This window comes from Homalodisca vitripennis, chromosome 5 (assembly GCF_021130785.1).
Source record: "Homalodisca vitripennis isolate AUS2020 chromosome 5, UT_GWSS_2.1, whole genome shotgun sequence".
NCBI lineage: Eukaryota > Metazoa > Arthropoda > Insecta > Hemiptera > Cicadellidae > Homalodisca > Homalodisca vitripennis.
In genome coordinates, this window is record NC_060211.1 from 174,890,916 (window position 1) to 175,035,094 (window position 144,179).

The 144,179-nt window shown below is 33.6% G+C and overlaps 2 protein-coding genes across 5 annotated transcripts; both read right to left on the bottom strand.

Moving 5' to 3' along the window:
• Positions 1-72,164: 72,164 nt before the first annotated feature.
• LOC124363214 (ubiquitin-fold modifier 1-like) lies at positions 72,165-119,089 on the bottom strand. 2 transcript variants are annotated; one of them, XM_046818377.1, is made up of 4 exons: positions 118,963-119,089; positions 81,444-81,506; positions 77,352-77,482; positions 72,165-72,434 (listed from the first exon to the last, which is right to left on the bottom strand). In XM_046818377.1, coding segments are annotated over exons 1-4 (264 nt in total). In that variant the 5' UTR covers positions 118,965-119,089; the 3' UTR covers positions 72,165-72,366. The 2 variants fall into 2 exon arrangements, with proteins under 2 accessions (XP_046674333.1, XP_046674332.1); XM_046818376.1 differs by lacking the exon at positions 118,963-119,089 and adding an exon at positions 85,137-85,280.
• Positions 77,352-119,099, bottom strand: LOC124363212 (ubiquitin-fold modifier 1-like). Of its 3 annotated transcripts, none has more exons than XM_046818374.1 (4): positions 118,963-119,033; positions 81,444-81,506; positions 78,648-79,733; positions 77,352-77,482 (listed from the first exon to the last, which is right to left on the bottom strand). In XM_046818374.1, exon 3 carries the CDS (start codon positions 79,629-79,631, stop codon positions 78,648-78,650), a length of 984 nt encoding a protein of 327 aa, XP_046674330.1. In that variant the 5' UTR covers positions 79,632-79,733; positions 81,444-81,506; positions 118,963-119,033; the 3' UTR covers positions 77,352-77,482. The 3 variants fall into 3 exon arrangements, with proteins under 3 accessions (XP_046674330.1, XP_046674331.1, XP_046674329.1); XM_046818375.1 differs by lacking the exons at positions 77,352-77,482; positions 78,648-79,733; positions 81,444-81,506 and adding exons at positions 108,921-109,189; positions 111,611-111,741; positions 115,708-115,770 and having other exon boundaries at positions 118,963-119,099; XM_046818373.1 differs by lacking the exons at positions 77,352-77,482; positions 78,648-79,733; positions 81,444-81,506 and adding exons at positions 111,614-111,741; positions 112,911-113,996; positions 115,708-115,770 and having other exon boundaries at positions 118,963-119,035.
• Between the last annotated feature and the right edge of the window lie 25,080 nt (positions 119,100-144,179).

Sequence of the window (144,179 nt, forward strand, 5' to 3'; positions counted from 1 at the left end):
TTATTAAAACACTTTTTCATACAAGCACTAATTCTTTTGTTCTCCTTTAAAAGTAAAGTAAAACTGGCAAGGCCGTTGTGATTGATTGGTTAAAGCACAATTTGTATAGAACGCATTTTAACTAACGATGTAAACTAACGCTCGTTGACTTACCTAATTAATTGACAATTACCGGCGGTGATGTTGGCAGGAGTACATTACTAATTCCACGTCGTATCAAACATCAATCATGGTCAGTGTATTGTTGGGCAGCGGGTGACCGGCGAGCGATCGTCAATGAATACCAATCTGCAGATCTGCGGTCGCTGGCGAGTCGCCGCTGACCAGCCGATCTATTACCACTAACTGCTCTCGTCGGCCCACCTGTCTGATACTATCAAAGAATCTTCACAGAGATGTGATCTGCATAATAGTAAACATTTCTAATTAATACATGCTTCTATGAAAACATCTTGTTGTCCGTAAACCACAAAACTGGGTCGCACATTGTGGGCTTACACTATAATATAGTAATACTTACACAGCTTACATATGGTTCTGGGCTTCAGAGAAAATAGACTGGTAACGTAAGATTACATGGTAAAACGTACACAATATTGTGTGGGGTTTCTAATGAAGCAGGTGTATTCTTGATCCCTTCATCAAGCTAGCGAGATTAGGTTTCCGACTAAACGAGTGTGTTCCCAATGTTGTCACGAAGCTAGCGTGATAAGGTTTCCAATGAAGCCGGTGTATTCCCAATGCTGTCGCGAGACTAGCGAGATCAGGTTTCCGACTAAACGAGTGTGTTCCCAATGTTGTTACGAAGCTAGCGTGATAAGGCTTCCAATGAAGCCGGTGTATTCACAATGCTGTCGCGAGACTAGCGAGATCAGGTTTCCGACTAAACGAGTGTATTCCCAACGTTGTTGTCACGAAGCTAGCGTGATAAGGCTTCCAATGAAGCCGGTGTTCTCCCAATGCTGTCGCGAGACTGTCGAGAGATCAGGTTTCCGACTAAACGAGTGTGTTCCCAATGTTGTTACGAAGCTAGCGTGATAAGGTTTCCAATGAAGCCGGTGTATTCCCAATGCTGTCGCGAGACTAGCGAGATTAGGTTTTCCGACTAAACGAGTGTGTTCCCAATGTTGTTACGAAGCTAGCGTGATAAGGTTTCCAATGAAGCCGGTGTATTCCCAATGCTGTCGCGAGACTAGCGAGATCAGGTTTCCGACTAAACGAGTGTATTCCCAACGTTGTCACGAAGCTAGCGTGATAAGGTTTCCAATGAAGCCGGTGTTCTCCCAATGCCAATGTCACCACGAGACTACCAAGTATATTATTTCCAGCGAAGCTGGTGTATCAATGCTACCAAGAGGCTAGCAAGACATATTTCCAAAGAAGTTAAATGTGTATTCCTAATGCTACAATGAAGCTAGCGATAATATGGCGTTGCAGGCAAACTCATGAGACTCCCAGTCCCATAATTTGGTTGGCCTAACCGTTGGAATATTTTCCAATGCCACCATATTGGCAAAGCCAGTGTAATATCAATTCTGACATGAGATTGATAGGGTATTGTGGCTGGGAAAATACTTGGAGCTGATTCAGGATGCAGATCTCTATAAAGTATTACAATTGGCCAATTCAGTATATTCTCAATGCCTCTATGAGATCGATGACGTAGGTTACCGGTAAACCCGGTGTATTTGTAAAGTTACTATAAGGATGACGGGACAGTGATATTTTGGCGAAGTTCGATGGCTTACTAACGTTTTCGGCTGGTTGCCTACACAGTTTTAGTAGTAGTACTAGCCAAAAATCTTTTTACTGGTACATACAAAAATACATAAATAAATAATGTACAGGAGATCATTGTGCCTTACGTGGTGTTATTTATTTAAAAGAGGCACATGCTTAACTCAGTTTTAACGCTTTAGTCCTCAAAATATGTGTGGTGTAAAATTAGTATTATAATTATAGTATAATAGTGGAACTTATAAAAAGTCTGGCATTGAAAACGTGGATAAAGGTGAATACATATGCGGCTTCAGATTATACACAACTTTACTGGGACGATTTTGAACTGTTTTATAGCAAGTGGCTAAAATTTGAGAAAATACAAATTCACGGGAGGTAGAATCATCACTGCATTCTAACAAAGACGCGAGGAGAGGTCGATGGCTAGGAAAGGTCAGAACGGCAACAAAAGTATCTACGCCGTAGAAAGAAGGCTATCGCACTAAACTTCGCCGGCCTTGATTTGAATGGCAGTGAATTGCTTGGATTTGCTACACCTTGGGGCTCCATAATCGTAGCGTCGACCGTCTGCGCTAGGAGTGCTGCAGTTTTTTGCGAACTTAATTGGGAGTCTTCGGTGGATTCGCGAGGTCTGGGGGAAATTCGATCACAACACGTGGAGGTGAGGTACTGTTATACGTAACGGTGAAGTGGCGAACTTCCGCGTGAAGGGTTGTGCCGGTGTCACTTTACCATAGCGAAGGTATCACCGCTATCTGGCAGACAGAACCAATCAATAGCGGGTTGCTGAAGGCGGCTATTAGGGTCGCAACACGGCGATCAAGACTAGATAGGGCAGGATGCGCCGTGGGAAGGGCGGCTGTCAGGGGTGGATCCTCTTTGATTTGGCTCTGATTTCCTTGAATCGGATCTGCATAGACGGTTCTAGTGCGCATTCACCCCCGACCCTAACGGTTCACCCTTTCTCACGAGCAGAGCTGCGGAGAATGTGACGGAAGTGAGCTAGCAGGGCACCCCTGACCTGACCTGACCTAGTAACAAGACTCCCTTCAGCCCTTCGCAGTACTCGTCCTCGCACTCGCCCTCGCCCACGCTGTTTAACCTGCCATTACGTCAGGACATGCTCGGCACGAGGGTGGCGTACAATAACATTGCGATAGGCGACACAGGCCACGGGGGAGTCGATTCTGCATAACGGGTGACAGGAAACTGTGGCCCCTTGTCGCCTTTGTCCGGTCTCATCTAAATGCAAAATCCTTAATGCCATCTAAAGAGTCCTACTTAAGAGTGGGGTGCGATTGTCAATAGTTTAATTGAATCGGTGTGTGAAGTGGACCCCAGAAGGGATCGAATAAAACCTATCCGCCAACTCGCAATCTGGAACGAATCTTTTAATTCACCAGTACATTTTTGGAAATACTTGATCAACATTGGATAATACTCTAAACACTCTTTTAACCTTGGAGCTGGCAGTAATTTTCCCTCAGATGGCAGGCTATTTTTTATTTCTTTGTACCCGTTGTTTAAATATTTCTAAAGTACATTTTTACTATAAACCTATATGTGTCATAAATTATTGTTTACAGGAAAGTGTGGAGATAATTATAGCATAAAACAATTACACACAAACTAGTACAAAATTACTACCTTAATTCATTTTATAAGTGGTGGAACTGCCTGAAGTAAAGTGTGATAATATTATAAATATTACAATCTGATAGCAAATTTATTCTCTATTTTATCTAGTTTTAGAAAATATTTAATGGTATCCAAGTTTTCTTGAAAAAAAATTATATATATTGTAAAAACCAAAAATAGTACACTAAAGGCTCAATTTGTCGCTATGGTTACGATTATTTTCAAAAATTTACATTTGCCTAAATGTTTCCAAAATATATCAAAATGTAGAGAATTAATTAACGACCAATTTAAAAAAAATCAAATGTGTTGGGGACGTACCTAAATTTTTTAATGTAAGTATGATTATTATCAAAAACTAACAAAAAGAACTATAATTTGTACGCTAAATATACCAGAATTTATCATAGTATAACCTAAAACAAAGCTAGAATAAGCTATAAACCAATATAATAAACCATATCCATCATATATCACTAATTTCAAAACGGCTAGATGGATACGATTTTTCTGGCAAGTTTTATGACGTTACTGTGACATCACTGTTGCCAAAAAAGCAAAACAAATTTCACACATGGAATCAGCAATTCTTTCTGTTTGAAATTGTATACAAATAGTGCGGGTAGTGTTGATTTATGTACATTAACTGTCATTATAATGTGGATCGGTTGTTTTAGGGTTAAAGAAGATGGAATTAATTCTATACATTTTTAAGAGTTTAAATTTTGATTCCTGATTAAAAAAAAGGTTTCAAACATTTAAGAAAGAACGTAGCGAGGAGCAAATTTTTGGGGAGGAGTTCCAGACAACTGATATTGTCTCGTAGTGGACAAAGGGTAAGGCCCGACTTTGTTCCTTAAAAAGTTCTTGATCAGTTTCTTTGTTGACAACGATTTTTCTGCAGTACATGTCAGTAATACTGAATTATTTAAATAATAGTAATCGTTTACTAAAAAAGTGATTGAAAAAATTGAAAATTAGGGGAGTTCGGGATCCCTTGAATCCCCTATGGCTAAGTCCTTGCGTTTAAGTGAAATTCTAGGTTCCCAAAACAAAGTTCTACATGTCTTTCAATTGAGATCATCCAGAAACAACTCTAAAACAAATGAACATAAATAATAACAAATGCAATATTAACAAATACAACTTTAAAAAATTAATAGAAGTCGAACTTGCAACAATTGTGATCTTGCTAACAAATGCTGAACCTCTATAAGAGTAAGCACTGCTTTTCATAACTTACTCCGAAGAGTTTCTATATTAACAACAAAGCAAACAGAAATATAAGGTGAAAGAGACTGAAATAATATAGCAAGAAAATATTTACAAAATGGTATATTACGGTTTAATACATCCCTCCCCCAGGAGTTGGTGCATTAGAATCTTTCGCTTGCTATTAGTTTAACGCATTTTAATTTTGCACAATACACTTCTGAAATTATTTTAATTAAATTTACGTGAAAAATTCATTTGTTTATGAAACCATTCTCTTTAGTATTTCCGAGTTTTAGTTGAAAAAAAACGTAAATGTTCACCATCAAACAACGGAGTTACTCAAAAAGAACAAAACACAAGAGATTAGCAATGTTTGAAAACCAAAACGTCCAGTCGTTCGACTACTACATAAACATCCTGTTAATATTAAAGTATTAAAAGTTAGGAATTATTTAAATTTCCTTTGAATAATTATTTAATTGATGATATTAACAAACGTACGTGCGTGATTTGACGAACTTACAAATTAAATCCAAGGGAAATGAATTATTGGTGGCTAATGTTCTTTATATACTATATTTCTTTATTTAAAGTTTGTTATTGCAGATAGAAGGTATGAAAGGATAATATGATTTTGAAAATTTGCCCCCGTTATATGTTACAAAAGAATATAACACTACGTTTCGAGGATTGAAATCCACCCTCTTCTTCAGGTGAAAAACCTCTAAGTCAGTTCGTCAGGTATCACTTAATTATTTTAACTTTACGGCAGTCCATTGTCATATTTTTAGTGTCTTAATGTCTTGGATTTTTAACCTGAAGATGAGGGTAAATTTCAATCTTCGAAACACTGCAATTCACTTATACAGCCATTAATCATTTCAATGGATTCATAATGAACTATGGGAACGGTCGATTTGTATGAACCGAAACCAAAATTTAAGATGAAAGCTAGGGAATATGTGAATGACTAACATTCTTAATTGTTTTATTTTTATTCTTGCGTCACATTACATATAGTTTATCACATAGTTTAAAAAATTGTTATGTATTTAAGAGTTTGTTATCATATGTCTACTGTTGAGTTGTTATTGTTGAAATTGTTTGTTATATTGTTGCATTTTTTACTGTTGAATAATTCTATATTAAATCCTGTTTTGTTGAACCTTTATTAAACTTGGTGGACCTTGCATTAGTTAAATTTGTACCACCATCTGAATATTGATTTATCACATTATTAATTGTTATTTATCATCTAAATTAATTTTACTATTAAATGTCTACTGCCAAGCTATAGTTGTTCAAATGGTTTTAAATAACTTAATACATTTTGTTATGGTTTGATTCATTTTGTATGTATTACTGATATATTTTTTAAATCTGCCTAAGTAGTCCTTAGATTGTTAAGCGTTCTACTATTAATGATTTTTTGTGTGATTTATGTAATGATTTATTTATTTATATCTAAAAATTTTGAAACATGTTAATGTGGATTTAAGTTCATCCTATGCCAAAGATGACTGGATAAGCTTTAAATATACTGCGCCAACTGTAGTATATAATGACAAAATATTAAAAAGGAAATTGTTTTTCTCTTCTACACGTGCTTTGTATAGCACATGGAATTGGATTTAAAGTTTTTTGTGAATTGTTAATGTAACGATGGTAAATGTCCGAAATTCTATTACTCTTTCATACTACATATATTTTTTAAATCAATATTTCGACCAACAGAGTTCTCTTAATCGTTTGACAATAGAGATTGTTTAGGTGAAGAATGAAATATGGTGGGAAGTACACGGATAGGCATTATACTGACTGTTTTTAATTCATCTACTCCCACATGCCGTGGGTATCCCAGCTAATGCCTGGAACCGCCCAGTTCTCCCAGCTCTATAATCCAGTAGCCGAGAGTCAATTTGCATTGTAGAAATGCGCATTCTCGTTTTTCGTGAAATCGATAGAGGAATTTCACTTAGCAAAACGCCGTACTGTGATGTTGTACGCAGCTCTGTGATGTTGGCGAGTCAAAATAGGAATGTAGCATCAAAAGAGATTAAAATATCAAACTATAATAGAAATCATAATAACATATCAAGACAATCTGGTCATCTTCCATCGTTCACGAAAAAAAAAGAAATACACTACGTTTCGAAATGTGCAGTCTAACCTCTTCCTCAGGTGGATAAAAAAACGACTCACATTTTCCTTAATTATCTTAAGCCATATTCTGGAGATGACAGACCACATTTTTGTTGTGTTTCCTGACGTATGTGAGTCTCAATGCTATGTTTTGTTTATTGTAATCTATGTTGTAGTTAATCATTAGGTTAGCTATCCACCTAATTCCTGGTTTAAAGCTGGAAGGTTTGAAAGTATAACAGGATTTCGAACATTTGCCACCGTTATATGTTACAGAATGTACAACACAACGTTTCGAGGATTGAAATCTATCCTCTTCCTCAGGTGAAAATCGGTTTCACTAAACAAAGAACTAGCTGAGAACTAGATTTTCTACGCCATACTTCCAGTTGATAACGATAGCAGCTAGATAGCCTGTCAGAGCGGCCATCTGTGTTCGTGTATATCGTAGTAAAGAATCTATAATCCCTTAAGGGTCTATGATCTTCGTACAGACTATACCGAAGTTCAGATGAATGCTTCAAGGAATCCCAGCGATGATTTCATTACTCAAGCAGTGAGACTAAGAACTGCGTTCTGAAAGTATCAAATTACACGCTAAGTCATCGTGCACAACAAAACTTGTGTTACAATAGAATCTTTCTGTCTTCTTCACTCTGCATATCCTTGAGAGAGCCAGGTACGTCACTGGTATGTTAAAACTTGCCCGCCTTCGCTGCATGCAATCAACTGATCTCGAGAGCTTCACTCACCATGCGAGTGTGAATCACTCATAGGCCGCTGTCTCTTTTGCAGCACCTGTTTCTTGATAGAACCAAAAAACTAGTTTCACCTCAGAAATACCAGTCTGATCAAGCCAATATGACCGTATCGTACAGAGGATAATGGTGCTTATGCAATCACCATGCGTTCCGTGGCAACTTTGTATTACATGCACAACAGTCACCGATACATGGCGTACGGCGAGGCACTGGTCATATAAATTCCGTCATCCTCTTGCAGTTCGTATTCTTGTTGGAAGGTTGATGATTCCATCTGGTCATAACCCTTACCTGGAATTTCAGGGACGCAGAGTTCAAAGTTATCTTTCTAAATTCAAAACCATCCGTCGAATCATAGAGGACTTCAGGCTAGAACACTTTTGGATGAATTTCCGTCAGTAATTAGTGGATCTCCTGCGTTCATCTTGACACAGGGGTTTCATACCTAAGGCTATCTTCCTCTGGTACCGTGTACATAGTTGTTTGTACTTATGGACACTTCTGATCTTGACACATGGATTTCATATTTATGGCTCATCTTCCGCTGGTACCGTGTACATAGTTGTTTGTACCCATGGACACTTCTGATCTTGACACAGGGGTTTCATACCTAAGGCTATCTTCCGCTGGTACCGTGTACATAGTTGTTTGTATCCATGGATACTTCTGATCTTCTGGGTCCACCTTGACACATGGATTTCATATTTATGGCTCATCTTCCGCTGGTACCGTGTACATAGTTGTTTGTACTTATGGACACTTCTGATCTTGACACAGGGGTTTCATACCTAAGGCTATCTTCCGCTGGTACCGTGTACATAGTTGTTTGTATCCATGGACACTTCTGATCTTCTGGGTCCACCTTGACACAGGGGTTTCATACTTATCGCTCATCTTTCGCTGGTACTGTATACATGGTTGTATACAACTATAACCCATGGACACTTCTAGATCGTCCATGTTTACCCTGACACTGGGGTTTCATACCTAAAGCCTATCTTCCGCTGGTACTGTGCATATAGTTTTTTGTACCCATGGACACTTTTGGTTCTTCTGTGTTTACCTTGACACAGGAGTTTCATACCTAAGGCTCATCTTCAAATGGTACTGTGTACATAGTTGTTTGTACCCATGGACACTTCTGGTTCAAGGTATCAAACCAACCTGTCTCAGTTCTTGTGTTCGCTGATTCTGGCCCTAAATGGTTGGATGGTGGTACATATCACTCCATGGAATCTGTCTGAGCGACAGTAAATTTTTTTACATTAGTCTTAAATGTAAACGTGATAGCAACGAGAATATTGCACAATAAATAAATTTGTAAACAGTCATATGTGATTCGAACATGTGACATTTGTATTCAAAGAGTAAACGAAAGAACAATAAAGTGGAAAGTCAAAGATAAAAGTCGGTGACAAGATGTGATTCCAGCGCACTCTTGTGTTGTAGTGCCCTCCCTAGCTCACCGGAACATGAAAATTTGTTTATGAATAAACAAGAGTGAGTTCTACTGTATTACGAATGCCATGTTTAACCATGAAATTTGGCTGAGCGTCATTGAAGCCTACCACTCAATAGGCTGGCACAATTTCTCTTTCGTTTGCCGGAGGGATGTAAACATTTATTGTCTTGAAGCAGTAAAGATTGTCCTCACACAACACTGGATTCCAGAGGAAGGAAAAATTACCTCTTCGAGGCAACGGTCAAAGAGTGTAATAAGTGGCCAACAATTTATTACACTTTCACCAACACAGTTACAAGAGCAATTCCTCTAGCTCTGGTCACACAATCACCTCTCTCCAACCTATCTCAGATCCTTACACGTTTCTATGTAACTGAATTCACCTTTGTCGACGAGGAATCAATATCAACCAGCATGTTGAAATTCCTTCCATCTTTGCAAACCCAGATATCGAACACCTTCTGTTCAGTTGTCTTCACCAATAGTATCGTAGTCCATACCTCAGTATGGATCTCCTCGTTCATCCAATCCTTAAGAGGATCACCCAGAAGGATCTTTACTGTAATCGTCCTTATGCAGTTTGGACACTCGAAATCATTGAGGTGCTGGCATTTGATCCTGTGGACATTCTCATTTCAATTCTCAACATTCTCAGTTTTTTATTCTACCGTATGATGGATGGGAATAAAATGATCAATTAGAGCCTTGAATAAATATTCGGAGAGACTGTCCATCTCAGTTCAGCACACACATGAGTTCCGCTCATCAAACAGAAATATACATTATCAGGATGGCCGTGGTTAGCAGACTCACTCGATCTGGAAGGCGGTGCGAATAGGCACAGGTTTAAGCAAGACTAGCTCACATCCGGGGCAGCTGTAACAGAAGCTGTCCCGTGCTCAACATCGCAAAAACTTTGAGGGCCAAACTTTTTCGCGAGCCGCGCGTAGCTCGCGAAAACGTGTGAGGTTATCCTTCTCACAGCTCCCGCTGAAAGCGTCGCCTGATTGTTAATTGAGAAACCACAACACCTAATTAGTTAAATGCTGAGTTAACTTCAAACGTTAATGAAGTGTTTTACTAAAGTCACATGGCACATTCGTATTTAAAGTTTACACTTTTCACCAATATGGTCACCAAAAATCAAAGCTAGCCAATCTGAAAGCGATTTTTTGATATTTGTTGGCTTTTTCACGGCTTGCTGATTAGTAGAAAAAAGCACAAAAAATAGAATCTACAATATACAAGACATTGCAGGAGAACGGATACAATACAATACTTTTTAGTTTACTGTTTTTTTTTAGTATTCTACCTATGTCAATCTGGTTTTTATATAGTACGAATAATTTTTGAAGTCATTGTCAACACCCCAAACTTCTGTGATGCATGGCTGTGAGATTGGCGCAAGAATTTATTGTTGTGTGTTAGTTTGCAGTGTTCTATACTACTGTGTTGTCCTTACATAAATATGGCCTTTAAAAACAAATTACGCGAATTAATTAGGTGTCACGGGCCATAGATCTAAATAAAAATGAAGAACGTCCAGTGCTGACAATCTCTCTTAAATTCGTGGAAGAACTGATAAAATAGGGAGAATATTAAGAAGACAATAGTAAAACTGTACCCAAACTACACAATACGTAGATATGGTAAGAAGGATTGGTTCAAAGTGAATGATGAGTTTAGCTCCAGCTCACCTTCCTCTTAGTGCAAGCGTTAGAAATCTAACGCTCTCAAAGACATATCTTGTGGAATCTGGAGCCATGATCGTCTGAAGAGATCGAAAAAGGTCGGTGTCGATGAAGCTCAAAATGAACTCTTTACATCGGTTCGACATCATCGCTACTCAGACTTCAACAAACTATAGTGTAATCTAGATGAAGAGGTATCCTCACTGTCTTATCAAGAACATTATTGAGTGCACCTTTTTTACTTTTTTTCTCTTCAGACGAACTTTGAAGGCAGCAGATTCAACTTAGCAACCAGTCAGATGAACTCTTTACCTCGTTTTGAAATCAGAAACACACAAACTACAAAATATAGTGTAATATAGTGTTTTCTACACATAAGTGTCAAAATTTGTGACAGCATCATATGTAAGTTGCTGCAGTAAAAAAAAGGTGAACTGCAGCTAAACTCTTCTCACTCTAATATTTATACTGAGAACGGACACGTGGTTTGCTAGGTAACGTTAATCGTATGAGTTTTTAGTACACGTGTTATAATTATACACTTTTCAAATATTTTTTCAGTTTTTTTGACCCGGCTGTTTATAAATTTTGGGGTTTAGAATATAAATTTTTGATTTAATATCCAAATTCACTATAAGGTATACTTTTTAAATTAAATAATTTTATTTTATAAATTCTAAAATTTCTCGAGTACTACTTCTATTTATAGAAACTCAATTTTAAGTGTTATACATTTTTTTTATCAATATAGCCAACTAATTGGTATATTATGTTTAGCACTTTCAGTTAAATACCTAATATTTGTACTTACTTTATACACATTTTCTTTAATGTTCATACAGCACCTAAAATTCTCTTAAAATGGCGAACCTTTCAGAAAATAGCCTGGATATTTTAATTTCGTACCACACTTGAAACAAACGTCAAATAATCATCTCCATATAAGAGAAAAGAGCGGTAAAAACAATTTCAAAATCAAAATTAGTTATTTATTTGGATGTTTTGCTGCCATGGATATTTTCCAACTATTGTAAGAAATTGTAAGAAATATAATTTGTTTTCGTATCAGATATATTCAGTCGAAGAAAATTTTCTATAATTGACTGTTCTAATGTCTCATTCATTGTCAAATTTTTTGTTCTCCACATTTTTGTTCTTTCGCACTATTTTATCTTTCATTGTTCTTTAATAAATTTCGGCTGAATCGAAGACTGAAATATTGTCTACCCCATATATAATCTAAATATTAATTCAATAAAAATACAATTGAATAACCATTACTAATGATTATTTCGGAATCTCATTCTGTTATTCCCAGAATTACGAGTATATACAGATTTTTACGAAAGTGGATCAGTAAATTATAAAGAAATAAAATCCATTCCAATCAGTTATGAATACTCAAGGGCCTAACTACGCTGTTTACTTTGAAAGGGCCTGTAGGGCCGGTGATATGAGGGTCTGGTGTGAGGGGGTGGCGAGGAGGGGGATGGCGGAGATAATGAAAACACACATGAGGGTTAATTCAAAGCGAATTAGAGATGCACTGAATGGACCAGAACAGAAGACAGGAGTGGGAGTGTGTACTACTGGTTGTCCAATGGTGAATGGGGCGCCGGTCCTGCGTCAGGTCGCTTCCGGGGACCACCCCACACAGGAGCAGGACTTTCCCACCGGAATAGTTTCGCAAGGACATGGGCTGGCATCAATCACCTTCCAAACACCGATTTCTCACTTCGGGATTCCTTGGAACTTGGGAGCGTTCAAGTAGTTTCTGACCAGAAGCCTTCGGGTGTCAATACATCACGCTCTTCCTGCCTTTGGAGCAGGAGGTCAATGTCAACACTCGGGCATCGGAATGCCTCAGAACAGAGTATTCGATTTTCTTGCCTCCTGAAAACTCCTAAAGTAAAGCAACTCTTGTACTTCGTTGGTGTATTTCGATCCTTAAAATAAATCTGCCAAAGTAAATCGTGTTATTCAAAAGAAATAGGGTAATGGTTTGATATTCTTGCATTTTTTAATTATGTCATAATAAAATATATTTATTGTTCATAATGCAACGTATATTGAAAAATATTGCAGATTGAGAGTAGTAGCTTTACCTTTAGTAGAGAATGGATCTTGCATCCGAAGGAGGATTGTGTGGCAGAAACTTTGTGTGGTGAAGATAGTTTTGTGCTGCGATTTATAGATAGCGCCACAAGTAAATCTTTTTTGTTGTTTTATTCTTTTTGAGTTTCCTAGTAGTGTTCTCATTTTGTTGATAGCGTCACCAGTAAGTCTTTTGTTTGTAGTTTTAATCTTTATGAGTACCCTAGTAGTGTCCTCATTTTGGTGATAGCACTACCAGTAAATCTTTTGTTTGTAGTTTTAAGCTTTTTGAGTCTCCTAGTAGTGTCCTCATTTCGGTGATAGCGCCACCAGTAAATCTTTTGTTTGTAGTTTTAATCTTTTTGAGTCTCCTAGTAGTGTCCTCATTTTGGTAATAATGCCACCAGAAAGTCTTTTGTTTGTAGTGTTAATCTTTTTGAGTCCCCTAGTAATGTCCTCATTTCGGCAATTCAAATTTAGAATATCGAGGATAGTTATGACTGAGCGTTAGCGAAGCCTATAAGACCAGGGGCAGGAAAAACTGTATTTCTGTCTGTGTGTCTATCCACACGATATCTCGAGATAAAATTGACCTTTACACTTTAATTGTTTCATGAAGTTTCATTTCTATATAGAAAACATGGAAGACAATGTTTGTGCATTATTAATCCACGGGTTTTGGCTGATCGTTATAAAAGTGTATCTCTTATTTATGGTAGGTTGGCACAATCTCCATTTTTTCTGCCGGGGAGGAGGATGTAAAAATTATTTTGTTATCGATTGACTGTCTATCCGTTCGCAGAACATCTAGTAATCGGAATGAGGAATATACCTGAAATTTTGCATGAAGCCTGTTACGAGACATGTGGTGTGGCGTATATTTACCTTGAATTATTGACAGAGTGCAGGCCATTTAAAATAATATTTGTAGTACTTTATTTATAATTACGGGTTGTATCGTTTTCTTGTAGATACCTCACAATTGTAATGCTTCATAGGGTAAATGATTTTAAAATTAGACGATACATCATTTCATATATATATACCTAAGGTAGGGCTTGTAACTTTTCTTAGGAATATTTTTGATCATTGTTACTAGGCCTACCACTATTTAGTGATTTACATTGCTACGGAACAGAATCTCGGCGAATGTTACACAACATTTGGAACATCTCAAATTAAGACTGGTTTTTAGTTCAAAGCTACATGATACCATTAATGTTACGGTAGTAAACCGATGTAACAAAGTATTGAAGGATCCGACAGATCGTAACGAATGTCTGACCAACAAATCTAACACAAACGTTTTAACCCTTTCAGGGCCAGGACCAAATGTGAGGTGTTGCAAAATTTTTTCACATATCATATCCCCTTGTGACTAGTCAAAAGTGCCAGGCTAAAATTGGCGATTTTGCAGTCTCTTAGATTAAAATTTATAACTTTTCATAAAAATTAGAGAATGACCTAAAAGTTGCACCAAATTACTCGTATAGATATATACTATCAAAAAAAAATATATAGATGTAGTTTTAAGTAATTTAAAAATTAGAAAAAATGATGTTTTAATGGATTACATAAAAAATTTTTTATTTTTTTTTGTAAATAACTAAAAAAGAAAAAATAATTTATACTGTGGGAAGCTATGTTATTATATTATACATTTAGAAAGGAACAACCATACAAAATTTTGTGTTATTTCTCTCATAAATAAATTTATTATGACACATTTTGTATAAATAGGCATAATTGTACTTCGCAACATTTTATAAATGGTAAAGCAACTGACTCTTACACTGCAAGAAACTTAAAATAAATATTCACATTATGGATGTACCAGTAAACAGATGATTGTAGGATCCATAAACAGTTTCAATACAGTTAAAAACACTATTTACCAAGAAATATTTACACAATTTTATTTGAAATTTATTTACACTTTTTCTATTTACAAATATGCTACTTACAATTTCACTCTCGTGAGATCGCAAATTGTCAGTCATTGTAACTACTACACACAATAGCTAAGCACGTAACTACTAACACTACTAATATTTACAACCACAAAATAAAATAATGAAGAAGAATCCAGCATACAATAGTACAATTACACTAAAGCATAAAGAATTAACAACAATAGATCGAGTCAGCTGATAATGTCACGTGACAATTACGAAATAAAAACGCATAGACCTACAAAATAAAAATTATATTCATATTAATTATCTACAAATATACCAGGGAATAAAAAAAAAACATAAAACTTTAATCATTTGACGTCGTATTTATTTAAGAAAACGACGAATATCAAGGCGGCAATATATTGCCGCCTGGCCCGGAAAGGGTTAATGATTGGTGTTGTGTTAAGTTTTTTTATTAAGTGCATGTTTTAGAATTAGTGAAGTTGACAGGTTGTGATTCCTGACTTAGGCGTGTCACAACGCTCTGATAGGATTTGTTTATTTTAACCCAGTTTGTAATTATGTGTTAGGTTAGTTATTTACTTGAAGAAGAGATCAGATTGCAGATCTCGAAACGTAGTGTTACTGACTTTTTGTTTCACTGAGTGATGACAAATGTCCGGAAAAATCCTGTTTCCTTCTTCTGTGGAGTGGGCAAAGATTGAGATAAAACTGTGTAGCATCTAAGTCCATCCGAGTCGCTTCTGACCCCAGTGGGCTCCGTGCCACCAACAACGATATCCTTGAGAGTGCCACGACACCGAGCTGAAGGTCATATGTCCAGGAGCACCGTAGTATATAAATTATCCCGAACTAGTTTAGCTCAAGTTTATGAAACGTCAGTACTACAGTGGCCGCAGCACACGTACGCAAGGCCGGGGCCACACGCACTTCTGTGTCCGGAGAAGGAAAAAGTGACGGGATAAACGGATAAGAGTGGGCCCTGCGATAGACCACAACATCTGGGTATCACCGCCGAATTATACAGATTGAGCTCGCACGGTCGGCACGAAGGTCTGCGGTCGAAACCCAGACGTGCGAACAATCAGCTCCTACGGTTCGGGTCTGGACAGCGTATTCGATTGGAGGAATAAACGTCCCGAGGACAGGTTTCATTTTATTTTGTTTTCTTCCTTTTAACCGATAGTCCAAATTTGAGACAGGTTACATTGATGTGAATGTTGGAGTCCACGTCTTCCTCTTCGTGCAGCGTCTGGAATCTGACGCTGCCACAGGCTTGACTCCTGGTGCACAATCGAGACAATAAAGATACCCCTTCATCTAGATGTCGAAACGACCTAAAGAGTTAATTTTGAGCTTCATCATCACCGGCTTGTTTATCTATTTGGACGAACATGACTCCAGATTCCAGAAGTCTAGTCTTTGACTGCATCAAAGATCCTAAGGAAGGTGAACTGGACTAAACATTCACATTGAACAAACCCCTCCCAACATAGCAACGCTGTGTGTAGCTTATACTGCTTTAACATGAATGTAATGATTAATTTCTGACGTTTGCTTTAAGAAAATACTAGGCTTAGTCTAAAGGTATGATGCTGATCTCAGTAGACCCTCTTCTTAACATCGTGACGTTGCCTACCCGCCCGTGTGGTGAGAACCCTTGATAGAAATGTCCTCGAGATTTGAAACGAAATACACAGATTTCTATCGGTCCAAGAAAGAACTCTATTTATTTTGGAATTAAAAGGTCAAAATTAAAGGTATGAATAACATTTAGTAGATCTTATGAATAACCATGATGATAAGGACAAAATCGCTGGATAATTTCTACACACTGAGTACAATCATATTGCAGTTTATCATGTGACATGGTATCACATATGATGGGATTACTTTGTTATATTGATTGGTTGGTCAGACATTCTTTCCGATATGTGTGGAATCCTTCAATACTTTGTTACATCGGTTTACTACCATAAAATTACTGATATCGTGTAGCCTCCAACCAAAAGTTGGTGCCTTTCAAATAACATTTACTTCTATGTAACTGCATGCAGTTGTATTTTATTTAGAGACGGCTCTGGGTTTAATTTTGTTGCGCAAATATCCGGAAAACATCCTGTTTCCTTCAAAATCCTTCCATCGTCAAAAATAATCTTCTAACAAAGAAGTTACAACTTTATAAAATAAAGTCGAGCAACAGTTTATCTTTTTAAACTAGCCACTTACGTATTAAGGACTAGACTGGTGTTTCTTAAATTCCTGTTTTTGCTACATAGCATGGTCCAACGAAGAACTTGATTGACCTTGGGGTCATAGTTGTCCTTGCCGTTAATTTGGTTATATTCTGTTCTTCGATACTCTTTGTAACAGTGTATTTATACAGCCAACCATTTCTTAGAAAAGTATTGAAAAATATATACCGGAAGCTCTATTTTACATTTCATTCTATTTTACTATTCATTTTACTTTAGTTTTTTAACTTATTTATGAATTAAGTTTAGTATTGTGATATAAATCGTTAGCAGATAGGTAATCAGTACCATAAAATGACTAGTAACTGTAATGAACGTCTAAAACTAATAGCCTACAGTGGAAATTGGATAGTTCGGATATTTTATTTCATCATTTAGGATACTTTTTATTAAGTTTTATTCCGATTCCTTGACATTCCTATTCATCGAAGTGGATTGTTTCAATTATTTAATTGGTCCCTTGAGTTTCATAATCATCCAAGCTGTAATGTATATGCATTTTAATGTGCTCCTTTGTAGTTTTATTATATTTTAAGTGGGGTACAAGAGTGATCAATGTAAATACTGTACTGTACATTTTCTTCTTTGTAAAAATAAATTATTATGTTTTACATCTTATTTCAGTATCTTCAAAATCATGTGCAATGAGTTATAAACAAAATTAGTAAGATATTGTCTAATTTTTCTGCGACTCAAAATATAAAAAAAATATGTTTGGGGATGATCTACTTACAGCAATCGGGGTTCGAATATTTTAACTAAGTAACAATTATAGGGTAGGAAACTTTCTCTTCATAAATTCTGAGAATAGTACAGCTAAGAAAAACTTAAGTCCGGTACAGTATAGTCAAATTAGATTAATCTATAAATTAGAATTGATCTATGCTAGCAACATGGTGGACGTTACTCATTCGTCTATTACGCAGACTCAACATTCATTCATACACAACCCGTGTCAGAGTCTGGTGGTATTGGGATTCAAGTCAGCTGTTTGACAATCTGGCTGACTGACATCCCTCGAGGAATAACATTCCTAGACAAATGACACATCCACAATAACTTGCGCCTACATTACAAGCAACGTGACTTCTGCTTTAGTTGGTGTTGAAAATTGTTTTACTTTATAAAAGTCTAAGTTTGTACAAGTTTTGTAGAAAAATATAAGGAGAATTACGTTGAAGAACAGTCTAAAGAACAAAAAAGGGGTATTTTTAAGGTACCCATGGAGATATTTTCAAAGGAATTAGTTCAACGAGAGTAATTAGTAGGCCTAATAATTATTTAGGATAGTAAGAGCTTACTCATATGTGTTTAGTACGTTTTTCATTATTATTTTACACCTTCCCTCTTTCTTCCTTCAACATGCAAAATCTCTGTAACATAATTTTGCAACGTAAAATTCGTAATATTTGATTTTTATTCGGATTTTCTGAATTTTTTTTTATCTGGAGATTCAACACTCGAATCAGCAAAAAAGGGTTTTCATCAAAATGTTCCTAATGGCAATTTTTATGAAGTTCTGCAAGCTTTTTATGGCCTTGTGGCCTACTTTTAATTGGTTCCAGGTATCAATAATGTAATAAATAATTTTTTTAAACTATGGATCCCAGCAGGCCTATTTATAAAGGTTATAACGGTTAGTTACCTCATATAATCTTTATTGACCAATCTCTGAACTTTGATTAGGATAATCTGCTCAACGTTTTTTTTTCATGTTTTCAGATAAAGAAGAGAACCATAAAAGATAATAAGACGCAATTTTATGCCAGCCATTAGGACACTAATAGTTAAATATCTTGTATTTGGAACCCATATTGTCTATTATATTGCTGTGTACAAAAAATGGTTTTACAAAATACAATTTTAATTTTAATCCGAAATTAAATCATACGTTTTTACAAGCTGGTGTAAAAGGTATGATTATGGCAGTACAATAACTTTTAAAGTGTATTAGTACCAAAAAAAAACATTAAAAATTGGACCGTTTGTTTTTTCAATATTAAATACAAACAGTTAAAAATTGATTTTCATAGTTTACTCATAAAACACTTAAGGTTTAAACCACCAGTTTGTTCATAATTGGGTCCTGAAAAACACAAAAAAACAAGAATTATTACCGTCATATATAAAAAAATTATATACTCCAATGCCAAACCTGATTGTTCAATAAATAAGATTTACATGGAGCTATGAGCAAGTCGATGTCGACTGCTTGGCCAGTGTAGCCAACATTGAAAGGGATAAACAAATTTCCCACAAGAATAAAACATTGCAGATGGAATTACTGATAGAGCACATGTTTATATTACTTGCCAAGTTAATATTTTAATGGAATAGCTTGTGTAAATAAAGTTGGACTAATTTCGTTCTTAGCATGCATTACTATAGATTTAAATTCTATATAGTAATAACTGTTCATATTTTATTCATATTTTACGATTTTTAAAATTTACAGTGACCGCTGTTTATAGACCAGTTATGAAATGCTCGCAAGTAAAATTTATAGACCCGTGTAATATAAATTACAATAAATTACATAGCTAACATATAAGCGGCTTCTGATGATAGGTTATCTTTGACATGAATGGATCATACGTTGTAAATTTAATGAGTAAAACGAGTAATTTACATTTAAATCTACGTAAAGAATTAAGTTTACTTTACTGCTCCACCACTAGGGCTCTGTACACTTAGAAGGGTACAAAAACACTTAGAATGGAGATGTTTACTTTTTGCTCACAAATAAGAATTAAAATTCAAATATTTTCAATTGTACCTGTTTAATATGCGGACAACTTAAAATCTTAAATGCACATTTCCCTTCGTTAACCAGTACTACGAACCTTTAAAGTTTCCATTTTCCTTGGTGGATTTTATATGGTCAAATACATATACGGACATCCCATGCATTTGTTTGTTTCTTTACTTTTCACGCTTAAACTACTCAACCGATTGTATTGAATATTTCATAGACATTGTTACGGTTCCTGGGATGAATATAAGCCTATTTTTATTTCGAAAATCCTTCCGGGTTACGCCCCACTGGTCTTTAAAGTCCCATCTAGGCCTCCAAAGTTGTGTAATATTAATTGAAAGAGCCTGTAAAATGTAATAAACTGTTCTGTGTAAACATTGTAATGTATTACAACAGCACGACAATATATATGTATAATTAATTTAACAACTATTTTAATTATAATATTTATGTTTCACAATCAAAATTTAACTGACTCTAAATTTCTGTTCTCAGTAGTAAGATATACGTATATTTCCTTCATCTTGACAACAAAGCAAACTAAACTATGGCATTAGAATTATCATGGAACAAAAGCAGATTGCAATATTCGTAAGTAGACCTTTTTGGCAAAAGGCAGTTTTCTGGACAATAAAGTAAACTAAAATTTCAAAACCATAAATACATTGGACCGTTATTTTAAACGGCCTAAAGTAGACGTTTTTTGTTTTTGACCGAAGTAGGCTTTTCATCCCTTGTAGATAAATGTATTTCCTTTGTCTGGGCAACAAGGCAACTCATCTATTGAGCTGGAAATATATTAGACCGGAAGTAGATCATACATAATAGCTGGAAATAAGCGGGTTTTTAACCAAATTAGTTTTTGAGGCTTATGTATATATTTTTCTTGATGGGGACAAAAAGGCAAACTGTTGTGGTATCGGAAATATAATTAATTTGAACCAGAAATGCTCCCATACACGACAAACTTGATATGAGAGTTAGTTTCTTAACCTATGATCGTCTAACTTAAAATAATATGAACCTTATCGTATCCCTACTTCGTATCCCTATCGTATCCCTACTACGTTTGACAAATATCACAGAGGACGATCATATTACATCATAAGTGTTTTAACACATTGGGCTACGGACTCTGATTTAGAAAAACCACATGCGAGGCCGCGGGTAACAGCTAGTATATGATCCCTTCATAACTTAAGTACGCTCTTTTTACCCTGCCGCTTTATTAAAAGTTTATTTAACATAAATATATGATATGATTATCTTGTAATTGAATAACAAACATTCTCACAGACGCTAACTAAACTATTGATCGAGATCAAAAGTTTTGTTCTTATTCTACTCTTTTGCACGGTTCTGAATGTTTTCTAGGAAAAAAGTTAAATTATATTTTAGTACAACCTTTTTAGGCTGTAACCATATCGTAAACATTTGCGATACACAAGCAATTGTTCTGATAATAACGTAATGATTCCTTAAATATAACCATGTATTATATCTTGAATCATCTGTAAACATGTCTCACTTTTTTCCTGTATTTATATTCAAATTCATTTAACACCCGGCAATCCGGCATAAACAAACATTTGTAGAATTTACCCTATGCTGATAGAAGCTGCGGATCAACAAAGAGGTGAATAAGCGTTAATTAACCACGTACTTAAAACGTTACTTTTAGGCCCCTCTTTAGCGTTAAAGTTAGATTTTATTCTGGGGAGACGGTTTTTTTGTTTATTTATGTATAAGACGTTTGCAAAAATATTTTCACAATATCATCTAAGTGATTTGTATGTTCTGGCCATGTTCTAGATTTATTGTAATAATATAGCTTACTGTGACTATAAGGAATAGGTACGTCCCTATTATTATTATATAATTCCGTGAAGTAACATTATAATTTATATTTAAATAAAGAGTAATATGGCGAAAAAAAGCAAATGTAGTATGAGAGAATAACAGGTTTTCGGACCTTTTCCATCGTTATAGGTTACAAAAGGTATAACACGACATTTCGAGGATTGGAATCTATCCTCTTCGTCAGGTGGGAGAGGTATTAATACATACAATGATAAAGAACATAAAGAAGTAAAGAAGGAAAAGAAAAGGGTTCAGACATACCCAAAAGCTGCTCGGAGTCCAGTCCAGGCGCTGTCACTGCACAGGATGCAAGTCCCGAGCACAAATCACAAGTACAAGGATCACAATCACACATCACATTAGCACAAGCTACAGCGGGATACGAAGAGGATATATTCCAATCCTCGAAACGTTGTTTTATACCTGTTTTGACCTTTAACGATAGCAAATGTCCGAAATCATGTTTTCCTTTCAGTCCTTCCATCCTCAATAACAAACTGTAGTATGAGATCATTCTATATACAGAAATGCACAAACGAAATTAATAACAACCGAATTATTGAGGTTAGACGTCAGCTGATTTGAGTTAAAATTGCACATTTCATGGACGAACCATTTAATACACTAAACAATCAATAGTAAATAACGTTTATTCAAAACTTTAAACGATTGTTTAATCTCTATCTACATTGTACTCTATAAATACTATAAAAATTGTCCCAGAGGAAATTCACAAAGAACATAATATGTTTTATTCGAATAGTTGAACAGTTCCGCATACTGAGCTGAGCCAGAAGCAGCCACCCTGCCGCCGGCCCCTATTGCTAACTTTTGTTATCGCGTTGATAAACAGACTTATTTTTAACTCCAAGTAGTTATTGAAGCGAAATAATAACAATGTATACAAAATGTATTTCAGATATCTAGTGTTATTGGCCATTCAGCAGATTAACTGTAGTTATGAGGTTTTGACGCAATACTTCTCATTAATACATTAGTCACCCTGAAGTTGAGTGATCTCATTAATGTAAAGCTGATTTGTTCAATGTTGTATTGTTTATGTAGATTGCCTTTCGTGACGAAAGGGTACCTTTGAACCTTTTCTAATCCACAGCTTCGAAAGAAAAATTCTTAATATCTCGAAAGGGCTTCCCGTCCCTGACCCCCCAGACAGCAGCTGTAAACATTTTTCTAAGTGCTATGAAAATTTTGAATGTTAGTTGATAATCTAAAATGGCAACACAGAAAACTTAGTGTGAAACATGTTAATTATGGTACTGAGCAACAGACTTTTGCTTTTTCCTGTTACAACCAGCTGTTACGTTGACCTTCACCAAGACGAACAATAAATTATTCATCAAAAGGTGAATATACTGATGTATTTTACTTTTTATGGAATAATAGAAGCTCATTAGGGTCTCTTCGGTGTTTCTAAGTGCTGTATTCTTCTTTGATTCCATTATTCTTCCATTGTTTTAAAAGAAAACATTTCTCGACGGCATTTTGAGGTTATGTTTTGCGATAGTCACACCAATTCCGTACTTGAAGGTTTTTTCTAATAATCTGCGTAATAATTCATTATCCATCTTATAGGTTTTTCCATTTATGGTTTGAATCATTGATGTCGACCCACGAAATGTTGTAAAGCTTGAACAATTCGTGTTCGTGTTTGATGGACGCGGAATGGATTCAACTGTGACATCGTGGCGTGTCTGGGAACAGTGTAGTTGTTTACAGAGTACTGGCGGAGTAAAGAGTGACCTTCATGGTTCAAAATATTTCGGAGAACTTCTGGAAAGCGAAATACCTCGCCATTGTGGGTGGACTGTATAACTTTCGGAATCCAGGTCCGAAAATGTCCTGTTCGCCCACGTTCAACTCAACCAGAGCAGGTAGAAAATGAAGGGCGATCTTTTGAATGTCCATATTTGCTAAAAGAAACCAAGGAAAGTGAAAGGTAAAGTTATTACGGTAAATACTGATTAATCAGTTGTAGAAATCGATACACGTGGCTGTGTTGACAACACTCGAAGCGAGTAGTTTGTGAAGGTGAATTGATACGAGGATAACACACGAGACTAGTCATTGAATATATATAAGTTTTTTAAAGAGCCAAGTTGAATTTCTCTGTACAACTTAATCACAATGTCTGATGGTGGTCAGGCTTTAATTCGTATCAAAGCATTTAATACATATTATCATTTTAAGTATCTTAAATTCGTCTACTCACGGGAGGAGCAAATAGCATTCCGCAACGGTTCCACAAATTTAGAAGGCAGAGGGTTTCAGAGTGGGAGGGGGAGGGGAGAGGCAGGGCAAATTCATGGAATTTGATAATATCAGAGGGTCTCACAACACAGCTGATTTGGGGAGGAGCAAATTGTATACTGCGATGGTCGCATGAAATTTAGAAGGCTCTAACTTATCCGCTATAAATGTCAGGTGCATATTGGAGAACCGTTTTCTTCCTTTCATAAAGTGATCATAGAGTGGAATGGCAATTGTAACGGGTTTTGCTCCTTCGTATTTGCACTTTGACATTCCTTATACCCTTTGGTATTTCTTATTGTCGCCTTTCCGTTTGTTATTGGCAGTAAATAAACAGTTTTCTTGACATAGAGTATGTGTTTACGGTACGTCCCTACAGTGGCATTTAATATAATGTTGTAACCGTTTAAATAATCTACACCATAAATTTACCTTGGAAATTGCGAAGTATTGGCTTTAAGAGTATCTGGGAGGTTTATTTAAATTGATTTAAAATTAAAACAAGGTGATTCTTTGTAATAAATTAAGTGTTTTATAAACTTATTAACTTCCAAGTACCACACTTTACAAAAAACCGTGTGTACTAACAATATTTCATACAGCAATAATACAGTATTAAAAATAAACTTACATTGCTCCTGTAACCAACCACAAGCTCATCGTGGATGTTGTGCGGGTTTTGTCTCGATTTTTATTTCAGGCGTTTGTTTTAAGGAATAAATAAATACAAATGTTGTAAATAAAGACACCCGTATATGGAATTTAGACCTAAGCTAACATAGAATTTAATATATGAAACCCTTCAGATCTAAGGACAATTTTTAATCCAACACAAGTAGATAAATAAATAAAAACTATTTTAAATCATATATTTGAATTATTTATAGTCAGTTTTTAATATTAAAATCTGTATATAAAGTTGTAAGTTAGTTAGGACTAGTCTATTCACTAAATTATTTGTGAATTGATAAAGTTTCTATATTTATGAGTTTCCAAAAATGTTACTAAGGTAGTGCAACCGATTGTAGGTTAGCTTAATTTTTGTAGTAAAAAAATGTAGTCACAACTCTTTCAGGTACCTTACCTGAAAATAGGAAAAAAAGGAAAAAGATTGAGGACATCCTGACAACTGATTGTATCTGAATTGTAAGGCGTCTATATTAACAATCTCAATCATACAGATCCCATTGTAGAAATTAATCAATAACCGTTTTACGTGCTATAAAAACAAATTAGAATTATGAAGAAGTATATTGGCTAAATCAGTGATACCAAATTTTAAAATATTGGTAGCGTATTTTGAATATTTAAAAGTATTTTTCAAACTGTTTTCCTGCCAATAAAAGCCTGCAACATCATAATGCTTTATATGTCTTGTTTTCACAAATTAAAAGTCTAAAGACTTATAATAAGTTATATAAACAAGCATAACTCGAGTTATAGTATTCTAGAAGCATATCGTTTCGAGTCAGATATAAAAAATACATTTTTAATCAGTATCTCATGAGCATTTTGTAACATTAGATTACAAAATGCTCTAGGAGCATTATATAATTATGTAAACATATATATAATTTGTTTTTTTTCATAATTTTCTTCCTGCATTGGTACATTAATAACAACCGTATAACCGGTTAGTATGGTGATATTAATATTAATGTAGTTAAAATATCAAATTAAACTTGCCATCGATACGTAATCTGGAATCTGAGTCATATAGTTTAGTTAAAAATAATAAAATCGTATATTTTTCGGTAAAAAAAAAACATGCCATCAAACAGCGACATCACCATATAACACCAGAACCCAATAGTATGTGATGACGCCGAAAGGCGTCATCATTTTTTTGTTACAAAATTGGTATATTTATTTGAAATACCATCAAATTATATTGCGAAATAATTTAGAGCTTGTATAAATGTAATGTTGTGAGTTCCAGATTTCAGCACAAGCCTTTGTATTTCAGGACTCCCCGCCAGAGTGTTGCAAATATAAACAACAATAGTCATCCAACACTCCAGACCTAGGATGGTGTATAATACGACGTTCTATTCTACGTTCCTTATCTTTTTGTACACACTCAAGCAGAATGTCATTGAGATGGGACAGAACAAGGTTGGTCTGGATATATCAGACTGGCTTGTCTCAACCATTTTATACACATTCAGTTACTGTGTCTGAACAAGACGTAGATTATCCTAGTAAATTATGCATATTCATAAAAAGAAGTTAATTATCTCCTGTTAAATAAAAAATGAATATTTTTGTGAAAGTTAAAACAATCGTTATTCAATCCCAAAAACTAAGGATCTCCTTATTTAAATTTCCTATCCTGTTTACAAGTATAAATGCTTCTATGCACTCTGGACGTCTTTTTGAAATACAATGAAATTACATGTACTATAAAAATATGATAGTTTATTGTATATGGTCTATTTCGTTTACAATACATTATAAATTTTCTATCAAAAAATACTCACAACAATTATTTTCTATACCCACCTTTAAAATGCCCTGTAAAAGTTATCTAAAAATTGTTTACATAAACTTCATAGTCTAATGTGGGTAAAATAGAGATAACGGCAAAGGCTTTAAATGACTATACATCTATTATTAATCACATAATTAAGTATGGAAAATTCGGTTTGGTACACCATAAGTATATAATTTCAAAAAGTTATCCACAGTTTGTGCCAAACTATGAGTTTTAACGACTTTAACACATATGTTGTTTTAAAAATGTTTTAACTAAAACTAAACAAATCAAATAAAATGTTAATGTTGTTGCTTACCATATAGGTACCATATAGACTGCTCGTTAAAAAACACAACTTTTGAGTTCACTCATTAGGTTAAATCAACTTTTATTTTCGTGTCTAATGCTGCATTATTCATTCTTAATTTTGATGTAGTAAAGATATTGAATTATATAGTATAAAAGAAAGCTAATATAAGAAACATGAAGAAAGAGACAAATATATTTTATTGTATAATGATATTGTTTGAATGAAGTCATCGTTAATTTATTCGCTATAAACTATTTTTGTTTGTTTTAGTAAAATAGGACGTGAAGGATTTATGAATTTTAGTAGGTTAAATTAAATTTGATTTCAAGTGAAAGTTTTCAAAGCAGCGTTTCCGTATTAAAAGTAAATTTTAATTTGTTTCGTGCCGTGTAAACTTGATTCTAAAAGGTTTACTGTCATAATCGATGGAAATATTCAAATAGACTTATTGGTCATAAACCGTTTCTTTGAAACCACAATACCGATGTCTTTGAAACTCCTAAAAGGGTTCAAAGTATTCCCAAATTTTACATTCAATGAGAGGACTGTGTCTCAGATACGACATTGCATAAGTGCACTTTTTACCGCTCCCGATAGGGTACCATTTCATAAGACGCAGCTTGGTCATGTACGTGGTGTGGGGGACGATAAGTTGAGTTATACAATGTGTAGGGTTATCGGTTTGTACAGGCCAGGCAAAGTTAAGTTAACTCTCCCTCCACTGATGTTGAGTAACGTCACATCAACTTAATCTCGCGATAACCACGGCCTGAACTCGCGTGGTCCAGCTCACGCTGCGATAATACTGAATGAATTGAGTCCATCTGTACTACGCGAGGTTCTGTTCTGGGAAATACTGTTCTGCAGTAAGCCTTCCAACTGAATTTTCGAAATTCTGTGTTCCTTTTCTGCCACCAACCCTACAAAGAACATTTGGGTAATGGTAACAAGCTATGCCAGACCACGTGTTGTGTAACAGGCTTCTCTGAAGTTTCATCCAAAATTTCAAGTAGATTAGTCCTTTCTTTAGATGTCATGCTGATAACAAACAGGAGAACACACAAAAGAGGAATTTTGCCACCCGGTTGAACGACAGCAAAATGTGCTAAATTTCAACTCTGTAGTTCATTTATCTCCAGAGGTATCCAATGATTCATAGTCAGGCTTTGATGATGCTCAGCCAAATTCCAAGAACGGACATCGATCATAATGAAACTCAAGCAAGCCTATGACTAAGTAAAGCTCCGTGAAAAATATCAAGTCTATAGGTAATTTTCTCGCGGGATACGGAGACGCAAAGAGATAGGTATACAGATAGACAAAAGGTATGTTTTGCAAACCCCCTGAATGATATCAAACTATGCAAAAATCTGTAGCTCAAGACAATCTTGTGGAAAGTTCGGTTTCACGCTCAGCCAAATCAAATTGGAAGACATGCAATCACAATCATCAATCGCAAACTTTCCAAGTACTATCAAGTCTACAAGCTCAATTCGAGCTTGGGATATCTCCCTGAGTAATTGACTTCACTAACGCTCAGCCAAAATCCATGGTCTGACATTGGCCATAATCAAATTTTGTATATGTACAAATGAAGCTTCATAAAAATGTTTAAGTCTACAGCTATTTCTTTCTTTAGGTGAGCTATTTCAATTCTATTGTTTAATCCGTTGTCAATACATCCTGTAGAAAGTTAGGATACTTCATAGTAATATTTATTTCTGAATCCGGTAAAAAGTGTTGTACAATTTCCATTCCAAATCCCAAAGGTGGGGGCGTCAACAGTTCAAGCCTTTGCTGTAGGAATAACGCAACATCTAAATCGACATATGATCTTTCCAGGAACTTTCGCCTTTACAGCTCAATTTGAGCTTGAGATATCTCCCTGAGTAATTGGCTTCGCTAACGCTCAGCCAAAACCCATAGTCTTACATCAGCCATAATCAAACTAGATCTTGCATATGTATTAATGAAGCTTCATACAATTTTTTTTAATTCTACAGCTATTTCAATTCTGTAGCTTAGTCTGTTGTCGATATATCCTGTAGAAAGGGTAATTACAAGTAATAATTTTTCCGAATCCGGTCAAAACTGTTGTACAATTTCCAATCCGAATCCCGAAGGTGGGGGCGAGAACAGTTCAAGCCTTCGCTGTAGGTATAACGCAACATCTAAAACGAGATAGGTGTCATTTGCATTTTAATGAACTCAATTTCACTTGCTAAATAAAGGCCAGTTCCGAACCCTCGGGAAGGGCCTACTGTTTGTCGCTTGTACCTGTGAAATTCCTCGCGCCCGTGTTTACATTACTATAAGTACAGGGAGGAAGGAATCATGGCCAATGCCGGTCAACTGGCCGTTCTCAGAAAAATGACTTAAAATTGTTGTAATGCTAGATGGGGTGGTTTTTTGTGGCGCTCGGTCGGAAGGCGGTTTGAGCAAAACAAGGGATGCAGGTCGGCCCTACCCCCAACCCTTGAGAGGGCCCAAATCGGGTTTCAATGAAAACCCGACAGCCATTCCTGACCTCCCACAGGTGTATGCGGCCAGCAGACCTTAGCCCTCAGCCAGCGGGGCGGTCACCGAGTGTTTTAACAGCTGAGACTGAGGGATTTAACTGCTCCCCAAACATACGTTATACAAACACTCAAGGACAACGTCAAGTTCTAAAGTCATCAGAAATGTTGGATGAATGCAAATTGTATTGGCGTACCGCAAGGAATGGACTTATGTCCAGTGATGTTTAGTGGACGAAATAAATCTAATATCTTTGTTTATACACTTATCCGAATTTAAATAAAATTTTCTTTTAATGATCTTAATTTAGAACTGTTTCTAAACAGTAAGACTTTAGCTACGTAGACATCAAAATAATAAACGACTAGTAATGATTAAGATATTGTTCCAGTGCATGGAAAGGCCTAAACATAATAAACAGAATACAAAGTATACGGTGACTACTTTTAAAAGATGCACCGTACAGTATTTAAAAAAAGTTATAATAAATAAAATAATAGCAACATTATATCTCTTAAGTTTCAATATTGTGAATGTTTTGTAAGAAGCATGTTTTGTGTGTTCTGCTAAGCAGTAAGTATGAGATAACACAAACATTGATTTATCTTTGTTCAACTAAAAATCCTAAGATGTGTAGTCCTAAATATTGTGGTATCAATGATGATGCATAATAGATTAATGGTTTACCAAACAGATCACAATAATACTTTACAGAAGATCAAGAAGACTGAAGATTCAGAAACACGCTGCCAAAGGATCCCTAAAGACATCATTACGCCCGTGAAATGAGATATCCAGGTATAAAAACTGCTGAGAATCCAAAGAGCCTTGCCAATGAACCCGTTGAGATGCTAACAATATTAAACCTTGAAATCCGAGATCAAGATAGTGAGATCCATGGGAATTGAGGGTACTACCAAGGGACGCGTACAGATGCTAACGCACTAATCATTCAAAACCCTAGACCAAAATATGAATGGAATTGGGGGTTTCAAGACATGTTGTCAATAGACTCATATCTATGTTAATAATATTAAAGGGAGATGTACGCCCATAAGCCTATGTTAAATTGTATAACTTTATGTTCCTTTTATGAAGGAACTGCTTTACATATCTCAATGAAACTTTTACCACTTATACAATACATTACTATAAACAACCTCTACCACTTTTAAACTTTTGTATAAAAAAATAAATTTTTTATGACATTTTTCTAAATTTCTAAATTTTTTAATATATTTTTTTTACTATAAAATAATTTTTTTTTTACCCATTTACAAACTTAGAGTTTCAAATTTGCTAGGGGTTGTGTGTATATGTACATACATCATACATAAAAAGTTCCATAAAGACTGGGCAAATGGTTCCTGAGAAAAAGAAATGGTTCCTGAGAAAAAGGAACATTTGTATGAAAAATGTCAACTTTCGGGAAATCGCAAAAACATTAGCGTACTATAAAAATTATTTACTCTCAGAACATTCCGGCTTCATAATCTGGCTCCTTTTCATTTTCCTCATGCAGCAGCTTCTTTCTTATCATTCTAGTCCTCTTCCTGGCTTGTTTTGTCTCTTCTTTAGCTGCTATTTCAGATTTTTGGATTCGGTTGATATCAACAGCGCGGAGAGTTTTGAACAGTTTTTACCTACTTTGATACCAATGCCCTCCAAAACCTGAAGTCTACCTTTATTTCCCTCATTGAATGTTACCACAGCATCTAGTGTTCTAAATTTTAAGGAACAATTTCCATACTTTACTAATCACAATTCAAAATACTGAGTTGTTTGTAAACAAAACAAAATACAAAAATAACCAAATGAAAACTGTCAAATAAACAAAGTAATAACAGGTTAGCCAACACAACAATATGATAAACATTAGCAGTACAGTTGTGTGTATGTATAATGGTGCACTTTGCACTAACTGGATTATTCAACCTCGCATGGCAACTATTACAGTGCTATTTTATTCCTGCTGACAGCGATCAGTCATTTTATAAAAATTTTTATTGTTACCAAGCAACGCCCAAATATACATGTATTATATATCACTGGACTTGGAAAACTCCATACTTTAAAAAAAATATATATAAACGTTTTTGATTTTTTTTTTAACGATTTAGGCGTACATCTCCCCTTAAGGCCTATAAATGAGAGCAACAGATGTTAATGGGATTGGGAATCCACAAATATGCTTCCAAGAGTTCCATAGAGACGCTTTCAGTTCAAAACCACTGAAGTGGACATTAAAAGAATTGAAGAAACCCAAGAAACTGTAGAAATGGACTTTTGAGAACACCCTTTGCAGAGCTTCATGAATTTACACTTTATAAACGCTGCCATGTAAAACTTTAAATACTGATGTTTATAATATACTTAATATTTGAGAAACATTTCTTGTTGATGTATGAGAGGGTCTTTTACAACAGATTTTAAAACGTCAAGTGACCATGCTTCATTTGTAGCTGAGTTTGGTGATCCATGTTTGGGCGGTCTCCCTGCCTGTTTCCTGGCAACTTTGAATTGTTTTTTGAACTCCTGATTTAGATACAGGGTTTCGACTGGGATGAGTGTCATTAAATAAATTCCTTACTTCATCATAAGATCTCAAAAGTCCTGTAGAATGCCTCATCAGGATCATAATACGTTCTTGTTCACTTAATCACTCCATTACAACGTAAAGTATCACGTAGCGTCTCACCTTTGTTATTCCAACCAGACACTGAGCACGATACTGGACTTCCTCAAAACTGATAAGATAAGGGCCTGCCCTGCAGCAGGTAATAACTGTAAAACAGGTTTGAGTTTGGAAGGAAAATGGTTGTCTATTGAAGTTATTTACCTTCTGAATGTGGGTATTAATGTCTTGTCTGAATTAACTTCAATGAGCTGTCATTGTGTACCGCTTTGAGATAGAAAGCTCCAGTTTCCACTGTTCTTCTTCTGTTATAAAGACCTTTCAAATGAGGTGTCAATTAATGAGTCTTTACATTTAAAACTTTTGAGCCTCCTCCCCCAAAATCCCATTTTGGGGAAATGGGCATTTTGTTGTGACTAAAGATTTTACTTCTATTTCCCAGATAGGTGTCCCGAGTTTCACCCCTCCATCTTTATCCATCTAAGACTAAAAGAGTGTATCCACACCTTCAACTCACACTGTATAATGATGGCAAATGTCTCAAATATTATTATCCTTTCATTATCAATAACAAACTTTAAACAAATTAACGAATAACGTTTAAATTCTAACTATACATTGTTGAAACTGAACATGATACTGGACTTCCTCAAAAATTGATAAGATAAGGGCCTACCCTGCAGCAGGTAATAACTGTAAAAAACAGGTTTTAGTTTGTAAGGGAAGTGGTTGTCTATTGAAGTTATTTACCTTCTAAAAGTAACGTTCTTGTTTTGCGTGAATTAATTTCAAGTAGCTTGTCATTTTGTACTGGATTGAGATAGAAAGCTCTAGTTTCCACTGTTCTTCTTTTATCAAGACCTTTCAGATGAGGTGTCACTTAATGAGTTTTTTACATTTAAAAACCGCCCTCCCCCCCCAAAAAAAAACCATTTTGGGGAAATGGGCATTGTTGTGACTAAAAAGTTCACTCCTAGAAAGGAGTCCTGAGTTTCAACCCTCCATCTCTATCCATCTAAGACTAAACAGAGTATATCCATACTTTTAAATCACACTGTATTAACGATGATGGGAAATGTCCGAATCCTATTATCCTTTTAGGCTAAACTTTCTAATACCAATAACAAACTTTAAAAAAGGATCGAATAACGTTTAACTTTTAACTATACCTTGTTGCAATGCTGGTCAAGCATTATTGGTTTTGAATTCTCGTCTCCATTGTAAACAAAACTAAATTAGAGGCCTCGTGAAAATTTCAATTACATCATGGGAAGTGGTGGGATCAACAGTAACCTCAATTTTTTACTGTCTTGACAATTCCCCCTTGAGATTAGTCGAGTTTGTGGTTTTACACAGTGAACGCCGCCGCCGCCTCTCCTCACCCTCTGCAGAGTTCGTGTAATTGTGTGGCGGTGGGGGGGGGGGGGGCACCACAACCACAGATGTCGCCTGTCGCCGATCCGCAGCTTCAGCAGCAGGTATCACACAAAGATGCGTCTGATTTACTGTGGGATAAGGCAGTGAGGCGAAGCGCTCGCTCCTTCTTAGAATCCGTCACACCCCAGGCGCCTCCCGGTCGCCACCCCCACCCCCACCCCACAACAGGTTGTTCCTTCCCCACCCCCACCCCCACAACAAACAAGTGCATCCACACTCATCACACCTCCTGGAATGCTGCCTCGTCGGCCCGGACAAAGCATACCTAGCGGATCAAGAGTACAGTACTGTGTCGCTGTTTATTCTTTCACTTCGCCCCGTGTCCTCGCCATGTTAAACAAACCCTAACTCTTTGGGGAATTGGAGTTGTCCACATTCCTCCGCCAGCTCGATACGAGAAACTGTTATAACTGAATCCGTTAGATACATTTATTTTTACACTAGCAGTTACCCGCGGCTTCGCACGCAATTTCGTAGATTTTGCACCTGTATGAGCACTTCTGCGTGAATTATATTTCCGACACAAATGTTGAGTTTGCCTTCTTGTCACAATCAAGAAAATAGTAAAAAAAATAGGTTTATGGCCATTGTTATTTACTCTTCATATTTTTGTTCCACAGTTGATTTTGCTTTGTTTTCCGATCACGAAAATAGCTAAGCTGGGTTTTATATAAGTCTAAATTATTATAGTAAAATTGAGATAGTAACATCATCTTTTATATGTAATGCTTAGTATTTGATAAAAGTGTACAGCTAAAACTACATTAACAATGACACTACCCGTTTTCGTTTCTTTATAAACTGAAAAGTATTTTTAATATTTTGGAACATTTAGAGCTGGAATTGGTACATTTGTTCAAAAGCACAGTCCAGCGAACTTCATCTAGCATAATTCTTGACGACTGCTTCAAAGGGAATCGTAGTCAAATTCTGATTAGGTACGTTGTTTTAGGACATTTTCTAAGGTAGATTTTCTGAGTACTTACCTAATCGCTGAAATCTAAAAACGACGTGAAAACTAATGGTTACTCTTGTGAGGGTTTACATACTATAAAATATACACAAATTGAAAATAGTGGTTAATTTAATTAAATGTTTGGTTGTGCTGTCACATACCAACGTTTACACAGAACAAATTGATTATACTTGACAGGCTCTTTAAATGATTATTCTTCAACTTTAGATACCAAGATAGTATTTTTCACTGCTTTTGTGGCCAGTGGGGCGTAGCCTGGAAAAATAAGAATATGCTTATATTCATTCCAGGAACTGTAAGAATATGCTCGTAAAATTTCAGTGCAATCGGTTAAAAAGTTTACGCGTCTAAGCGAAACAAACAAACAAAGGCATTTTCTCATTTTAGTATTATTAGGATTAGGATAAGATTTTTTGTACCTTTGAATAACCTAAAGAGAAAGGATCAAATTTTTAAATTTTTACCGTTATTTACATAAATAATAATAGGCATAACGACTAACTACACACCTAACTTTACTTAATAATAGTAGAGTAATCGTAAAGATGTTTCTTTTATAACTTAGTGCCCATAATTTGTTTCTTTATTACAAAAGAACTCAAATATAAATAGGATGATAGTTTAACGGTGAATACTACGATTTTATAATAACAAGGCTACAATTATGTAGACAAGGGAAGCACCCTTTTATAAAAGCTTACACCCTAGCCAACTTGTTAATAACGTAAGCTAGATTTTCGTGAAAAAATAAGTAATTCCCATTAAAAAATATTTGGATCGACCGCACGCTATTTTTATCTGCGGTCAAGTTGTGAGGGAATCGATAAGGTGAAATGAACAAATAATATTTATTTCATACTACATATAATTTTTTAGTCTGACCCACTTAAAACCAACCATCACACAAGTAAGTAAGTAACATGTACCGGTTAGCAAGATTTCAGACATTTGCCATCGTTATAGGTTATAAAAGGTATAACACAACGTTTCGTGGATTGGAATCTATCCTCCTCGTCAGGTGGGGGAGGTATTAATACATAAAAAACAAAGAAGTGAAGTAAGTAAAGAAGGGAAAGAAAAGGGTTCAAACATTCCCAAAAGCAGCTTGTAGTCCAGTCCAGGCGTTGTCACTGCACAGGATTCAAGTCCCGAGCACAAATCACAAGTACGAGGATCACAATCACACATCACACTAGAACAGGCTACAATGGTATCCCGATAGGTATGTTTAAATCCTTTTCTTTCCTTTCTTTACTTCCTTCTGTTCTTTATTTTTGTCTTTATTAATACCTCCCCCACCTGACGAAGGGGATAGATTCCAATACTCGAAACGTTGTGTTATACATTTTATAACATATAACGATGGCAAATGTCCGAAATCCTGAGGACACAGTAACTGGACTGAATGTGTCTCCCATAGTAACTGGTAAACAATAAGAGATAACATAGAAAACCCAGCTATTGGTATTCCCAGGACTTCCTAATGGTCTTCGGCGAGACAAAACAAAGCCTAATAAATGCTATGTTAATCATGGTTGTTGATGTTTGTTGATTCTTGTTTTATGATTTCGTGACCTCAGCTTTCAAAATATCTAGTGAGTTAATGTTTGATTTGCCTTATAATAATTTTAAATGTAACTTAAACTGTGGGGGTTTTATAAAAAATTCAAACTTTAATCGCCACCAAATTTGATAGATTAACCTCTAGTTGGCGCCATTCTTCCTTTCATCTCCTCTTTATAATACCTTTAAAATTAGGTGTCACTTGCTCGGGGTTCCAATTTTAAAATTTTGACTTACTCCAAAAATATTCCATTTGGGTGGGGGGGGGAGGGAGTAAAAAACCTTTCATAAGTAAAACGACTTCTCAGTTGGTCATATAAACATTCCCCAATGTAAATTACTCAATCTCTATTCATAAGAAAGTTAACAGGGAGAGGGAGATTTTAAGATACCTAGATGAGGACTCTGTAAATCGACATTTTTTACTCTCTTTATATATTTGGCTAACGTCGAAATAGCTGTCATTTACTTGTTTGATGACTGGTTTTTATTGTGCTAAGTTACAAAATATATATCTAAAAAGTGAACAGGTATCATTTGGTATTTTGCTAACCCTTAGCTACCATCTCGTTTTTCACTCCCACTAAAATTAGAATGACGATCGATTTCTTACTAGGGGAAAGTCCTCTGTCGATGTAATGGAAAGTAAGTTATATTCTTATAGAGAGCAAATGCCGGACTATAGACTTTAAATCATGTTGTTCCCTATCTTATTACTAAAGCAGTGTCTAGTAGTTAGATAAGATACTGTCTAATTCGACCTTGTCATTTCAAAAAGTCCTTCACAAAATCAGGTTCAATGATAGCTCTACTAGTTCATCTTTAGATTTGTTTTGTTTGATTTGCTCTCTTGCAGTGATCAGAAAGTGATCATTTATCAAAGTGACTATTAAACCACGATATGGCTTATGTACAACTATTTAAACACCAAACAAATTAGGTATTACTTTCTTGAATTAGTAGACGGAGAAATGCATTATTTTTTGGTCGTCGCTAGAGATTACATTCTGGTACGGGTACTAGAATTATTACGGCACTTATATAATGCCTTTTATGAATTGCCTTAACCTTTTCTTTTAGAATTCCTTAAATGATTGTGTCCTTTTTTAAAACATGAACTCACCAAGCTCTCTTCAGTTTCTAGCATTTCAAAAACTTACAAAGAAAGACAATTTTAACGAGTTCAACGAATTACCAAAACATTTTAAAAGAACAGTTGATACTTTCCTTAAATGATACAGAATTCAAAAGAACTTGTAAAGTCTTTTGCAGAAAAAAACGTCTAATGGAGTGTTTTACTATCGGCAAAAAAAAAACTAAAAAAGTAAGGGATTACATATTTAATATAATTACGAAAGATATTGAAAAGAAAGTAAAAAATAAACAAACAGAGAGTTTTCATCGTTTTTTTATGACATTTTTCCCCATATTATACGTTCTTTCAAGATAATCAAGACTTAATTGATGAATTTCTTAGGAATTTTTGTGAGTATCAAGATTTATCAACACAATTCATTAAAGAGCATTATAGAATTTTTCTTATAGAATATAGCCACATTTTGTGTGAAACAAAAGGTATTACTGTAGATAATATTCCATGTGATTCCTATGAAGAAAGACACCAACTATGGTTATCAAAACAGTACTATGACGTGGGGAGGGACTGCAAGTTTTAGAGCACAACTGAAAAGACTTTATTCTACAAAGTTAATTGTTATAATTTCTTTATCTTTAATAGTCTTCTTTCCAGTAACAATCAAGTGTAATTTTTCATTTTTGTTTAATTCTTAATAATCTTTTTCTCATCCAAAACAGTCAAAAATCTGTTCGGCAAGTGTACTTTACAATCTTCCAACTCGGCAATTATTGTAAACCCGAATTTATCTTTCATTTTCTCCAAATTCAAGATTCTATGTTTCTTCCTTTCTTCCAATTCATTTAACTTCTTATACTCTTTAAACTTACATTCTCCAATATAAATTTAACTCTTTCAAGAACTCCATTTAAATAGAAAAAATTTAAAGACGGAAAAAATGAAATTTGCTAACAATCACTCGAGAAGTCGAGGGAATTGCCAACATCTTCATTGTTTGACGAGGTTCTTCATTTTACTTTCTCCAAATGTACTATAAAATCATCGAGGATTTCTAGCTTAAAATCGTAGACAAATTCAACATCCAGATAATGAAAAAATACAGGTAATATCTTTTCATAATAAACGTGTGTATTTAAACCAACAAACCTATGTATTCTTTGAAAAGGAAAATAATTTTGTCAATGGTTCTAAGAGATAAGTAAAAATTTTTATTCTGTTTTCTAAATTCTGTAACAAAATGTGTTTGCTTCTTGTCTCCATATTGTAATTTTCTAAGCAGGTTATTCAAATGTGTTAATTTATTTCGAAATTTCTTAGGTTTAGGTCTTTCGTACAAAATTAAATTACAACCTCTACAAACTAAATATCTTTTATTGATAATTTCTCCTCTATTATAACACTTGTAACAGTTGGCATTATACTCTTCCCATTTAAACAAAAAGATTTTTTTATAAATGGAGATTATGGAACTAACTCTGCCGAGATATAAATTTTTCAGCGCAAATGTTTGTGTTTACATTTCTACAACAGAGATAAATAGAAATAATTTCATTCTATTGTACAACTATTTAGGATATTTTGTCTATGATTACAAAGATTATTCCGGAAGAAATCGAGATTTTTCATCAACGAAAGAGTATATTTTTGAAGTTTTAGAAGGAATGAAAGAGAATAATATGAACATCATCAATTATTGTAAAAGACAAAATGAATGATTGTGTCTTTGGTGTAGTGTTGTTAGTGTGCGTGTTTGCGCTATGGGGAATCACATCACATTCAACTTCTACGGTGTCTATTGTTTAGAGACTTGGCCCTGCACTGCTACTGTCCAACCAAGTTTAATGGCTAGGGAGCTGTAATTCGGGTCTTAGACTCTGGAATTTTTTTGTTCCCAAGTCTCAATTTTCTTTGGTAACTACTGTGTAGAAGTTGATGGAGAGATACAATTAGGGAATTTGTGTCGGGTGTTTTGTAAGTGTAATGTTGTATTAATGAACGATGTGAATGAATGTAATGAACGAATTAAGGAAGAGAAGGAATTAAGGAATGAAGTGGAAAAGGTGAGGAAGCAAATGGCGCGCCAACCACAGTTGTCATTACTCGGCTTGTTCTATAGTCATTACACTATGGCCACTCGTTGTAAAGACTTGTCCCCAACCACTGAACGACAACCATGTCTTCCTCAATAAAAAGCGCGCCTGAAGCTCTGGGATTTGAACCCAGATCCTCAGCTTTGAAGGCAAGCGTCTTACCAACTGAGCTACGGAGAGTCTCGAAAGAAGTTATAGCTATATCTCTGCTATATAAGTTGTTCAATTAGGAGTGCTAGTTTACAAATTTATTAATAATTTTATATTTCAAAAACCACTCAACCGATTTTAATGAAATTTGGTACACATATAGTAAATACTTTAACTCTTTCGACTTAACTTATCCATAAGGGTGAAATCATCCCCTATTTCTTAATATTCATAAAAAAATAAAAAAAATTATCAGAAAAATCTAAAACTTCAAAAAACAAGCGAGTTCAACTTAAAATTTCATGAAAATAACAAAAATTTTCAAAAACTACCCCAATCATCCCTTATCTTAAAACTCTTATATCTCGAGAACTATTGCAGCTTTTTTGCTGAAATTTGGTATATAGGATCAGTAAATATTAAAGTATTTTTTAAAATCATAACTTCCGGTCCAACCCTTAAGATGACCTTGGAATAGTTTTTTGTTAATATCATCCCCATTTTTTAAGATATTCTTTTGAAATTAAAAATGAATACTTATATCAATGTCTTTAACAATTCTGTAAAGTTTTAAAATTATCCGATGAATAATAGTGAAAAAATAACGTGATTTTTACTGAATTTCTCTAATATCGTTCTTAATACAATCATAGGCTAAAAATTTCTCAGAAACCACAACCACATAACAAATCGCGTTTGTAACAGCTTTTTGAAAATCCATATTGATAATTATATCGTTCTTTGAACCAGAAATATTGTCAAACTCTTTGTTGTATCAATGACATAAATAGGTCTATTCGCTAAAAATTCTTTAGGATTGTAATACATTTCCTTATTATTACAGTAAACTTTCTTAAATCTTGATACATCTGATACATGATTCTGAAAAGACCTCCGGAAATGTTTAAATTTTGTAATTCATCTGGATAATAAGAACCGTTCAATTTTACTCTGATATTTTTTACATCCAAACTATCAAACTTTGAAGGATTTTTTTCTTGATTATTCTGTCTATCTGTTTGAAAACCTATGATAACGAACTTGGGATTGAAGATATTTCTATAAATATTTGTGATATCGAACGAATAAGTTGTTCCGGAAATACCTTTTTGTTCAATACATTGCCAATCTAGAAAATTAAAACATAATGTTTTGACTTTTTGTGTAATTTTCATCAATCAACCTTATTTTACTCGTGGTTTTATAATCAATCATTGGAACTCTAATAAAAAAATCTGTAATTGTTATTTTTCCATCAACAGGCATAACATTTCCAGTTGCAGTCTTCAGAATCACATCATCGTCTTCTGCTCTTATAAAACTTAGATAAAATCCTCCTTTATAGATCGGAATAGTAACATTTTCAAAAAATCCTAATCCAAAATGAGATAAATTTCCAGCTGCTTCAAAACACCAAATTTAAAATCTGATTCAAAGCCATTAGAAGTTTGAGAAATAACATCACTTTTTGAATAACGAAATAGTTCCTTTAAATAGTGCTTAATTGGCCACAGTTTTCGACTTCTTCTATCAATTTATTGTGTTTTCTTACTTCAATCTTAGAAAATAAAAAACGGTATAAAAATTATCGATTAATCTAACATTATCAGTTCCAAGATATGCTTGACCATCTTGTTTTGTTTAAAAGTTCCAGAAATATAAAACTGGAAGTTAGACGAGCAAAAGTTATCTCCAAAATCAATATTAAACTCAGTTCTTTATTCGGTTCATTCAAATGTTGTTTACTAATTGGATAGAAATTTTTAAAACTCCGCCCTTTCAATATCACTAGCATATTTTCTGTAGTCCGCCATTTAATAAGAGAAAATTTAGAAATTTTAAACATCATGTATCATTTTTCATCGATCTAATGTACGTTTTTATAAGAAAAAGATATAAATTTTAGTAAAATAATTAAAAGAATTAGAGTCATTTTTAAATGATCTACTTCGTCATATTCAGGATTCTCTTCCTTAAATTTGCGATTTCAGCGACATATTTCAATAAAAATCTGCACAGGATAGTAACCGCTATCTATAATATTGTTCCAATCAACTGTATCTTTATTTTCATCCAAAAACTTTATACTCAAGTGTTGATAGAGACAAAGAACAGACATATGATCTTTTAATTGATAATGTATATTTTCTTGAATGAACTCTGATGATAAAGTTTGATATTAGCAATGTTATACCAATTCAATTTGTTTACGTATAATCTCATCATATCTTCGGATAATTCATATTTTTGAGAAATGTCATCCCAATGTTCTTTTTTCAAATCTCTTTCGTGTTGCATTTATTAAAAAGATCGAAAGCACTGTAATGTCCCGCCATCTCTATTTATTAAGAAAAAATTTCAAAATCAAGTTTTTTTATAAATTGGTTCTTTTTAGTGTTACATTCAGCACATTTTCCAGATATTCTCTTAACTCCATTGATGTTTGCATAGTATTTTATATCATTTGTTGCAGTTTTTTCTTTACATCTCACACAATATATGAGCGCCATTTATATAAGTGAAAATTAGTCATCATAGCCGCCTAATCCATTAAATCTGTTATCAATGTTTTCAAAATGATTTATTAACATCTTCTTTAAATTTAATTAAAGTTTTCTTCTAGTTTATTTACTTTATCGAGATATAAAGAGTATTGATCATCTATTCTTTTAAGTAATTCATTATTATGTTTACATTCTCAGTGAAAACGTGTACCTAAATTTTCAAAAAAAGTTTATTTTCTCATTGAAACGTGTATCAAAATTTTCATAAAAGTTTATTTTCTCATTGAAATGTGTATCAAAATTTTCCAGAATTTTGTTAATTACTTCACCAACTAATACATTAACATCATTTTTATATGTATTAAAGTTTTCTTCTAGTTTATTTACTTTATCAAGTAATTCACCAACTTCGTCTACTGATCTTCTATTTCTGGCTTCTAACTTGTCATAGACTTCTGTTGTAAAATCTTTAACATGCTGTTTATGATTCTCATAATTTTTGTTTTAGTTCATTAAACATTTTAATAGGATCTTCTAATTGAATCATTACAACAACATCAAATGGATTAATTCCTTTACTAACACCGCTAATTTCTTTTTCCTTTAAAATCTAAGGCATTTTTAACATTCGGATCATGTAAATCAACAATATCGATGTTTTCTGATAATTTTAGAGGTTTTAAAAATTTGTTCTTTAACAACAACATCATGTTTGTCAATACCAGGTCGAACACCGACAATTTCTTTTCTTATTAGCCAAACTAACATAATTCTTTTCAAACTTTGATCGCTTCAGTAATTTTTATCAGCTTTTTCGATATGAGACATTAAATTGGTAAATAATTTTTTTACACCATCATCAACTTCTTTTTCCAATGTTTTTATTTTATCAGCAACTTCATTTGAACTCATGAAATTTGCAAGTTTGTTATCATATTCTGCTTTAAAATCTTCAATCTCGACAGCAAACATATCTGAATCTGGAAGGTTTTGTAATAAATTTTCCTAACTTGTTATCAAACTCATTTCTCAAACTATCAAAATTCAAACTATTATCTACATTTTGAATAATTTGTGTTCCAAATACGTCAAAAATATTTTGTGAATCCATATTTATTAAGTAATAATGTGTTAACAACTTCTTTAAAAAATCTTTTACCAGTACTCAGTTCATTCAAAACAAAAACACATAAATGACCACAAATTGGGGGATCTTTATAGTCTTGAATCTGAGAATCATTGTAGTAGACGGCTTGATTTTTTCAAATATTTAATCAATTCTATAGGTGGTTTGTCCTCAATTCTTCCATACGATCAAAATAACATGCATTCTTATCATTTTTATAATAACAAATCCAATGCGTTCCACTTCCCATAATCGAGTCTAAATTCACAATTCCACATTCAAATTTCTTAACTTTTTCAGGTAATGTATCTCTCATGAAGATTCCTCTAAAATGTTTAATATTTTGCAGATTTCTTCCAATTCCCCGAATGTTAAAGGTTTAAATTTTTTTTTCAATGTTTGATTTCACGTAATTCAAAGTTTTTTCATCTAATCCAGATCCTGTAACATCTTCCAACTCTTTATCTAACCAATTTAAAAATGTTTCGAACAATAGGAATCACATCCTTTTTTAACGATTGGAGCAGCTTTACGAACATAAGGAACAACATTTTTAACAACTGGAATATTTTCTCCAAAATCTAATAAATCTTTCAAAAGACCACCATTTTTAAGTTCTTTCAACTGATTATAAGAAAATTCTATTCTGGTTCCTTTATTGTTTTTCTTATGTTTTTCGAGTTTATTGTATTGGTCTATTTTGTTAAAAATATCTTATCTTCGCCATTTTTTAGTTGATCTATTTTAAATTGAATACTAACGGGTATTTTCTTCTTAAAAGCGGATTTTATTTTTTCTTTCTGATTTTTGTGCTGAAGTTTACGTTTACCTCCATTTTATATAGTTAAAATTTCAAGTTCTCTTCGATTCCCATCCTAGTTTTTCTTCTTCAAAAACATTGCTCCAGCTGTTGGAAGCGAAAAAATCTTTCACTAAACTAGCATCTTTGATAAAAATCTATCCATTGCTTTATCTTGCAAAACTTTATCTGCTATATGTCTGGAATTTGTGTCTCTATGTTTTGCATAAAAAATATCGTGTTCCATAGCAGCTTGATCTAATTTATTTATACCAGGATCTCCTCTTTTTAGTCTTTTTTCGAGTTTTGTGCCAGGCCCCAGATAGATAACTAAGTTGGTACGTGTAATTCAAAAGGTAAATGTTGATAAAATCATTCAAAAAGTACCCTCAATCATAGATGAACCCCACTTATTGCGGCAAAAACTCGTTTAAATATTCCATCAGGTTTTTCAATCATTTCATCAAGTCTTTGTTCTAAAATCTTTAATCGCTTTCTTTTTCGTTCAAAAATTGTTGTTTCTCCAGCCTTCTCTTGAGCATAAATATAATTAATAATTCCATCGAGTTTTTGTCAAATCGTCGATATATCTGTACTCAATCTTATTATCATTGTATTTCTGATCTTAACACCTGATCCTTCGATTCGTTTTTTCCAAATTGGTTAATCAAATTGAGATATTTTTTACCTTTACTTGACTTGTTTCTTCTAGTTGATGGATCATTATTTTTTGTAAATTGAGTCAGATTCCATAAAATTTCTGTTACTTTTTCAAATCTCTTCAGATATATAATATCTTTTGGAACATCAGTGCCTGTTAATAATCTCCATAAACTTGAGTTCCTTTATATGTTTTATCTTTAATCAATATATATCATTATATCAAAATTTGCAAATTTCCAATCATAAAACTTTTCTTTTTTTTATCCCAATACAAACCCCAAATTTATCATCTTTTACTCTAGGAAAATTTTTTTACCAATGACATTTTTACCAATATTATATCTCCAGGAACTTAATTGGTTCAACTATGGTAGAGTATTCGATTCGAGGTCTATATGGATTCAGTCTAAGATGGTTTAATTTTGGCAATTCAAACTCCTCTACTTCAGATTCTGGAATCGAAATATCAGCAAATTGTCGTACAATGGAACCCAAATTCATTAAAATTTTGATTATCGCTTAAAACATTTTCAAAACATTTTCATTTTGCCCTCAAACATTTTTTGCAAGCGAAGTTACAGGTTGATTAATTTTTTGAATAAGTTCTGTTTCTTCTTCATCCATTCGAATCTGTTAAATTTCTTTAAATTCGATTTGATTCAAGTTTTTTCGCTTCTTCAGAAGTTACGTTCGCCATTTATTTAGGAAAATTTTGGAAACGTGGAACGTAAAAAACGTGAACGTGGAACGTAAAACGTGAACGTGGAACGTGAAACACGAACGTGAAACACGAACGTGAAACGTAAACACGAACGTACATAAACATGTGAAACGTAAACACGAACGTGAAACATGAAACGTGAAACATGAACGTGAACGTGGAACGTGAACAGATTTACCGTTTTTCGTTCGTTTTTCTGTTATCATAAATAAAAATTAAAGATAATATAAAAATTAATTGTAACAAATATTTTATCAAGTAGATTTGTCAGACCACTGAGCAGCATTTATATTAGAAAATTTATTCAGATATTTACCATTTTTAGGCTTAAAGTTAGATTAATAGTTAGAAAATCCGTAGTCTTCCTTCCAAATTTTATCACATAACTCATAAATGGTTAATAACTCATATCAGATCCCCACATAATTGTTATAAATCTTTCTCGAATAGTGATCATCTTGCTCTAAAAATACACACATATTCAGGTTAGTGTTCTTTCTTATAACTTGTTTATCAACCTTTGAAGAAAGATGATATACAAGAGTTATTTATTTTTGTGACGGGGACATTACGGAAATATTCCTTAATAACGTCTTGATTTTCTAAAATACAATCATCAAAAACGATTAACGAATTGGGTTTACATTCGCTTAACGGAACTATGTCCTCAGAAGCATTATAAAAATGTGGATATTTTTTTGTTTAAGTTTTTCTCAATATTTTCAAATCAATCTTTTGTAATTTTTTTATAGGCGTCTTGTTCTAAAGATTTACTAAAAACATACAAATTGGAATAAGGAATCAACCTATTGTAGATAAAATTCAATAGTAAAGTTGTTTTTTTTCCACATCCACTTGAACCAACAATTAACAATCTGATTGGTTGATCTTTCTTATTTTCTTCAAACGTTTGAAGTTTTATCTGATCTTTTTGCTTTAAAAATTTCTCCATTTAAATAGAAGATTTTCATCTTTGAAGCAACGCTTGCGAAAATGAAGCTGTTCAAGTTGACTTCAGAAAGCTCTAAATTAGTTTTTAAACTTGGAACATCCTATACACTTAAGGAAGAAATCAAATTATTTTATCGGTTTAAGCGGTTTTTTATTCTGACAATTTTGTAATAAATATTAGTAAAAGTTCTCCTTATTGCATAGATTTAGTGAGAAGAACATAACAAATACTATGGTTTAAACAAAGGATATTATACTTTCGATCAAATAAAAAATTCCCTTAAAAATTATCTGAAAACATTCAAACAATCAGATAAATCTTTAAACTTTGACGAAAACAAGTTTGAAATGAAAAAAAAAAAATTATCTCTCTAATAAAATTCAATAAAAAATAACAAAATAATTTCAGCTAATTTGTAGATTTGTTAGGGTTTGTTCAAGAAAACTATTGAGCCAAATCAGGTATATTTAGGAAATAAAACGCCAAAATTTAGACCGTTCGATGTAATTGAAGTGCACTGCAATCTCGTTGAACCTAGTTTTGAAAATCATACCGAACATTTACACAAAGAATCTGATATTTTGTACACTTTTTTCCCAAATGTTGCTTATGGATCAAAAATCAGTGAAAAACCGAATGAATCGATTATATTCCAATTAGAAAAAAAATTAAAGAATTCAAAAAATCGTTCTGACTATTCAAGACTCTGAAGGAAATCTATTAAATAATGAGAGTAAAACAACAATATATTTTTTAAGATTGCAAGTAAACTAGTTAAATTTCTTTCTTTCTAAATGGTCAGTTGTAGACCTACTCAACAATCAACTTACATTCAATAATAAAGACATTTGCACGATTGTTGACGAAAATAATGAATTTTGGTTTAAGGCTAAGATGTTGCAGAAATTTTACAATATGAAAATACTAGACAAGCATAATAAATAATATTGATATGACGAGAAAATAGCCTTTAAATATATAAATTACAAGAGTCTATGCCATCTTTCATCTGACCATAGGACACTATTATTAATGAATTGGATTTTATTCTTTAATACTAAGATCTAATAAATTAGAAGCAAAAACCTTTCAAAAGTGGGTTACAAAAGAGGTTTTTACCTCCATTAGAAAATTTGGTGAGTACAAACTTGAAAACAAGATTAAATATTTAGAGGACGAAGTTAAACACTTGCAAATTAAGATGAAATGAAAATCATTGAAATAGAGAATCAAGATTGCGCGAATGGAATTAAGAAGAGAGATATGTAGTATGTAAAAGATTTTGATAAGAAAAAACACCATGTTTTGTTGTTAATTAAGAAGAATCACATGTGGGAATGGCCGTTATTACGTTATCAGAAGCTCATAAACGAAATACCGATAACGATTAAAACATCTAAAAATAAAATTATCCTGAATTAGAGATTTTGTTCATGATGACGAACCAAATTCTATCAATCGATTATAACCAAATGAAAGAATCTTGTTATTTTATACAACGGAAATCATTTTACTACAAATATGGCAGAATCTCGACTGATTATTATAGAATATCTAAATTACACGATGAAAATGTTTTCTAATTTTACTAAAACTCTCGATTTATTATATTTTTGTTTGTAAATGTTTAGCATAACTAGGTAACATCGTAGAATTCTTTTTCATATTCCACAAGGCATTTCGTTTTATAACTTCGCTAAAAATTTTTAGCCTCTAAAAATCTTGCAAAAAGCATCTTTTCCTATCTTCTTTACAAAACTGCCATCTTTTTTAATTTCTTACAAAAGAAATACTTTTAATTTCTTTACAAAAGTAACACTTTTTCTCTTCATTTTAAAAGTTAATTTGTTCATTTTACAATAACAGTCTTATTACAAAAACAGTTCTTCTATTCTTTGTTACATTTCTTTTGAGACTCCATTTATATAGAAAAAATTATTACACGATGAAAATGAAAATCTCGACTTTAGATTTCGATTTGGTTTGTAAATGTTTTTGATAATTATTTAACCATTTTATAGTTCTTCCACATTCACATTGAGTTATCCTCTTCATAATATAATCTATGAAGATTTCTTCTTTACACAATCTTTACAATATGAGTCTTTCTATCTCTACTTATAGAGTGATTCACTAATTAAACTCTGAAATTTTTTTAGTTTCTTTACATTTAAGACATTCTTTTATCTTCCAAAGTTAATTTTTCTATTTTATCATAATTCGTTATGATATTTCTTTTGCAATTATATGCATTCCATCAATCTTTCCTATATTTTATCTTTATAAAAATTTAAATCTTTAAATTCTTTGCACTTTGTACATTTAAATCTTTAAATTCTTTGAACTTTGTAAAATTTATATTACAGTTTTGACTTCTTCATTCTTCAGTTTTGACTTCTTCGGTTATTTCTTCATAACATTAAAAATTTTATCATATAGCTTACAGGATCTGTGTTATTAATTTGATAAATCACAAAGATTTCTTGACCAATTGTTCTTATATTTGTTCGAAAATGTTTGTTTTTACTAAAAATTCTTCATGATCATTGACTTTAATTAAAGTTTTCGTTTTCAGGTGTCATACTTGAAAACGGTCTCTAATAACTCCTTCTTTCTGCTTATCTACTTTTCTTTCGGTTTCATTTTTGAATTGTGCTGTGAATAAATGTTTACGATTTTTTAAGAATATTTTTGAATATCGATCCATTTAAAGTTTTTATTAATCTCAATTTAAAGTACTTTCATTCTCTCATTTTGAGTTCTGTTATATCTCTCTACAATACTTGATTTCTCTTCATTTTCAGTATGATAAATCTTAATGTTGTATTTTCTCAAAACATCGTTAAATTCTTTATTTTTAAACTCTAAACCCTTTTTCTGTATGAAGTAGGTTAGGAGGTTTTGATCCTGATCATTATGGATACTTTACTATATCTTCGAAAGCTTTTGAAATATGCCTTGCCGTTCTTTTTCTTTTGATAAGCTCTTGGAAAGCATGAGTATCAATAACATTTAACATATATTATACTTAACATCCTTTTTGATCTGAATAGTTAGACATGAATAATTTATAATCTGCCATAAATCGTCAATTCTAATGTTATAATCTTCCTTATGTTCTCTTTTTAAACTTTTAAACTTTTTTTCGTACTGGTGCATGAATTTCTCGAGCTTCAATCTCTATGTCCATCTTTAGTCTTCAATTCTTGCTTAACAGGTTTTGGATTTGGATTCTTATATAAACTTACTCTTGTTTGTCTTACATTTTGAACATTTTGCAGCGATTCTAATACAATCATTTTGAGTTTGAACGATTTTTGAATCTATATTTTTCGTTTTCTTTTTACACTTGTGACAGTGTGAATTAAATCATCTTCCATTTACATATCAAAGTTTCCAAAGTTTATTTAATTCGTCTAATATATCAGATTTTGCTTCATTTTTATATAGCCTGTACGGTACTGTATCGATCTTATTTTCTAGGACAATTCTCTTATCAATCTTTAGCGTTCATGCAGCTTGTTTATGGTAACAGTGTACAACTCATGTTTATTTTTTGTCATACATCTCCTAAAATTCTTCTTTATCTTCGACAAACACATCTCTTCAAGTTTTCGATATTTATTGTTTTATTTACAACGCTTCTCTTAATTCCTTTACACCTAACTGGTTTTTATCTAGATATTTTGTACGAGTACATCTTAGGACCTTAAACCACAAAATTCTTCTAAAACTTCGCTATTTCAACTCATTTACTTACCTTCTTATTTTTAGTAGTGACATTCATGATCTTCTTGGATAATCACTTGTATCAAAGTTCTATCTATTTTCTTTAATAATTTTAAAGGATCTCGGTTTCAATTCTAGAAAATAACTGTCTGTATCCATGTAACACAGATTCAAATCTGGATCAAACTTCTTTAATTTGTTGTAATAAAACTCGTACTTAGCAATTTTGAGAACTGAAAATCCTATGTAAATCGGTTTGTTAAATTTAACCTTTTTTTGTTTGTACATCTTACAGTTGTCGTCAAGATGTTAAAGCATTTGAAATTTGTTTTCTTACTTGTTTCTTGTTTCATTGAAAATTCTTCATTTCAAGCTTAATATCACATCTGTTTCTCACATTTTCCATAGATTTTCCACAAACATACTGTGTTGTTATGTCATTATAAAAGTCCTTTTCAAAGTCGCTCGCTTGTAGCTTTGGTTCTTGTTTGTGTTAAATCAATGTATTCTTTCATAAAAGGGCTTTTGATCGAATGCAATAACTCTATTCACATGTTTTCAAAATCATACCTTGTTCCAAATAGAACTTCAAATTTCTCGAATGAACAACGTATTCAGTTTTATCCAGTAGTAGGGTTGTGCAAAGTTTGTTTTTTAAAATGTTCTGGAGCAAGAGGTAAATCCTTGTGATGTTCGTGTAAATTTGTTGGATATCCAAGATCGACTTCTCGAATATAGCCATAATCTTCGTGAGTTCTCTAAAATTGTTTCTTGCCACTCTTCTTTTTCTTACGTTTTAGGATCCATCCACTTGATATCACTAAACGGCAGTTTTTTGCATAAGACCATACCCAATAAAGGTTGTTTGCATCGATTCGAGAAGAGTAAATAGTTTTCGGGCTTTGTCTTATCAAAATCTTTTAATAAATATTTTAAATATTTTAATACACTGAAATATCGCCTTTTTCATTCATCAAATACATGCCTTTTATAATCATCAAATTAATCACTAATTCTATCTTCGTTAATTTAACCATAGCATCCCATGCAGACTGGGTGGGAGCTGTTAGATAGTGTGCTGGATCAAAGCTTTATAGCCAATATTCAAATCAAATATTCTAAAACTTTTCAATAGATATCAGCGAGCAATAGAACATCTTGAATGTTATAGAGATCAGAGTAATTGACTTTTTCTCTTTTAATTTGTTCCAAACATGATTTAAGTGTGTTGAAAATCTTTCTCAGATATGCTCTCATCTGTCAAAAGTGTAGAAATCTCTAATTCTCAATTTCTGTGTAATCAAGTTTTCCATTTTACTGTCGATTTAGGGAAATTTTCCTTTTTAGAATTTTAAAAATCCGTCGTCGTCATTCGTGGTCTTTCTATATCTCATTCAGTCCATCTTGTATAAAATGATTTGTATGTTTGAAGTTCTTCTTTCTAGATTTTTTAACTTTTCTATAGACGAGGCCATGAATCTGAACGTGTCTACAAACGAAAACTTGAATTTTCTTGGCTTATCACCTTCGAATTTCATAGCCAATTCCAGATTTACAAAAAATAATTTAAATTTTTTTCGGTGTTTGCAATCAAATCAACATTTCCCAAATATTGTTTATTTGCTTTTATGTACATTGAGTATCGTAATTTTGCATATTTGTGGCAGAATCAAAATGACGGGAATATTCAAATTGTAATTTTATTCTTTCAACATGCATGAGCTGCAGACTGTTTAAAGACAATGATCTCTCACTTGAGACAAATTGTTCAACTTTTCAAAGTATTAAGCGACCATAGAAACCATACTGAATTGACCCAACATCATAAGCAGACCATTCACAGATTATGACAAACGTTTGTATTTTGAAAATTTCTTCTTCTTCTGTCAAAATTTCATAGACGTTTTCAATTTCTTCTTAGAATATATTTTTTCGCTATGTATTTCGATAATTTATTGAGGTTCTTCAAAACAATTTTGTCGGGACGTTTTTCAAATCTTCTTCATTTTTGGCACGATACCACATATCGGTTTGTACATGCGATTGGTGTCACATTCGACACTAAATATAGAGTAAACCAAAGGAATGTGCCTCTGAATCTTGGTTGTAGTCGCTCTTTGTGGATTGTTCTTGCATGTCGGAATTTTTTCTAATATGCTCTCAAAGTCCATATAAATTACGTAATGGTTATGGTTAAATTTCTTTTGATAATTAGTAAATTTAGTTTTAGTTGTTTGACCTGGAAATGGCATAATTGGCTTACAAACTTCATGATTTTTACAAAAATTTCTAACTGATCTGTTAAATCTCCAGATTTGTAAAAAATGGCTTAAACATCTTCTACACAAAAATTTTTCTTTCTTTATGTTTAGACAACTGCGAAGAAACAAGCTTATTTAATCGGTTATCAAAACATAATGAGATTTATCATCTTGTTTAACATACAATAAATCAATGTTTGTTTCAGCGTCATATTTTTTCAGAAATTTGTAACGGAACAATGTTAATATTTTCATCAAAACTGTAACATTGATAGACATTGTTGGATACTTTACTTACTTGGAATTGTAGCTTCGTTTTTCAAATATTTGTATATCTTTCAGAGACATTGGATACTCAAAACCTGAAAATATTTCGTCATTCACAAATTTTTTCGTATCTGCTTTACACGTCACGTTTCACAGTCTTTCTTTTCTTGTTTTTCAATAGCACATCTTATTGAGTAAATAAAGCAAAATCATCTCTATTTTATATTTATACAAGCTTTTTTATCTTTGATTATTCTTTGTAAAATGGTAAATGTCCTGCATTCATCATTTTGTTGTTCTAAGTGTTAGTTGTTTACAACTTTTAAATGTTTACATACTTTATTTGGAATACATCGAATTTTTGTTTGTTTAATTTCGAATTTATATTGCTTATCGTATAAAGTCGTTTACGTCAAAGATTTCGTCTGCTTTGATAGTAAAATACATTTTAGAACATGTTTGCGGTTCATTCACTATAGTTCGTTCGTTTGACCGCTAATTCATAGATATTCCACTTATATGGAGATTGTAGCCCTTCATTCTTTAAATTTCTGAGTGAAATTTTCTCGATTACATCAACTTTTAATTTTGACCGCAATTGACATAATTGTGTAATTGACATGGTATTGTCGTTCACAAGTTTGTTAAATGGTTTCAATAGACCGTGTATTGAGGATAAAACTTCTACATCAATGATATTTTCGATTTTAACTTTGAGTTTTATCATTCTTCGATCATTTCAGACTTGGTAAATCGATATCATTCATAGCCAATTTCTTCTTGTTCAGGCAATTTTTTTTTCATTTAAATGGTCGAGAAATTTTCAATTTGAAATTTTTCTCGGATTTTAATTTCTCTAATATTTATACATAGTTTTCGTGATCGGCAATTTTTTCTAGGCCATTTTTCGATAATTAACATTATCGTAAATTTGCTTGTTTTTTCGTGACTTTTAGAATTATTTAATGGCATCATAGTTTTTTCTTAAAAATTTCTTTTTTCGCGCCCATGATATTTTTTTCGCGCTAGAAAAATTTATTTAAATGGTGCTTGTAAAACGATTGCGCCTCTCACGGCGTGATATCACTACGGATATGACGCAGGCGAAGCGATTATCGTGATGGTCGGTCTGTAGTAGACACCTTCGACTGTCATTGAAGATTTTTCCTTTATTCGTAGCAGATTTGACAATATTTGATATTGCCATTATACGAACTTGATTGATATATATATATATATTATTAAAAATATTTATATATTTAAAATGTTTTGGTTAATTCGTTAAAATTGTTCTCGTTGTAAGTTTGTGAAATGCTTAAAATGGTGAGTTCATTTGTTGTTTATTTAGTTTTTGAGAAAAAGTTTTTTATTAAAGTACAGTATGTTTTTTAGTAAAAATGTTTTAAATTGATTAAATTTTATTAAGATTAAATCCTTTATTCGTAGCAGATTGACAACATTTTACAAAGCACAGCTTAAGAAAGTAGAAGCAAACAGCTGTAGATTTGGTTAATTTTTCATTCCACAGAGTAGATAGTAATGTACCGATCGCTTTTGGAGACGAACGACTGTAGATTCGGTTAATTTTTTCATTGAGATTTGCTGTGTTATTTCTCAGCTTCTTTATGGTACATTGAACAAATTTTACATTGCTTTTCGGTTGGCTCGAAAGTGCGCCAGGAACCCATATTATTATATTACTATATATATATATATTATATATATATATATATATATATATATATATATATATATATATATATATATATATATATATATATAAAGAAGCTAAGATTAGCCGTTATTGCGTATCAACCAAGAAAAGATGTTGAGAAGAGTGAAGAAACGATATAAACTACATAAAGTAATAAATACAAACCTGAGTTTGACGGCTTTCTTCGCCAATCGGAACTTGAGTAGATCCTGTACTCTGCTAAATTATAATACAGTAATACTCTTTATTACATATACAATCGTACAATTGCATAAAATGCGTCAATACTACTATAAATAAACTATAATACTAATCACAACGCCAACGATAAGGCTTTGTACATCGCTTTGGATATCACAACTGGGTTTTCACTTTCACTATCAATTATAGTACTCAAATAATTTCTTCCCAGCGGCTTATTATGAACTCTTCAACGGAATAAAACGCCTTTTACACCAGGAGGTGTTTTAATCGAGATTTGAAGTTTTCTTTACTCATTTCACGCCATAAGCAGTTATTACAGTGCTCACTATACATACAAATCACCATAAATTGATATTTTCTCCGAAATAATACGATAGTGGCTGGATAATCTTCTACTCTCTCCTTAACAAGCTTTTAATGTCACCCTACAAAGCCTTAACTTACAATGCCATAGACTACATACGCATATGTTATTTGATCTATCCAGCGAATGCTTACAAACATTTGATTTTTCAAACTATTCATTTCAATGGGCTTTTAAAAATCTGAAATTTTGATAAAGACATTATGCCTTTTGTTGTTACAATATCTTGCCTTGGGTTGTGAGGTTTTCATATAACGGTGCACTAATGACCTTCCAGAAATAATACACTATGGCTTAAATCAATTAAAAATACAAAACACACTATACTCTTAAATTATATTTTGTGAGCAATAAAATGCACAATAGTTAACCGTATTAATTTACTTATATTTTATATTTTACTAATTATAATAATTAATTAAATCAGGGAAAAGAGTAAACTAATAAAACACTTCGTTGTTTTAAAAAAAAAGCCAAATAGTCCATTTAACCGAATAAGTGAAGTTAAGAAAATACTTAGTTTGTCAAAAGACAATTTTAATTTTTACACCTTACCCATTCAATTGAACGTCTGTGATACACGGTTCTTTAAGCTAAAATTTGTTACGTATTTTTTACAGCTATTCCATGACACAAAATATTCGGTTAAGTTATCAAAAAGAGCAGGTTTTTCAACTCATACCAAATGTTTCATTTAAATCATGACTTTATGAAGGACAAAAATGGGATGTTTAAGAACTGTACACTTTTAGAACATACTGACAGGGTTATAAATTTTACAGATTTCGGTGGGGTTTCCAATTAAAAATAAACAAAAACATTTTCGTGCCATTCATTAAAGCGAATGCATTCCCGGAACAGAGACTTTGAGATAATAGTTTTATACCTGGGATTAGGCTACGCCAAGATTATAATAATCTCAAGTAGTTCGTTTAACAGTGGTCTGGATAAATATAATCTTGAAATTTTAAATTTAGAATGTATATAGTTCTATGGGAGTATAGAAAAATTAGAGTTATTTTTAAAGAGTATGAAGTTAAAACAGACTTAGCTATTTGTGTCAAATTAAAATAAGGTAGTTTTAATAAGTTATAATTAATTGGTTTAAGAAGTTTCTCATTTGATTAAAAGTTATTTATAGATATTTCGCTGTTGTTGAAATCTTCCGTTTTACTTAAACACTTTGAATGTTGTAAGTAGTGTCTGTAACAATGAACGAACAACGTCCATAACCCTTGTGGCCTCTTTGTGGGGAACGCCTTCACGCCGGGCGACGCAATATAGGTACACCGAGGTCAAGTTCAACTGTTGGTTATCAGCTGTGACACGTCTAGACTAAACCAGCTGTGTGGGTACAATGTCACTGCCACTGCCACTGCCATATACATCTGTACTACACTCTCTAATGTGGCGAGGTTAACCGTGTTAATTATTCTAGCCTCGGAGGGGACTGAGTCACCCTATACAAATTAGTGCTGGAGTAATAAAGACGAGGCCTCACCAGCTGCTGGCATCGCTTTCTCCAGAGGAATGAAACTGTTATGTCATGCCTCTGAGGATGGTGCCACACCTACACGATTAACAGGCTGTGAAGCACCTGACAGGGAGGTCGTATATTTGTCTAGGAATTCGTGTAAAAAGCATTTTATAAACAGTCTATAGTAAAAATAGTAACCTAACAACAACATAACCTAACAACTATTTTTACTAGTATGTGTATTTTTTGCCAAGTAAAAAATATTTTAATACTTAATGATGTACTGGTGGCCATTTTGAGTTTGCCCCGCGTAAAAACAGCGTAATACTGTAAACACTTTTCTGGCCATATTTTTAGACGTAGAACTACAGATATATCATTTTAAAGATTTAGGCTACATATCCAAACACATCTTTTTCAATATTTCTATTGGTTGTTCAGAAGCAAAGCCTAAAACTAATTTGAACTTCATAATGTAAATTTTAAAAAGTATATGATTTATGAGAAAAACTGAAAAGCATTTTGTACATCTTAATCATATCTTAACCCTTTCAGTGCCATAGGTGTTTTTCAAGTTGTGCTCTACCAGAGTCAAACATTTACTACAAGTGTGTACCTGCCAGTGCCAGAGGGTTTCTATCCTTTTTTGGAATGTGTTGGTTAATCATTTGTATCTCTGTTATTTGTTACTCAAATTCAATGATTTTTCTTACCTAATTATGGATAAAAATGCAATCTACAGTCGACTCTCGATAACTCGAATTTCAAGGAAACTTCTGTTTTCTTCGAGTTACGTATAGTTCGACTTAAGAATAGTTCGAGTTATAAAGGTAATATTTCACTAAATTCGACTTACAAAGGTAATTCGACTTACAGAGGTAAAAAAAAATAAAATTCGAGTTATAGAGGTACAAATAAACTATGTTTTTTATTCCCTACATCCTTTACAAAACTCATGTCTGTACTGTAACTACATACAGCATTTGTACTTACTCTCACACTGCAATGTATGCCTACAATTCATACGTACATACAATACAAAATTTCGAGTTGTAGAGGTAATGTATTTAAAGACTTCGACTTATCTACTGAACTTCAAGTTATAGAGGTAATTTTTCTATCACTTCTTCGAGTTATTGAGGTAAAATTCGGGTGCAAAATTAATTCGAGTTACGCATGGTTTTTTTTTTCGACTTAAGCAGGTTTTCTCAAGGGAACGGAAAAAAATTCGAGTTATCACAGAATTCGACTTATTGAGGTTCGAGTTATCGAGAGTCAACTGTATTGGAATAAAATACTAGCCTGACTCAAATTAAATATTTTTATTACAAAAAAAGTACTTACATGAAAATGTTGTTATTTCCATTGTAACTCATTATGGTGATGAAAAAACTAGCTGGACTCTATTCAATAAATTCACTGTAAAGTCCACTAAATTATGAACACACTATTAAATTTAATGATAAAATGCTCACAAATAAAAAGATAATGGAATTTTTATAGAAATCTAATAACTGGCACAATTTTTAAATCTTAAAACAGTTTGTGATTTTAGACAAAGTGTAAAATTAAGGAAAATACAGATACAATTAACAATTACACAAGTAATACTAAACTGTCAATTATGAATTGTAAAAGTTACATAGTTGTTTTCAAGTGGGATAACATTTACAAAAACACCTAAAAACTTAGTAGTGACAAAAAGGAAAACACAGGATGAAAACCCTTTTTACATTTTCTACACATAAATGTTGTTTTTCTTCTGCCTTTGTGCTGGCTGCACCACATATACTGTAGTTCTTCTCCCTTTCTTTCGGAGCTTTATCAAAATACATGTCAGGCTTTGTATCTCCTCCGAGACCATTCAGTGTAACATTTGTTAGGTCAGCCACATTTGGACTAGACTCTTGATCTAAAAGCCACTGTCTTATAAAATCTTATAAGTCTTATACATGTAATAAAATCAAATACATATATAGTATAATCATGGTTTTGATGAAAAACCATATGTTTATAATTTTGTTATTTAATTTTAAAATAGCTCACCTTCCCCTTTGCTTAGCGTTTGGAATCCAAAAATGAAGTCTGTGATCCCAGACATTATTTGCACATTCACATGAATCAGCCCTTTACAATCACCATAGCTACATTATCATTGAAATTTTGATAAGATATCTCTTCCATATCTTCAGAGTCAAAAAAATAGTCTACCAGAATTAAGTAAATAAGTGACACTATCCAAAACAAACTTACTAACTACCAATTGAAATGGTACATTTCTATTTCATGTAAAAATAACAGATTCATTCGGCAGAGATTTAGCACATTTACAACATCTTAAGGCAAATTTAGTCACATTTGAATGAAGTCCAAGGCAATAAAACTGAGCTGTGACTCTATGATTGTAAAATCCAAGGTGGTTGGTTCCTTGTAATTGTTGCTGAGTAAATTTTTCATTATGCTCTATGGACAGTCATTCCGATCATAGTAAAATGTTGTTTTACACTCAGATCGTTAAGAATGAAAATTAACTATTTAGTATGTGATTCATGCTCACTGGTGTATTTGAAATTCTATACTCTAAATAGCTGTTACCCTCAGCTTTGCATGCAATTTTAAAAACCGAAATCCATATTCTACTTCTTCTTCTTATTCTAAGGGATGGTCTATTGTCATGCACTTAAGACTCAAGGGCCTTTTGCACACCATGGAAGTGATCTATGAGGCCAACCAGTCTACGGTTTCAGCATTTCTACAAACCACCAAAAACAACCGATCAGGTTCTCTTGGGGAATTTTGCCACCCTTGTCCAGACTACCAAAGATGGCGTAACGCTCCCTTGCTATTGCTGGACAGTAAAAGAACAGGTGTTCCGTAGTTTCCTCCAGCTCGTCATACATTCCACAGAGTGGATCCTTCTGAAAAATGCTGACTCTGTGAAGATGCTTCCTCAGGTGACCATGTCCAGTAATCAGACCCACAACCCAAGAAGACTCCGATCTATTTAGTGAGAGAAGGTCAGACTCCACCTTGGGGGAAGGCGACTGTAGAACCATTCTGCTCATTCTCAGACCCAGATGCAGCCTCCACCTTCTCTCATGTTCAACGTGAACCCATTTCTAGACAGCCCCAAAGAATTCACTCCTAGAAATACCACAGAAAGGTTGAGGACCCGTCATGTTGAACGCTGAGCCCAAGTTGGCCAGGACATCAGCTCTTTTGTTCCCAGAGATCCCCTCATGACCAGGAACCCAACAAACAATCCTGTTATTGATTCTGGCAAGGGAAGAAACAACTTGATAGCAATCCTAGACAAGTTTGGAATTGAACACACAAGAATTCAACACCTTCAATGCTGCCTGGCTATCTGTAGCTAAGAGGATAGAAATATTGCAAACAGAGATCCTCACAAGCACATTCTATAATGGCTGTGAATTCTGCATGAAAGACTCTGGGATAAGGACCCAGGAACCAGCTCCCTACATGGTCTCACTCCCACAATTCAGACGCCTGTACCACTTTTTGTTTTAGAGACGTATTCTACTTACTAAAAGCACTTATGATGTAATATGATAGAGTTCTATGACATTTTTCAAAGTTAAGTAGGCATACATCACGTAGATATTATTTAAGTGTTCATGGTTAAGAGTATCATAGTTTAACCTGACTCTTATATAAAGTTTTGCACATCTAGGAGTATTTCTGATTCAATATAATTATATTTTCCGATGTCACAACTGAGTCTGTCTTGTTACTCCGATCAAGAAAATACAAATACAGAGGTCTTGAAAACTTACTTCAGTAAAAAAGCATTTACTTCTAGCCCTTCTCATATACTTCTGGTCTACAATACTTCCAGTACTATTTAAGAGTTTGTTTGATGTCCTGACAAAATAAATAAATAAATAACATTAAAGGTGACTATTTCCGGCCGTTTAAATTCACTCACGGTGCCACGGTTTAGTTTACCTTATTGCCCCAATCAAACAGGATATACGTAGCTCTCGGAAATCTACTTCGGTCAAAAGCGTCTACTTCAGGCTATTGTAATCTACTTTCTGTCTAAAATATTTCCAGTGCATTGTTGAGTTTGCCTTATTGTACTGATGAAGAAAATATAAAATATATACGAAGGACTGAGAAGCCTATTATGGCCTAGAGAGAGATCCTACCTACTTCTTTTCTACTTCTGTTATAAGGTGGAAATCCTTATTAAGTTCATGCAACATTCCAAAATAATTGTTTATAAGGTTTTGCGTTATAGCAATCTTGTTGTTTGTCGGACTGTAATCTGGAAAAGAATGGATCTTTGAAGCATGTTTGTGTTTATTTCTCTGTTTGGAAAGAAGTAAAACATGTAATAAACAAATTAGTAAACAAACAGAATTATGTGCCTATTATATATTATTTACATAAAAGACAATCCAAAAATGGACATCTCAATGAGGATAGCAATCAGGATCACACTCAACAGAACTTGCTAGTAATACACTATGTAGCTAATGGTAGTACTAGGTCTGGCCATCATTTGGCGCTGTGAACAGTGTTCCAGTGAGCTTCCACAATTTTCTGAGATTGACGTTTTTCAGGATATTACCAACAAATGTGAGGAAGTTATTTTGTAGGATTACTTGGTTTAGTAACAGATTTGAACATTTTGTTTTGATCTGTGACATGTGTTTCCTATTTGAGTGAAAACCAAAACATATCTCAGTCACTGACTTTCTATATATTATGTTAATCTTTAGGATAAGTTTATTTTTGGGAATAATGATTTATATGGTGTAAACGTATAAATAAGGTTTCACAATCTTGCATTGCACGCAGAGCATTCTGGTTGGTCAACCTAGAATCTACTATTAGCTAATTCTGCAAAATGGATCTGAGACTTGGCAGAAAGGTTTCACCTGAACTTTTAGAAGAATTTTTTTCCGAGCATAGGTTGCCAATCTGCCAATATTTTAAATACACTTATCAACTGTCATAAGATATCTCCTCACATCCACATTTAATATATGTATGTATCTAACACATTTCCATCTTCAATCTTGGCAGCCAATTCACACCACCGTGGTAACAGATCTGCATGTGCATATATTACATACAAAAGCTAGTTATATATCTACATATCTTCATTAAGCAATTCAATGTACGTTTAATAAGTTTTTTATACCACTCTCAACCATATTATGCAGTATTTTTACATGGTTCCGATTAACAACATATGATTCTAACATTTTGGCTTGTTTAAGATTCATATTTTAACCACCCATTTCAAAGATTGAACAAGTTTGCACAAGCTACAGAAGTCCACATATTTTGCAATATTTATCGAGTGTTTGGTTTGATTATATTGAACTACCAGACTTGTACAATCTATCTGAGTGTTTTTGTAAAAGAACCTTGAGTTACAAGCTTTCAAGCCTAGAGGAGTAGGGTGGGTAGGTTATCTAACTAGCATTTTCTGACCACAATAACTACTGAAATCTTTCCATCCAAGAAAATATGTCTGATAGAGTGAATGGAATCACTAATGGAGTGTAACATATTTTCTAACAGAGCCTAAGTTGATCCTCATGCAATGAAGCTGGAGATGGAATGATTGCAAATATAAAAGTTTCACTGGCTAGGAGAATATGCACAGAAATCTTGCAGTAAATGTGCCTGATATCATGTTATGTTGAGCCTGATGTAGACGGAATAGTTGTGGTATTGATTATTTCTGCTAATGTCATAACTGACCTCTTGAAGAGTTCAGATACAATTACCCATAAACCCCTTTTGGAGATCTTTAGCTTCTGGGCTACGTGCAGAAAGATGGAATAGAAACCAGAGAACATTCTTTCAGCTATCATTACTGATGGTAAGACTTCCTAGAGAAATCCAAATGAAAGGCTAATGTCATTTAGATCGTTTGTGCTTTTTGAAATGAGATAATATGTTCTGCAGGATGGGAATTTCTCGTTTAAAAGTGGGTACAGGAATACCTAATGGTATTTTACCTTCAGGGTTAAAGAGCCCAATGACGCAACAACATCCTGATGTATTATAAAAGGTTTCTGATTTGGTTGTCTTGGTGCACGAAGAGGGGAATTTCTTCTGATAATCACTGCAGGAATATCTAAGGTTATCACTACCAATGTCAAGTGTCTGATAGTATATCTGTCAGGGTTTGATGTTGCAAGATTGTGAGGGATAGATATGTGCATAAATAACCATAACTTACATCAGAAATTTGTTGCAAACTTGGAACTTTAGTGTAGTAAGATATTATGGGATGTGGTATAGAAATTTCTCCCAATCATCAAAATCAATGACATCAAGAATTCTACAAGATTTTATAGTTATTATTGAGGTAAATGTGCCTATTGTAATCTACGTTTCGACCTGATGTAGCAAAACAAAAACTGAATTCAACAAGACATTTTGTTAGGACACTTCTCACGATAATATATGCTGGAGTCTGAATTTTCAGATCTGGCACAGTGAGATGATATAGAATGCAAAGTTTGATATTCCTCACAATAAACTGAGTACCTAGGGCCATCTCACCATCTAGTTTTCGAGGTCTGATAATGTATCCATTGGGGTCTGATTGCTTCAAGTGAGGTGGGGAGTAGACAGTTTGGACTGGCTCGAGTAAAATAATTTGGTCCAAAATCATGGTGAGGATAAAGAGGCACAGACTAATAAAATTAATAATAGTAATACTAATCTGCCGTTATATAGTAATACTCCAGCTGCCATTTGTCATCACTATTGGAATATAAAAAATGATATTACAATCAATCCATAGATATCTCTATATCTACATTCATTAATTCTTGAGGCAACCACATTCTTTCCTTTTCTGTAACCACATCCTGGAAATTTTTAAATATAACCCAAAGCTTTTATTAAATGAACAATGAATGAATGAATGACATAAATAGCACATATTGTCTTTGATTTTAAAAGATTTGTGTTAAATTGCTTTCTTATTTGCCTGTTAAGTACAAATTTTGCTATCAATTTTAAACTAATTAAACAAAGACTAATTAGGGACTTGAAATGTTGAACAACATAGTGTGCAAAACACATAATAAACAAATTAGTTAAGAAACTGAGGATACAATAAAAATTATATATATAATTTTTCAATAAATATTGAATCACAAAAAGTACTTGATTTGCCGGGACTCGAACCCGGATCTCTCACTTGCCGGGTGAATGTGCTAGCATTACACCACAGCGCCCTTACTTTTTACGATTCAATTATATTGTATTTGGCCGTATCTGTCAGATATGCATTTAAATAACCAAATTAACATATTATCGGAAGACCAAATACCTGTCAAATGGCTTTAGTTTACATTAATCAAACTTGTATAAATGGCAATAGCCTTATTTAATCTTTCAATAAACAATTGAATATATATATATATATATATATATATATGAAACATATACACGCATAAGAGTATTTGCATATGGCTAGGGTTTTACCCTTAACGAAGATACAATACCTTTTTGCATAAATGTAATACATGAAAATTAGTAGGTGTTTGTTCATTGGAAAATGTAGTTTCTATTTAGTTGCATGGTTTCACAGATGTGTGGAGAAAATACAAAAGGAAATGTAACGATAAATGCATTGAGTGTAAAATCTAGAGTCAAACATTTACAGCGTGTTCATTTAACTATTTAATACTAAGAAGTTTAATTCATTATAAAATTAAATCTGTCCAATTATTGTGATTAAATTGTAATAAGTTGAAATAAATAAACATTATGCAAAATAAATATTCTTGCTATTTTACTTTAATTTTCAATAAAATAACCATTAAGTAATGTATAAAGATATAAACATTTATAACACAATGCTAAAAATAATTCAAAAATTAAATTAATAAAGATCATCAAAACTAAAATAAGAGTCAAACTATTCTGAGTCAAAATTTCAATCAGATGGATTAAAATGGTGTAAAAGTGAATATTAGTAGATATTAAAAACACTGCACAGTACTCCCTCAGTAATCCGGAAGATATCAGACCAGAGTACTACTGGATTAAAAAAACACCATAAATTACTGGAATAGCAATGATAATACCACATTTAGGCATAAGAAACTTTTAGTATTGTTAATTCTAAAATCTAGCACATTACGCAACTATAAAGATGCATACACATAAAACAATTCAAATCTGATTCTCCATTAAAAAAATGTATTAAGAAATAGACTTGTGGCTAATACGTTCTTATAAAAACTAAGAATAAAGGCTAATAAAGACTATTTTCAACTTGGGGAAGTTCACACGCTTTTAAATGTTTATCACACATTTTTCAAATTTTAATTTTTTTAAAGAAATCTACTATTTGATTTTTTTCTTATATTCTGTATTATAACGACTAACTACAAATTCTTTGGAGAGACAAATGTTTCAGCTTTTCAAGTAATTTCAAAATATGATTTTTATCCACAACTCTTTGTTTCCATTTACTTAGTGCAGGAATGTTTCTAAACACGGACAATGCACTCAAATTATGACCACTAATGAAATGTATAAATTAGGGAGCAAATACAAGTTCCCACACAGTCTCTACTCTGTACTCTGTTAGGGAACAGATGGTTTGAGGCAGACGGTGAGTTTCCGTACCACACTGTGTTCATGACTACAGGTAAAAGCGCTGGATTATGGGCAGAACTGGACAGATGAAGTGCTGGACAGAGGATGTACTATACTTGTAAAATTCAAAATAAAAACGATAGGTTGCATGGTTTGTTATGCCAACAATTTTCTATTTTCTTACTGTCCCCCCCCCATGTTTTTGTATTGAATTATACAAGTATTTTCAAATTTATAATTTACCATTACACAATTCTACTACAATTAGAATGTGAATTCCACACATTTCTGAATTATATTATGAAACGGTTTAAATCTAGAATTATTTTACCCTTTCTAGTAATGTTAAAAACATGCTTGACTTTAAAGACAAGCAACTTAAACACCTCATTTGCTCACCCATGGGCTGTGTTAGGGATGAAATACAAGTTGAACATTTTATAAAAAATATTATTAAATTTCAAAAAAGTACAGAGGCAAAAATTACCATAGTTACATACAATGAAGAATCAGCCAGAAATTAAAAAAAATGGACTAACACATAAAGAATTTTTAATTAAAGTAAGAAGAACACTTCAAGATGAGGTAGCAGAACTTCACTCAAACGAGTCTAACAGTTCTCTACTCAAAAATGACTCTTCTCACTCATGCAGCACTCCTCAACCAACCATCACAAAAACTTTTTTAGCCAATGTAGCTCTGGAAATGGTCCCTCTTTAAATCGTAACAACCAAGACAGCATTCAGATTAATTTTACAATTATGCATCAAAACGTGCAACATTTACCCTCACGGTTGGAAATTTTAAGAATTAATTTGGACGAATTAAAGCCAGACATCATGGCAATTTCTGAGCACAAAATGAGTGAAAACGAACTAAATATATTACAAGTTCCGGGTTATAATATATGTTCTTATTATTCTAGATCTTCAGTGGGCGGAGGAGTAATGATATTATCCAAAACACATCTCAATACTAAAAAATTAATAATTCCTTCAGTTCAAAATTTGTTGATTGACAAAATATTTGAATGCTGTCTGGTTGAGGTATTACTAGAAAATTTTAACTGTATATTATGCTGTATCTACAGATCCCCAATACCAATGTTTTCCTACAATTTTATGTCAAACTTTGAAGTTTTATGTTCTATTTTAACTAACAAAAATACAAAAATGTAATATTAACTGGGGACCTGAACATTAACGTTTTAAAAAGAAATAATTATTACAAAGACTTCGTGAGTGTACTTAAATCACACAATTTAGAATATAAAGCTGACTTTCCGACAAGAGTAACATTACAATCAGAGACAGCTATAGATAATATAATTAGTAATATTAAAGATTATGAACAGCAAGTAACAGGACTCATAACACACATCTCAGACCATGATGCTCAATTACTTGAGATTTTTAACTTAAATATAAAAAAGAAAATTTCAAAAAAATATTGCAGGAATTTTAATCCAAATAATATTGTTACCTTTAGTAAATGTTTATCTCAGGAATCCTTTATGGAGGTATATCAGTCAACAGTTAACAATAAGTATGAAACCTTTTTAAATACTTTTATGTACCATTTTAGTAATAGTTTCCCAAAACTTATGGTCGGTATCAAAGATAAAAAAATTGATCAATGGATCACTGACGAAATAAAAAGTAAGAAAAGCGAAATCCATCAACTTAAAAAAAAGAATTTAGAAAAAATAAGGATGAACATTCTAAAGCTTTAATCAAACATTCCAAACAAGAATTTAAAAATCTGTATAAATAGGAATAAGAAACATTTTTTTTATAATAAATTAAGTAATTCTAAAAACAAATCTAAAATGACTTGGAATCTGATTAAAACTGAGATAAATAAAGAATCAAACTGCAAAGCATAATATTGACATTGAACAAGATGGAATTTTAGTAAAGAACCCTATTCAGATAGCAAATTTATTCAATGATTTGTTTGTATCAGTAGTTGAAAAATCTGTTTTACCAAAGATTCCTCAGGGTAATAGTAACTTACTGTTAGAAGACAATTTTTCAACCCAATCTAGGTTTAAGTTTAAAACCATAACAGAAGAAAATCTTTAAAAAATAGTTAACTCCTTTGAAAATAAATTTTCTGCTGGCAATGATGATATTTCCATTGATATTGTAAAAAAAAGTCCTCCCTGTTATATTGAAACCCTTGTTGCATGTGATGAACTCTTCTATTATCTCTGGAATATTCCCTGAATCATTAAAAATTGCTAGAGTAATTCCCATTTAAAAAAAAGGAAATTCTAATGATGTGTCATGCTATCGTCCTGTGTCATTGCTACCCATCTTTTCAAAAATACTTGAAAGAGTTGTTCACTTTCAGTTAGTAGATTATTTAGTAGAACACCAACTCCTAGATAAAGAACAACACGGTTTTCAGTCAGGTCAATCAACAATTACTGCAGGAATTGAGTTCATCCAAACAATAATCGAATCAGTTGATAAAGGGGAAAAAGTTTTAGGTATATTTTTGGATATGACTAGAGCCTTTGACAGGGTGTCTCATAAAAAACTTTTAAAGTCATTAGAAAAACTAGGGATTACTGGAAAACAATTGGAATGGTTTGAATCTTTCTCCAAAATAGACAGCAGTATGTTGAGATTGAACATTCAATATCAGAATTTTCAGAAAAATACAATTACATCCGCAAGTTCAATTCCCAGAGACGAATAGTTAAACATGGTGTGCCACAGGGGTCTGTCCTGGGACCTCTCTTGTTTCTTTGCTACTTGAAGGGTTTACCTGGAGTGATCCCTGTTGGTAGTTCTATTTGCTTGTTTGCTGACGATTCGAATATAACAATATCAGGAGACACTAAAGAAAATGTTGAAGTTTCATCACATTTATTACTTTGTCAATTGTCAAAGAATTTTTGGATCATAAAAATCTTCTACTAAACTCAAGTAAATCTAATTTTATATCATTTTGTACAAAACAAACAAGGAATAAAATAAACCCACAAGTAGCTATAAATAACGAAATAATAGAACAAGTTGAAGTAACAAAATTTTTAGGGCTTTTAATTGACAAAAACCTAAGTTGGGACAAGCACACTGATCATGTGGTAGGCAAAATGTCAACAGGCTTATTTGCTCTGAGACAATTGGCAAAGTACTGTAGCTTGGAAACATTAAAAATAATATATTTTTCTTTAGTTCACTCACATCTTGCTTATGGGATAAGCATATATGGAGCAACAAAAAAGGGAAATTTAGATAGAATTTTAATACAACAAAAGAAATCATTAAGAATTATGTGCAAATTAAAAAGAGAAGACTCAGTCAAACATCTTTTTGCTAATCTAAAAATATTAACTGTATATGGGCTCTATATTTTAGAAACTATGACTTACGTAAAACAGAACTTTGACCCGATTTTATCTGTAAATAATCATATTCACAACACTCAATTAAATAGACAGGTTGAAACACATCATTTAGATTTTTTTAAGAAAAAAACTGAATATATGGGAACAAAGTTTTTGTATATGCTACCAAGGCATATTTTATTGGAAAATAATTTATGTAAATTCAAATCTAAAGTGAAAGATTATTTAATAAATTTATCTCTTTATTCGCTAGATGAATATTTTCTCAGCTAGAAGTAAGCAATTCTGACCTAACTGTTGTAAGGAATCTAGGAGGGGCCATTCTATGTTTGGTATAACATAATATATTTTAAATAAATAAAATCTATATTAAAGTCCTATCTAGTATTAAGTCTTGACCATTTGTAATTTGACGCTATTTATTGTACCTTTGTACATAATATGAATAAAGAATGTTTGAATCTTGAATGTTTAAAATGTTTGTTTTAACTATTTATAACCCAGCAACATTTTTTTATAACTAATATACATTACTACTAGGTAAACTTGACAGAGCTCATTTTTAGTCTCTGATGTCAAAATATTGCAAAGAAAACATCAATACTCGTGTATTTTTTTATCACGTTATATATCTTAAGACAAGAACATGTATTTGGCCTGTCGAGATGCTGCTAATTTGATGTAAATGGAAGCTTTGTGCAGGGTGCAGTGAGTATAGACTCTGAGAGAGTCACAGTATCTGGTAGATAGATACTTAGGGAAGAGGTTGCTCTTCAGGACAAATGACAGTATAACCACCTTCACTTTTCAAAAATGAAGCTGGAAATTGGTAGAAAAAGTTGTTCCTACTTTGCACCAAAATTGACAATGCTGACAAAAATTGACAAAATTTATGGGAGAGTTTCTGTTATCTAAAAGAGCTTAAAGGTGAACTTTTATGTTAAGGCTAAAAGAACATTTGTATAAACCTATATATAATTACATTACTAACTATCTTATCAGTAGTTACAGTATTTGAAAGTATTACTAGTTAATTTTATAAAAGTATATGACGAGATTTGTTCTGTAAAAACAGATGTATCTTAGAAACGCTTGAATTGAATGGATGTAGACTCCAGATTCCAGTTGTCGAGTCTGTTACAGTGCCAGTTTTCAGACGATCCACTAGGCGGAAGGTGAACTAGAGCTAAACTCAACATTCACATTGAATCAATCCTTGCCACCATACCTATGCTTTGTTTAGTAACCTCATTTGCTCTCTCGTGCTTTGGGGTCGTGTCTAAAACATTGTAGTGTACCTAATAAGATGATGAGAATTCCTCTTCATCTAGATTCCACTGAATGGCTGCTGTGTATACCAGACTGAGCTCGCTTTTTATCTAGATGTCTTTGATTATGAAACAATCCAAAGAGTTTGTTTTGAACATGTTCATCACTGGTTTTTTTGGATCACTTCAGATGGAAAAGGACTACAGATTCTATGAATCAAGCCTGTAACAGAATCAGATTTCAGAAGGTGAAGGTATCAACATTCGATCCATCCCTCCCAACCATACAGCTACGTTATGTGTTGTCTAGATTAGTAGACTTCATAAAAATCCAGTGTCAACAGAAAATGTGTCTGAGTACAAATATCCCAATGCTGAGACATAACACAAATAGAAGAAACCGAAGTGCTCATCCTGTGAATCGAGAAAGCATCAACTGACTAGGTACAACTGGAGGGGTTAATTCAACAGAATCCCAACTGCATTTGTTTCAATTGTCATCTGATTCAGAAATAGAACAGCTAGTTGTAAAAGTAAAAAGTTAAAAAGGACAAGAATATTTTAAAATGCTGATTAACAATGTGTGGTGAAGAAACAAGGCAAAAAGATCAAAATTTACTAACACAGGTCAAATGTTAGTGTAAATCAGTCATCCAAAGGACCTTCTTCAACACTCAATATTTATAATCAGTTGCAAAAAGAGACATATATGTCTATTCCAGTTCAAATGGTGACAGCAATTGTGTTTGGCAAAACTTAGCTTCATTGGCTAAGAATTTAACAGGAAGCGACACTTCAATTTTGGTTATTGGCACTAATAATCTCTCATTGTACATTCCTCACAAAACAACCTGCAGACATTCATAAACCAAACTTACTGCTCAGATTAGTTTGAACTCTAAGCTACACCAACTGGCTGGTCTCATCGATATGACCATTGACATCAACCTAAATGACAACAAAATAAGTGATTCACTGAAATTGAAAAGAAATGAAACCAATGCTGGGTGTACTTTACAAGGAATGGTCTGTACCTAAATCAGAAAAGGAAAGGGAAGAAGATTTTCAAGGTAGTATTCTTGAAGTTGTTAGCAGACAAGAACATCAGTTTCTGGTAGAGGTGTGGCACTAGACCTGCAATCATTGTTCAACCTCCTTCCACTTTCTGTCCCTTCTATGACAGTTGATGAGACAACATATAACTATAGTGTTAATAACAGTATTAATAAATTAAATATATATATATATATATATATATATATAAATAAGATTAAGCAGTATATATAATATAGTCATCTGTGCTCAAAAAAACGTCTGAATGGAGTACAAATCCCTTATTAGTAAGTTAATCTTTTACTGCATTTTCAAATCTTTTTCCTGTCAGTTATATTTTTTTATTTTCTTAGATAGCTGATTATAGTATTTTTAGCATATAAAGCTTGTTTTCACTTCATATCATTTTAGATTGTGCCTGGCAGTTGTGATTTTGTTGTGTTTCATAAATGTGTGTAGATTTTGGAGATTCGTTGGATTTTTTATTACAAATGTTATTACTTCTATTAAATATATACAGGGATCTTAAGTTCACTGAAAAGGTGTTTCACCCAGTCTAATCTATTCAAGTTTAGCATGATTCTTATTTTTTTTGTTTTATCAATATTTTATCCAGATTTTGCTTGGATGTTGCACCGTATATATATATATATATATATATATATATATATATATATATATATATATACATATTTTGTATACTAGATGTGAATGAATCAATGCAAAGTAAACTTTTTTCAAAGCATCCAAATAAAACAATTCCGACATGAGCCACAGTACATAAATCCCTGACAAAATCTTGTTTAATACATATCCCACATGTTGGGTCCAAGTCAGGTTTTCATTTAATAGTCCCAGAAATTTTGAAAAAACGTTCCTGATCTATGCAATTATCGCCAATTGGTATAGATATTTCCAAATTTTGCCTGTTTTGTTTTGACAAGAATCTCATGAAATTTGATTTTGTTGAAGTTCAGTACAAAATTGTGTTGATTAAGAAATTGTTAGATATTAGCCATGTCTATATAAGCTGATATTTCAATTTTCGCCTGTGATTTTCCTGTTACTATCAAATTTGTGTCATCCGTATAAAAGCACAATTTCACTGAAATTGTTCTTTTTCCCCAATATAGACCCATGTGGCACCCCGTGCTTTACTACTAGCTGAGTGGAGGCAAATTTCCGAATATAGTTATTGCACATATTATATTCTGTAAAATGTATTTCTACATACTGTTTCCTGTTGCTCCTATTTAGTATGAAGTAAACCAAGTAAGCTCTTTTTTTGTATTCCCAATTCTTTCAATTTAGTTATTAGAATATTGTGAGAGACACTGCCAAATGCGCGTGACAGGTCTAAAAGAATGCCAATAGCTTTTCTCCAATAGCGATTGAATTTATTATGTTTTCTATGAATTCCACACCAGCAGTTACTATGTATCTCCCTGGCAAAATCCAATTGAGAGAATGTGTAATAGTAAATATTATAAATTTGAAAATACTTGTAAAATTCATTGCAAAAATGTGGAGGGCGGACGGTAAGAAATAGAAAATTGTTGCATGAGTAGTAACCAACTATTTGACCTATTTTTAAAATTTTGAATTTTACAAGTATAGTACATCCTCTGTGGTCCAACACTTCATCTATCTGGCTCTGCCCATACTCCCTGCCTGTGTTTATGATCCAGGCGTGCGAGAGTCTTTCTTATGAAACATTGGGTCTAATGCTCCAAATCGGTACAGTTATGTTTGAAACAAAGGTAACGTGTAAATTTTATCACAACAGTAGGAACAAGTTTTCAATTTTATTGATACTACTTGTAACTGAATATTCACTACAATTTACATTCAAATAATAAAATAAAACTGTATACCGTTAAAGAGAAGAGAGTGGAGCTTACTCTCACCAGTCATACTTTCTCCCGCCTTTCACAAGAATAACTTTTATTAATAGATGATTCTTTCACCCTCTATAATTCTATTCGTTCTTGATAACACTAAGAGGTGCTTACTAATTAAAAAAAAAAAAAAAAAAAACAAAATGTCCATATAATAATCAATCTTTATTTCTTTTTAAAATTAAATCTAATATCAACAATCAACATATACAGAACCAGATATAATTTTAAAGATTAAAAATGATGAACCTTATTACTCAACAATACAATATAGAAAAAAATGTATTAGAAAATATAGTATATAATAAAAATTATTGTAAATAATACACATTACATTGAAGAGTAAAATCAACTGCTTCCCACCCGATCTCTAGGTATCAATCTCAGTTCACTGCCATGTTTCATAAACACGTTACCTGCAAAATACAAATTTATTTGAGTACAAAGGGCTAAATTTAATCACTTGAACAGTATGACCATATATTAACAGAAACCATCTTTATACCTACAGCTTATTTAATGGTAAAACATTTCTTTACTTCAGTAACACATCAATGAGAATAATGTTTTAATACTTTGGTTGAATTCATAGCCTAGCAAAGTTCTATAGTTCGGATAATATGTCAATATCAAAATATTTAGTAAACTATAAGAAAATACTAAGTAAAATAAACTCAAATACCGAAGGACTCAACAGAATGTAACGAAAGTCTTAAGAATCAATCTAACAAAGTAACTTGATAAAATATCATATGATTGTATTCATTTTGTTTAGCAATTTGATTATTCTGCAATTTTCTCATTGCTATTATCATTATTCATAACACCAAAATAAAAATGTTATTTTTACCTCGATTTTAACCTGTTGACCTCAAAATCAACAAAATTCTCAAGTTTAAAGTCTTTAGGATCTCTGTATCAAGATTTATTGCATAGACGGACAGAACAACTGTCAGGTCTCAAACCCTTCAATGTGGAATTTCCAAGAGAGGTTTTCTGAAATAGTTACTGTGTATAATTTTTTTTTAATCTTAAAAGTTATAATTATGGTCATGATTAATAAATGCCTTGTAGAACATAAAATAATATAAATCAAGCAGATTAAAAAAAAATAGTAGAAAAAAATGCAAAACAGTTGTTTCGGGTCCGGTTACTTATCTAAGAGAATCATTGATTCCGTCAACTTTCACCGAAGCCAACCACCGCTAATTTAAGGTGGGTCCTCCCACCGGCTTTATCACAGACCTCTCATAAGTATACGAAGATGAATCACGCCTTGATTCTAGGGCAGGATTTTGTATGTATGGACTAGGAGAAAACTTAGCAGTGCCCCTGGGAAAACACGCCACGGTCTTCCAAATAAAAGTTATGGCAATTGAACCATGTGCCAGAAGACTCATAAGACTCATATAAATAAGACTCATAAATGAGGCCAAAAGGGGCAGAATACTTAATCCTCTCAGATAGCTAGGCTGCACTTAAGGCACTTGATGAGTACACATTTGACTCTAAAGCAGTATGGGAATGTAAGAATGTTCTAGCGGAACTGGCAAAGAATAACAAAGAGTTACACTTGATTAGGTGCCTACCAGAAGGGCATTCAGGGAAATGAAAAATTGGATACCCATGCCAAAATAGGTACAGAAACCCTTATAGTAGGGCTAGAGCCAGGTCGTGGAGTAGCTTTCTCCTACAGCAAAGCTCTAGTAAAATATTCGGAAAAAAGGATCAGATCCCTGGAGAAGGGTCTTTGGACTAAGACAATCTAAAATGTTTATCTATGCTTGTGCTAAAGAGTGGTCAGCTCTCCTAGAACAAAGCAAGGAGGATATATGATTCATATTAGGGATGTTGACAGGACATGGTCCCATTAGGAACAACTGATGAAGGTGGGTCTTGTATTGTTCATGAGGGTGATCAACCACCCGACAGTAAGGGGCACATGCGGGCCGGGCCACCCATTTGCAGTGGAGTCTGGCGCACCATACTGTGACCTTCAGAAGGATTGAATGGGTGATCAACTCTTTCAGTCCTTACAAAGCTCCTGGGGGTGACGGGGTGAGACCGGTTTGCTTACAGCGGGGGTTGGATATTCTCCTTCCCCAGCTGTGCAGACTGTTCAGAGCCTCCGTGGCTCTCAGGTACATCTTGGAGAGTGTCCAGAGTAGTGTTCATACCGAAGCAGGGGAGGGCTGGCATGGATCGGCCGAAGTCTTTCAGGCCGATATGCCTGTCCTCCTTTCTTCTTAAAACCATGGAGAAAATGGTTGCCAGGTTTGTTTGGGAGGGAGTTCTTTCGGAGCGACCTCTACATCCTAACCATCATGCCTACACTCCAGGAAGGTCATGCAACTCGGCCCTGCATCAATTGGTATGTAGGATTGAGAAGACGCTGGCGGCAAAGGAAGTAGCCATAGGTGTCTTTCTAGACATCAAAAGAGCCTTTGACAATACAGCCACTCAGTCGATTATCAATGCGGTCTCAAGACGTGGTGTTGATGGTTAGGTGTGTGACTGGATAAGGGCCTTGCTCATGGACAGGGTTGTTGTCACAACCCTCATGGGAGCAAGTGTTAGTGCGAAGACTATGAGGGGCTGTCCGCAGGGCGACGTCCTCTCTCCTCTTCTGTGGAACCTGGTTGTGGATGATCTGCTAAATTCTTTGAATAGCAGCGGTGTCTTTGCACAGGGGTACGCAGATGATATTGTGAATCTTGTGAGTGGAAAGTTCAACATAACAATCACAGAACTGACCAATGCTGCTCTGAACATGGTGGGAAATTGGTGCGAGGAGGTTGGCCTCACTGTCAACCCCACCAAGGCTGCTGTGGTTGCCTTTACCAGGAGGCGACAGATGGAGGGCATTGGTCCTTTTCTATTCAAAAGCTCTTCCTTGAGCTGAAGCCTGAGGTCAAGTACCTGGGCGTGATCCTAGATAGGGTTCTAAACTGGGGACCTCATCTAGAAAGGGTCATTGCCAGAGGGAAATGGTCTCTAATGCAATGCAGACGTGTGACAGGTGGGCCCTGGGGACTGAAGCCGAGGCTCTTGTACTGGCTTTATGTTTCCATGGTCAGACCTGCACTAATGTACGGAGCTGTCGTCTGGTGGCCAAAAACGGAGGCCAAGACGGTGATAGCTTGTCTGGCGGGTATCCAAAGGATGGCCTGCCTTGCTGTTACTGGGGCTTTTCCTAGTGCGCCAGGCGCGGCTCTGGACTGTTGTCTTAACCTCGCCCCCCTGTACATTGTCATTTGGGCTATAACCAGGAGGAGTGCCTACTGTCTTCAGCAGATGGAATTCTGGTCGGGCTGCAGCGGTGGGCACTGCAGAATTAGCACCCTGATACAGGAGGATGTTCTGCACATGATCTCTGATCAGATGACACAAAACTTTTCCTTTGACAAACCCTTTAGGATTATTGTACCTTCTAGGGATGATTGGTCAGAGGGAAGGAAACCTCTTCCACCAGCGGAGCTCAAATGGTTCACAGACGGCTCTGAAACAAAAAGCAGCACAGGCGTTGGAATTCTGGGAGTGAGACCATGTAGGGAGCTGGTGGTCCCTATGAGTCTGTATCCGACAGTCTTTCAAGCGAAGGTCGCAGCTATTATGGAATGTGCTCGTGAGAATCTACGTCTGCGATATAGGAGCAAGACGATTAATATTTACACGGACAGTCAGGCAGCGCTGATGGCACTGGACACTTGCGTGATCAAATACAAACTGGTTTGGGATTGCTATCAGGCCGTTTCCTCCCTTGCCAGAATCCGTTTGTTGGGTTCCTGGTCATGAGGGATTCTTGGGAATGAAAGAGCTGATGCCCTGGCCAACCGGGGCTCAGCAACAATTATAACGGGCCCTCAACCGTTCTGCGGTGTACCAAGGTGTGAATCCTCTAGGGTTATCTCGAAATGGATTCGCGCGGAGCATGAGAGAAGGTGGAGGTTGCATCCGGGTTTGAGAATGAGTAGAATGGTATTACAGTCACCTTCCTCCAGAGTGGCTTCGGACCTTCTCTCATTAAAAAGATCAATGTCTTCTCAGGTTATTGGTCTCATTACGGGGCATAGTCATCTGAGGAAGCATCTTCACAGAGTCGGCATCCTTCAGGAGGATCCGCTCTGTAGGTGTAATGAGCAGGAGGAAACTGCTGAGCACCTGCTCTTTGATTGCCCCGCAATAGCAAGAGAGCGGTATGCCATCTTTTGTAGTTTGGACAGGGGTGGTGAATTTTCCCAGGAAGACTTGATAAGTTTTTTTCGTCGGTTTGTGGAACTGCTGAAATTGTAGACTGGTGGGCCTCATGATGTGTTTCCGTGGTGCGCAAAAAGCCCTTGAGGCTTAAGTGCATGGCAGTAGGCCGCCCCAAGGGAAAAAATAGCCAGACTAATGAATCCAGACTCTGTGAAGCAGAAGAATCAGCGGAACATATAAGGGTGAACTGTCCTGCCATATCTAAAAGTAAGAAAAAGTCTTAGGGACGTATGTACAGAATATCAGAGAACACGAGTCCTCAAATTTGATTGGCGTCTGTAAGTATCACATTCTGAGGGCCTAAACATAAGCAAGGGAGGTAAATGTCCTTTTAGGATTACGTGTGGAGGCTAGAGTCTCTTTCCCTCTAGAATAAAAAGTGTAGTCTGTAACCCTAAATCCCTAACATGAGGTATGGAAATCGAACCCATGACTCCAAGGCTAACTCCTGCGTCTAAAAGTAGCGCCTTAAACCACAGAGCCATCCTGACGATGTCTTTGAATGTGCAAATAACTCATTTAGGTTGCTGTTCGAGGCTGCACTAAATCTTCATGTAAAACCACTCCAGTCAGCCATGACTATGTGGAAGGATTAATAAAATGCATTAGTTAATGTATACTTACAAAAAAAAAACTATTACAACCATAAAAATATGTCTTTTTTGTTTTATTAGAAATAATTCAGAAGCTTTTGAAAAATATCATTCTGGCATGTGTCTTAATTTGTAAAAAAAACAACTGGATTTATTTTACACGAATATCAACGTTTTGTAACAATGTAATAGTACCACCATGATAATTATGGTAATTGCTATTACTACACTGATACTTTCTGCACCAGATAAAAATATAATAGCTTAGTTGACATTTAAAAATGTTACATATCTTATTGAATAAAATAGATTTATTCAGGTCTGATGTGAATACTGACTGTAACATCAACAAAGCAAACTATGTGTTGCAGTTAAGCGAAACAAACAACAAACAAGTGACAAACAGAGGCAGCATTCATAATTCAATAGTGACATTGCAGTTCCGTTCATTTAAAGCAGAGAATATTGGAAGAGAAGATTTACCACATGACTGGGAAGGGTTGATCCCGATTCCATCGTCTGTGATGATGGCAGAGGTTTCTGCAGGGACCTTGAACTCCTCAGCTGCAAATTTTACGAGAGCCGTGATCGGGGCTTCCTCTGGCACTGATACCCTGGAATCGTACGACTAATGTGAGGATAAAGATTAAACACAACATAAAATCTTGATTAACCATAATATTACTTTTTTATGAATTAATTAAAAGGCTTTACCTCTCCTATTGGTCAAGCCCTATAATTGACCACTGTATCCTCAAATGTTGGCTACATGTAAAATTACATTATGTTTCTTTTACACTCAGTACAAAATAATCAAAACATGGTATTAGATTCTAAAATAATAAACCATTAGCATCCAACAAACCGGGTGTCCAAAGATGGGTTTGCTGGTTGAGCACTGGTCTAATTTTTTAAGGTAAATGGGAGACTATGTATAGTGTAAGGAGAATATACAACTGGGATACTGACAAGACATGACCCCCTTAGGAAACACCTGATAAAGGTGGGTCTAAACCAGACTGATGAATGCAGACTCTGCGGAGAAGAAGAACAATCACTGGAACAGTTTCGCCATATGAGAAACTAGTAAAATAAGTCCCTTTGGGCATATCTTCTCAGCTCGAAGATTATCAGAGAGTAAAAGTCCTCAAATCTGATCGGCTTCTGTAAAAGATTCTGAGGGACTAGACATAAAATAAGGGAGGAGCAAATGTCCTTTAGCACTACGTGCAGAGACTACTGCCTCTTTCCCTCTAGACAAAAAAATGTACAGTGTATGTACCCATTAAGTCTTTTAGTACTCAACTGCAACCATGATTTGTATATCCTGCATATTAAGGGACTTTTGTGCTGCATTGTCCTGTGGCTAGCGGAAAAACAATGGGTGACAAATACTTTTAAAAAATGTGATAGGTTATTGTGAGTCCTTATACAACTTTGATCTACAGGAAAAATTATGATTTTCTCTTGTCTTGTAAAATGAATTTGCAATGAATCATATCTCATGTATTTGGTGTTCAACTTTTTCATATTTACTTTAGAAACTAAATTACCAGTGAATTTTTAAAAAGTACTAGAACTGACAATGCTATGATAACATTTTGGATTGTATTTTTTTACTTATATTTTAAAATTAATATTAGTATTTAGTTTCATTGTAGTGACGCTATTCTTTGTACCTTGTACATATTACAGAATAAAATAGTTTGACTATTGACTATACAATTATTGCTAACTGACCTCTGAAGCATTAAATTGTAATATTCTAGGTTACCTTACCTATCTAAGTTTGCATATCCTGAATATGTCTTCCACTATTATTTCAAAACCTTTCTCTTTTGATCTGTGCAGTAGCTCTTTTATACTATCACTCATTTCTGGTACAGGCTTCAACTTATTGATCAATGTAATGATCATTTCAAAGGGCAGACCCTTCTCTGACCCAGAATACTCCCAGGAATATGAGCTCTCGGTGTAGTTACACTTCAAGTGTTCCACAGATATCTCAATAATGTTCATGAAAGTTTCAGGCAGCGGTTTCCAACGAACAATGATGTCACTGAAATCTTTATCATCAAGTTCCAGAATATAAGAGAACTCTGTAATATTCTCCGGATTCCCCAAATAATTACTGATGTTTATTGCAATCACATTTTGAACACATTGCGAAAGTTCACATTTATCCGTTAAACACAACACTCTGACGAAAATCTTCACACTGTCCCTATTTTCAGAGAAAATATTGACGATCGTAGAATTTAATTCTTCGATGTTACCATTAGTTCTTATCAATTGTTTCGTAAGATCACAAAGTAGTATTTCAGCATTATACTTAAGAATTTCAGTCGGACTACAATTTCGCTTCAACAATTCAATACTGCGGTGAGTGTCACTAAGATGTTTTATTACTTCCACGAAATCTTCTCTGGACCGAATCAGTAAGAATTTGTTGATAGCACACTGCACATCATTGTCACTAAACTTACAATCAGTTATATATCTACGAAGTACCTCATTTACTGCTTTTTTGTAAAACTGGATTGGTAAACCATTCAAACCTTTCAATTCCCAAAACTGATTCAGTTTACTTTCAAAATCTTCAAGAGCACCTAAACTTTCAAATTTTGAACAGGTATTTTCCACAATTTGAGCACTTTTGAACACAAACTCTGCATCAGTGCTGCCTGTAACTCCTTCACAAAACTTTGAAACTTCGTAGAAAACTTGGATTAAATTTCTAAGGTCACTTCCTTCTGCTTCCATTCGAGCCAACTGATTGTGGCCTAATCGGGAAAGTTCTGCAAGTTCTGTGAGCTAACAGCACTGCCACTTTCATCATGACACTCACTCATTCACTGGCTCCACCTACGACAGAACGTAAACCAATTTTTAGTGTTGGTGTTTTAGCTTTTCTTCAAAGTTAGAGACACACTGACAATTCTTCTACTGTAGTTTCATTATTGGAATGAAAAGGTTTCGTTCTTCAACAACTTCAGTTATAGAATCAATTATTCTTTGTTCCAGTAATATCGTCATCATTATCAGTATTTCTGTTTTCACATCCAGAAATTGTTTGAATCTGTTTGAACAAATCTTGATCTTACAGATACAATATACATATCCTCAATGATAGTAAAAATAGCATGACAAATATAATTCTTCAATTGTTGAACTTCACTTGTGCCTATACTGTTCATTACATTGAACAAGTTGTAAACCATATTGAAATATACAAGCTCAATAAAATTTGATAGAACAAATTATATTCTTACTTATGTGTATTTTAAAAATTTACTCTAATAGTAACTGTTAGAAGAAGATTTAACTCTCCACTGTCAAATAATATGCAGCCCTTTAATACATTCTTGTTATTAACATTACACATATTATTTTGTGATAAAAATGACACATATTTTTTATTATTCAATATACAGAGTTTAATATTTCCAAACAATTTTAACAGTGATTCTTAGTCTCTCAGTAATGTTTTGGGCAGATAACCTCCTGTATCTTCTTTACTAACTGATAGCCTATTATTATTTTGTTACATATATTTCATAAATAAAGGTACTTCATTATTGGGGTTTTCTAAATTTTTTTAATTTACTAAAATACATTAAATTACACTAGTTCTATTATGTTTATTCACTTGTTTGTTACCTATTATGACTAACTCTTCTTGAGTGAACACAATTAATCAAATCGGTAAAGAGGCAATTGTTGCTCTCATTTTTGTTTCATGTTCATCTTCTCCAAAATCACCCTCACAATTTCCCTCAACAGTTACAGTTACAATGTGATATTGTTGAATTACTTCAAAGAAAATTAAACTGCATTAAAATATCAAGGTTAAGTAACAGTTTTAGTACATGCAGCCTACCTGGTTTGATTATGAAACAAATGTAACTATTTCCATCATAAAGTTTTATTATTTTTCTGCCATAGTAGTGATGATAAGATAAATATATTATGAAGGAATGAAACAAGTTGCTAAAACAACTAATTGGTATAACTATAAGTCTTATAAAAACAAGCTATGTATAAAAACACGCTTTTAATGTATTTTTGTAATGTGTGAATTACATAGTAAATGGAGGGCGTGTTTCTAGCACATCCCTCCTCTATCCCTCAACTGTTTAAAAAATTTGTATTTGACCTTGAACTTGAAAAGTGTTGGCCTCCGGTATCACCAAGGTACCAACTTAAGTAATGGCTGCTGGGACAGATCAGTGGTATATAATGTCCATGTCAACAGTTCGGTCATCTCACTATGCCAATCTCTGGTATACTAATCTTCTAAGTCTAACTGATGATTTAGCTCCGAACATACATATCCCATATATTTTCTTATAGGAGGTAAGAGTGAAAAATTAATAGGCTAAAATAAAAACAACAAAAACTAACTAAAAGTAATTGCAACAGCCAGACAAGAGTATACTTGTTCATCTATAAATTATATATATATATAGTATTCTGATATGAACTGTCCAAAAAAAAAAACAACTATGAGCACATTTAAAAAAAATAGCTTAGCATACAATATATTACGCTAACGGAAATTGCTATGTAACTCACACTTTGAAAGGAAGCTTGGGATCTGATGTCAAAGTAATCTTGAAGGTAACTTTCGCCTTTGCCCTGAAAATGAAAAGAATTCCATTAGTTTAAAATAAATATTAATTAGGTATCGACCAAAACTATAGAATGGCAATAATCTGTCCTGACATATCAGTGGTGTATAGTTTAGCATTATCAATATAACGAATACAGTACAAAAGAAGATCGTTACTAATAAAAACATCTTAATTTTTGCTTTCTTAATTATGAGCTAAAATCTAGTCAGCTGAAGATAAATAAACTATCTCATTGCGTTACATTTTTCATAATAACATTTTTTTCTATAAACTTACTTAAGTTACTGTGCATCGAAATAATAAAGTTTGTTTACAAGGAAAGAATATTGCATTACAGTGAAATAAATAAACACATCATGCTGAGTATTTTTTTTTAATCAACCTCGACTAACCGGATGTCTGGAAGGTCTTTGATCAGTGACATTGAGCTGGACTCTAATCGATTTCATAAACATGTTGATGAAAAATATCAGGTATAAATACATTGATTGATTCTCTACCTAATCCAGCATCCGAGAGGAGACTGGGATATCTACGGAAATGTTATCAGTACATAAGTTACCTTGATTATTTAATTGAAGACAAGTTTTATTTCAGATATGATTATACTATATGAACTAGTCTAATTATCTTTCTCAATGATATGTGATTGTAAAAAAAGGCCTACATGAAAGGAAGATCTACAATGATAGGATCATAATCCATGAAAGTAATAAAAAGGAATTCGTTCATAAGGTTAATAGGCTAGATGAGAAGCAACAGACCACGCAAAGTGAATCCTTGTTATAATAGACAACTCAAAGGCACCAACATTTTAAAGTAATAATAAAAGAAATTAAAGCAGACTACCTAGCATAATATTCATTTAAATTATGAAATATATGTACCAGACTTCAATAAGTTAATATCTTGGAATACAGTTAAATTATGTTGCTTACCTTTCTAAAGATCTGATCATGAATGCTTCTAGACAGCAGTATAGGCTACAGGAGAGCATCAGGTAGGTAGTAGATATAAAACCTAAAGGGTCTAATCAAATATGCATAAGCAGCCTATTCAAGTTGGTCACATTTTTGACAAGAAGTGAGTAGGTAGTTAATATTATTTCAGAGACAGATATAAGTAGCGCTTCTGTATGTATTCTTTTTGGGAATTAAAATCTACATTTCTATTTAATATATTTTTAGTGAAAGGTGTAATGGTATTTGTTAATGTACCATCTTTAAACCTTCCTACGTATAGGCTATTACGGGATATCTCGAAATTTAAGTTTTTGTTTATATTGTGAATTTTCCAGTGATAGAATGCACTGAAGCATTGAGTAGTCATCAAAAAACAACTGAACTACATTCATTTTTCTTGGATTTCTGTGGATTTTTGTAGCTACTGACCACCTAGGATTTGACGGATTTTTCTGTTTGGGAAGAGTGCCAGTGCAACTCTTGAGCAGCATGTAAGTTTGTTCCTGTGTAATGTGCGCCTAATGGGAGTTTATTTCTTTGAAATGGTGATTGTATCTGTGTTTGCAGAGAATCCTTTTTAGTTTTATATTAAACAAAATAAAAATGGCTAACCCTGATGATGAAAACTTTGATGAATTCTTCAGTAACGTATACAAAAATATAAAACTCATTTACAATATTAAGGTTTAATATTATTTGTTCTAAAATATCTTTACAAACCTTAATTCAAATAGAACTTTTAACAAATAAAAAATAGTTTTTTTTTATTACATTAGCATGCTATTAGGAGTACATAAATTTGGTACTTTGGGATTATACCGACCACACCAGTATGAAGAACACAAAAATTTAAATTTATAGAAACAAACGTGATAGAACGAAAAAAACAACTGTTTTTACAAAATTACAAACTTACAAGCATTTCCAGGTATTGTGATCGGTATTGTCATCGCTGTTATCTTATCTTTCTCGAGAATCCCGATTACGGCAGGCCACGCAGCATCACATGATTTGCACGGTACATAATTGCCTTTCAATTACAATTCAATTTATATTTCTGATCAGCCCCTCTGGAATTTGATATTTTACTGATAGGTACTATCTCGAGGGATGTTTTTCTTTCGTCGACATCAGCGCGGGCATCAGCTGAAGCCCGTGCTGATGGCCGGAGGCACTCGCATTTTGGGTGGCGGAGTGTGATCAAGAATAAAAACAAGTTTTGAGTGTTTTTTCAATAAAGAGTTTGGTTTTAGTTTGTTAATGTTTGTTTTTGTTGAATTTTTGTGTTTGGAGAAATGTAGAGGTAAAACACGGAAGTACAACAAAGCGACGCACCAGCTGAACGGGCGGCGAGACTGCAATCACGTTATCTACTAGACCGCTCGACTTTGATCTCTGTCTGAGGATGGGGAGGGGTTTGCGATAAGACAATTCCTGTTTTTATATTGACGAAATATTGTTCTACGCTAATCTAGTAATCAGTAGAAGCAAAATGTCAAATAACGATTCATGTCTGGGTGTGGTCGGTATAATCCCAAAGTATCATAAATTTATAATCAGTATTATAAGTAATAGTATTACCAAATTCCTTACAAGATATGTTTGCTACAAAAAGTATACGAGGGAATGAGTTCTACTGCTGGCAGTTCTCTCACTAACAAATGATACACATGATAAGATCGGCCACTCACAATATTCTCTTTCTATGAGCTGCTAAGTTCATTAATTTGGCTGCTGGGGTATTTATTTACAATACCGTGACCATGAAAAATGGACTTTTTTTCATGGGTTGGGCATTTATAGCCAAGTATTATTATCACAGGTGCATATAAACTGGGGGGAAAGTATATTATTGTATTATATTGATGCCTTTCGGGCATTATTGCGTTAAGGATGGAAAATAACCGACAAAACTTTGTCGAACAACACTTGGAGGGTTAAGGATCAGGGGCATCACGTGATCTGAGATTCGACTTTTGCAAGCTCGAGTTAATTTTTTTTCTAAAAGAGCAAGCAGTGCACAGCACTGCGCAGCGGGTAGGCATCGTTGACAGGATTAACGTACTAGTCAGCATCATTTCAGTAAAATTGCCAGAGGTACTGTCAAAAACAGAGTTTTCAGAGGATTTAAAAAAAATCGTAACTCCTTTGATTTTCGTTGCCGACGAATTTTTTCTTTACTATTGTTTTCAGGAAAAATTGTAGTTTTCAGGAAAAAAAAATGAACATACCTTTCCATGGTCACGTTATTGTAAATTGATACCGCTGCTGGCAGTTTCAAAATAAACATTGTGTTTGGAAAAGTACACAATTTGAAGTGTTAATAAAAATTCAGAATATTATAGTCTAATTATGGTTAAATAACCTTTCAAAATTTGAATAGGCCTAGGTGCATTTCAAAATCCTATCAATGTACACTACCGATTTGCATTTTGTCCAGGACTTTTAGTAGAAAGCAATTGTTTGTCTGTTTATCATCGTCTGTAATCTCAAAATTGACAAGTTCACATTAACTTAAATCCAATATTTTTAAGCCTTGACAGACCTATGTTATTCATTCGAATTTAATAACTCATAATACAATATGATCTTAACAGAATATTCATGTGTTGTGTAGGATCTATATTTCAAGAAGTCCTAGTTGAACTTAAATAATATGATTCCATACTTACATTATTTTTATCCTATGAGACTTTAGAAATCAAACATATGTTTACAACCGAGGTTAGAAATGTGACATTCAGTGAGTGGACAAGAAACGGAGGAACAGATTAGACAGAACAGACGAAACGGAATTGAATACGTTAACGTCTTACGTGTCTGGATATAAAAATCTAGCGACAGTATGTAGGACTAAACAAAACAATCATGATCTCTTTTACCATTTGACAAAAGAATTGCATAGCAAATGGAAAGTCAAAACCAAAAGTTAGCATTTCACATTTACACGATAAACAGAAATTCAATTTCAGTTAAACGCCTAAAATGTAAAACATCCAACCAGCTTTAGTTACAAATAAGCGTAATTTCAGTTTATTGCCTCATATATACAATCATTGAATCTCATAATATGAGATTATCCCAAAAATATAATGAGTATAGATCTTGCGTCTATATGGGAATTGTGTAGAATAAATTTCGTTCGGTAAAGCTAGTTTTGTTCTTTAAAGCATATATAACGATACTAAACTAAATGTTTTGTTCAGAGCTTTAATCTTATAGTAATTAATTGCCTCATTTTATGAATTAACTCAGAGGGTCTGACTGACAAGGTGTAGGAAATACATATATATCTTTCTGGAAGACAAGCTCTGGAGATCCTGAAAGACACTTGTGAAACTTCAAAATATAATAGTTTTGAAAAGTTATTTTACACTATAGTATCAACTGTTAAATTAACTCTTTCTAAATGAAAGACTTTTCTCATAGTTTCCTTTAACCTCATGAGGTAGAGTAACTTGTACGTATTACCCTCATTATTTTAATTGTTAGAGTTTCTGGCTTATGTTTTCAATACTTTAGTCACAAATTGTATCTTTCTTTACACAGAAGGACAAAATTAGAAGTATTTGTTAATATCTAAGCACCATTTTTAAATATCTTCAGTAAAACTGTTCTTTTGAAAAATAAATGATACGGTAAATTAGATAACATAGTTCTAATTTCTTATGTTATGTAACAAATAAGTTAAATTGAATTTCAAATGTTATTAAATAAAATATCGCAGTAATACTATCACTTCTATATAATAATTTTGAATTACACTTTCAAAATAAATCTAGAAATTGACCACGCATGTATAACAGCATTACTTGAAACTTTTTTGATTTCAATACCCATATCAAAAATATATGTGTAAAATCCTAGCATCCGATTATAACGACATACAGAAATTAGTGTAACTGTTTTTAAATATAAAACGCGATAAATCTTTCACTTGCATCCGCTATACCAAAATGATAGCAAAGAATTGGGTTTTGAAATAAAGTTTTGAACTGAACTACAAACTGTACAATATTAGAGGCTAAACAATAACGGCTATGCTACTATGTAAATCAGCTGTAAATGAGTATTAATTATTACGCAATTTATTGTTAAGTGAGCATTGTACTGACTTTATTACTTACAATTGGTTATGTTTAGTACGCTATTATTCTTCATATGATTATATTTATTTTACATAAGTGTTTTTTATTTATTTAATGCTAACTCTGTTTAGATTGATTTGTACTACTAATGCTGAGTAAACTTTCAAATTCTGAAAACTCCTCAGTATATTTGATTTATGTAGAGAGAAAAGTTAATGGAATTTGACGTGGTTGCTCATTTATAACTGTGCACTTGTATAATGTAATCTTATAAGTGCTTATTTTTTTTTTATACAATTCCTATTAATACGAAGTAGAAAGTTCGAAAAACATATTTTAGGCAAGATATTTTATTATAATATATTGCAAGTATAATTATTTTACAAGGTTATTAGAATTTAATATGGAACATTTTCATGGCGATTAAAATGAAAATGAAATATTAAAAACTGGTTTGAAAATTAATAACAATGTGTGTGCAAAAGTCTCTAAAATCTTACATCTCAAAAAAGTGTTGGGAGTTCTCAGATATACTCCATTTTTTAGTTAGTACATTAAATAATTAACGTTAAGTTTTAGGTAGATACTTTTAAAATATTGGCCGGGATCGAAAGGATTAAAATGATCCAAAAAACCTAGAGCAGTATTCACTTTTTCTGTTGTTTTACCAATATGACCAAAATTGAACAATATCTGCAATATAGCAGATTTAATCTTCAATGCCATCAGATCCAAGCTGACAATAATAAATTAATGAATAAAATTCGATTGTTATTGCGTAATTTATTAGTTTTTGAAAGCAATTCAAATGCAAACATATTGTTTAAAACCTCTTCAGTTAGAAATGTAACGTTTTCAAAATATCTGATATTTATTCACAAATAATTAGTTTAAGTTGCAATTCCAATGAGTGGTAATTTTAATAATAGCGTTGTACTTGATACTTAATAAGTAATATTATCATCAAAGACGCTTTAAATAAATCACATATTATGATTAACTTGTTATTATTTGTCCAAATCTGAACATTTCTAGATAAGCCTGTTTGAAAACAGGATTTTATATAATTAAATCTGAATTTTCATTGCCTATGCACCACCCTATCTTAAGACCCATAGTTTCTTTTTCTTGGCAACCTCCAGTGCCGATTCATGGGAAAATTCACCTAGCCTACTGAATGAAATAAGTCTTCTGATAAACGACATACGTATCCATACAATGAGCCGAAACACCGTGTCGATGTCTGAGTGCCTTCAATTGAGAAGAATGCACTACACACACTCACATGTCAAGAACCATGCATGTATCTACGTCTCTGTACAGGGGCGTCTCAAAACGTCGTGTCAGAGAGGTGTCATGTTTACTTAATTAAATGTACTATTTTATTAAATAATAATTTCATAAATTTAATTTTGGCCAACATTTGCAACATATTTCATCTATAAAAACTACAAAAATATTGTCTCAAATTCACCATTTATTTTCCTCAACGTGTAAATTATCTTCTCCCAAAAATATTCATTATGCAACAAAAATTAAAAATATTAGGCCTAAGTTGTATTAATCTTAACAATCATTTCTCATAGTAATACCCTTGTACTAATAATTATTTAAAAATAGAATCAAGACGACGTAGCCTACTAATGGCAATAATAACGATTCATGATTTTGTCGACGTATTCTAAAATGTGTTATAGGCACAATGAAAGAATTAAAATCGTCAGATATTTTCTTTTTACCTTCATGTATCATATATTCTAAGTTATCAGGATTATACTATGTCGAGCAATTGGTAACACAATTCAATTTAACTGACGTAGAGTTCCTATTAAAGCTGACATATAATGGACCTCATTTAATTCCTTATGGATTACCTTTGATTATGTAACAATTGATGACAAAATATTGTATCGAACACTAAAATCTATTAGGTATATAGTTTAGTATGTAGCCTACCAGTTGCACTCTAACTAATGATAAACGATAGAAACAGTGATTATAAGTATATTACTTAACACTGTTAAAAATGTTATATTGAGTACACTCTAACAATAAAAATAATTACTACACATTTCAAGGACAGTTTTAAAAAATGAGGTCATTACTAGAAGACTAAAGTGGATTACGACTCTAATTAAAATATTAAGCACGTAGCGCTATCTATAAATCACCGCACAGAACCAGCTTTACCACACAGTATATACCGCACGATCCTAATATGGATGCCAGGTATATTGTCTTTAAATTCAAAGACATTACTTATATAGTACGCCAGGCCAACTAGCATCGTTGAAGTTGTTTGCAAAAATGCAGGCAATTAGAGAGAAAAGAGATTTTCCAGTGCCGTGATAGACAAATGAGAAATTCTGCCAGACATCTCAGCGATAGGCTTTAATGGCGTTAAGCTAAATCCCTCTGAGGGATCGAAAGTAACAAACAAATGGAATAATTCTGAGGATAAATAGCTTACTCTAACGCTAGCCAAATCCAATAGAGGGACATGCGCCATCAACAATGGCAATGCTGCATATTCAGAATTGAAGTTACATACAAAATTTCAAATTCATAGCTCAATTAATTCCTAAGAATCCAGATACATAGACATATAGGAAATAAATGGTGCTAGCAAAGTATATAACATATCTAGTTTATACCCTTTGAATGAATTAGTTACACAGAAGGTAAATCATTGATACGGGCGAGGTGCGTTGAGGTTAGGTGATTATTTCAATTAGTTCAGAGATCCGACGCTAGAGCTGCGCCACCTAACTTGGATTGCTACTGTTCAAATATTTACTATTATTTTTTACTACACAGAGGCAGTCACTTGTTGCGTGGCCCAATTTATAGCATTGGATGAGTGATCTAGTGTGTAACTAATTCAATAGAAACTGTAACTAACGCTCAGCCAAATTCCACACACACCGACTTTTATGCAACAAAAGTCTTACCTTCCAATCCATCGGACACCAAACGTTCAAATACCATATGAATGGGTTTAGTTTGCTTACAAACTTGATTTTGCTTGCCATCACAAGATTCATGTAAAAGTATTTGCTAACGCTCAGCCAAATTCCATGACACCATTATGTAACTCGATGTTAACCATGTATAATTGAAGCTTTTTGCAAAATTTCAAACCTATAGCTCAAATCTTTCTAAAGATTTCGTACGGATGAACAAAAGATAAATGTTGTAACCAATTAATATGTATATAAATAATATTTATAATTTTTTTAAACGAACAACTTTTGGAAACAATTTAACGAAAGTCTTACCTATCAACAATCTACTTATGTGATATGGTACACTAAAGTCACTTTACCATAGTATGTTGCTATTTCACATGTTACAGTTTTAGATTTTACCTTTTTGACCTTTTGATTTCAAAATTAATAAAATTATTCCTTGGGCCAAGAGAAACCTAAATACCGTACCAAGTTTCTAGTTTCTAGGAGGTTTGTATCAAGATTAATCGTACTGACGGACAGATGGAGACAACGACTCTATTTTAAGAATGACTGGTCGAGTCATTAATAACCCTATCTAGAAAAATTGTGAAGATGCTAAGTATAGTAGTATATATTTACTCAATATTAAAAGCGTCCTTATAAATAGTTAGGTTATTAATACTCCTTTGAAAGTATTTAACCTTTCTGAGTACGCCAATTAATTGTGTAAATCAGTATATTGTCAATATTTTACAATCGTGTAATTTGCACTCAACATTGTGGGGTATCGAGGCCATGTTTAAAAACAACAATTCACACTATATCGCCAATCTCTACGATGGCGACACCGCTAGATCAAGGCGGAAAGGAAAGAAGGCCTCCATAAGGTGGCAGTTATCTAGAGCATTGTGGGAAGTCTGTGGGAGCTTGTCTGACACAAGTCTTTATTTGGAGGTTAGGTTACTTAGGCTACCTCGATCATACCTGCCATCCTTCCAGTCCGGTATAACTGTCATTTCGCGGCCAAACTGGAGAAACGTCGCTCTATAACTGCCTCCAGACCACTTTTCTGAACAAGTGTTTAGATCTGGATTCTAATTCCAGGTTACCTCGATTCACGAAGAAAGATCTAAATAATTCTGATATTTTGCAAGCATGAAATAATTCAGACGCGTGAAAGTTGCTATTTACAGAGGTTATGTGTAGGCGAGGCTACACGATTTGCATTGATGTACGTATTCTCGCAGTTCAAACACAATGGTTCTACAGGGCTTGGCTTAGTTCCATAAATCTGTAACGTTATTATATACGTTAAAACGGTCAATTATCTATTTAAATAAACTATTTTTACATATATCGTATCTTGAAATTAAATTTTCTCTGGTATCTAGATCATACGTTTAAACGAGGTAAGTAAAAATGCCATATAATAAACTTAGTAATTACAGACTGTTTAGTTTAGTTTTGTTTTCCACTTAAAACCACAAACCTTTTGGCCATTCCGCCATTTTTGTTTGGCAGATTTACCAATACGACCAATATACCCGGACTACGGGTAGCAAGTCCAAAGGGGTAGTAAGCTGGAAAATTAAAGTAAATTATAATTTTTCAGTTTCAACACAAATGCAGAAAGGCTATCTGATGTGAAATTTGTCAACGATATTACGGAATTCTTGTAAAAAACAAGAAAATTTAGAGTATACTGACTTATATGGTTCACTTTGCTACGCAATCATAATTTTGTAAGTATTGTTGTTCAAATTGCTTCAAAATTAAGTAGGTACCTAATAATATATTCTAAAGCAATTACAAATTATGTCTTTTCGTCACCTTTTGGTAAAAAAACTGTCACCAAATCCACAAACAGATTTTAGGGAAAGGGCCCAGATAGCTCAGCCAACCACTGTTTATGTTTTAAGATTTGGAACTCATCAATCAGTATTTGAACGAAAACAGACATATTGTTCTAAAACCAGACATTCTGAGAACAGATATTATTCAGAAAAACCATTGTGTCCTTTTCACAAGAACGCGTTTAAGGAGGAGGTCTTTTTTGGCCAATATCAAACGTGCAATATCATAACTAACACATTAAAATCAATTTCAGTAGAAAAAGAAACATTTTGGAAAGGTCTTGGCCACTGAATTTAAATCAAGTCGACTGTCATGTCTGTAGCCTAATACAAATCGCTGTTGAGTCGATTTATTAACGAGAATTCCACGGGAGTATGTCAAGGTAAAAGATACTATATCTCCGTGTCTCGCGAACACATTTAATTTAGAAAGCGTTTATGAATTGTAATTAATATAAGTTTTGAGAACTATTACGTAATACTCCATTATTGCCGACTGTCCAACACACACTGACTGATGTGATGACTTATAATTTTCCAGTTAGCCTATCCCCTCCCCCATAACAAAAAATAATCCAGGAAGAAATTCCTTCGCTTCCGTAAAACGTGGTGGAGTTTCAGGAAGTTTTAACTGGCAATCAAATCGTGCTACATGTAAAGATAAATCTGTCATGCGAACATTCCACCAATGAACATTTGTGCCAAGTTTGTTTCCGTACTCTTTCTAAACACGTACCTACAACAGTATGTAGATTATGTAAGAGTTGTCATGAAACACAGTGTAAGTCTTAATAAAGGCATATTTATTCAATTTTTTAATGTTTCCACTCCATAAACTGCAGCACATAATCGTAAACTCGTTCGTACCTGGCAGACATAAACTTGGATTAAATTATTGAGAAGTCCTGTTAACACTTTTGTTTACCCAGGACTTTTACTCCTTGTGAAAAATTTAATTGTATTGGTATTATGTAATGATGAGTTAAATGAACAACTGGAACAAATAATCCAGCTTGAACGTCGTATAGAAGACAAACATATTAGGAACTGGGTTATATTTAGCTGAATTGCAATACAAGTGAAGTCGTTTTTGATGGTTCAAGATGTTGTAAAATACCGTTTGGATCCTCCAAGGTGAACTTGTTGAGCTTAGAAGACGGAGGAAGATGAACCCCTTGAGCATGGCTTCGACTGAGGCCAGTTTGAAAATTGGGTTGATAGCCTATACTAGAATTCAAAATTCCCCCAGTAATTAAATTCTCATCTACCTTCAATGCCAAATGACAGTCTTTCAGCACACAAAGATGATTTGGAAATTTTGTTTATTTAAAAAGGAGACGGCAATCCCCTTTTATGCCTTATTCTGCCCGTCCTCATGGGCCACTGGTCTGTGCGAGGATCTTATCAAACAGAATAAGGGGGAGAGTCGATACAGTACAAGGTCGATGGTACTGATAAAACGTGCAAGGGTCACAGACAGAATTCGAACCTGCGCTATCTCTAACTCAGACTCAAAGTCGAACGTCTTAGACCGCTCGGCCATCGGCACTCCCTGTCTGTAAATTATAACGCTGCTCGTTACCACACAGACAAACCACGTGACTAAAATTTTAAATCCACGACAACACAATCTGTTCGTCTTCAAGGTGAGGTAGGAAATCTTCTGATCTTTCCGTGTACCCATACGATACTGGACTCCTCTGCTCGCATTCCGGAATCTAAATTCATTTGGCATAACTACTAAGATGCAAATAAAGAAGATAGAAGAATCACACACACGAGACTGTATGAAGAGTACGCGAGGAGTGAGGGTCATACATGCCACGGCGGCCCCTCCCAATAAGAGATTGATTGAGATATAGAGGCGATTACATCGAGCTGGCAGTGGCTGGGACGTGAAGCAACCAGTCGCTGCGAGCGATCGATCATGTTACCAGTGGCAGCCGCCGCGGTAGCGCTCCACTGGCAACCAATTACAGTAGAATGTTTTACATTTCCGTTATCAAAACAAGTACTTTGCATGCCAACTCGACAGTAATTTGGGCCGACCAGGCGAGGCAGAGTTTCGTAATGATACCTGACACCTCTGGATGTCACGCAGCTCGCTAGGCTCGGCCGGTTTTCAGAATGAAAGAAATATCCGTGTTTATGTCCTCGGCTCGATAGTTACAGAGATATCGCTTCCTCAGAGATAAGTTCGTGGTTGATTCACTGAATCAAAGTTTACAAAGGTTTCGTAAAATAAACTTGAGTCCCTCCATTATAACAACGTTAAACCTCGTAGACCTTCGTTAAGGTCCAGCATTGTGGGAGATGTCTCGTTTTAAAGAAATGATTAATTTGCATCCAAACACTTTTGAGTTTTTCCGATATTTTTAAGAGATATTCAGAAAAAATCACATACTTTGTTCTACTTCATGATTTAAATATTAAAAAGTGTACACTTTACAAAAAATGAAAATCGTTAGAATTCGTATGCATCTTATATCTTTAATATGATGCATCGCCCATAAAGCTACGGTTAAAAATAAGGGTTTAAACCTGTATGAGGTTTAACTTGTGCTTGTAGGGAAAAACTGAAAGTAATTTTACTACAGCCGGCTTTTAAAATAAAGGTCTATAAAGTAAAGTACACGTATTTTCTTTCAGAGCTAGAGCGCAGAAGTAAGTAGATTCGAAAACAGAGTTTTATTTTTAAAGGCCACTCCATAGATTCTCGAAAATTAATAGTTATTTATATTCACAACTTGCTGGTTAACTTGATTCCTTTCCGGTTTCTACTAACATGTGAGATGTAATCTTGAGCATATTTGTTTTTAGAATAAACGTTTTAAATAAACGTCATTGTGTAGATACGACAAATAAACGTTTGAAATAATTAAAACTATATTTTCCCAAGGTTAGTATAACTATCTTTTTAATATAAACAAACCTGGCTGAAAAAACGACTTGGATTAGGGGGATAGTTACAAGTAGGCTATTAGGGCCTTGGCGACAGAAAAACGACTGAGAACTTTATACGCGGAGCTTACACCAAAAGCAGTTTATTCAAAATGTATTACCTACACTAAAATTATTTTTAGGGGGCATATTTTACAATTTTAACACTGGCATTAGCATGTTAGTTTACATACTTTACTTTTCGCCAAGAAAACAATTTTATTATCACTCAATTATAAGAGTTGTAAACCCTTTCTTGAAAGCTATTCTAAATTGGAAATATTTTATTTTAGTCGTGTAGGCTTTGCAAATGTCTACCGAAAATTCAACCTAATAGTTGAAACCGTTTTGAGCTAATTTAGAGAGTCTGTGAATGTCAAATCATGACTTCCTTACGTGTCGTGTAACCGTACATATTTAATTTTAATTTTCTTTGCAAGCATTTAGACAACGACGTTCAAAAATATTGTACAACGATTATAGAAATACTAAGAGATTTCTTTATAAAACGTACACAAATTCCTGTTTAGTTATTTCTACTGAACACATTAACGCTCCCAGATTATAGGTTATGGCGCCCGGCGCTTACGTAGCCTACAGGGAGCAAGTGTAGACAATGGTACCGAATTAATTCGGCAGCTACGGCCTATTGTTTTGAATTGTAACCGCCCTCTCTAGGCTACAGTTTGGGAGGTTAGAGCCAATTTGTAATTTTAGGACACTATTTAAGTTAATAACGTTATAAATAGTTGAAATAGTAGCTTTTATTTTATTTATCACACTGTCTAACATTGATAACCATATTTACTTATCGGACGGTTTTTTTATACGTGTCAAGCTAAAAATATGAACTAAGCAGAACATTATTGTTTACAATGTTTAACCCTTTCGGTACCCTCCTATTTCGACCCCACAAAAATTAGCCACAAAAAATCCTTGACGGCGGATTCCTTTCTTAGATGAAAGACCTCTGTCGATTTAACGAAATGCTTGGTTCTTAGAAAGTGAACATTGCTTCTAGTCTGTAGGACTATCAGAAAAACCTTTGCGTCTTTTTGTGAATTTACGATTCCGTAATTTCCACTACAGGTAAATTGTATTAACGACATATAACATGCAACATAACCATACTTATACAAAGAACCAAATCTGGTTAGAATATAACACACGGAAAGTTTATTTGTTAATACTCGTAAATGTTTTTAAGAAGTACCGATATCATTCACTTAACCTTCTAGGAGATACAGTAACTCTGCTAGTAAAGGTCTGAGCGTTATCCTACATCTTTGGCGAAAGACTCGAACGTAGATCATTCAGCAAGTATCGCTGCTAAATTTGCAATATTTGTCAGCTTTAAAAATGTAGGAGCTTTTAAAATTTTACTTTCTCTTGTTGGTTATGTCAGATGGTATTTATGATTGGAATTTGTCAACCTAATGCTGCAACCTTCATATAATAGGTTATAAACAATTATTGAATTTGTTTATTCCGTTTATCTACAACGTATATTGTCGGTAACGATTCTAGAGATGATATTACATCCAATGCTGATATCTGTTGTCACTTGAAACGTTGTGGTTGCACGATAAGTGATTGAAATGAATTACAACGCTATACAAACGTTTAGTACAACGCTATCTACGCGTCATCTAACAGAACTAGCTGTACTGAACAGCGTTTCTGCCACACAATCTCAATATGGATGCATGGTCTACTCTTTTGAAAACCATCCTTACATAATATGTTCTTTATAAACGGGATTTTGAGTTCTTGTAATTTGAACAGTTCGGATACTTTTGCTGTAACGTGGAGTTTAAGTTATTTCTTTAAAGTTTCTGAACTTTTAGAAAATTATAGATTTCTATTTAGTGCAGTCATTGAAGCATTGTTGGTCCGAATTTTTTTACTGTGAACCGAATTGCATAAAATTTTGGAATTAGGTTCATCTTACCCTTAACTTCAAAAGTGAAAATGATTTGAACTCCGCAACCCACCCTGGGGGTGGTTGCCACCACCCCTTCTCGGGAGTGAATTATTTTTTTTCAAAATAACCTCGGATATCGATAGAAGCCTACTTTTAAACAAAAAATCATCTATAACGTTTTTTCGAACAATCCAATATTTTTCAAGTTATTGGCAATTGAAAATTCGCAATTTTTTCACGTTTTTTCATCGGTTTTTTTTTTGCAAATATCTCCAAAAATATCGAAAATTTTATAAAGAACACAATTGTAGCAGGTAAAACAATGAACAATTTTGTTTTTAATAAAGTATTCTAAGTGCAATATTAAGCTAGATATTAAAATCAAAGCCGTTTTTTATTTTGTCTGAAATTTAATCAATTTGGTCAATGCCATCTAGCGGCGAGCAGATGCATTTTAGGCATTCTAATAAAAAAGAGTTTTATAGTGCTTGAAATAAGATTTAAAATGAGCACTATTAAAAGTCTATTGCACGTAAAATGAGTGAGCTGTATTGCAAATAAGAGGAGCATCTAATGTTTTTTCTTTTAAATCAATGGGTTTCATAAGTGCCATTTCCACCAAAATTAAAATTAATCGTATTCCGACTAGAATCAACTTTATTATGAAGAGTTTAATAGATTGTATCAGTTTGGCTGCTTCAGGACACATATTTTTCAAAAAAGTCACGATTAAAAAAAAAATTCAAATTTTAAAAAAAACTACCTTTTTTTCATAATATCTCAAAAATGACGACATATACGAATAAAAGTGTAGGTATGAAAAATGTGGTATATTTCTGACAAACAATTTGGATTTTTTTGATTTTTCTGTAAAACAACAATTTAACGGAAATATGATTGTTTAAAGAGCGCGTGGCAGTGCAATCACAGCCCTCTCTTAAGCGCTTTTAACCCTTCAGCGATTGAGAAAAAGGTTTTTTTACTATATATTGCAATGAAGGATGTTTGTAGCTCTCTTAATTATCTTTACAATGGTTTTTTTATAAAATTGTGGATAGCATGAAAATTGAAGGAGTTATAGTCCAAAAACGTATCATATGTTTTTCTACTTAGTAACTGAAAATTTCGGACTGTGAATATTTGGAGCAATGTGAAAAGTACGCAGTATAATAGAGACCCAAAACTATTGTAATGTGTATATATATATACATAATATGGCTCATATATTTTGGAAACGTAGGCATGAATATATACCAACTTTCTTATATGTATATATAACACATTTGAGTGATTTTTTGTATAATTTGTAAATATTTTATATCCAATAAATGGCAATTTTTTGCTCTAAATTAAATTATTTTTAAATAATATGTAATCATATATATTTACTGTTTTAAATTTAGGGGTGGTTTTAAGCGTAGAAAAGCTTAAGAATATCATAATCATTTTCGAGAGTGTGGAATAATATTTAAAAAATCCTTTTCATTTTATAAAAAAAAGTTAACAATTTTTTATCAAGGGTAGTTTTCAAGGGTTGAAAGGGGGTTAAAAATTTCATAATTATTATAGAAAATATAAAATATTACTAACTCTATACTTACATCTTTTTATATCATACCAAAGTATTTTTTTTTGTGATTTTTTTCAATTTAGGGGTTGTTTTGCAAGGGTTGTAAGATGTTAAAGGGTTTGAAAATGATTTTAATATGAAGTAATTGTGTTAGAAAACACTTTAAAATTTCACCACTTACTATTAAAACATGTTTTCTAGCGATAAAAATGGCTCAATGTCGATTTTTCCATTAAGGGGTTTGTTTACACCCCTTAAAAATAATAGGCGGAGTTCAGATCTTTTTCACTTTTGAAGTTAAGGGTAAGATGAGCCTAATTCCAAAATTTTCATGCAAATCGGTTCAACAGTAAAAAAATTCGGAGGTAAGACCGTATTTTTTCGCTTCAATGACTGCACTAATTGTTCCACATGGTACTGAGATATAGAATGTGGTACTTTTCGCACATCATATTTTTGGTATCATCATGTTTTTGAGTGATGCATGATTTTAAAGCTTGACCCTCAAGATTTTAATCTTTTATTCTCATTCTCATATGGATTTAATCCATTTTACACTTTATAAACTATATTTCTACTATATTATATATGTTTAAAATAGTTACCAGAAATTAATGAATTATTTTTATGGCGTTTTGTTGGATTTGTGTTGTACACTGTTTTGTTTTAATTTACTCAAATATTCTATATAACATGGCAGTAGCGGTTACTCTCTTAGGCTAGAATTCAACTGTGAGAGTTTATTCGTGAGATATGGGTTTGGTCCAAGTTTTCAGGATCTCGATAGTCTGGACCAACTTAGAACGAACGCACTCCACAAAACAACCGACACCTACTGAAGTTGGACATCATCTATCTCATTTTTATCCAACCAGAGATTGCACCAGAATGACTGTCACACATTTGTTGGCCGTTCATAATACTGGAGTCGAAATGTTTTGTGAAACTTGGATTTGAGACTGTACTCGGAATAAAAGCGCCTAATTAATGTAGCCGTATAAAGAGGGAGATTCAGGATCTCGATAGTCCGGACTAACACAAAAGGAACATCCACCACAAATCTCTCAAACACCCGACACCCACTTAAGGCGCGCATGAGATTGTTATCCAACCATGTACTGCTGCAGAATGAATGACACCGTTGGTCATTCACAATGTCGAATTGTTGGAGTCGAAACGTTTGTGGAACTTGGAGTTGGGACTGTACTCGGAATTAAAACGCCTAATGTAGCAGTATAAAAAGGCAGATAATTTGGAGAGGGAAAAGCAGGCTGGGCGAAGGCGAGGCGAGGTGAGGCGGGGGGCAGTGGGCGCAAGCGTGGTCGTGGGTATGTGAGCGAGGGGCTTGGCCGCCTTGGCGTGGGCAGAGTCCCCGGACAGACCGGCACTGACTGCCGCGACTGGGGCCGAGATGTGGAGTTGTCCAGCAGGCCGACTCTCTACTTGCTAATGGACCACAGGCCTGTCCACGATATTGAATCAAATGGCCCGAAGGTCCTGGATAATGCAAAGTTCTCTTTACAACTGTCTAAGATCAACTTTCAAAAGGTTGCTTTTGATCATTGACAATTTTCTGTAGTAATCCTCTCCCCTTCCACCATCAATTCCTTAAGATCAACTTTAAAAACGATTGCTTTTGATCAATGACAATTTTCCGATGACAGTAGTGATCCTCTCCCCTTCAACCATCAACTCCCTAAGATCAACTTTCAAAAGGTTGCTTTTGATCATGGACAATTTTCAGTAGTAATCCTTTCCCCTTCCACCATCAACATAAAATCTACTAATGTTTAGAGTATAGTACAACAGTTTTCAAATTCTATTTCAATCAGTAGGTTATTGATGTGTTCCCAAAGTTGAGTCCATCAGATTAAAAATTAATACGGAAGAGGAGAAAATGAAGAAGATGAGAAGAGAAAGATATAAGTCCGTTTTAGTACAATTTCACATTCTCATTGGTACGTTCTTTGGCCTGAAAGGCTAAAATGTCTCAGAAAGAAAAGGCCTCCTAGATGAAAAGATGCCCTTATTAGTGTGCCAGGCTAGACCTTCTCTCTGTCCAGATGAGCAATGCCGGGCATGGCAACAGTTTGCCTGTCACGTTTTACTATGCCTTAATTAGTGTTTGTCAGTAGCATCACATCTACAGTCATGCCCCAGTGAGGTAATCAGCGAACTGGTATGTGCTGTTGGGCTTGGGATAAACAGAGCTTCAGGAGTTACATCCTTCTTGAAGCATCACTGATAAAATGTTGCCTTGACTTAGATAATACGAACTGTACTGATCCTTCAGGTAAGATAGAACAGAAAGAAGATCTAGAGCTCGGAAAGGTTATCTAATCCAAACAAGTGAAGGTAGATAATTAATAGTCGAAGTTACATAATAGCTCGATTATCATGATTATCCTTAACAGGCTCTGTCTGCTTCACGTTGGTGGTACATTCAGTTAAGGTGGCACAATCCGTTTTTGATCCTTATTTTTAAATTTCAGAATTATTCTCCTTTAAGATGACGTTACTGAAAAAAGAAAAACAAACTTTTTGAACAGACCCACAAGGATTTTAAAGTATTAAATTAAAAATTAGTAATTTTGGGCAATTTTGTAATCGGGTTCAAGGAAAAATGGCTGTAGATAAGAATGTGATACTTAACAGCATGTATATAGGCCTACGGTGAATTGATATGATTTTTGTAATTGTTTGTGACTTAAGAAATCACATTTTTTACAAATATATGGATGTAAAAAACCTTCACTAATTTCCCATGTAACACTGTAAAATTCATATCCTTATCGGCCAGCCATTTTTCTTTAGTTCTTATTAAATATACCTCCATATACTATTCTAATACCTACAGTTTCTCGAGAAATTACAAATATTTTTTTCTTCAAAAAGGTGTCTTAAAGTGCTGCAAACTAATAAGTTGTATAAAAATATAAAAATCTGAACTAACCCAAAATTCACTTTATAAATTTAAAGCTTACTGTACCTTGTGTATCTCTTGTGTACTCTTGCTACTTCCCTCTCCGTGAGAAGCATATCAATCACAAGGTAACTTATGCTTGACCTTATGAACTTTCCACAATCTTTTCAACTACACACTACAAACGTCTCAGAAACTAAAGTTCATCCTTTTACAAGGAAAACTCATAAGGAGAAGAAAACTTATTTTTAAATTGAAAGCTGTAACCTATTATGGCCCTACGTTTTCTAAAAGAAATTTGTGGTCATGGAGCATTCTCATAATAAACATAAGTCAGTCAGTGTTTGACGAAATGAAAGAGGTGAAAGTTAGGATTCATTTTAAGATAGAAACCTTTCAGATATTCATCTTGAGGGAATTAATCCTTACAAATAACATTACTACGTTGATGGTTCCAGGTCTCAATTTTTAAAAAAAGTGGCAGCCTAGTCAACAGCCTTATAAATCATCAGTCAAGACATTTTGTGAGTAAGGTGGTGCAATCTGTTTTTGATAAGGTTATTTTTTAACCAAACAATTTATTTAAACTCTTTAAAATACCTTTCCTGAGAATAGGGAAAATGATTATTTCAGTAGGAATCGTACTATTTTTTTTTTTATAAATTAATTTGCTTAAATAATATTGCTTAATTAATAATCGTCATTTTCTTGTTTCAAATTTTCCATCATTCATATAAATATTGTAAATAAATTCATTCTTATCTTAAACAGTTTTTCCTTGAGCGTGGTAACAAAACAATCGGAAATTTCTTCTTTAAATATCCTTAGTTCCTCGTAAAGAGTTAGACAATCATAAGTTTTTTGTTTTAAGGGAATTATCGAGATAAAAAAACGATCAATAATTTGAAAAATATCGATAGTCACCATCTTAAAAGCAAGGTGATCAACATTTAACCCCAGATTTCTCCCCTATCTAGAGAGACAATATTTTATACATCTTCAAAAAAGTTATTACAGAATTAAACATAAATTCAAGATTATGTTCGTTCTATCTTAGATTTTAAAACTAACATTACTGATGCAGAGGTTCAAGAATATTTACTATAATTTATATTTATTATTGATATGAGCTTATCATGTTCAAATAATTAAATTTTGAAAACAAAAAAAAACAATAAATCAATCTTGATCTAAGTGTGTTTACATAAACGATAAAGGTTACTCGTATATAGTAGAATACAATTATTTTTTTTAGAAATCTAGTTGGATAATATATACAAATTTCAGTACAATATTGCCAACTAAAATAAATGAATAAAGTTCCACAAAATATGGCGTTAAGAATTTTAGTTTGTACTAACCTTTTCGAGTATTAAAAAGATTTGGAGTCATGAATTAGTCTAAGAAAAATTTGACTACCTACAAACAATACTATTTGTGTATACGAGTATGTATATAATTAGAAAATATCCATTCTTGATATGCATACTATATTAATACCTGCCAAACAATTACTAACTACCTTAATTAGAAGTAGTTAAATATAACATTGTTATTCAGTCTTATCCTTCCTACACACGTTTTCCTACACAAACTCTCTGCTTAATTGAAAGTCATCGTGTGTTTTTGCAATCGTGACATCGTTATATGGCTACAGTGCTGCCAATCTACCGAGGCAATTGCCAATAGAACCTCCCAACATTTACATATCGTAGCTGTAGAAACCGAACTCTCTATTGATGTATTATCGTTCTCCCTTTATATTTAAATACGCTCGTACAATAATGGGTAGGCTTACGACTGAATAGGCTTTGTTAATTTTTTGAATGTGCACTGCTCAATCCTATGTCATAATCCAGGAAGTTCCTTGTACCGCCATTTTGGATTCGAGCCAAGTCTTTGTGTCGCTGGGGACACTATTAATCCTACTACTTCTATTCTAGACAATTTTCTCACCGTCATTTGACACCGGGTTTTATAGTTTCAACTGAGCAGAATAGAACACTTTTAATACACCATGATTATAATTTATCTATTAATGTTTAATGTTTAAGATTCGTTGTCAACGAAGTTCAACATTTTGGTAAAGGTGGAAGTCCAGCATTTGGAGTAAATACTGTACACTTCATTAAACATTTTGGTAGACCTAATTAAGGTGGAAGTCCAGCATTTGGAGTAAATACTGTACACTTCATTAAACATTTTGGTAGACCTAATTAAGGGGGAAGTTCAATATTTGGAGTAATTACTGTACACTTCATTAAACATTTTGGTAGACCTAAATAAAGTGGAAGTTCAGTATTTGAAGTAAACATTTCAAATAAACAAATTGATAAAATTATGTATATTGTCAAAGGGAGTCACTATAATTTACTTAGGTTTAAATAATCTTTTTACATATTTCGCAAACAATTGACTTGTTTCTTGAATTTTGTTATATTATTTTGATATAATTTGAAAAATGTACGGCTTATATACAAAGCTAAAAGTTCCTTTCATAGTTTATTACGAATTTCTAAATTATACATTGTATATTTTTATTAATGTTATACCATGAGAATGTTTTTATACAGACAACATAAAAAACGTAACGAAGTTATGTGTTAAATATTGTATGGTTTTGTCTCTAGACATGTCAATGAAAAATTAATAAAAACAGCCCAAGAAAGATTTTTATATTTCGATGATTTCTAGTGAAAGATAGTTAAAAGTGCAATTTTGATCCAAATTAACTAACACAATGTAATAAAAATATTTTGGTTTGCTGCTGGATTCTAGATTTGCGTTTCTCACCCCCCCCCCCCACCCCCCCCCCCCCCCACCCCCCCCCCCCCCCACCCCCCCCCCCCCCCACCCCCCCCCCCCCCCACCCCCCCCCCCCCCCACCCCCCCATTGTCATTTACCTTACAGGTTACTTCTACCACTTGTTTCCTTCCACTAAGGTAACTATTAAATCAATTTGCTTCTTTCCCAGCAATACCCAGTAATGTAAGTTTTCTTAAAATTAGTCTGTGGTCAATGTAATCAAAATGCTTCACTGAAATCTAGCTGAATGCTATGTAGCCCTGTTCAAGTTTTGTCAATTATACCTTCAACTAGTTGGACCAGCGCTTTTGTCGTTGACCTCTTCTTTATAAAACCATGCTGTCTGGGGGTAAAGAGATTGTGTTCTTGTATGTGTTCTATAAGCCTGTTTAGTACTATATGCTCTATAAGTTTTGAAAAGTTTGATGTGAGTGATATTGGGTGATAGTTTGCTGCTTCGGTGGTTTTGCCACTCTTAAACTTAGGGTAGACTTTAGCTACTTTCAGGCTACTGGGGAAGACCCCTTCGCTTAGGGATTTGTTGATTAGATTTATTAAAAGGAGGATGATTTCATTTATACAGAATTTAATTATTTTTGAGCTAATCTGATCTCCTCCTGCTGATGTTTTATGTTTCATCTCTTCAATAATTTTCATAACTTCCTCTTCAGTAGCACTGTAAAATTTTAGCTTTTCGTAACATTGAATCTGCAGGCTGTTTATCAAATTAGATGTGGAAAAAACTTGTTTAACAAGTCAGCAATATTCTCAGGTGTGTTAAAAGTCTCACCGTCCACTTTCATGCTCTCGGGAAGTGCAGTAGTTGGTTTAACTTTCCTCTGTACATTAATTACTTTCCACAGAGCCTTTGATTTTTTTTTCAGCTTGTGCAATAGTCAGAATTTTGCTTTTTCTTGAGCAAGAGTTTGAGGTCATAGTTTTTCTTCTTGATTGCAGTTTCCCTTTTGTTTCTTTCATTTTCTGTGAGAATTTCTTTGTAAAGTGCCTCTAAGCAGGGCCGTCCGAAGAGGGGGGGCGAACCGGGCGGTCGCCCTGGGCGCTGCGGCAAAGGGGGCGCCGCGCCGCGGCTAGGAGGTGCCTTACTCATAGTCAATATTAAATTTGTAAAACAAAAATTTCAACGATATTCTACTATATACATACAAACCCCCAATCCGGTGCCTTAATATTTGTTTAAAAAGAACTTGGTTTGAACCATATACTTAAAAATACTGTTTATTTTTAGTAAGTTAAGTTTGGCAACACCGCGCGCGGCAAAAACAACTTAGACCATTTGGCAACACCGCACTCGCAACTCCAACTGTCACTGTCATTGCGTGTACACCGTAAAGGTTAGGTTGCTAACTACTCTCGTGTGTTTAGTGTTTGTAGAGACTTAGAGCTGTGAAAATTAAGCGAATGTGTACGTGAGAGGTGGGCTTCGTATTGTATTAGTACCTACATATACAAAAGCTACAGACATGTGGTAGTTAAATATGTGTTGGTTGTCATATGTATTGGTAATAATTATGTAAATGTTGTTTTCGACCAAGGTACTATGTGCACTCTAGCTTGCATGTCGTAGTGTAGGCATAAAAACTACGCAACATGTAGACCAACAGATTTAAACATTATTTTTTAATTTCATTTTAAGTAAACAAGCATAATTTTTTGAAGAAGTTTAATTTTATTTCAGATTATTTTATTAAAATGTTTAAAAAACTATCAGGTGCTCAGAGACGAAAATTAACAAAAGACAGTGAATTAGCTCACAGTGCTCTTTTAAGTAAAGTACCCAAGTTGACAAAATTCTTCACAATAGCTGAGGGCACTACCCAACAACCTACTCGCTACTTCAAATACCCAGGACTTCGACCATGAATGTGAACAAGACCTAATTTTAACTGAGGTAGAGGAGACTGCTGAAATACTGAAGGAGGAAACCAGTGACAAGCTTAAGAAGGGAACTGTTGAAATGTTAAACTACCAAAATAAAAATTTTTCTAATGACCCGTCAACTTGGCCTGAAAATTTAACTGTCAGAGAGAGAGATGAAATCATAACAAGGGGTGTTTCCGTCATTTAAAAAAAGTAATGATGACTATCCACTAAACAGTGAAAAGCGTCATTTTTCAAATGATTTTCAATATCGCCACGCAGAAAATGGCGAGAAAGTGAAAAGGCGGTGGTTAGTTTATTCTTGCTCTTCTGATGCAGTGTTCTGCTTTCCATGTCGTTTATTGGACAATAATCCACACTCAAGTTTTGGCAAAAAGCAAGGATTCAATAATTGGAAAAAATTTCATGAGCGAGCTTCATCTCACGAAACGTCATCTGAGCATTTTAAGTTTACCCAGCAATGGATTGAAGCTGAACGTAGAATCAACCAAAATGCAGCAATTGATACTGAGCTCATGGGCCAAATACAAAAAGAAGCCGAGAGATGGCAAAACATACTAAGAAGAATTATTGCTATTATTATTTACTTAGCAGAACACAACTTGGCTTTTCGTGGAAAACTCAACAAAACTTTTTACAAAAAATAACGGAAACTTCCTTGGCCTTATCCAGTTACTAGGAGAGTTTGATCCGGTTATGATGGAACATTTAAGATGTTGATGTTAAGAAGAGAGTGAATATCGAGTTCAAATGTTAAGTGTCAATATTCAAAATGAGTTGATAAAACTGTCTGGCAAAGGAGGTGAAAAACAATATAGTCGAGAAAATAAAGCTGTCACGGTACTTCTCAGTTATGTTGGATTGTACGCCAGACGTAAGTCATAAGGAACAAACATCTCTCACCATTCGCTATGTTCACGAAGAAGAGGAGATCGATGGTGAAATTGTTATTGAAGAAAGTTTTATAGGCTACACGATTACTGAGGAGTCAACAGGGGAAGCATTGACTCAATTGTTAACAGAAGAGGTAGAGTTATGTGGTTTGGACATGAGTAACTGCCGCGGGACAAGGGTACGACAATGGCGCAAACATGGCAGGAGCTAAAAAAGGGGTCCAATCATGAATATCCTCAGAATATCCTTTAGCTGTATTTACACCCTGCGGATGCCACAGCCTCAACTTGGTTGTTGCAGGTGGAGTCAGATAATCCGTCAAGTCTACTCTACTTTTTGGAATCCTTCAAAGGATTTACACTATTTTCGCATCATCTCCAAAACATTGGTGCGTTGTCAGTGACCATGTTAAAGGTTTAACTTTGAAAAAGGTTTGTGAAACAAGATGGGAGGCTCGAATAAGTTCTGTATCTGCCGTTCGATACCAGTACAGAGACGTCCTTGACGCTCTTTTAGAACTGAGTGAAACTGTCAATGACCCTACAATCTCATCTGAAGCTAAGTCCCTCCAAATTCACATGGAAGACTTTTCATTTCTGGTTTGCCTTATTGTTTGGCACGATGTTTTGTTTGAGGTAAACTTGATAAGTAAAAACCTTAGAAGGTAAAAGCACTGATATTGCTTTAACATCAAATCTGTTGCAAAAAAACTTTACAGTTCATAGATGATTTTCGTTAAGACGGTTTAAATGACTCAGTTTCAAAAGCCAAAGAGATTTGTAGTGACATTGACGTGGAACCATTGTTTAAAGAAAATGCACTTCGAATCCTTCTAACTATTCCCATATCTGTTGCCAGTTGTGAAAGAAGCTTTAGTAAGCTTAAATTAATAAAAACCTACTTGCGTTCTTCAATGTCTCAGGAGAGACTGTCATACCTTGCCATGCTGACTATTGAAAATGAAGAATGTAAAAGGCTGAAGTTAGAAGACGTTATCAAGAAGTTTGCTAGTGCAAAGGCCAGGAAGATTTCTTTTTAAAAATACGAGTAAAACTATCTCTGTCAAAGGTAAATAATAGTTATGACATTAAGATTGAAATAGTTATGTTGTGCATTGCGTTTATATCTGTTACTACTATTAATAGCCCTAAAGTTCCACAAAAGTATTGTATGCCAAAGAGCCAAAGTAATAATTTCTTTATATCTATGTATATAGGTCTATTCAATATTCTATTATCTATTCTAAAACATGTTTAAATGTAGGCTACATATATAATATATTTGGTATTTTGTTACACACAGAAAACTGGAGTATTTATTTACATATAACAATTTCCAAAAATTCCTTATCACTTGGTTTGGCTGTACTGACGAAATGTAATTTTTATGTGGGGGCCCCCCAAGGCATGATTTGCCCCGGGCGCATTAAATAGTGGGGACGGCCCTGCCTCTAAGTAAGCTTTTTTTAGAGTTGTACATTCAAAGTCGCAAATATTTTTTGAACTACTCCGGTTTGTTTTGATTTGTTTAAATGGACATGCTGTCTCATATGCAAATCTTACAGCAGCATTGAATGCTTCAAAACCAGTTTCTGTGTTTGCTTCTATGACCCGTGCCCAGTCTTGGGCTGCTAATGGGTTCCTTAGTTGCTCCATTATGCCTCTGTTTGACCCTTATTTCAGGCCATTTAAAGTCAAACCCTCACAGAGCACAGCTGTGCAGTGCGGTCAGATACTCATCATGAACACACTTTGTGAAAGTTGGGCTTCACAGAGGTTGGAGAGTACATCTTATTAAAATATGAAAAATACATATCTGACTTTCTCACTAACTTTAATAAACTCTCCGAAGATGTCTGGAATATATTAGAGCATAAATGTTTCAACAAAAGTAGTACAATAAAAACTTACTCTGCTTCATACTAATGGAGAAGTTATAGATGAAGATTTGTGTACTATTAAATGAGAAATTTCTTGGGATGAGAAAACTTGGTGGTCTAAGGCGTGAACCTCCGCTACAGATGGTGACTCAAGAGGCAACTATGCTTGAGGTGGATGCAACTGTAGGAGGTCTGCAGTTTAGATGGTGTACCCAATACAGTAATAAAGAGAGTTCTGTTTCAATTCATTATATTTTAATGTTTTAATTTTAGTCTCTTTTTATTAAAAGATTTTTTTGTTGTCTCTGAAGAGTTATTACGGTACTATAGTATTTATGGCCTGTTTATGACTAAGCCTAAAGATAAACAGTTGATTATAGTGGGTGTGAGTTTTAAAATCTTTCTTGTGAAATATTTGGGTCTAATACACCAAATCGGTAGGTACAGTTATGTTTGAAACAAAGGTAGTGTTAAATTTTATCACAATAGTAAGAACAAGTATTCAATTTGATAAACTACTTATAACTGAATATTTACTATAATTTATTTTAAAATAATAAATCAAAATTGTATACCGTTAAATAGAAGAGAGTGGAACTTACTCTCACCTTTCATACTTTCTCTAGCCTCTCACCAGAATAACTTTTATTAATAGTCTTTCACCCTCTCTAATACTATTCGTTCTTGATAACTAAGAGGTACTTACTAATTAAAAAAATAAACAAAATGTCCATATAATAATCAATATTTATTTCTTTTTAAAATTAAATCTAATATCAACAATCAACATATACAGAACCAGATATAATTTTAAATATTAGAAATTATGAACCTTATTACTCAACAATACAATATAGAAAAAATGTATTATAAAATATAGTATAAAATAAAAATGATTTGAAATAGTTCACATTAGATTAAAGAGTAAAATCAACTGCTTCCCACCCGATCCCTAGGTATCAACCTCAGTTCACTGCCATGTTTCATAAACACGTTACCTGAAAAACACAAATTTATTTGAGTACAAAGGGCTAAATTTAAAATCACTTGAACAGTTTGTCCATATATTAACAGAAACCATCTTTGGACATACAGCTTATTTAATGGTAAAACATTTCTTTACTTCAGTAACACATCAATGAGAATAATGTTTTAATACTTTGGTTGAATTCATAGCCTAGCAAAGTTCTATAGTTCGGATAATTTGTCAATATCAAAATATTTAGTAAACTATAAGAAAATACTAAGTAAAATAAACTCAAATACCGAAGGACTCAACAGAATGTAACGAAAGTCTTAAGAATCAATCTAACAAAGTAACTTGATAAAATATCATATGATTGTATTCATTTTGTTTAGCAATTTGATTATTCTGCAATTTTCTCATTGCTATTATCATTATTCATAACACCAAAATAAAAATGTTATTTTTATCTCGATTTTAATTTTTTGACCTCAAAATCAACAAAATTCTCAAGTTTAAAGTCTTTAGGATCTCTGTATCAAGATTTATTGCACAGACAGACAGAACAACTGTCAGGTCTCAAACCCTTCAATGTGGAATTTCCAAGAGAGGTTTTCTGAAATAGTTACTGTGTATACATTTTTTTAAATCTTAAAAGTTATAATTATGGTCATGATTAATAAATGCCTTGTAGAACATAAAATAATATAAATCAAGCAGATTTAAAAAAAAATAGTAGACAAAAAATGCAAAACAGTTGTTTCGGGTCTGGTTACTTATTTAAGAGAATCATTGATTCCGTCAACTTTCACCCAAGCCAACCATCGTTAATTTAAGGTGGGTCCTCCCACCGGCTTTATCACAGACCTCTCATAAGTATACGAAGATGAATCACGCCTTGATTCTAGGGCAGGATTTTGTATGTATGGACTAGGAGAAAACTTAGCAGTGCCCCTGGGAAAACTCGCCACGGTCTTCCAAATGAAAGTTATGGCAATTGAATCATATGCCAGAAGACTCATAAGACTCATATAAATAAGACTCATAAATGAGCTCAAAAGGGGCAGAATACTTAATCCTCTCAGATAGCCAGGCTGCACTAAAGGCACTTGACGCCTGCACCTTTGACTCTAAAGCAGTATGGGAATGTAAGAATGTTCTAGCGAAACTGGCAAAGAAAAGCAAAGTTACACTCAGTTGGTTGCTGGTCCAGGGGCATTCAGAGAAATGTAAAAGATTTTTGGCAGGGCTAGAGCCAGGCTGTGGAGTAGCTTTCTCCTACAGCAAAGCTCTAGTAAAAGGTTGGGAAAAGAGGATTAGATCCTTAAACTGGATTAGAACCTCTGGACTAAGATAATCTAAAATGTTTAACTCTCCATATGCTAAGGGGTGGTCAGCTCTCCTAGAATAAAACAAGAAGGATATACATACAATTGATATTAGGGATGTTGACAGGACATGGCCCCATTAGGAAACAACTGATGAAGGTGGGTCTTAGCCAGACTGATGAATGATGACTCTGTGAAGCAGAAGAATCAGCGGAACATATAAAGGTGAACTGTCCTGCCATATCTAAAAGTAGGAAAAATTCTTAGGGGCGTATTTTCTCAGCCCTAAGAATATCAGAGAACACGAGTCCTCAAATTTGATTGGTGTCTGTAAGTATCACATTCTGAGGGCCTAAACATAAAAGGAAGGTGCAAATGTCCTTTTAGGATTACGTGTGGAGGCTAGAGTCTCTTTCCCTCTAGAATAAAAAGTGTAGTCTGTACCCCTAAATCCCTAAACATGAGGTATGGAAATCGAACCCATGACTCCAAGGCTAACTCCTGCGTCTAAAAGTAGCGCCTTAAACCACACAGCCATCCTGACGATGTCTTTCAATGTGCAGACAGCTCATTTAGGTTGCTGTTCGAGGCTACACTAAATCTTCATGTAAAACCACTCCAGTCAGCCATGACTATGTGGAAGGATTAATAAAATGCATTAGTTAATGCATACTTACAAAAAAAACTATTACAACCATAAAAATATTAATTATTGTTTTATTAGAAATAATTCAGAAGCCTTTGAAAAATATCTTTCTGGCATGTGTCTTAATTTGTAAAAAAAACCAACTGGATTTATTTTACATGAATATCAACGTTTTGTAACAATGTAATAGTACCACCATGATAATTATGGTAATTGCTATTACTACACTAGTACTTTCTGCACCAGACAAAAATATAATAGCTTAGTTGACATTTAAAAATGTTACATATCTTATTGAATAAAATAGATTTATTCAGGTCTGATGTGAATACTGACTGTAACATCAACAAAGCAAACTATGTGTTACAGTTAAGCGAAACAAACAACAAACAAGTGAAAAACAGAGGCAGCATTCATAGTTAAATAGTGACATTGCAATTCCGTTCATTTAAAGCAAAGAATATTGGAAGAGAAGATTTACCACATGACTGGGAAGGGTTGATCCCGATTCCATCGTCTGTGATGATGGCCGAGGTTTCTGCAGGGACCTTGAACTCCTCAGCTGCAAATTTTACGAGAGCCGTGATCGGGGCTTCCTCTGGCACTGATACCCTAGAATTGTAGGACTGTTGTAAGGATAGAGATTAAACACAGTATCAAATCTTGATTAACCATAATATTACTTTTTTATGAATGAATTAAAAGGCTTTACCTCTCCTATTGGTCAAGCCCTAAAACTGACCACTGTATCCTCAAATGTCGGCTACACGTAAAATTACATTATGTTTCTTTTACACTCAGTACAAAATAATCAAAACATGGTATTAGATTCTAAAATAATAAACCATTGGCATCCAATAAACCGGATGTCCAAAGATGGGTTTACACGTTGAGCATTGGTCTAATTTTTTAAGGTATGGGAGACTATGTATAGTGTAAGGAGAATATACAACTGGTACTGGGATACTGACAAGACATGACCCCCTTAGGAAACACCTGATAAAGGTGGGTCTAAACCAGACTGATGAATGCAGACTCTGCGGAGAAGAAGAAGAATCACTGGAACAGTTTCGCCATATGAGAAACTAGTAAAATAAGTCCCTTTGGGCATATCTTCTCAGCTCGAAGATTATCAGAGAGTAAAAGTCCTCAAATCTGATCGGCTTCTGTAAAAGATTCTGAGGGACTAGACATAAAATAAGGGAGGAGCAAATGTCCTTTAGCACTACGTGCAGAGACTACTGCCTCTTTCCCTCTAGACAAAAAAATGTACAGTGTATGTACCCATTAAGTCTTTTAGTACTCAACTGCAACCATGATTTGTATATCCTGCATATTAAGGGACTTTTGTGCTGCATTGTCCTGTGGCTAGCGGAAAAACAATGGGTGACAAATACTTTTAAAAAATGTGATAGGTTATTGTGAGTCCTTATACAACTTTGATCTACAGGAAAAATTATGATTTTCTCTTGTCTTGTAAAATGAATTTGCAATGAATCATATCTCATGTATTTGGTGTTCAAATTTTTCATATTTACTTTAGAAACTAAATTACCAGTGAATTAAAAAAAAGTACTAGAACTGACAATGCTATGATAACATTTTGGATTGTATTTTTTTACTTATATTTTAAAATTAATATTAGTATTTAGTTTCATTGTAGTGACGCTATTCTTTGTACCTTGTACATATTACAGAATAAAGTAGTTTGACTATTGACTATACAATTATTGCTAACTGACCTCTGAAGCATTAAATTGTAATATTCTAGGTTACCTTACCTATCTAAGTTTGCATATCCTGAATATGTCTTCCACTATTATTTCAAAACCTTTCTCTTTTGATCTGTGCAGTAGCTCTTTTATATTATCACTCATTTCTGGTACAGGCTTCAATTTATTGATCAATGAGATGATCATTTCAAAGGCCAGACCCTTCTCCGACCCAGAATACTCCCAGGAATATGAGCTCTCAGTGTAGTTACACTTCAAGTGTTCCACAGATATCTCAATAATGTTCATGAAAGTTTCAGGCAGCGGTTTCCAACGAACAATGATGTCACTGAAATCTTTATCATCAAGTTCCAGAATATAAGAGAACTCTGTAATATTTTCCGGATTCCCCAAATAATTACTGATGTTTATTGCAATCACATTTTGAACACATTGCGAAAGTTCACATTTATCCGTTAAACACAACACTCTGACGAAAATCTTCACACTGTCCCTATTTTCAGAGAAAATATTGACGATTGTAGAATTTAATTCTTCGATGTTACCATTAGTTCTTATCAATTGTTTCGTAAGATCACAAAGTAGTATTTCAGCATTATACTTAAGAATTTCAGTCGGACTACAGTTTCGCTTCAACAATTCAATACTGCGGTGAGTGTCACTAAGATGTTTTATTACTTCCACGAAATCTTCTCTGGACCGGATCAGTAAGAATTTGTTGATAGCACACTTTAAATCATTGTCACTAAACTTACAATCAGTTATATATCTACGAAGTACCTCATTTACTGCTTTTTTGTAAAACTGGATTGGTAAACCGTTCAAACCTTTCAATTCCCAAAACTGATTCAGTTTGCTTTCAAAATCTTCAAGAGCACTTAAACTCTCAAGTTTTGAACAGGTATTTTCCACAATTTGAGCACTTTTGAACACAAACTCTGCATCAGTGCTGCCTGTAACTCCTTCACAAAACTTTGAAACTTCGTAGAAAACTTGAAATAAATTTCTAACATCACTTCCTTCTGCTTCCATTCCAGCCAACTGATTGTGGCCTAATCGGGAAAGTTCTGCAAGTTCTGTGAGCTAACAGCACTGCCACTTTCATCATGACACTCACTCTTTCACTGGCTCCACCTACGACAGAACGTAAACCAATTTTTAGTGTTGGTGTTTTAGCTTTTCTTCAAAGTTAGACACACTGACAATTATTCTTCTACTGTAGTTTCATTATTGGAATGAAAAGGTTTCGTTCTTCAACAACTTCAGTAGTAGAATCAATTCTTTGTTCCATAAATATCGTCATCATTATCAGTATTTCTGATTTCACATCCAGAAATTGTTTGAATCCGTTTGAACAAATCTTGATCTTACAGATACGATATATATCCTCAAAGGTAGTAAAATTAGGATGACAAATATAATTCTTCAATTGTTGAACTTCACTTGTGCCTATACTGTTCATTACATTGAACAAGTTGTAACACATATTGAAGAAGTATACAAGCTCAATAAAATTTGATAGAACATATTATTCTTACTTATGTGCATTTTAAAAATGTACTGTAATAGTACCTGTTTGAGAAGATCTAACTCTCCTCTGTCAAATAATATGCAGCCCTTTAATGCGTTCTTGTTATTAACATTACACATATTATTTTGTTATTAAAATGACACATATTTTTATTATTCAATACACAGAGTTTAATATTTCCAAACAATTGTAACAATGATTCTTAATCTCTCAGTAATGTTTTGGGAGATAACCTTCTCTACTTTCTTTACTAACTGATATTATTATTTTGTTACATATATTTCATAAATAAAGGTACTTCATTATTGGGATTTTCTAAATTTTTTAATTTACTAAAATACATTAAATTACACTAGTTCTATTATGTTTATTCACTTGTTTGTTACCTATTATGACTAACTCTTCTTGAGTGAACACAATTAATCAAATCGGTAAAGAGGCAATTGTTGCTCTCATTTTATTTCATGTTCATCTTCTCCAAAATCACCCTCACAATTTCCCTCAACAGTTACAGTTACAATGTGATATTGTTGAATTACTTCAAAGAAAATTAAACTGCATTCAAATATCAAAGTTAAGTAACAGTTTAGTACATGCAGCCTACCTGGTTTGATTATGAAACAAATGTAACTATTTCCATCATAAAGTTTTATTATTTTTTCTGCCATAGTAGTGATGATAAGATAAATATATTATGAAGGAATGAAACAAGTTGCTAAAACAACTAATATTGTTATAACTATAAGAGTTATAAAAACAAGCTACGTATAAAGAAAAACACGCTTTTAATGTGTTTTTGTAACGTGTCAAAATACATAGTTATTGGAGGGAGTGTTTTTAGCACATCCCTCCTCTACCCCTCAACTGTTAAAGTTTTAGTTGACCTTGAACTTGAAAAATGTTAGCCTTCGGATAACACCAAAGTATCAACTTAAGTGATGGCTGCTGGGACGGATCAGTGGTATATAATGTCCACGTCAACAGTTCGGTCATGTCACTATGCCAATCTTTGGCATACTAATCTTCTAAGTCTAACTGATGATTTAGCTCCGAACATACGTATTCCATATATTTTTCCTATAGGAGGTAAAAGTGAAAAATGAATAGGCTAAAATAAAAACAACAAAAACTAACTAAAAGTAACTGCAACAGCCAGACAAGAGTATAACACTTGTTCATCTATACATTATATTTATAGTATTCTGATATGAACTGTCAAAAAAAAAAAAAAAAAAAACTATGAGCAAATTTAAAAAACTAAGCTTAGCATACAATATATTACGTTAGGCTAACGAAAATCACTTTGTAACTCACACTTTGAAAGGAAGCTTGGGATCTGATGTCAACGTAATTTTGAAGGTAACTTTGGCCTTTGCCCTGAAAATGAAAAGAATTCCATTAGTTGAAAATAAATATTAATTATCAACCAAAACTATAGAATAGATTATATAAAACAATCTATTGTAGATTAGCCATTTTTATAGTAAACTCTGATGCAAAACATCAACAATGCAGAAAAGTAACTAACTTAATATCTTACACAGAGAAAAAGTTTTAATGACCCACAACATTTCCACTTATAGAAATGGATTTTAAAAATTAACAAGTTGGTTGAAACAATTTATGTAACCAGGCAGAAAACAGCTCAGTAGTCTTTGGATTTGAAATGGCAATGATCTGTTCTGACATATCAATAGTGTATAGTTTAGCATTATCAATGTGAGGAATAAAAAACAACACTGTAACTAATAAAATCATCTTAATTTTTTCTTTCTTAATTATGAGCTAAAATCTAGTCAGCTGAAGAGAAGCAAACTCTATCTTAATGCGTTACATTTTCCATAATAACATTTTCACTCAATTTTTTTGTCTATAAAATTATTCAAGTTACTCTGCACGGAAATAATAAAGTATGTTTACAAGTAAAGGATATGCAATAGTAAAATAAATAAACACATTATGCTAGAGTATTTTTTTTAATCAACCTCGACTAACCGGATGTCTGGAAGGTCTTTGATCAGTGACATTGAGCTGGACTCTAATCGATTTCATAAACATGTTGATGAAAAATACCTGGTATAAATACATTGATTGATTCTCTACCTAATCCAGCATCCGAGAGGAGACTGGGATATCTACGGAAATGTTATCAGTACATAAGTTACCTTGATTATTTAATTGAAGACAAGTTTTATTTCAGATATGTTTATACTATATGAACTAGTCTAATTATCTCTCTCAATGATATGTGATTGTAAAAAAAGGCCTACATAAAAGAAGATCTACAATGATTGGATCATAATCCATGAAAGTAGTAAAAAGGAATTTGTTCATAAGGTTAATAGGCTAGATGAGAAGCAACAGACCACGCAAAGTGAATCCTTGTTATAATAGACAACTCAAAGGCACCAACATTTTAAAGTAATAATAAAAGAAATTAAAGCAGACTACCTAGCATAATATTCATTTAAATTATGAAATATATATGCCAGACTTCAATAAGTTAATATCTTGGAATACAGTTAAATTATGTTGCTTACCTTTCTAAAGATCTGATCATGAATGCTTCTAGACAGCAGTATAGGGTCTAATCAAATATGCATAACCAGCCTATTCAAATTGGTCACATTTTTGACAGGAAGTGAGTAGTTGATATTATTTCAGAGACAGATATAAGTAGCGCTTCTGTAAGCATTCTTTCTGGGAGTTAAAATCTACATTTCTATTTAATATATTTTAGTGAAAGGTGTAATGGTGTTTGTTAATGTACCTTCTTTAAACCTTCCCATGTATAGGCTATTACGGGATATCTCGAAATTTAAGTTTTTGTTTATATTGTGAATTTTCCAGTGATAGAATGTACTGAAGCATTGAGTAGACATCAAAAAACAACTGAACTACATTCATTTTTCTTGGATTTCTGTGGATTTTTGTAGCTACTGACCACCTAGGATTTGACGGATTTTTCTGTTTGGGAAGAGCGCCAGTGCAACTCAGTTCAGCGTATAAGTTTGTTCCTGTGTAATGTGCACCTAATGCGAGTTTATTTCTTTGAAATGGTGATTGTATCTGTGTTTACAGTGAATCCTTTTTAGTTTTATATTAAACAAAATAAAAATGGCTAACCCTGATGATGAAAACTTTGATGAATTCTTCAGTAACGTATACAAAAATATAAAACTCATTTACAATATTAAGGTTTAATATTATTTGTTCTAAAATATCTTTACAAACCTTAATTCAAATAGAACTTTTAACAAATAAAAAAATAGTTTTTTTTATTACATTAGCATGCTATTAGGAGTACATAAATTTGGTACTTTGGGATTATACCGACCACACCAGTATGAAGAACACAAAAATATAAATTTATAGAAACAAACGTGATAGAACGAAAAAACAACTGTTTTTACAAAATTATAAACTTACAAGCATTTCCAGGTATTGTGATCGGTATTGTCGTCGCTGTTATCTTATCTTTCTCGAGAATCCCGATTACGGCAGGCCACGCGGCATCACATGATTTGCACGGTACATAATTGCTTTCCATTACAATTCAATTTATATTTCTGATCAGCCCCTCTGGAATTTGATATTTTACTGATAGGTACTATCTCGAGGGATGTTTTTCTTTGGCCGGAGGCACTCGCATTTTGGGTGGCGGAGTGTGGTCAAGAATAAAAACAAGTTTTGAGTGTTTTTTCAATAAAGAGTTTAGTTTTAGTTTGTTAATGTTTGTTTTTGTTGAATTTTTGTGTTTGGAGAAATGTAGAGGTAAAACACGGAAGTACAACAAAGCGACGCACCACCTGAACGGGCGGCGAGACTGCAATCACGTTATCTACTAGACCGCTCGACTTTGACCTCTGTCTGAGGATGGGGAGGGGTTTGCGATAGACAATTCCTGTTTTATATTGACGAAATATTGTTCTACGCTAATCTAGTAATCAGTAGAAGCAAAATGTCAAATAACGATTCATGTCTGGGTGTGGTCGGTATAATCCCAAAGTATCATAAATTTATAATCAGTATTATAAGTAATAGTATTACCAAATTCCTTACAAGATGTGTTTGGTACAAAAAGTATACGAGGGAATGAGTTCTACTGCTGGCAGTTCTCTCACTCACAATATTATCTTTCTATAAGCTGCTTCAGTTCATTAATTTGGCTGCTGGCAGTTTTGAAATAAACATTGAGTTTGGGAAATTACACCATTTGAAGTGTTAATAAAAGGCATAAAAATTCAGAATATTATAGTCTAATAACCTTTTAAAATTTGAATAGGCCTAGGTGCATTTCAAAATCCTATCAATGTACACTACGGATTTGCATTTTGTCCAGGACTTTTTAGTGAAAAGCACTTGTTTGTCTGTTTATCATCGTCAGTAATCTCAAAATTGACAAGTTCACATTAAATCTAATATTTTTAAGCCTTGACAGACCTATGTTACTCATTCGAATTTAATAACTCATAATACAATATAATCTTAAAGAATATTCATGTGTTGTGTAGGATCTATATTTCAAGAAGTCCTAGTTGAACTTAAATAATATGATTCCATACTTACATTATGTTTATCCTCTGAGACTTTAGAAACCACACATATGTTTACAACCGAGGTTAGAAATGTGACATTCAGTGAGTGGACAAGAAACGGAGGAACAGATCGACAGAACAGACGAAACGGAATTGGATACGTTAACGTCTTACGTGTCTGGATCTAAAGATCTAGCGACAGTATGTAGGACTAATCAAAACAATCATAATCTTTTTTGCCATAATTTGACAAAAGAATTGCATAGTAGATGGAAGTCAAAGGCAAAAGTTAGCATTTCACATTTACATGATAAAAATAAATACATTTTCAGTCAAACGACTAAAATGTAAAACATCCATTCAAGCTTTCGTTACAAATAGGTACTATTTCAGTTTAATTCCTTATATACAATCATTGATTCTCATAATAGATCTTGCGTCCATATGGGTATTGTGTGGCAGAAATTTCGTTCCGTAAAGCTAGTTCTATTCCATAAAGCATATATAGCTCTACTATACTAAATGTTTTGTTCAGAGCTTTAACTATTTTATTCTTGTAGTAATTACCTCTCATTTTATGAATTAAATCGGAGGGCCCGACTGACGAGGTGTACGAAATACGTGTCTTTCTGGAAGACAAGCTCTGAGGATCCTCCACGTAATGTGTAAAACTTCAAAATATAATCTTCTCGTAAAGTCATTTTGCAAATTTATTATCAACTGAAATCCTCCATCAGATTAAATCTTTCTTCATGAAAACTTTTCTCGTGGTTTCCCTTAACCACATGAGGTAGAGTAACTTGCACATATTCTCCCAATCTTTTAATTGTTAGAGTTTTTTGCATATACCTTTACTACTTTAGTCACCAATTGTGTCTTTCTTTACACAGAAGGACAACATTATAAGTGTTTGTAAATATATTAGCCAATTTGTAAATATCTTCAGTAAAATTGTTCTTAAAAAAATGATATAGTAAATTAGATAACATAGTTATAATTCCTTATGTCATGTAACAAAAACGATTCAGGTACATCGAATTGCAAATGTTATCAAATAAAATACCGCAGTAACATTCTCGCTTTAAATAATTTTGTATCACACTTTCAAAATCAATCTAAAAATTTCCCATTCATGTATAAAAGCATTACTTAAAGTTGTTTTGATTTCAATGCCCGTATCAAAAATATATGCTTAAAATCCTAGCGTCCAATTATAAAGACATACACAAATTAGTGTGATTGTTTAAAAATATAAAACATGATAAATCTTTCACTTGCATCCGCCATACCAAAATGACAAGGAATTAAGTTTTTAAATAAAGTTTTGAACTAAAGTACTGCATTAGAGGCTAGACAATAACCTGCTATGCTACTAAGTAAATCAGCTGGAAATGAGTACTAACTACGCAATTTGTTGTTAAGTGAGCATTGTACTGACTTTATTACTTACAATTAGTTATGTTTAGTACGCTACTATCTATATATATATATATATATATATATATATATATATATATATATATATATATATATATATAAATGAATGTTTGTGTGTTTGTCCTTTATGGAATCGTAAACTATTTGACCGATCATTACGAAAATTAGTATGTATATGTATTTTTCCACGAAGAAGGTTTCTATGCTATGTCTATTGATGTAACTCGCCTCCAGGTGGCTTTGCCAAAGATAATAGTTTTCAAAGCGCCTGCACATTGTAAATTGCAATTACGAGGCAGTTACGAATATTTAATAGCCAAACGCTATTTGAAGGCGCTAAGTTATGACGTATATTTGTCTTGAAGATAAATTTCTGGTTAAACTTAAAGCTTGAGTGTTAGACCACATTATAATAAAACACATGTACGTGTACAATGGCTATAAACATATACAGATTTTCTTGATCGTGGCAACAAAGCAAACTCTACATCGGTGTTGGAAATATACTTTACTTGAGCCAGAAGTGCACATACATGGGTAACGCTTATGAAAAGCGTGCGGAGCCGCGGAAAACAGCTAGTTCTTTATATAATTATATTTATTTTACATCAGTGTTTTTTATTATTTAATGCTAACTCTGTTTAGATTGACCTGTACTACTAATGTTGAGTAAACTTCCAAATTATGAAAACGCATCAATATGTAAAACATCCTATATTTGATTTATTTAGTGAGAAAAGTTAATGAAATTTGACGCGGTTGCCCATTTCTAACTGTGCACTTGTATAATGTGACTTTATAAGTGCTTATTTTTTGTATAAAATTCCTATATAGGCCTGAGATAAAAAACATCGGAAAAGTACTTCTAGGCACGATATTTAAGTATAATATTATTACAAGTATTATTATTTACAGGGTTATTAGACTACGATTTACAATATTTTTATGGTAATTAAAAAGAAAATTAATATTGAAAGTTATCTGTTAAAACATCTTTAGTTAGAAATGTAACGTTTTAAAAATATCTGAGATTTATTTACAAATAATTAGTTTCAGTTTGACCCTATTTAGTTAAATTCAAACAACTTAGATGCAATATTCCAATAAGTGGTAATTATAATAATATGGTTGTACTTCATACTTAATAAATAATATTATAATTAAAGAAGCTCTAAATAAATCACATATTACGATTTTGTACAAATCTCAACATTTCTTGTATAAGCCTGTTTAAAACAAGAATTTTTGTAGCATTAAATCGGAATTATCATTGCATATGCACCACCCTATCTTAAGACCCATAGTGTTTTTTTCTTGGCAACCTCCAGTGCCGATTCATGGGAAAATTCACCTAGCCTACTGAATGAAATGTCACTCTGAAAAACGACATACGTATCCATACACTGAGCCGAAACACCGTGTCGATGTCTGAGTGCCTTCAATTGAGAAGAATACACTACACACACTCACATGTCAAGAACCATGCATGTATCTACGTCTCTGTACAGGGGCGTCTCAAAACGTCGTGTCAGATAGGTGTCACGTTTACTTAATTAAATGTACTATTTTATTAAATAATAATCTCATAAATTTCTTTTTGGCCAACATTTGCAACATATTTCATCTATAAGAACTACAAAAATATTGTCTCAAATTCACCATTTATTTTCCCCAACGTGTAAATAATCTTCTCCCAAAAATAATCAGTATGAAAAAAAAATAGTAATCTATATTAATCTTAAGAATCATTTCTCATAGTAATACCCTTGTACTAATAATAATTATTTAAAAATAGACTCAAGACGATGTAGCCTACTAATGGCAATAATAACGATTCATGATTTTGTCGACGTATTTTAAAATGTGTTATAGGCACAATGAAAGAATTAAAATCGTCAGATATTTTCTCTTTACCTTCATGTATCCTATATTCTAAGTTACCAGGATTATACTATGTCTAGCAATTGGCAACACAATTCAATTTAACTGACGTAGAGTTCCTATTAAAGCTGGCATATAGTGGATCTCATTCAATACCTTGTGGATTACCTTTGATTATGTAACAATCGATGATAAAATATTGTATCGAACACTAAAATCTATTAGACATATAGTTTTGTCTTTAGTATGTACTAGTTGCGCTCTAACTAATGACAAACGATATAAACAGTGATTATAAGTATATTACATAAAACTATTAAAAATGGTATATTAAGTACACTGTGTCAATAAAATAAATACTACAAATTTCAAGTTCAATTTTAAAAATTGAGGTCTTTACTAGAAGTCTAAAGTGGATTACAACTGTAATTAAAATATTAAGCACGTGGCGCTAACTATAAATCACCGCACAGAACCAGCTTTACCACACACAGTATATACCGCACGATCCTAATATGGATGCCAGGTATATTGTCTTTAAATTCAAAGACATTACTTATATAGTGCGCCAGGCCAACTAGCATCGTTGAAGTTGTTTGCAAGAATGCAGACAATTAGAGAGAAAAGAGATTTTCCAGTGCCGTGATAGACAAATGAGAAATTCTGCCAGACATCTCAGCGATAGGCTTTAATGGCGTTAAGCTAAATCCCTCTGAGTGACGCCATTATCGAAAGTAACAAACAAATGGAATACCGTAATTCTGCGGATAAATAGATCACGCTAACGCTAGCCAAATCCCATAGAGGCACATGCGCCATCAACAATGGCAATACTGCATATTCAGAATTGAAATTACATCCAAAATTTCAAATTCATAGCTCAATTAATTCTTAATAATCCAGATACATAGACATATACGAAATAAATGGTGCTAGCAAAGTATATAACATATCTAGTTTATACCCTTTGAATGAATTAGTTACACAGAAGGTAAATCATTGATACAGGTGAGGTGTGTTGAGGTTAGGTGATTATTTCAATTAGTTCATAGATCCGACGCTAGAGCTGCGCCACCTAACTTGGATTGCTACTGTTCAAATATTTACTACGTGATATTTTACTACACAGAGGCAGTCACTTGTTGCATGGCCCAATTTATAGCATTCGATGAGTGATCTATTGTGTAACTAATTCAATAGAAACTGTAACTAACGCTCAGCCAAATTCCACACACCGACTTTTATGCAACAAAAGTCTTACCTTCCAATCCATCGGACACCAAACGTTAAAATACCATATGAATGGATTTAGTTTGTTACCAACTTAATTTTGCTTGCCATCATAAGATTCATGTAAAAGTATTTGCTAACGCTCAGCCAAATTCTATGACACCATTATGTAACTCGATGTTAACCATGTATAATTGAAGCTTTTTGCAAAATTTCAAAACTATAGGTCAAATCTTTCTCAAGATTTCGGACGGATGAACAAAAGATAAATGTTGTAACCAATTAATATGTATATAAATAATATTTATAATTTTTTTAAACGAACAACTTTTGGAAACAATGTAACGAAAGTCTTACCTATCAACAATCTACTTATGTGATATGGGACACTAAAGTCACTTTACCATAGTATGTTGCTATTTCACATGTTACAGTTTTAGATTTTACCTTTTTGACCTTTTGATTTCAAAATTAATACAATAAATTATTCCTTGGGCCAAGAGAAACCTAAGTACCGTACCAAGTTTCTAGTTTCTAGGAGGTTTGTATCAAGATTAATCGTACTGACGGACAGATGGAGACAACGACTCTATTTTAAGAATGGCTCGTCGAGTCATTAATAACCCTATCTAGAAAAATTGTGAAGATGCTAAGTATAGTAGTATATATTTACTCACTATAAAAAGCGTCCTTATAAATAGTTAGGTTATTAATACTCTTTTCTAAATACGCCAATTGTGCATATCAGTATATTGTCAATATTTTGTAATCGTGTAATTTGCACTCAACATTGTGGGGTATCGAGGCCATGTTTAAAAACAACAATTCACACTATATCGCCAATCTCTACGATGGCGACACCGCCAGATCAAGGCGGAAAGGAAAGAAGGCCTCCATAAGGTGGCAGTTATCTAGAGCATTGTGGGAAGTCTGTGGGAGCTTGTCTGACACAAGTCTTTATTTGGAGGTTAGGTTACTTAGCCTACCTCGATCATACCTGCCATCCTTCCAGTCCGGTATAACTGTCATTTCGCGGCCAAACTGGAGAAACGTCGCTCTATATAACTGCCTCCAGACCACTTTTCTGAACAAGTGTTTAGATCTGGATTCTAATTCCAGGTTACCTCGATTCACGAAGAAAGATCTAAATAATTCTGATATTTTGCAAGCATGAAATAATTCAGACGCGTGAAAGTTGCTATTTACAGAGGTTATGTGTAGGCGAGACTACACGATTTGCATTGATGTACGTATTCTCGCAGTTCAAACACAATGGTTCTACAGGGCTTGGCTTAGTTCCATAAATCTGTAACGTTATTATATACGTTAAAACGGTCAATTATCTATTTAAATAAACTATTTTTACATATATCGTATCTTGAAATTAAATTTTCTCTGGTATCTAGATCATACGTTTAAACGAGGTAAGTAAAAATGCCATATAATAAACTTAGTAATTACAGACTGTTTAGTTTTAGTTTTGTTTTCCACTTAAAACCACAAACCTTTTGGCCATTCCGCCATTTTTGTTTGACAGATTTACCAATACGACCAATATACCCGGACTACGGGTAGCAAGTCCAAAGGGGTAGTAAACTGGAAAATTAAAGTAAATTATCATCAACAATTATCAACACAAATGCAGAAATGCTATCTGATGTGAAATTTGTCAACGATATTACGGAATTCTTGTAAAAAAAACAAGACAATTTAGAGTATACTGACTTATATGGTTCTCTTTGCTACGCAATCATAATTTTGTAAGTATTGTCCTTCAAATTGCTTACAAATTATGTACCTAATAATATATTTTTTCAAAAAATTACAAATTATGTCTTTTCGTCACCTTTTGGTAAAATAACTGTCACCAAATCCACAAACAGATTTTTAGGGAAAGGGCCCAGATAGCTTAGTCAACTACTGTTTATGGTTTAAGATTTGGAACTCATCAATCAGTATTTGAACGGAAACAGACATATTGTTCTAAAACCATACATTCTCAGAACAGATATTATTCAGAAATACCATTGTGTCCTTTCTCTAAAAACGCGTTTAAGGAGGACGTCTTTTTTGGCCAATGCCAAACGTGCAATATCATAATTAAAACATTAAAATCAATTTCAGTAGAAAAAGATAAATATTTTAGAAAGGTCTTGGCCACTGAATTTAAATCAAGTCGACTGTCATGTCTGTAGCCTAATACAAATCGCTGTTGAGTCGATTTATTAACGAGAATTCCACGGGAGTATGTCAAGGTAAAAGATACTATATCTCCGTGTCTCGCGAACACATTTAATTTAGAAAGCGTTTATGAATTGTAATTAATATAAGTTTTGAGAACTATTACGTAATACTCCATTATTGCCGACTGTCCAACACACACTGACTGATGTGATGACTTCTAACTTTCCAGTTAGCCTACCCCTCCCCCAAAACAAAAAAGAATCCAGGAGAGACATTCCTTCGCTTCCGTAAAACGTGGTGGAGTTTCAGGAAGTTTTAACTGGCAATCAAATCGTGCTACATGTAAAGATAAATCTGTCATGCGAACATTCCACCAATGAACATTTGTGTCAAGTTTGTTTCCGTACTCTTTCTAAACACGTACCTACAACAGTATGTAGATTATGTAAGAGTTGTCATGAAAAACGGTGTAAGTCTTAATAAAGGCATATTTATTCAATTTTTTAATGTTTCCACTCCATAAACTGCAGCATATAATCGTAAAACTCGTTCGTACCGGGCAGGCATAAACTTGGATTAAATTATTGAGAAGTCCTGTTAACACTTTTGTTTACCCAGGACTTTTACTCCTTGTGAAAAATTTAATTGTATTGGTATTATGCAATGATGAGTTAAATGAACAACTGGAACAAATAATCCAGCTTGAACGTCGTATAGAAGACAAACATATTAGGAACTGGGTTATATTTAGCTGAATTGCAATACAAGTGAAGTCGTTTTCGATGGTTCAAGATGTTGTAAAATACCGTTTGGATCCTCCAAGGTGAGGTCCTTGTTGAGCTTAGAAGACGGAGGAAGATGAACCCCTTGAGCATGGCTTCGACTGAGGCCAGTTTGAAAATTGGGTTCGTAGCCTATACTAGAATTCAAAATTCACCCAGTAGTTCAATTATCATCTTCCTTCAAGGCCAAACCACAGTCTTTCAGCACACAAAGATGATTTGGATTTTTGTTATTTCAAAAGGATAATCCAATCCCCTTTTATGCATTTTCTGCCCGTCCTCATGAACCACTGGCCTGTGCGAGGATCTTATCAAACAGAATAAGGGGGAGAGTCGATACAGTACAAGGTCGATGGTACTGATAAAACGTGCAAGGGTCACAGACAGGATTCGAACCTGCGCTATCTCTAACTCAGACTCAAAGTCGAACGTCTTAGACCGCTCGGCCATCGGCACTCCCTGTCTGTAAATTATAACGCTGCTCGTTACCACACAGACAAACCACGTGACTAAAATTTTAAATCCACGACAACACAATCTGTTCGTCTTCAAGGTGAGGTAGGAAATCTTCGGATCTTTCCGTGTACCCATACGATACTGGACTCCTCTGCTCGCATTCCGGAATCTAAATTCATTTGGCATAACTACTAAGATGCAAATAAAGAAGATAGAAGAAGAACCACAACACGAGTGTGTATGAAGAGTACGCGAGGAGTGAGGGTCATACATGCCACGGCGGCCCCTCCCAATAAGAGATTGATTGAGATATAGAGGCGATTACATCGAGCTGGCAGTGGCTGGGACGTGAAGCAACCAGTCGCTGCGAGCGATCGATCATGTTACCAGTGGCAGCCGCCGCAGTCGCGCTCCACTGGCAACCAATTACAGTAGAATGTTTTACATTTCCGTTATCAAAACAAGTACTTTGCATGCCAACTCGACAGTAATTTGGGCCGGCCAGGCGAGGCAGAGTTTCGTAATGATACCTGACACCTCTGGATGTCACGCAGCTCGCTACGCTCGGCCGGTTTTCAGAATGAAAGAAATATCCGTATTTATGTCCTCGGCTCGGTGTAGTTACAGAGATATCGCTTCCTCAGAGATATGTTCGTGGTTGATTCACTGAATCAAAGTTTACAAAGGTTTGGTAAAAAAAACTTGAGTCCCTCCATTATAACAACGTTAAACCTCGTAGACCTTCGTTAAGGTCCAGCATTGTGGGAGATGTGTCGTTTTAAAGAAATGATTACTTTGCATCCAAACACTTTTGAGTTTTTCCGATATTTTTAAGAGATACTCAGAAAAAAATCACAAACTTTGTTCTACTTCATGATTTAAATATTAAAAAGTGTAGACTTTACAAAAAATGAAAATCGTTAGAATTCGTATGCATTATATCTTTAATATGATGCATCGCCCATAAAGCTACGGTTAAAAATAAGGGTTTAAACCTGTATGAGGTTTAACTTGTGCTTGTAGGGAAAAACAAAGTAATTTTACTACAGCCGGCTTTTAAAATAGAGGTCTATAAAGTAAAGTACACGCATTTTCTTTCAGAGCCAGAGCGCAGAAGTAAGTAGATTCGAAAACAGAGTTTTATTTTTAAAGGCCACTTAATAGATTCTCGAAAATTAATAGTTATTTATATTCACAACTTGCTGGTTAACTTGATTCCTTTCCGCCCTAACATGTGAGATGTAATCTTGAGCATATTTGTTTTTATGTATATAAATAAACGTCATTGTGTAGATACGACAAATAAACGTTTGAAATAATTAAAACTATATTTTCCCAAGGTTAGTATAACTATCTTTTTAATATAAACAAACCTGGCTGAAAAACGACTTGGACTAGGCGGATAGTTACAAGTAGGCTATTAGGGCCTTGGCGACAGAAAAACGATTGAGAACTTGATACGCGGAGCTTACACCAAAAGCAGTTTATTCAAAATGTATTACCTACCCTAAATTATTTTTAGGGGGCATATTTTACAATATTAACACTGGCATTAGCATGTTAGTCTACACACTTTACCTTTCACCAAAAAAACAATTTTATTATCACTCAAATATAAGAGTTGTAAACCCTTTCTTGAAAGCCATTCTAAATTGGAGCTATTCTATTTTTTAGTCATGAAAGCTTTGCAAATGTCTTTCGAACATTCAACCAAATAGTTGAAACCGTTTTGAGCTAATTTAGAGAGTCTGTGAATGTCAAATCATGACTTCCTTACGTGTCGTGTAACCAAACATATTTAATTTTAATTTTCTTTGCAAGCATTTAGACAACGACGTTCAAAAATATTGTACAACGATTATAGAAATACTAAGAGATTCTTTATAAAACGTACACAAATTCCTGTTTAGTTATTTCTACTGAACATATTAACGCTCCCAGATTATAGGTTATGGCGCCCGGCGCTTACGTAGCCTACAGGGAGCAAGTGTAGACAATGGTACCGAATTAATTCGGCAGCTACGGCCTATTGTTCTGAATTGTAACCGCCCTCTCTAGGCTACAGTTTGGCAGGTTAGAGCCAATTTGTAATTTTAAGGACACTATTTAATTTAATAACGTTATAAATAGATGAAATAGCAGATTTATTTTATTTCTCTCACCGTCTAACATTGACAACCGTATTTACTTATTGGACGGTTTTTTTATATGTGGCAAGCTAAAATTATGAACTAAGCAGAACATTATTGTTTGCAATGTTTAACCCTTTCGGTACCCTCCTATTTCGACCCCACAAAAATTAGCGTCCTTAAAGGCGGATTCCTTTCTTAGATGAAAGGCCTCTGTCGATTTAACGAAATGCTTGGTTCTTAGAAAGTGAACATTGCTTCTAGTCTGTAGGACTATCAGAAAAACCTTTGCGTCTTTTTGTGAATTTACGATTCCGTAATTTCCACTACAGGTGAATTGTATTAACGACATATACCATGCAACATAACCTATACTTATACAAAGAACCAAATCTGGTTAGAATATAACACACGGAAAGTTTGTTTGTTAATACTCGTAAATGTTTTTAAGAAGTACCGATATCATTCACTTAACCTTCTAGGAGATACAGTAACTCTGCTAGTAAAGGTCTGAGCGTTATCCTACATCTTTGGTGAAAGACTCGAACGTAGATAATTCAGCAAGTATCGCTGATAAATTTGCAATATTTGTCAGCTTTAAAAATGTTGGAGCTTTTAAAATTTTACTTTCTCTTGTTGGTTATGTCAGATGGTATTTATGATTGGAATTTGTCAACCTAGTACTGCAACCTTCATATAATAGGTTATAAACAATTATTGAATTTGTTTATTCCATTTATCTACAACGTATATTGTCGGTAACGATTCTAGAGATGATATTACACCCAATGCTAATATCTGTTGGTACTTGAAACGTTTGTGGTTGCACGATAGGTGATTGAAATGAATTTCAACGCTATACAAACGTTTAGTACAACGCTATCTACGCGTCATCTAACAGAACTAGCTGTACTGAACAGCGTTTCTGCCACACAATCTCAATATGGATGCATGGTCTACTTTTTGGAAACCCATCCTTACATATATGTTCCCTTAAAACGATACTTTAGGTTCTTATAATTTGAAAAGTTCCGATACGTATGCTGTAGCGTAGAATTTAAGTTATTTTATTTACATTTTCTAGACTTTTAGAAAAATATAGCTTACCATTTGTTCCGTATGGTACTGAGATATAGAATGTGGTAATTTTCGCACATCATATTTGGTATCAGCATGTTTTTGAGTAATACTTGACTTTTAAGTTTGACCCTTATAATTTTTATCTTTTATTCTCATTTCTCATTTGGATTTAATTAATTGTACACTCTGTAAACGTTATTTTTACTATATTTTATATGTTTAAAATAGTTACCAGAAATTAATGAATTATATTTATGGCGTTTTGATTTGTTATGTACACCATGTTTTCGTTTGTATTTACTCAAATATTCTATATAACCTATATGGCAGTAGCGGTTACTCTCTTAGGCTGGAATTCAACTGTGAGAGTTTATTCGTGAGATATGGGTTTGGTCCAAGTTTTCAGGATCTCAGTGGTCTGGACCAACTTAGAACGAACGCACTCCACAAAACAACCGACACCTACTGAAGTTGGACATCATCTATATCATTTTTATCCAACCAGAGATTCCAGCAGAATGACTGACACACATTTGTTGGCCTTTCACAATGTTGGAGACGAAATGTTTGTGGAACTTGGAGTTGGAACTGTACTCGGAATTAAAACGCCTAATTAATGTAGCCGTATAAAAAGGGAGATTCGGGATCTCGATAGTCCGGACTGACGTAAAAGGAACATCCACCACAAATCTCTCAAACACCCGACACCCACTTAAGGCGCGCATGAGATTGTTATCCAACCATGAACTGCTGCAGAATGAATGACACCGTTGGTCATTCACAATGTCGAATTGTTGGAGTCGAAACGTTTGTGGAACTTGGAGTTGGGACTGTACTCGGAATTAAAACGCCTAATGTAGCAGTATAAAAAGGCAGATAATTTGGAGAGGGAAAAGCAGGCTGGGCGAAGGCGAGGCGAGGTGAGGCGGGGGGCAGTGGGCGCAAGCGTGGTCGTGGGTATGTGAGCGAGGGGCTTGGCCGCCTTGGCGTGGGCAGAGTCCCCGGACAGACCGGCACTGACTGCCGCGACTGGGGCCGAGATGTGGAGTTGTCCAGCAGGCCGACTCTCTACTTGCTAATGGACCACAGGCCTGTCCACGACATTGAATCAAATGGCCCGAAGGTCCTGGATAATGCAAAGTTCTCTTTACAACTGTCTAAGATCAGCTTTCAAAAGGTTGCTTTTGATCATTGACAATTTTCTGTAGTAATCCTCTCCCCTTCCACCATCAATTCCTCAAGATCAACTTTAAAAACGATTGCTTTTGATCAATGACAATTTTCAGTAGTAATCCTCTCCCCTTCCACCATCAACTCCCTAAGATCAACTTTCAAAAGGTTGCTTTTGATCATTGGCAATTTTCTGTAGTAATCCTCTCCCTTTCCACCATCAACATAAAATCCACTGATTTTGACAGTATAGTACAGCAGTTATCAAATTCTATTTAAATCAGTAAGTAGGTATTGATGTGTTCCCATAGATGAGTCCATCAGATTAAAAATTAACACGGAAGATGAGAAAGTGAAGAAGATGAGAAGAGAAAGATATAAGTCCGTTTTAGTACAATTTCACATTCTCATTGGTATGTCCTATTGGACTGAAAGGCTAAAATGTCTAAGAAAAAAAGGCCTCCTAGATGAAAAGATGCCCTTATTAGTGTGCTAGGCTAGACCTTCTCTCTCTCTCCCAGATGAGCAATGCTGGGCATGGCAATAGTTTGCCCGTCACGTTTAACTATGCCTTAATTAGTGTTTGTCAGTAGCATCACATCTACAGTCGTGGCCCAGTGAGGTAATCAGCGAACTGGCATGTGCTGCTGGGCTGGGGATAATCACAGAGCTTTAGGAGGCACATCCTTATTGAAGCTTCACTGATAAAAAGTTGCCTTGACCTAGATAATTCGAACTGGATCCTGCAGGTAAGATTCAGCAGAAAGAAGGTCTAGAGATCGGAAAGGTTATCTAATCCAAACAAGTGGAGGTAGATCATTAATAGTCGAAGTTACATAATAGTTTGATTATTGTGATTATCCTTAGAAGGCTCTATCTGCTTCACGTTGGTGGTACATTCAGTTAAGGTGGCGCAATCTGTTTTTATCTTTATTTTTCAATTTAAGAATTATTCTCCTTTAAGATGACATTACTGACAAAAAAAAAAAAAAAACTTTTTGAACAGCCCACAAGGATTTTAAATACTAAATTAAAAAGTTTGCAATTTTGGGAAATTTTATAATCCAATGGCTGGATATAAGAATGTGCCTTATCTACAGCATGTGTATGAGATAGGCCTTCGGTGAATGATATCATTTTTTAATTATTTGTGACTTAAGAAAATAAATTTGTTTACAAATATAAACATGTAAAAAACCTTCAGTAGTTGTCTATGTACACAATGAATAATTTCGTTTACGGTCAGCCATTTTTCTTTGGTTCTTATTGCATATATATTATTTGTTTCTACAAAAAAAGGTGTCTTAAAGTGCTGCAACCTGCAGCTATAAAAATAAAAATCTTAACTAACCCAAAATTGACTTCACTTTAAAGCTTCCTGTACTTTGTGTTTTACTGTACCTACCCATGCTACTTTCCTCTCCGTGAGAAGCATATCAATCACAAGGTCACTTATGCTTGACCTTATGAGCTTTCCAAAATCACTAAACACTAAAAACGTCTCAGAAACTAAAGTTCATCCTTTTACAAGGGATAACACTTAAGGAGAAGAAAACATTTTTTTAATTGAAAGCTGTAACCTATTATAGGCCTATGTTTTCTAAACGAAATTTTTAGTGATGAAGCATTCTCATAATAAACATAAGTCAGTCAGTGTTTGAAGAAATGAAAGAGGTGAAATTTAGGATTAATTTTAAGATAGAAACCTTTCAGATATTCAATTTGAGGGAATTAATCCTTACAAATAACATTGCTATGTTGATGGTTTCAGGTCTCGATTTAAAAAAAAGTGGCAGCCTAGTCAACAGCCTTATAAATCATCAGTCAAGACATTTTGTGAGTAAGGTGGTGCAATCTGTTTTTGACAAGGTTATTTTTTAACCAAACAATTTATATATAAATCTTTAAAATACCTTTCCTGAGAATAGGGAAAATGATTATTTCAGTAGGAATCGTACTATTTTTTTCAAATAAATTAATTTGCTTAAATATTGCTTGGTTAATAATCGTCATTTCCTTGTTTCAAATTTTCCATCATTCATATAAATATTGTAAATAAATTCATTCTTATCTTAAACAGTTTTTCCTTGAGCGTGGTAACAAAACAATCGGAAATTTCTTCTTTAAATATCCTTAGTTCCTTGTAAAGAGTTATACAATCATATGTTTTCTGTTTTAAGGGAATTATCGAGATAAAAAAACGATCAATAATTTGAAAAATATCGATAGTCACTATCTTAAAAGCAAGGTGATCAACATTAAACCCCAGATTTCTCCTCTGTTTAGAGAGACAGTATTTTATACATCTTAAAAAAAGTTATTAAAGAATCAAACATAAATCCAAGATCATGTTCGATATCTTAGATTTTAAAACTAACATTACTGATGCAGAGGTTCAAGAATATTTACTATAATTTATATTTATTATTGAGATGAGCTTACCATGTTTCAAATAATTAAATTTTGAAAACCAAAAAAAAAAAAAAAATCAATAAATTAATCTTGATTTAAGTATGTTTACATAAACGATAAAGGTTACTCGTATATAGTAGAATACAATTTTTTATTGAGAGATCTACGTTGGATAATATATACAATTTGTCTAGTAAAATCTCTAGCAAAATAAAATGAATGGATAGTCCCACAAAACTATGGCGTTAAGAATATCGGTTTGTACTAGCCTTTTCGGGATGCTTCAAAGATTTGGTGTCATGATTTAGTCTAAGGAAAATTTGACTGCCTACACACAATATATTATTTACGAGTATGTATATAAATAGAAAATATCAATCCTTGATATGCATACCATATTAATACCTGCCAAACAATTACTAACTACCTTAATTAGAAGTAGTTAAATATAACATTGTTATTCAGTCTTATCCTTCCTACACACGTTTTCCTACACAAACTCTCTGCTTAATTGAAAGTCATCGTGTGTTTTTGTAATCGTGACATCGTTATATGGCTACAGTGCTGCCAATCTACCGAGGCAATTGCCAATAGAACCTCCCAACATTTACATATCGTAGCTGTAGAAACCGAACTCTCTATTGATGTATTATCGTTCTCCCTTTATATTTAAATACGCTCGTACAATAATGGGTAGGCTTAGGACTGAATAGGCTTTGTTAATTTTTTGAATGTGCACTGCTCAATCCTATGTCATAATCCAGGAAGTTCCTTGTACCGCCATTTTGGATTCGAGCCAAGTCTTTGTGTCGCTGGGGACACTATTAATCCTACTACTTCTATTCTAGACAATTTTCTCACCGTTATTTGACACTGGGTTTTATAGTTTTCAGCTGAGCAGAATAGAACACTTTTAATACACCATGATTATAATTTATCTATTAATGTTAATGTTTAAGATTCGTTGTCAACGAAGTTCAACATTTTTGGTAAAGGTGGAAGTTCAGAATTTGGAGTAAATACTGTACACTTCAATAAACATTTTGGTAGACCTAATTAAGGTGGAAGTCCAGCATTTGGAGTAAATACTGTACACTTCATTAAACATTTTGGTAGACCTAATTAAGGGGGAAGTTCAGCATTTGGAGTAAATACTGTACACTTCATTAAACATTTTGGTAGACCTAAATTAAGGGGGAAGTTCAATATTTGGAGTAAATATTTAAAATAAATCAATGGACAGAATTATGCATATTGTCTAAAGGAATCACTATAGTTTATTTTGGTTTAAATAATCAATTTTTAGAAAAAATTTGACTTGTTTCCTGCGTTTTGTTAAATTATTTTGATATAATTTGAAAATACACGTCTTATATACAAAGCTAAAGTTCCTTTTATAGTTTATTACGAATTTGTAATTAATACATTATGTATTTTTATTAATGTTATACCACGAGGATGTGTCTATACAGACAACATAAAAATCGTAACGAAATTATGTTTTAAATATTGTATGGTTTTGTCTCTAGAAATGTCAAAGAAAAATTAATAAAAACAGCCCAAGAAAGATTTTTTATTTTTATATTTCGATTACTTCTAGTAAAAGCTAGTTAAAAGTGCAATGTGCAATTTTGATCCAAATTAACTAACACAATGTAATAAAAATATTTTGGTTTGCTGCTGGATTCTAGATTTGCATTTCTCAAATAAATGTCGTACCAAATTTTACTTCACGATTTCTCTTAAAATGAAAGGACCGTCTGCATTTGTGTTACTGGCGAATTGGCGGTACATGGCTGAATGTAGGAATATCAATAGATCTTTTCAAGTTAAATTTTAATCTCTGAATTTGTTTTATAAATGTTACAAAATTATTATAAAACAGCCAGGTTGAGTATATTATTATTATTATTATTATTTGATTAGATATTGCTTATCAATGACAATATGACTTCTTTATCACAGGCTTCCAGCTTTATGATAATTTCAGTGATCTCTATGGCAACAACATTAAAAATATAGGAAATAAATGGACAAGAAATACAAGGAAGAAAGATAACTTTAATAAAGAAGATAGCACCAAATTATCAAAAAATTGGCAGCCATGATAAAGCATTCGTATTTACAAGTTGTATGGCTTGTTTGATTTGGTTTTCGAAACTTAAGTCAAAAATGAAAAATGTGATTGCACAGCACATGATTAGGTTCGTCATTATCGTTTTTCACTAGTAAATTAATTTCGACTAATGTTCTAAATTCGTTGCTGAGCAGTTATTCATTAAAAAATATTGTTTTAAGGTTTTTTTTGAAGGCAGGCAATATTATAATTTAACTTAGTCTGTATCTAACGGCCAAAGGCACAGTGTAGTGGGTGCAGCAGCGGTTATTTGGAGATAACTGAATCAAGCAACGTCGAGCGTGGCTGCTGCTTGGATGGGTGACCGCTGAGCGATCCTGTCCTTGCAAGCAGCCCGCCTGCCCGGCCATTGGTGGTGGTTCGGAAGTCACGTTTAAGCCGTTGGTCCCCAGGTTGTGTTAGAGAGGGCTTCTTAGCCCTGACTTCGATTGGTAAAAAAGGCACATTTTCTTTACCATACTAATATTACATCGTCACTTCCGTACCAAGTAATTACTTACTAATTTGGCCTTCGTGATTGCTATCTTATTACACTAATAATGAAGTCATATACGAGTACTAATACTAACTGCGGTACATGGTATTATACGCTTTTAGTACTTTGCAGAAACGAACCACTGGAAGATAAATTCGCCTGATTGTTATTTAATTAATTATTTATAAGAAACACGACTAGGCCCAATTATAAAATACTAAACGAACTTAATCGACGAGATTTATAGCCTCCAGAATGCCCAAATTACGGCCCTTGTTTTAATGAAATTAAATGACCGGAGCAGTTTGGCAATTTGCTCAGTTTGTAATGCGTATTTTATATTCAAATGAAGGTATTGACAACCTGATTGGCCTGCTATTACACTGCTGCCCGGCGAGAGGCGGCGCGGCGTGGCTACTGCAGAATACGCTCGTTGGGCCTGTTCTTTCATAATCAACGACAACAAAAACGTGTTGTTAAGCAAGTGTAATATTAAGTGATACAAGATCCCGTAGAATTTTCCCAAACCGTTATTAGAGCCGCCTGTGGTGAAAATCACCTTGAGTTTTATCCCGTACAACAATGTTCATTTGCAATGAGCATTTTACCGCTCTTTGTGGTCATAGCACTAAGGAGGATGTCTCGATTTCAAGATACGTGCAAACGCTGTTTACTATTTCTTGAGGATTCTACTTTTTTAATATATACGTCATGGTGTATTAAGGATATTAATATTTTCTTCCTAAATAACCAATAAAAATATTAAAAAAAACTAAAAGGAATTTCAATGCGTATTATTTATATAATTTAAATTAAAAAAAACCTAACAAATCTACAATAATTAAGAATAGGGGTTTATAAGTGAAGTTTTATATTGTTCTAAAATTGGGTTAAAATGTAGATGGCTGCCAGTACAAATGGCCGAGTCAATTAAGGGACCAAGCAGGTACAAAAAGTGGAAATAGGGCGTTTTTTATTATACATTCAATTTATACATATATAATACATAGTAATTCAGACACAAAATTACAAGGAACTATTGTTGTGTAAAGAAGTGCATTAATCAAAATGTGAATCAGGGCTTAACTCTTGATTTAGCACAGCACAGTGATAGTCTTCATTTGCTACACAGTAAACTCACTTGTATGATTAGTTTTGAAAAACCGTCGACGAGTTCTTGCAAGAGACCGTACTATTGGAGAATTACTTCCATGGGTAGACCCAAACCCCAAATAAGATAATCTGATCGCGGCTGCTTAAAAGTGGGTTTCAAACTCTTCACTTGGAAGCGTATGATGCCATTAGTGACTACCTTTTTTAAGGGTAGGCTACCAAGTTTCAAGTGCTTTGGGATTCGGGGATCAGTGAGGAAATCATACAGTGGAAGCTGTAAAACTGGCCGACAGAGGGCTAGACGAATCGATTCGAGCAGCAAGTGAAATAAGCTCGAAATAGAAAACCGAAAGCAAGACAGTAGAAGAAGAATGGAAGGTAGAAAATAAGAATACAGAATCGAATGAACCGTTTTAAAGCTTAGTACTTAAGGATAGAATTACATTTATCGAAAAATTGCTGAACTTTATTAAACACTTTTCTAAAATATGTTCGAAATATAATAAAATTAAAATTTTACGACATAATATATACATGTTTAAGTCCATTGTAATAAATGGATTAATATGTAAATATATCATTTTAAAGTTACAATATTTGAAAAAAAAAACCCTTGAAGGAATTGTAATCATTCTCATTTATTCGCGCGTTAGCTAATACGCATATTATATGTGATAAAACCTCATTCAATTTGCTCCAGTCAGTCCTTATAGAAATGTTTTCTTCAAAACTATAAATTTAAATAAGTGTAGAGTAGATCCTCCCCAGTCTCCTTGATTATTTTGTTTGAATATATATGTTTTTACGACAAAGGATCGACAAAAGATCGACCAATTGAGTTTTTTTCGATCATAACGCGTTAAAACCAAGCCCTAATGTTGAGTGAGGTCTGGAATTCTATTTTGTTTTTCGGAGATAAATAACATATTAGATATGATTACGAAGAAAAGTAGACAACTCCCAATTTATGGGTGCAACGAGAGTTTTTACTAATATAACAAAATGAGATAGTGTGCTATGGGGCCGGATAAATAACGTTTAACCTAACCTAACGCCTAGGATTATTTTTCTCCAGCTTAAAGTGTATTGAGAAATTCTATATACCCAAGGCAATAGTCTAGACTGGTACAATTTAAAGACAAGGCTTAGTGAAAACAATATAACACAAAAGATTAAAGAAGTTACAGTTTTAAAATTGTCTTTTGTGACAAAAATAGGCTACTTGTATAATAAAACACATAGTTGAGAGATCTTCTAGGTGTTAGGCCTACACTAAATCTCGGCGATCCACTCAAAAAATAGCACAACTTATAAACCTTTAAAACAGAATTTGAAACAAAAATATTAATTATTGGGGCAAATATTGCCTTGTAAATAATTATAGTGCTGTGACAGTAAGACAAATCGAATCGTAGCTAATTGAGACCTACAAAATTAAAGCTTGGTTATATCACACCCTAATTAGTTGATTTAGTCAAATTTAATTGAGCGCTTTAATACCGTTTTATATTCAACCCTGAAGCACAATTCATATACTATAGAGGTGCATAACCCGTTCACTGCCACAACTGATAGTTGTACATAAGAACGACTGTTTTTGGAGAAGATTGAACAGAAAGGTGAATGTGCATGATTATTGTACGGGTATGATAAGATGGTATGAAATTAAAACTCGAATTTTTTATAATTACATTAATTACAAGCTCTGGTCTATATCACAACTTCTCTTTAGAATTTATTCTATCACCCCTTTTAAATAAAAACCCAATACTTAGAATACAAAGCATAATATTTCTATTTTGCATAATTTTTGGAAATATCGTCACGGGGATTTAAATTTTGAATTTTTATCTTCACAAATGTTTAGTCACGTAGGCCTACAGTATAAATTAAAAATGATTGTACCTTTTCAAACTTAGGACTGTTAGGTGTTATACAAAGACATTTTTCGGTTGGGTTAGTTTTGGTCAGGTTAGATCGGTTTTGGTTGGTTTGTATAGGTTAGGCTTGGACTGGTTAGGTTATGTAATGTAAAAGTGTGTGTTAGATTGGGTTGAGTTGTTTTAGGTTAAGTTAGGCTTTGTTGCAGTGTTTTTGGTTAAGTCATATAACGTAAAAGTTATCTATTTTTCATCTGAATCTAATAATTATTTTTGACGTGACAACGTCCTAAATTAGGTTGCGGCTCGGAGTCACTCATGAAAAAGTGTAACGCACGGTAACGTTACGATGCCCGTCCAGTGGGTCCGCCGCACGGGATCCGCACGGGATAAAGCAGATAACTATGTTTATTCGTGAAAATGTGGAGTGCTTAGATTCGTCATTTACAACAACTACAACAATAAAGGTAAATAATTGTACACTGATATTTCATTATCGTAAACTATGATTGATTGATTAATTGTTAGATTGACACAAAAGTTGAGAAACTGAGTTTATAGGTTATGTCATACTATTGACAAATGTTGATAGTGTTAAGTAAATTATTAGTTTAAATCACTCTGCAATCAATCGTAATTCAGTCGATTGAGAAGAAACAGCGCGTATTGCTAGTCAAACATTTAAAATAACAAATTATAACCTCTAACCTGTCATAACAGTGCGACCAAACAAACGAACTAAACCGACCAATCACCACGCGCGGAGTTAGAATTTAACTGTGTTTAGCAAGAATTTCAAATTCCAATTTTAGTAAATGTTTTATTCAACTTTACCATTTACAATAACAAATTTTAATTAATTTCAAATTATGTACAATGTTTTAGTAAACAAAATATATTTCTATAGTTAAAATTTGTGCAATTCTTATTTTCATTCAATTCCTTGTTCCTATTGTGCAATTTAATAATATTCATATCAATAAATATTCTACCGAGAAAAAGACGTTGTCACGTAAAATCTTCGCCCGTAAAACCGACTTTACAGGCAACCATAATTTTTTTAAATCTGAAATTAGAAAATAAGAACAAGTGTGTGAGTAATATTTTTTTAAATATGATATAATTTGATTTATAATTGTTATTGGTTAGCTGAAATTATGCTGTCTTAAGTAAGTGTTACGTAAAAACGGACAAACTAGAATACGAAACTTCATTGAAGTAAATACACACATTGAAAAAATGTAGTTTTGTATCTTTTAGCATATTTAGTGTTTTTTATTCCAAATTAATAATTATTACTTGTTATAACTAACTCATTTCAATACTACTTTTACATTTAATTTTTGTACAGGAAACACTCGTTATCGTCCAGTCAATAAAAAATACGGGTAACACAACGTTTCGAGATCTTCAATCTGAACTCTTCCTCAAGTGAATAACTAACGTAGCAGTAACTACAATTTACGCAAAAATCAGGAACCACAATAAACATTTGTGTCAACTTCACGGACACTATCTCTAAAACATAGATATAATATAAACATATCGAATTAAAGAACACAAAAAATGTATGTATAATCTATACTTTGAAGACACTTAGAGCAATAATTGGGAAAACTGTTCTAATAGTAGTAAATGTTATTAAAACAATACTTTTTCAATACCGTTTATTTTTTGGAGAAGGCGCCATAAATAATATTTTCATTATTTTTATTATAATTAATATTAAAATACTATATGGTGTAAATATGCAAATACAAAGATTTGTAAATATTTCAGCAAGTAAGAAAAATTAAATATGACAACAGTTTAATTTTGGAATAAGCGGAGAATAAAGAAGACTGGAATTTTCAACAAAGTAATTTTCTTAATTTTTTACGAGTTTTTCTTTATTTCTTTTTATGTGTAGTGTTTCTCAGGCATTTAAGTTCATTGGTTTTGTTACTAATGTTATTAATTTTAGATTTGTAATTGATATTCTGTGTCTTGATTCAATGCAGTGCTTGGCTACAGCAAATTTGTGTGTGTGATAAATGTTCTTTGAATCGTGTTTTTATTATTCTTCTTGTTTGTCCAATATAAATTTTATCAGTCATCACATCGAATTTCATAAATTCCTGACTTATTATTATTTGAAATGTTGTCTTTAGTGTTTACTAAAATATGGGACAGTTTGCTGAAATTTCCAGTCTTCTTTATTTTAAATTTATTCAAAAATTAAACTGTAGTCATATCTAATTTTTCATACTGGTTGAAATATTTCCAATTTTTTAAATTTCATATTTACACAATATGGCATTTTAATATTAATGGTTATAAAAAATAATGTAAATATTTATTTGTGGAGTCGCCTGACTATGAAACCTTTGGTTTCGAAAGACCTTGTCCAAAAAATAAACTATATTGTGAAAAGTACTGTTTTCATAAAATTTACTACTATATTATAATTTTTTAATTTAAAAATCAGTTATATTTACACTTTCATCTCTAATTTTGGAAAATCAATTTTCTTTAGATTAGAGTTAACAGACAAATATAACGGTTATTGTTAAGTTGTATGCTTACTGACAACGGTTATCCGTAAACAACATGTTACACTGCTTGTTGTTACACAAACTTGTCTTTACAGGTATGTTACAGACACTGTGCGCGGTATGGTAATGGTTGCTATATGAAGTTGTAACACGTCAGATGGAGCGATACTGACCTGTTTGTATGTTAAACACAGCTGATTGTTACAAATCGCCTGTCTTTATATCAGCTCTTCCTCTACAACAAGAGTGCAACTTCTAATCTAGGCAATGATTTAGTACATTTCTCGGTCTAAGACTGGTTGCTCCCGGCCTCTCTTGGCGACTGGATGTGGTGTGGCGAGAAGTTTTTTTGTGATGGAGATTTCTCTGATCAAGAACGATCAAAGAGCTAAGGAATTGAATTGAACTGAATTGAATCATAGTTTTATTTCCAAAAAATATTTACATGCGTGCAAATTTACTATTAAATTTATATTGTCTTGTTACTATACTAGTTGAATGTTTACAGGCATGGTCGATGTGGTTGTGTTATATAGGCAAAAGGGTTGAATGAAATACCACTTTGTTTTACCCACTAGCTGATCCAGGTTTACAGTACGAGTACTTTCAGCCTAAGCGTCAATGTAACTCAACTACAAGCACAAATATGTCCTGACCATGAATCCTCGTAGCGCTGAGAATGTTTAAAGTCTTCTTAAGCTACTAAAATACTGCTATGTGAAGAACGCTTCACAACCCACGCCCATGCACTCATAAATAGTTTCTTTTCTTTTTCTTTTATGCTCCCTCATAAAAGAAGGTTTTTTTGATTGCATGTACATCAGTAAGATCACTTTGATACAGATAATCACTCATTTTACCACAGTATTCACAAAACGGTCATATTCATTCCAGTATCCAAAATAGTTGCGAAAAAAATTACTGGAAAATTTGGCGGCAATTATAATATTCTGTCGCTAGGAGGCAGCGTATTACAGCAATAATTACATTAAACCTTTCCCAGCTAAAATAGTAAGAACACCACTGCACGGCAGAACGTAAACAGCCGTAATATTGATTATTAATTTGAAAAAGCTGTGACGGTTAAATCCGTCATTACTCTTTTGGGATCAAACGGATATAACCGTTATTACTCTTTTGGGATCAAACGGCTATAACCGTCAGTACTCTTTTGGGATTAAACGGCTATAACCGTCAGTACTCTTTTGGGATCAAACAACGGCTATAACCCAGGCCCGGCGACAGGATTCTCGGGCCCCTATGCAATCATGAAGACCGGGGGCCCCCCCCCAAAGATTCAACAGGCAACCAACCTAATTACATTAAAATTCACCCCCCCCCCCAACGTTAGAACAAAATTCCCATATTGGTTATATTAACATAGCAAGCATTATTTTATTCCAAAACTTACTACTCCATTACTTGATTTACTTATTTGTTAAATGATTCACTTCTTCAAAATTATGCCAAATCCGTGATTTTTCCTGTATTTACTTCAATTTAAGTTATATAAATAAATGTTGCTAAACAAATGGAAAGAATTGAGGTTTATAATTATGTAGTGATTATTTTTTTACTATTAAATCAATACAAAACAAAACTCACTGAACTTAATTAAAATCAAAAAACACCATCCTTAAAAAATATACACTTAATGAACTAAATGGACAAAACATAATTAACAAAGAATAAAATCATTAAAATTAAAGTTCAACTCGTGTCGCTCTCCTTTTTAGTAGAAAACAAAACTTAATGATAGGTTCCTGGAAAACCTTAATGAAACAAAAACTAAATATCATTTGAACAATCACTTAACGAACAAAACTAAAAAAAATTAAATGAACAAAACCTAATGAACATTGTACAAAACATAAATTGAAAATTAATAAAGAAACATTGGGCTATGTTACTCACTAACATTAAACATGACTAAAACACAACTCGTCGGGCCTTCTTCCCAGCAAAGTCTTCTATAATGTCGTCATATTTCAAACTACGTGCCAAATCTGGACTCCATGGCTAGAATACTCAGGTCATTCATGCGGTCTTGCGTCATCGTAGAACGATTTGCACTTTTAATTCTTTTCATCAAAACTGAAGCTCCTCTCCCCTTGGCTGACAGATACAGGTATGCAAACAGAACAAACCGGATCGCTGTAGTGATATTTGGAAATAAACTATCTAGTTTGTTCTTCCTTAGAGCGTTTATTAGACTTAATGGTTGAAGGAGTTTGTTCCCCCAAGTTAGTGCGATGAAATCGATTTCAAATGTTTAAATTCATTTAAAATTTCCATCTCAATATCCTCTTTGTATGTTTGACACAGACTCAAACATTGCTGACTCAATA

Bases quoted from the DNA above. Each gene is read 5' to 3' on its own strand.
- LOC124363212 (XM_046818374.1), bottom strand. From the start codon at position 79,631: ATGGAAGCAGAAGGAAGTGACCTTAGAAATTTAATCCAAGTTTTCTAC.
- LOC124363214 (XM_046818377.1), bottom strand. The intron at 77,483-81,443 runs GTGAGTTACATA...GTACGATTCCAG, and splicing joins CCCAAGCTTCCTTTCAAAGT to GGTATCAGTGCCAGAGGAAG. The intron at 72,435-77,351 runs GTAAATCTTCTC...TGTATTTTGCAG, and splicing joins CAACCCTTCCCAGTCATGTG to GTAACGTGTTTATGAAACAT.